This window comes from Gopherus evgoodei, chromosome 1 (genome assembly GCF_007399415.2).
Source record: "Gopherus evgoodei ecotype Sinaloan lineage chromosome 1, rGopEvg1_v1.p, whole genome shotgun sequence".
In the NCBI taxonomy this organism is placed as follows: Eukaryota; Metazoa; Chordata; order Testudines; family Testudinidae; genus Gopherus; species Gopherus evgoodei.
In genome coordinates, this window is record NC_044322.1 from 274,771,636 (window position 1) to 274,915,814 (window position 144,179).

General features: G+C 42.7%; 2 protein-coding genes across 6 annotated transcripts in view; one reads left to right on the plus strand and one right to left on the minus strand.

Annotated features, from left to right (window-relative positions):
- Window positions 1-806: 806 nt before the first annotated feature.
- TTC26 (tetratricopeptide repeat domain 26) lies at window positions 807-71,371 on the minus strand. 5 transcript variants are annotated; one of them, XM_030547997.1, is made up of 18 exons: window positions 71,234-71,370; window positions 70,977-71,114; window positions 70,301-70,393; window positions 56,896-57,010; window positions 49,024-49,073; window positions 43,943-44,088; window positions 42,321-42,492; window positions 41,814-41,888; window positions 36,223-36,325; window positions 33,329-33,384; window positions 29,609-29,662; window positions 29,084-29,147; window positions 20,011-20,099; window positions 14,785-14,868; window positions 13,109-13,178; window positions 7,224-7,330; window positions 4,083-4,216; window positions 807-2,318 (listed from the first exon to the last, which is right to left on the minus strand). In XM_030547997.1, exons 1-18 carry the CDS (start codon window positions 71,234-71,236, stop codon window positions 2,207-2,209), a joined length of 1,665 nt encoding a protein of 554 aa, XP_030403857.1. In that variant the 5' UTR covers window positions 71,237-71,370; the 3' UTR covers window positions 807-2,206. The 5 variants fall into 5 exon arrangements, 3 of the variants coding, with proteins under 3 accessions (XP_030403857.1, XP_030403868.1, XP_030403888.1); XR_003998410.1 differs by lacking the exons at window positions 807-2,318; window positions 4,083-4,216; window positions 7,224-7,330; window positions 13,109-13,178 and adding an exon at window positions 15,975-16,131 and having other exon boundaries at window positions 14,813-14,868; window positions 71,234-71,371; XR_003998411.1 differs by lacking the exons at window positions 807-2,318; window positions 4,083-4,216; window positions 7,224-7,330; window positions 20,011-20,099 and having other exon boundaries at window positions 71,234-71,371.
- A 13,755-nt stretch (window positions 71,372-85,126) lies between these two features.
- LOC115644892 (heat-stable enterotoxin receptor-like) overlaps window positions 85,127-144,179 on the plus strand; it is a 62,148-nt gene continuing 3,095 nt past the window's right edge. The window contains exons 1-25 of the mRNA XM_030549344.1: window positions 85,127-85,382; window positions 86,987-87,099; window positions 87,695-87,762; window positions 92,366-92,581; window positions 95,608-95,729; window positions 96,645-96,741; window positions 106,690-106,807; window positions 109,525-109,663; window positions 111,476-111,561; window positions 112,522-112,633; window positions 113,908-113,989; window positions 117,323-117,428; window positions 118,363-118,425; window positions 119,010-119,081; window positions 119,988-120,092; window positions 120,664-120,750; window positions 123,735-123,867; window positions 127,398-127,535; window positions 132,159-132,247; window positions 133,531-133,622; window positions 135,065-135,223; window positions 140,697-140,889; window positions 141,535-141,709; window positions 142,771-142,869; window positions 143,634-143,728. Coding sequence (XP_030405204.1) covers window positions 85,127-85,382; window positions 86,987-87,099; window positions 87,695-87,762; window positions 92,366-92,581; window positions 95,608-95,729; window positions 96,645-96,741; window positions 106,690-106,807; window positions 109,525-109,663; window positions 111,476-111,561; window positions 112,522-112,633; window positions 113,908-113,989; window positions 117,323-117,428; window positions 118,363-118,425; window positions 119,010-119,081; window positions 119,988-120,092; window positions 120,664-120,750; window positions 123,735-123,867; window positions 127,398-127,535; window positions 132,159-132,247; window positions 133,531-133,622; window positions 135,065-135,223; window positions 140,697-140,889; window positions 141,535-141,709; window positions 142,771-142,869; window positions 143,634-143,728 — 3,015 coding nt within the window. The remainder of the gene's footprint in view (window positions 85,383-86,986; window positions 87,100-87,694; window positions 87,763-92,365; window positions 92,582-95,607; window positions 95,730-96,644; window positions 96,742-106,689; window positions 106,808-109,524; window positions 109,664-111,475; window positions 111,562-112,521; window positions 112,634-113,907; window positions 113,990-117,322; window positions 117,429-118,362; window positions 118,426-119,009; window positions 119,082-119,987; window positions 120,093-120,663; window positions 120,751-123,734; window positions 123,868-127,397; window positions 127,536-132,158; window positions 132,248-133,530; window positions 133,623-135,064; window positions 135,224-140,696; window positions 140,890-141,534; window positions 141,710-142,770; window positions 142,870-143,633; window positions 143,729-144,179) is intronic.

Here is a 144,179-nt window from a genome sequence, read left to right on the forward strand (position 1 = left end):
TACAATTTTATGATTGTTGTCTACCAGCCTACTTCTAGAGGCTATCAGGCTTTCCTGCTGGTTAAGTATCAGTGAACAGAATAATTAGCTGCATTTAACATCTGTCACAAAGCCACCACATTGATTTTTCTATAGCTTTAACCCAGACTCACAGCAGCCATTCCAATCTGTTTCCAAGTTAATTAAACTGGAAAGGAAAATAAAAATGCCTCTTACAAATGGAATGTTTTATGTAACTGCCTTTAATGACAGCATTTACTGATCCATTATGTGGTCTCTTTTTGCAACATGGTGACCCTACCCTTATTCCTGTCATGGTTTGAGGACCTTATTCCCATCACTATCATGGTGGGGGTCCTTAAAATGGAATTTTTCCTTCTTTTCATATAAAAGCAGGTGGCCTACAGCCTATCAAATCATGCCAGACATCACATTGATGAAACAGGTGGAAGTTCTTGTTTGAAGACTTGGGCATGCTGGAAAAACACCTTTGTCTCTGCTGCAGTGAGATGATAAAAGGTAACTGAAGTTCCTGAGCTCCAGCAGAGAGGCCTAGCGATATCCTCAGAGTTAGGAGCCTTTTCTCTTAGAAGCTTGGGAGAATTCAGAATTTCTTCAGGAGTAAGAAAAACAAAAATAAAACCACTTACAATATAAGGATTATCCAGCCACCCTCATCTCAGGATCTAACATCAAAGGTCAGTACATAGGTCATTAGGCCAGTCTGCTTTAACATGGTTCATCTTCATTTGACCATGAAATGCTGATTTGGCAGTCAGTCAATCATACATCCACCCACCTCTGCAGTGAAATAAATTTGCTGTCTCAATTGCCAGCCTCATCACAAGGCAACAAAGCCAAGCAAGAAGTTAGACTGAAAATCAAGTATAAGCTTTAATCAAGGTACAAACATCATAGTGTTCAATGAAATATCTTGTCACAAGGTACAAAAATACTTTATAAGTTAAGTAATTTTTCCTTTACAAATAATGTACAGATATTATGTACTGTAAGCCTTAAAATTCATTTCTATATCATATCCATTGTGCATTTTCTTAGAATTTCATCTCCTTTAGGATTAAGTGGTCTATTCTGAAAAGGATTCTCCCCAATTCCCTTTCCAGACCACCTTGAAACACAGCAGAGTATTTGCTGGGCAAACTGTCAAGCAAACGCACAATACGTTGCTGTTTAAGGTAGTGACTGGAGAAGAGCCTGATCCTGTAAACATACATTAATAACTTTATTGATGTGAGAGGTAAACTGGTGGGCCAACTCACATGAGCAAATTTACTAACGTGTACAAATGTTTGCAGGATCAGACTCTATAGCAAGAAACAGCTCAGCTAATCAGAACCTAATGCTTTGAAAAGCAATCCCCCAAACCTTGTAACTATCCTCCTTGAAAATAAGTAAGCAATTCTGGGGCCCTGCATTTGTGGTTGATTAGCTTTGTGTTCAGAATTAATCTGACTTTGGCCAAGGGATAGCAAATCCTTTTGGACAAAAAGGAAAGAGATAAAAGAGGTTACAAATTGGTCAGAAGGATCCATCTCAAAATGGATGTTGCTCAGGATGTGGTGTGTTCCATCCTGCAGTAGGCCAGGAATATTAAAAACATGTTAACTGTTAATAGTAAGTCAGTTACTAAGATAACACAATCCTTCTTCCATTTGCCATCATCACTCTTGTGCTGAAGCAGATTTGCTGAGTTCTTCTTTGAAGGCCAGGAGAACTATTTTAAAATATAAACCTCTCAAATTGCCACAGTACATCTTATGCAGTACTGTGGGAGCTGGTACAAAGGAGTCTGGAGTGCCTGTGAGGGGCAGTTTGAGTTGCTGAACATTGGAATCAAAATCTGAAAGGTTGAGAACCCTTGAACTAGACACTGGGATTGATGTAGAACAGAAAAAATGCCACTTGGATCTAGGTGGGAAAAGCATGGAATTCAAACCCCTTCTGTCCAAAAGAAATCCTTCATACCAATATCATTGAAATTTTGTGCAGTCCAACTGCAGTACTCTTTTTGCTCCATCTGAGAATTTGGCAGTCTCTTTAATGTTTGAGAGGCCAGCCCTAAACGAAGACTACAAGAAAGATGTGTGTGGGGTGGGAGGGTGAATGAAGAGGAGGGGCTGGACTCCATGCCCTCCGCTATGCACAAAAAGATGGCATCTGACTTGGTTTTCTTGGTGATGCTGTCTTAGACAGGCACTCTGTTCTCTTTGGCCCACTTCTTCATGATGCGGATGATATACTCTACCTGAGGGTTACCAGTGCTCCTTAGGAGATGTAGCACTTCCCGCAGTGTCTCTCTGAAAAGACAGAAAACAAAGGTTTAAAGCAGGGTCACAAGCACTTGGCTAGAAACAGCTGAAATTTCTGTGCATCTTTACATCCTGAAGGATTGCAAAGCACAGACTCTAAGTATGCAATCTACTTCACCTATGACTGAGGAGGAAGGTGACAGCTAATAAACATCACAGTAAACCTACACAATAGTATGAATCAAGAAATAAAGAATATTGTATCTAGTTGGAACTAGAACGGAAATTCTAGATCAGCAAAAAAATATTATTCACACTGTAGCTTGCCAGGATATAAAATTTAACATTCCTACTCTTGCAAAAAATGCCACAAGACATTTAATGGCAAATTGTAAGAGCTTCAGTTTTTCAGGCCATCTGACAGACAACTTCAACAGCACAGCAACACCTATTTCAATACAGGAGCACTGCTCAGCACTAATTAGTCAATGTGTTTTCACAACATGAAGCATTATGTATTTTTTATTACTAAGAAATAAGAGTGCTGCCTTCAGAAGCATGACTCCCTGAAATACCCTGTTTTCCTTGGAGGGTTCCCATTCAACTACTAACCAGATCTAATCGTGTTTAGCTAGATATATCTGATTAATTAATTCATAGTTTTAGGTGGTTTGCATTTAGGGAGAACAAGACCTGACATAACAAGTACATCAGTTTGTTTCTCAGATGCCTGCCATATCCATGCAGAATTCAGATTTTTGTGGAAGGATTAACTCAATTCCAGTTCAGAGACTGAGGTGCACTAGTTTATCTGCACTACTTTGGTAAGGGGCACTGTTCGAAAATGGAGGGCAGACAAGGGAGACAGTAACAGATGCCAGGGCTATGGGCGCTCCTGTTTTCTTGAAAGGTATGCATTTAAGAAAGCAACTGCAACTCCTCCTCTGTGTGGGCCCAAATGGGGAGAAAAGTAAGAATTCTAGAGATTATGTGAATCTTAACCAGAACGTACATGAACTCTGTCAGAGGGAAAATTGGAGGGTGCATTAGTTAATGCCACTGCTTGCAGAGCCTGGTCACTCAGCAGCACAGCAGACTTTTTACTGGAAAACAGGAACAGAAGGTATCCCCTCTATCCTCCTCCATTCCCCTATCCAGTGAAGTAGGCCAAACGCAAAACAATAAATGGGAAGGACCATTTCCTCTTTTCTCTTGGAGGTTTAATCAAACCAACAAGCTTGTATTGAACAAAATTTGTAGAAAGAGAGATTAGGCTTTCACTGAAAACATTCATTTATCATTCAGAAACATGTTCTTCATCCCTCCTGGAGTTGTGAGTAACCATCCACCTATTTTAATTCTGCCATCCTTGAAATTCTAAGACCAAGGAGGAGGGGATATGACTTCCATTCACAGGCCATCAATACCTCTCCCTAATCAGTGAAATGAGGTCCTCCCTTCTTGCCTTCAGGGAATAAGTATGCTGTGTCTGTAGTTTAGCTACTACAAGAACAATGACCAGCAATCTATTTGAGGTCCCTGCAGCGCAGAGCACTAGCTGATGGACTATCCTCCACCACATATCCTGTCCCTGTTGGGCTGGAAGCTAGAAATCAAAAATGGTTATTGAGTGTGCAACTACTGGGGCAGTACAGGTCTCTTTCAAAAGACAAAAAAAATGTAGGGTTAGGGGACATCTGTTCCTGAAGTCATGCATCTCTTCACAAAAGCAGCTGTGACTGTGGTTCTAGCTACAGCTAGCTGGGAACGGAAGACTAATGAGAAAAGTTCATACACAGCAACGGTACGTACTTGGGTTCTCGGCCAGCTAAGATCATTTGGAAGATGCCCACACAGGCACCCCTCTTGCCTTCCCAGTATTCAGGGTTAGGGTCCAATCTCTCCAGAACATCAAAGGCTTTGGCTGAATAGTAAAACTGGCCCATCTGTGTAGGAAGAAGAAAAACTTTACACATTTCAGGTCACAAGACTGCCTATACAGAATGAGATCCAAAGTTACGGGCTGGTTCTGATGCTATTTGTCTGGTGTTAACAAGAGGAACTAGTCATGGGAACAGCATGCATTTTCCTTTTCTTTTCAGGTAGTCCGTAACTAAAACAGGTACATTCCAATTCCACATAGGCTATGTACAGACTAGGAAAATAGTTTTATCTAACATGATCTTAAACAGTACAGACAGGCCAAGTTGTGACCTTTATTAACTGGTCATGATCAACTCTAGACTCCCCACTAGGTAAACCACATTCAGCTATGAGCTAATAGAGCTAGTAAAAAATGTCATCCCTTTATTTTTGTATGTAATGTTGTAGCCGTGTTGATTCCAGGATATTAGAGAGATAAGGGGGATGAAGTAATATCTTTTATTGGACCAGCTTCTGTTGGTGAGAGAGAAACTCTAAGGCTTAAACAGTTTCGTCGACCTGAAGAAGTGTGCAAATTCCAATGAAAGACAGCCCTAGTCTTTATGCATGACTTTCCCTGTATACCCTAGGTGCAAAGTCCTGTTTAAAAGCATGTTAGTTAAAACAAGTTTATCCACATTTAAAACATAATGGATTTTCCTAGTCTAGATATGGCCATAAAGACACAGCTCTGAAGGCTGCTGGGGTATTAGTTCAAAACTAATTTTTTACCCCTCACTATAAAAGTAGAAGAAATATCAAATGTAGTAGTGTTACAATTCAGAGCTTTCCTGAACCTACGGGAAAATCATAAGTACACCCAACCTTAGTTATTGACTTGCAGGATAGGTCTAGGGGCACCTGGATTGGTACAGATGGGGAACTCTCAATTCTTCTTTTAGACCTTTTCTAAGGTGGATTTTAAAAGGTGTAACATGCTAACATGTTTTAAAAGTCTACTGTACGTAAAGCAGTGTATATTTTAATATGTGCTAGTTGGTCAAGTTAAAGCCTAGGGCAGTTTAGCACACATTCAAGTATATGCTGCCTTGTCTACACTACACTTCTAAAACATATTAGTTAGCCTGTGTTAGCGAACACATGCTAACAACCTATCTTTAAATCCTGGTCTGGACAAAGCCTTGATTGTAGTAGGGAGGACCTGTGGGAAATTAACCAGGGAACATAGCCTCAACTCCCTCAGAGGGGATCTAATCACAGAAGCATTTAGCTTCATATTTGTTCTCATAGAAAGGGTGAAAAAAGGTTAAACATATGTGCACACCAGTCCTGGGAAAGAGACAATTTCCAGCAATGCACTGCTACATTATCACAGGACAATTATCAATATGCTTTTGAAATCTTTCATGGCCTGTGTCTCAATCTAAAGGAGTGGGCAAGAATCCTAGTGCTAGAGGCTAAAGATGTTGATCTCATCTATTAGTTTATTGTACCTACTCTTGAGGGTGGAAAAACAAACACCAGAGCATCTGTGCTAAGACTGACAAGGTAGGTAAGGTAAAACCTTTTACTGAACCAACTTCTGTAATTGTAATTGTTTTACGACACCCCGTATGTGGGTTCCCGCCTGTATTGAAGGAGGTTCTCCGCTTGGCCTGAATGGGTATCTGAATGGCCTATTCCACAATGTGATCTATTTTTCTGGTGGAATGTCCTTGTTTAGTGAAGGCAGTTTTGACTGTGATTAAATGCCTGGCTGTTGCTAACAAATTTATTGGTGTGTCTGGGGTAGTTGCAGGAGCTGAGAAGGTAAGTGTAGTGATCTGTGGATTTCTTGCACACAATCATTTGTGGGGTCTCATTGGTGAAGCTGACTGTGGTATCCAGGAAGTTAATGCTGGTGTGGGTGTTTTCTAGAGAGTATGATGGATGGGCAGTTGTGGTTGAAGTTGTGGTGGAAATCTGAGGGAACCGAGGTCATCTGTCCAGAGGAGGAAAACATCACTGATGTACCTCATGTATATCATTGGTTTTGTGGTGCATTTTTCCAGAAATTTTTCTCGAGGTGGCCCACGAAGAGGTTGGCATACTGGGGGGCCATCTTAGTACACATGGCTGTTCCCAATATTTGGAGAAAGTGTTTGTTAAATGTGAAGTTATTGTGTGTGAGGATGAATTTGATGAGTCTGGCGATGTGTTTAGGTGGATTTTTGAGTGCTGTATATTATCTTGTAAGTATTTGAGGCAGGCAGCAATGCTGTCATGGTGAGGAATGCTGGTGTATAGGGAACGTGACATCCATGGTGGCAAGAATGGTGTTCTGGGGGAGGATGCTGATGTTGGAGTTTCTGGAGGAAGTCAGTAACATCTTGGAGGAAGGTGGGCCTTTGTGTGGGGAGGGATAGCTCAGTGGTTTGAGAATTAGCCTGCTAAACCCAGGGTTGTGAGTTCAATCCTTGAGGGGGCCATTTAGAGAACTGGAGTAAAAATCTGTCTGGGGATTGATCCTGCTTTGAGAAGGGGGTTGGACTAGATGACCTCCTGAGGTCCCTTCCAACCTTATGATTCTATGAGTGGTTTAAGGATGGTTTCTATGAGACCTAATATTCCTTCAGTAAAAGTCCTGTGGCCAGATATGATGGATCTGCTTGGGTTCCTTTGTTTGTGTATCTGGGAAGCCTGTAGCAGGTCCCTGTGGTGGGTTTGTGGGGGATTAGGTCGTAAGCTTCACAGTCTGGACTGCTGTCCCAGAAAGAACTCCAACTTATAGCCCCTGGTTGTGTCTATATTAGAGTTTTCTCTTAAAATTTCCCATTGCTCCCACCATTGAAACTCTACTAGAGGTAGAAATTGTGATTAGCCCTAGTGTAGCCCAGTCACCAGTCTAACTAGAAGACATGCTGGTTTAAATGTTGACAGATCTCTACCAGCCTCTATACATTGTGGAGCTTCACTAAAGTTAGCAATGGTGAGCAATTTTAAGAAGAGGAGTCTGCTGTAGACAAGGCATCTGAGTGTAGTGCCACAGATTTAACAAACTAGATACCAGGCCTCAAACAGAAGACTCACCTTGTAGCAGTCATTTGCAATGAGTTGCAAGAGACTGAAGGACTCTCCTGAGGTTTCCATCTTCAGGTAGAGCTCCCAGGCCAGTCGAGGCTTCTTATTCATGATATCTACAATGAGAACAGAAAGTTAGAGAAGGTGAAGAAATGCTATAGTGCACTGCCCAGTAACAACAGGACTAAAATGTTCATAATCTTATCAACCACTTCACCAAAGTCCCTGCTCCCTACTGAAACACATGGGGTTTGAATGAAAGCTAACCATCCCCTCAGCCACATCAATGATAGTGGTAAAGTGTTACAGTTTGCAAACATAAGAAAGAAGAGTTATGAAATCTACACCCGTCAGATTTATATTTCACAGATACAGCACTTACTGTGCTGGAACTCAATGGTCCATCTAGTCTGGCATCCAGCCTGGTGACACATCAAGTCAGTCCATTGCTCTAGCTAGTCTGGTATTCTGCCCCTGACTGCAGACAATACCAAATGCTTAACAGGATGAGGGAAAGGGGGATGGAAATAAAACCCAAGAGAAATCTCATAACACATAGCTAGTTATACAATGCTATACATGAAAGAAACAATTTGTGATCCCCATTTTATGCTTTGAAGCAGAAGTTCATATTGCTCTCATTATCTTAGTTTGCACACAGTAACTACAAAATTAAAGAAGTCCTAGCCACCTAAGTCTGCAGAGTTTTAGACTCAAAAGGTTATCTACAGCTCAGCACATGAACTCTTTAGTTTCAGTTACCAGCAATAGCTCTAAGTTCCATTTCATGGCTTTGCTGCTGGTTTCCACAGCTTCTGTGCAAGGGCACAGAATTCTTTGAAGTGAGTGTATTCCCTTGGAACGGTGGATTTTAGAGATGACATACAGTACAAATAGGGAAAAGTCTAAAGTATGTTTTGTACATGTATTCAATAAGAATCTATAAGATAAGCCCTTATCTACACTACAACACTTAACTGTGTTTGTTACACTTAGTAGCATGGTTAACAGTTAAACCACAGCAGCTAACAGTGTTTCACCCTTGCCAGAGGCCTGGGCTGACACTGATCAGCACTGTTATTTTGCTGTGTTGATAGGATGCTCTAATGGTGCCTGTCTGAGTCCTCCTCCTTCCAAGAGCTCTGTGCAGGACCATCCAGAACCAATTTCCTTGCATGATGAAAGAGTCTTTGTGCACGTCCTCAGGACACTCTATCCCTCTGCTTGGGCAGTGTAGGAGACCTATAGTTACCCAAGATTTTCCCAGAGATATGAGTAGGAAGCATCTATGATGCAGATGCACAAACTTGGTTGGAATATGATTATAATAGGAGGGTGGATAAAGAGAGGAGGAGAGTAAGCTGTTGTCTGGACACGAGTCAACCATGTTTGTTGAACAGAGTCTGAAAAGAGTTTGTATCCAGTTTGCAACACATGCACTAATACTTATAGCATTTAAACAACAATTAAGCAATTGAAATTCACTTAAATCCTTTCACCTCTTCAGTTTTGGGTAGAGGACACGCATGACGTGGAACTAACTACCACTTTTGAAGTCCCATGATGTCAGAGATTATTATGGGGCATAGAGTGGGGAATGTTGAATAAACAGAGAATGTATTTCTTACAGGGTACTGGACTGTGACATTCTCCTACTCTCTAATCTATTCAAACAGTGAGACTTAATATTACCCACTCACGTTCATAGAAAATAAGTCAGACATGAAGGACTGATGTCCTGAATGCCTGGCACCCACCTGATTTTAAATACTGAATCCCCATAGTACTCATTGGTCCAAAGAAAGATAAAAATATCCACAAGATCCTTGCCATTGTGCACCCTATGAGGAAATTCTTTCCAGATTCCATAGATCTTGTGGTCATTTTAATAGTGCATATGTGAGCAAGAACTGCCACGAGCCATTAACCTGAAACATCTCTGGTATAACACAACTAGTCATAAGTGCCAGAATACACTTTCTCATGAATCCCAGTAAGTTTCATCCAGTACTTTTGGAGACAGAAAATTCCACAAACAGACCCTCTGAAGGTAAGGAAGTATTTAACTAAAGTTTGGCTTGTTAATTCCAGGCATATCACAATGTTTTCTTATTGTGAAGGGAAAATATCCCCTTGGATCAGGTGTCTACCTCCTCTCAGAGTTCCACCAGCTATTCATTCTGTGCACTGGTCATTAATATGGGGAAAATTCTTATGCTCTTCAAGGTGAGGGACTGCTTGGCATTATGTGTACAGAAGTCAAGCGGAGTAACAATCATTTTTGACATTTATCAGGAATACCAATATAAATCCCTTCACACTGCACTAGAAACATACTCCAGAGTAGTCTATCTGCACAACCAACCTCTATCTGATTCTAAGTAAAACTATAATCTAGGGATAACTACATTAAAAATTACAAGAACTTCTCATATGTCCGAGCACAAACTGTTCACCAACTGGAGTCAGGAAGAAATCTACCCTTCCTTCACAACCTACATGGTATAGTATTGTACAAGTAGGTGCATTATGGGGAAGTTACATCCTGTTATGAAATATCCTGAAATGGCCACTATTGGAGATAGTACATAAGAACAGGTAATTATTGGATTCTCGTGGTGTGGCAGAAACTGAGACACCAGACTAGATTTTGGTTTCTTCAGCTTCAGTAGTAGCACCCTCAGCAGAGAGGACACAAGTCTTAGCCACACATATGACGACCAGATGTCTGAGCACTGAAAACCTCACAAACCATGATTTCTTATGGGGAAAAATGCCTTTATAATTTAGTAACAACTAGCAATCTATGCATATAGAGAAACAGTGTGCCATGCTGGGAAGCGAAATAGTAATGGCTTTTCACCTCCTCTTTGAGATAAGGTCTAAATAACTGGTACAATAGCTCGAGACCACACATATTACACAGAGCCCTGAATCAGTTGCATTTCCAGCATCTCTAGCCTCCTGCAAATATGTGAGGACAGAAATATCCAAGGGATGATTTGAAGGCCAAAAGTACAACTAGGTTAAAAAAAGAATTAGATAAGTTCATGGAGGATACGTCCATCAGTGGTTATTAGCTAAGATGGCTAAGCTTCTGACTGCCAGATTCTGGGACTGGAGGACAGGGAATGGATCACTTGGTAATTGCCCCATTCTGTTCATTCCCGCTGAAGCATCTAGCATTGGCAGAAGACAGGATATTGGGCTAGATGGACCATTGATCTGACCCAGTATGGTCATTCTTATGTTCCTACAATATCTGCTCATACTCAGAAATGAATACGCTAGAATACTTTACATTTCTATAGCATCTTTCATCCAGAAGGATCTCAAAGTAATATATATACTTTACACATCAAGGGATAAGTTCATCCACCACTGAAAGCAGCTGCCCCTGTAATAAATTGTGGCAGCTATTTAGAAGCACACCTCAACATTTTAAGAGATATGGAAGAATACAGCAACTCTAATGAAACTTCAGTGGAAACTTAGCATGAAGAAAATAATTTCTAATGCCACAATTACCTAATGTACCCAAGAATATTTAACTATTCTTATGAAAGTTCCATGGGATCTTTTTAATGACCACAAGGATCTTACAGCATCCCTAGCACCATAGTAGGGAATTGCTTTAGTACAGAATTAAATGGAAGCGCACCACCTACTGAATCAGCACCATCATTTCATTCTGCATCTTGGGTTCTACCATCACGTAAAACTTTATCCATGGGTGTGACACATGGTCAGAAAGGGTTAAGCATCCTGCAGGATAAATTTCCCAAATTCAACCTTTAGGGACATATTGGTAGATAATGATTGTGTTTTCATGTGTTTACATATATATTGTTAGAGTTTAACAATGTAACCAAATAGTTCCTGTTTTTGCTGTATTCTATTAATTGAGATCAAAAGGAGATCTGAACATTTAAATGAACTGTAAATATAGTGCTATCACTGTATTGATCTCTCTTTGAAATGTATAGCAAATCACCTGTGAATGGTGAAAAAAAGGTAATTGCCTTATGTTAATCCCTGTAGCTAGTTACCAGTGATGCTTAGGAAATAAGTCTACTTCACAGTCTCAATGATTGCTTACTGTTCACCTAAGAACTCTGAGCTGTCAAGAGAAGATGTGAAACTGTATAAAAACCCTTGGGTCTTGATCCTTTTTATCTCAGATTTGCTTGATGCTTTACGCAAGGGAAGTTTCAGTTATAAATTGAGATCTCCAGTCCCACCTGGATCACTCTGAATATGAATGTTGAACCTACGGACTAATTCTGAAAGAACTCTTTGCAACTATAAAAGTTACCATCTCTACTATAAAACTGATCTCAGAACTGTACTCAAGTCTGTATTATACTGACCTTTTAACTAATTCTCTCTTCTTTTTTAATAAATTTTAGTTTAGTTAATCAGAATTGGCTGTAAGTATTTATTTGGGTAAGATCTGAGATATTCCTTAACCTGAGAGGTAATGTGTCTGATCCTTTGGGACTGGTAGAACTTTCTTCTATGGTGAATAAGATTTTCAGTAATTCTCATATCTGATTTGGGTGTCTGGGTGGAAGTCCAAAACTGGGTTGCTTTAAGGGAAGTGTGTTTTGGTTTCTTGGTAACCAGTAAGGTATTACAGAAGTATTGGCTTGGTATAGGAATATCCACCAGCTTTGGGGATTGTCTGCCCCATTCTTTACAGTTTTCCCTAACCGAATAACCTCAGTGTGGCTCCCCTTGGACCCCGGTCACAATGGGTAAATGTCAAAACATAAAATTCACAATAAACAAATATTCTAGATTTATGGATTAATTAAGAAAGAAACTGTGAGGTCCCCAAGGAGAATGAGGAATGGTTGGTCAATGTGTGTGGTGTAGAAGTCTCCAGTTACCTGTCTGGGAAGGGTATAGCATAGATAGTGACTCCACCTCCAACACAGCATAATGAAGCTACTGTTGCTGCTCTGGAAGTCATTGGGGTGGGAGAAGGGCAGTCTAATGAACATTCTTACTGTTGTGCTGAGGCTACAAGGAAGGAGTTGCCTCAGGAAAAGTCTCCAGATTTGAGCTGCTCAAGCCTGTAGCAAAGGCCACCTCTGTGGTACTCTGCTTTGAAAAAGTGGTACTGCTCATGTGCTCTCAAATTGACAAAATGTCACCTAAAGTAAGTGACATTGGCAAGCAATCATCACAGTAACAGCCATGTTCTTTATCTATCTAGTCAGTCTAAGGTCTTCTTCACCAAAGTAGTTGAGCATTGCACAATCACTAATGGATTTTATTTTCACAGCATCTCTTTGAGTTAGGGAACTACTGTTCACATTTAATAGATGGGGAACTGAGGCACAAGTGTAAGTGACTTATCCAAGATTACAGAGGAAGTCTGTAGAATTGAACCCAGGCCCTGACTGCTAGGTTGGTGCCCTATCCACTAGACTACCTTTCCCTTCCACTCACCTCTTCCTATTCCTCTAAGGTTTTATATTATACATCACTTGTATATGAGCACCTTTCCATGAGAAAGATTTTGTAAAAACTGGAACAAACCAATATTAATTTAATAGCAATTAATGTAATCTATTATAATCGGCAATCTCTGCTCAGACAACGTTCTGGACTTGGAAGAATGAGGTCCGACAGGTCAGGAAGGAGGAGCATTGGCAGAGCTGTGTTGGGCCAGAACTGAAATAGGAGTGGTTATGCAGCCAAAGATATACTGCTTGCAGAATACTTACTCGCACTACAGCTGGCTAGAGCCAGTGCTGTTGGCACTTCACTTTCATAAGTACTAAATCCACCCACAACATTAAAAACTAATAGGGAAGATGGATTGGCAACACTAATGCAAAACAGGAGGATCCACACCCTGCAATCTTGCAAGTAAAGTGACTCACAGCAACGAGCCAGCCAGCTAAGGTAAACATAATCATTCTTTATCTTCTCACTCTGGATCAAGAGGAACACCTGCAGGAAAGAAGGCAAAAGAAAATTATGTGCATCTGCTCTCCCAAATACACGGTAGACCATGTTCTTGTTTCAATATGTAGCCAAGGCCCAGGCCGGAGAATACTCAACAACAGCTTGACGGGAAGAGTTAGGGTGTGAAATTGTAATCCCTTGGGGCATCTCTCTGTGTCTGGTAAGTGGGGAATTCACACAGTACAACATTTATCATGGTATTATCTGGAGCTCTAAAATGCCAAACTATGGTGTGGCCTCACTTGAACAGCTGCTAGCGGGTGTTGGTACATAGCAATCCAGCCATAAAGAAAGACAGGGGCTGAGAGAAGAGGCTAGTTTGCATAGGCAGCAACTGAGAACGCATTAATTTAGAATGCAGTGCAAAGAATGAAATCAGTGTCTTTCTAAAATACCAGAAGTCTCACTGTGATGATGATCCCTTCCTACCCCTCTGCCACATATTGTATGTAACAGAGTATTCCTGGACTAGCAATAACAGTCCTTAACCATTAGTTTTATCAAGGCTGTGTCAAAAAATGACTTTTTACAACATATAGTGGAGTTACAGTCATTCCACATCTAAGGAGGGCAGGGAGCGATTTTGTTGAGTTCCTGAGGTCTGGTCTATACAACAATGTTAGGTTGACCTTAGTTGACTTGTTTTGCATCTATCCACACCACACCTGATGCAGGTACCCACCAACATCAATGCAATAACAACCTCCAACAACGCAAAGCTAAAGTTTACGTTCTTCCATCAACATAGTGCTAGTATAGACAGTGCATTACCTGTGTCAACTCTAGCAGTCTTTCAGGAAAAAACTGTCACCATATTGCTCCTGGGACTCAAATTTAAAACTCAAAAGAAAACCATTTCATTTTTTTTGACCTATAAAAATCACACGATTTGCTTAAAATAAAATCACATGGGTTTGGGGGGGTTTTGGGTCTGTCCTCTGATTTTTTTAACCCTTGTGGGAAATCTCTCTTCTTTCTTCCCAGCAGCCAACTGCTTTTGTGCATTTCAGGGATAATTCAACATCAGATGCACCAAGAAAAAAAAAAAAAAGAAAAAGCTATGTGTGGGGAGAAATGAATCTCCTTAAGTACTAATATGCTGCTGAATAGAATGGGCAGCACTTCCTCTTTCTTTCCTCCTCGCAGGGGAAGAAAGTTTGTTTCTCACAAAGCTCCAAGGGAGACCCCTAAAGCTCTCATCTATCTGGTCTCTGTTGTTCAGTGATCCCTACTCCGCCTGAACAAGCCCTAAGTATGCCTGTGATCTCAGGCACAGTACACAGAACGATGATCAAGAGAGCATTCCTTGATCAGTTAGAGATAGCTTGGAGTGCTGCACTCACAGCATAATCCCCAGATACCCAATCCTATGAGTTAGCAGGACTCCGACTCCCCTGAACAAGATTCACTGAAAGCAAGATATACATCTCAATTCCTGCAGGAAGTAGCAGCTGCATTTCCACACAATATGCAGAATCAGAAAGGTGTGGGGGTGAAAGTGTGTGTGTGTGTGGCAGGGGGTGGTGATTATGTAGGAAATAATTCCATTGGCTTTTTTTTTTCTCTTTTTCTTAAGAAAGCATATACATACCTCTTCACCCTCGCTGGTATTGCCAGTGGCAGCTTTGGCTTGGGCGTAGTTAAAGTTAAAAGTGTCATCATTGTAGAAATAACTCTGGAAAATAAGCCAGCCAGACAGAAAACCATGGTGTACAACGTTAAAAATAAAGACCAAAAATCTGAGTCAGCCTATAGCAGACAATTGGGAAAAAAAACCACAAACGATACACTGTAAACATTAGGCACTTACAAACAGTGCCTAAAGAATTATGGAGGGGCTTTCCATCCTGACAATATGATTACAATCAAAACTGAAACATTCCTGGGTATTAATCATGGTTGGTTTGGAGAATGTTCCAAGCCAAAAATTACAGGGTGGCAGCTTTTGTTGGGTTTGGCTTTCATTCTGGGCACGCTAACACCTGCTATGAGGCTGTGGCCACTTCCTCCATGACCCCTCATATATCCCCAACACCTTAAAATCTGGGCTAGTGAACCGGTAGCTCTGACTCTCGAGTGGTTTAAAAGAGTGAGCAGTGGAGCCCTCTTGCTTTGTGAGGCTAGCTAGCTGACATTCACAATCATAATACTGTGCTGAGTATTCTCCCTCAACAATGGTTTTGTCAGGGTTAGAACAAGTCTGTGGGTTAGGGAAACTTGGTAAGCAAGAAGCTAGCTTCTCTGCATCACCACTTCCTTTTGTACAAATACAGCCAGCCTTCTCACTCAAACTTCACTTCTAAGTCCTTCAGCACTGGTTGCCAGAGAATTTCAATGCTACCCTTCCTGTGACTTACATCTCAAAATTCTTTATGTTGTGGGAATCCGCACAAATAAGGCCAAGTCCATTCTACAACTTTCAAGAGAGTCTTATCAGTTATTGACATGGTCAGCTATAAACATGATTACAAAACTCTGACAGCAACTATGGTCAGCTAACAGCATTTCACCGCAGTTAGGGTGTATATCTGCATTACAGAAGTGAACAAAAGTTGGGAGGAACAGACCTTGTGTAAGTACTAATGCTGCTGTGAATTCACAGTAGCCATGCCCATCTGGTTGCAGAACAAGCACATTTTCTATCCTGCACTAGACTTACAATTGTTATCTTGGGTCTTGTAGCACCAGAACTTAAGTCCCTTGATCTTTTCATACCACCGCTTGCTGTTCTGAGTAATATACAACTCCGCTAGCTGTTCAGACACTCAGTTGTATACTAACATGTTCCTTATGACCAGGACTCATCTTGGCCTGGATTATCTCATCTCCCCAGATGGTCATCGGTGCCAGTATGTTGCCCTCAGACTGGCTGGCACACTCATAGCAAGGCGTCCTTTGAGACATGCAGTTTTAATTCAGTTACAGATAAAGGTGATTACTGAGGAAATATAATGCAAATGAGTTCCACAGTGTTCTCAGCTCTACTTGTAAACCTAAGTGGCTTCGATCAAAATTGGCCTCTGTGCTACAAAGCATAAACCATACTAGGCAGGCCACCTAAGACTTGACTGGTGGGAACTAGTGGGAGAACTATTTGAACCATTACGGCTATAGGAATATAGGTGTTGCCAGCCTGGCTTAGACCAGCGGTCCATTTAGCTTGCATCCTGGTTTGGAGAGTGGCCAGTACCAGCTGCTTCAGAGGAAGGTGCAAAAAACCCTGCAGTAGGCAGTATGGGATAGGCTACTCCCAGGGAACAGTTCCTTCCAATCCCCACTCTTTAGAAGTCACCTTATGCTCTCAAGTATAAGGGTATGTATCCCTTCAAAAGATTTTTAAAATACTTATTGTTATAACTCTGGATAGTCTAGTTGGGTATATACAGGACTGGCGCTAGACTTTTTCGCACCCTAGGCACATGGCCATTTTGCCGCCCCGCGCGCCGCTCCTGCAGCTCCGGTGGACCTCCCGCAGCCATTTCTGCGGAAGGTCCGTTGGTCTGCGGCTCCGGTGGAACTGCTGCAGCCGTGCCTGTGGGAGGTCCACCAGAGCCGTGCAGGACCAGCGGACCATCCGCAGGCATGCCTGCGGCAGCTCCACCGGAGCTGTGGACCAACAGACCCTCCACAGGCACGACTGCGGCAGGTCCACCGGAGCCACCTGCCGCCCCCACCCCCCAGCAAAATTCCGCCCCCCGAAAATCCTGGCACCCTAGGCAATTGCCTAGTTCGCCTCAATGGAAGCACCGGCCCTGGGTATATAAAATGTCCAATCTTTTTTAATCCTCCTAAGATGTTGGCCTCAATATCATCTGGTGGCAATAAATTCCACAGGTTAACTGTGTGTCTTAGCTGAAAAATATATTTCCTTCAAAATGATCCATTTTGAATTTGCCACAATTCCACTGACTCTCCTTGTTCTTGTCTTCTGAGAGAGTGAATAGAAGTTCACAATCTACCTTCTTTGTATCATTATTTTATATACTTTTCTCCTGTCTCCTTTTATTCTTTTTTTCCCCTAAAGCCTACAGTTTCAAACTTTTTCAATCTCTCTTCATATGAGAATATTTTCATGTCCCTAATCATTCTCATTACCTTTCTCTGAACCCTCTCTAATTCTGATGTTCCCCTGGAGTGACCAGAACTGAACAGTATTCCAATGAGGGCATACCACCAATGTATATATTAGTACCATCTCTTCTGTATTAATCTGTTTCCTATTCCTTATGCATCCTAATTTTATTTGCTCTTGATGAGCACATTGGCAATGCACTAGAGGAGACTGACAGAGGTGGATCACATGATGGTTAATTTTGCTTGAAGCATGTCCAATCAAAACAGTGATCACTTGCATGCCATTGGAAACATGTACATGTGCAGACATGTGATGTGTTCCATGCATTCTTGGGGGACAATGAGAAGGTGGGAGGGGCAAGTGGTTATTAGCATACCCCATTTTTCTGGAGTAGACCAAGTCTCAAAGTTCTAGGCCGGCAAATGGTTGGCTTCCTTTATCCAGTTCAGCACTCCTTTTTACAGAGTGAAGTGGACGCTCTAGTTATATTCACATAACCAGTTTAACCTGCCCTCCTTCCTCCAGGCTCTCTTATATGATGTCCCAGAGTGCATTGTTCCACATGCTGCTGAAACTGCTTTGTTTGCATGCCCTCAGCCCAGTCTATTAGCTGTGGAGGCACTACAAGGCAGTTGCCCAGAATGCACCGATAAACATAGTTAGATAGCACAGTAAGTGCAGATGTACAAACAAGGCTCTTTGAGCAAAAAATGTGCCCTGTTACATGTATCCAGTTAAACTGCTTTGGCCTCTACAAAATCATGGATAAAAGTTGTAGGGCTGAAAGGACCTAAAAGATCATTGGCCGCTTTGTTTGGGAGCTTCAAAAGTACTACTTCCTTACCCACCCTTGTTAATGTTTAGCCATGCCTAGGGACATATCTTTCATCTCTAGGTGTGTGGACATATTAGATTCTTTTGTGAGCTCTTTATGCTTGAAAGCACTGGCAATGCATGGTATACAAGGGGTTAACCTAATGACCCTTGATTTGGAATGTATGGAGGGGCCTGGTGCCAACTGGCACCAGGCCTTAGTCAGCAGGGAATGTTCAAGCACTGATAGGCTGAGTTATCCTAGACTTCTGGAACTGGCTTTGTACAGCACCCTATTTCTCTGGCACTCCTTAGCCGCCCTTTAATCCAACAATCATTGTTTGCCAGCATCATGATCTGGTGTCTTTATTTTAGTTATCTCATCTGCATGTTTCATTTCTAAACTGCTTTTCCTCTCATCTACTTCCCATTTCCAAAGTTACTTCGAACTCTGCTATATTATACTGAGATAATATAAATAATATCAAATAAACTACAGGAACTGTTTGTACATATTCCAAGTGAATGATCAAAGGAACAGGGGAGGGTGTGTGTGCATGCCTGTGTACACTAGTATCCTCTAGTGGGTGGCCCAGGAAAGAGCTGCTCATGTGCAAATCAGAATCTCTTCAGCAACTGAGCTCAGGAAGCTGCTCTTTCAGGCATGCAAATAACAGACAAGTGTAAGTATGTGTGCGCGCGCAATACTGCACTGTGCTGGATGGGATAGATTATTCACCCTTGACCCCTGATTTGCTCTTAGAAGGTTTACATTTTAAAATCAAATTATAGCCTATACGTTAGGGAAAGTTAAAATGTGTAAAGATGTTGATGATAAAAAATAATTAAAGTTGTAATGCAAGTAGGGAAAACAAATGTAAAAATACATGTTACAGGCTTTGCAAAAGTAAGCAACCTAGATAGTTAGCCTAAAGTGCTTGACCTAAGGTTATAAGGTTTAGTAATATGCATCTTGTGATAAACAAATAAACCGCAAAAGAGGAGTGTAAGCTTGAAATAACAGATTTTTAAGGGATTTTTGGTATATGTAATCATCAAGTTAACGACATTAATGTGCTGGAAATATTGGGAAGTGTGTTGACACAAACAGCTTATGTCAGCAATCAGAACCCCAATTATGGTTTCCCCGAAAGCCACACCTGGACAGGAGCTGATAGGCAATCTAAATATGGTTACCGGATGCATGGGGGATGTAAGGAAAAAGGGTATAAAAAGGTTGTCAGACCAACCCCAGTGGGCACAGCAGCATGACAGGATGTGGAAGTTTAGATTGTCACACATCACTTCTGATATTCTCCACTTACTTTTCCTTTCATCCTCTGATACTTCTGATTGTCTCCATATGGGTGTGAGAATGCATAATGCAGGGAATTGTTCTGCTATACTTATTTTGCTTTTCAATTATTGCTATTATACTTGTATGTATTTAAGTACTAAATAAAGTCCTTGTGTCTGTGTGTGTGATTCACCAATCTCATCTCCTTTAAAAAATGTGTATAGCTGTTTGAGCAAAATAACCTGTTATTAGTGACTTGTGCAATCTGCACGCTAAATTAATCAAAGGCTACAAGGTCAGGCTTTTCATTAGTTCCCTCTGCTGGTTGAGTTAGGAAGGCAGGCAGCTCCTGTCACTCAGCGAATAGAGAACGCTGGTTTGCAGTTGAAGATAAACCTCTTGATGTTATGTATATCAATATAATATACAAGAATGTGCCATTGTTTTCATTTCTCCAACAAAAAAAAGATAGAAAAAATAGAAAAAACAATCAGACACCCAATGGAAATTTCCCACCCCAGATAAGTAAGATTTCTTCTCTTAATGGGAATTATGCATACACAGGCCTGAGAGAAAAAGCTCTTAGCAGAAAAAGCTGGTAAACACAGCAGTAGTTAAGGTGCTCTACTGACCTTGACTGAGTTGAGGTAAATAAGGACATCATCAAATTGTCTGAGCAGAAAGAAGCAGGAGGCCATGCACTGTCTCCCTGGGATTGTATCTAAGGCATGAGAGGAAAAGGCAGATATTTAAAATTGGGTGGTGGTGGAAAATTTACTTGGATATCTGCCTCCCAAATTGCCAACAAAATCCTAGAAAATAGTATAACCTGCCTCTTTGAGACAAGGGACTACACTACAGATGGAGAATAGCTATTAGTTCATCTGGTCATCCTTCCCTATTCTGCGCTGAGATAATGCAAGATTATTTCCCAAAATAACTTTTCTAAATCTAAAAAGTTCACATATATTAATTCCTTTATATTGGACTCCATATCAGGCCTTGCCATGTCCCACTGGAAAACTGTTAATCTCCCTTCACAATGGTATACGAACACAGTACTCTTATACGGCACTTTTCATCAGTAGATCTCAAAGCACTTTACAAAGGAAGGTCAGTATCATTATTCCCATTTTACAGATGGGGAATAATTCGAAGTGAGGTGATTTGCTCAAAGTCACTCAGACAGCCAGTGGCAGAGCCACAAATAGAACCCACATCTCTTGAGTCTCAGTTCAGTACTCTATCCACCAGGCAACATTACCGAGTATATGGGTATACAGTTTCCATTTCTTGTCCTACAGGGTCAAGAGATAACAGGATTGAAAGTTGTGACTGATGTGAGACCCTGGAAATGTGAAAACCTCAAAATCTCATGAATTGAGATGAGACAAAGGTTATGGACCCAGGAGATATTCATTGACTATTGTATCAATAAGCATTATGTGTATCTCTGTGTTCCTGGTTCACTGGGCTGGGTTCCTATGAAATCTGGAATCACTTAGAGGAGGGATGTTAATAATTAATGCAAGTTCCCAATGCTGGTTATGCAGATATCCGGACAGGTGAAGCAGCATTGACTTAATTTACCTGATTCAGGAGGTCTGAAAGACAAAGGCCCCAAACTGTACAGAGTCAGCTTGAATTTATTCAGGACAGATCCATTCTGCAACCAAGAACGGACAAATTTGTGTATGGACCTATCAGGATTTCATGTGGATAGCTGGTAATTTTAGCATGTATGTAGGCTGTTTATTGTTTTATGATATGTTTTCTCTGTAATGCTTTTGTCATAAATAATTGTACTATGCTTTGTGAAAGCTAACTGGTCACTGATTAACTGTTATTGTCCCTGAGAAACAGGAGAACTGCAAGTGCTGAAATAAAGTCAGGCGGGCTGGGATAATCACCACAGTGAATTGTAAGGGGACTGCAGCTCTAAAATTTGGATCTGGAGAGAGAGGAACACTGGTTCCTGCCCCGAAAAAGGGTACAGCTAGAGGCTTGAGACCTAAGGATATGCCTTGAGGAAGTCATGAAGGGGGCAGATGTATAGTTAACCCCGATATTATGACAGTTTTCAAACAGAAATCCATCCCTAGCCAAAGGTTTTATCTGGGCCTTGGGCAGGAGTTATGGAATGAAAAATTGCCCATTTGAGAGGAAAAAGTTTTGTTTTTGCTTTTTTAATGAAGCAGCAGTTTCAAGTTGTTCAGGGGCGCTGAAAAATTAATCCATATCCCAAGGGGATTTATTCTAGTGGACAGAGGATTAGGAGGCAATCAAAAGTGTTATCACATGGCTCTGCAATTTAACACCTTAATATCACCTCTAGGTGTGATGTTTTTGTATAAAACACACACACACACACACACACTTTGGTTGAATGTAGAAACAAAACAAAACAAAATGAAACAACTTGAGTGTTTAAACAGAGTCCACTAATGGAGAATGTAAGAAACCAACTGAAAATGGGTATGTTTTTGCTCCCCTTCTCTATCCACTGCCAGACTCCAATCTTATTGTCCTTCCTTGTAGGATTGCTCTAGTGTGTTTTTTCTACCACAGTGGTGCCCAGACTTTTCCTGTAACACCCCCTCTTACCAGTAATGGAATCTGTCTGTGCTATTCCTTCCCCCCACAATTATTACACAGCCATGGCTTCCACAGCAGAGGAACTTGGGCTGAAGGTGGAGCTGGGTACAGAACTGGGGATAGGGGAGCAGCTAGGGATAGAAGCAGAGCTAGCCTGCCAGCAGAGAGGGAAAGAGGGCAGAACTGGGCAGGAAGTGGAGTTGCAGCTGGGCTGGGAGCATAGGAGGGGCCGGAGCAGGAGCTGGGCTGGCGGGTGGAGTGGAGCTGTGGTTGGGGCTGGAGCTAGGCTGGGGACAGAGCAGGGGGCGGAGTGCAGCTCCCACTGGAGGCAGAGTTGGTCTGGGGGTTGAGTGGAGCTATGAAGCTGAGGTCAGAATTGGGTGGTGCTCCCTCCCCACCACTCGTGGGGACTGGCCAGCCCCTCTCGTGGCATGTTCCTCTGCGTCCCCCTGGGGGAGGGCACACCCCACAGTTTGGGGACCACTGCTCTACACTCTGGCTTCCCCAGTCACTTCACTATGTATTATATTCTAGTACCTACTTGGGAACAGAAATTGGCTTGTGTGTTTAATTTTCCCTTTGCTTACATATATGTCCATCACTACATGCATCTACATGTGTCAGAGCAATAAGTTAAATAAACCTCAGTGTTCTTCCACTCCCCTCAAGGCAATAGAAGGCACAAAGAAACCCCAAAAGAGACCGTCCCACACACCTACCAAGACATTTAAGTTCATAAATCCATAGCAATTTATATTATACAAGATCCAAACAAAATATAAAGAAATATTTAAGGAGAGTAAAAATTAAGAATATGTTTTCTTTATAATTTAATCAAGTTAATGGAACATTAATTTATAAAAACAGAATGTTCAAAGATCAAGAAATTCTTGAAATTTATTCTCCTCCCCACATTCCCACTCATCTTCCACTTTCTAGCTGGAGATCATCTTATCCCAGCACATTCTTCTCTGCATAGTTATTTTTTTAGAAATGCGTTTAATTAAAGTAATATCCATACATTTCATACAACTCAGGCTAACACTACACATTTCCAAGACACAGTCAACTGGGGCATTAATCTTAGAGTTCTAGTTTTTTCCTCTTTGTAACACCCATACTTCCATATTTGTAAAATACAGCCTCCCACTGAACTTTTAGAGTATAGCCACAGACACCCCTTTTCCCTTTCCTGCAAACTATCCCTTAGAAAATTCTATATACTGGTTTATGAACTCCGAACATACAACACATAATGGCTGGAGACCGGAACTATTTTCCCATTAATGGCCAGAGACCATAACATCCTGATTGTTATTTCCATATGTATGTGCTAGAGATACCATCATGTCCCCATCCATCATTATGTGATGGGCTAAATACTCTACTAGACTTAGTTTACTTTCCCCACAAAGATTACAGACCTCACTAACTAATATTATTTCAGGCAATTATACTTCACCCATCACTATAGGATCAGAGTGCCTTACAAATTCTAAAGAAGAATATGTTTCTCTCCCTCACACAGTTTTTATTATTGTGAAAAGCTAAGCAGAAGAAGTAAGTTTTGCATTCCACACTGATGGTGGCAAGGTTTGCAGTCATTCTGATCTCCTGCAGCACGTTCCACAGTCATGGCCAGCTGCCAAGAAAGTTTTGTCATTCCTGTTCATTATCCTCATTGTTCTTTGGTGGCAGTTGAAGTAGGAAAAAGAGTCCAAAACTGAACTGAGATTTTCACCATTATTAAGAGGCATAAACTCCTTAACAAGTAAGAAGACTTCAGGTTATGATCCGATCACATCTAAGAAAAGCAATTGGTCCTTATGAGTACTTGGGGAAACACCCAGGGGAAAACCTACAGGAAGCAGTGTCTATAATTCAGTATAGCATACTCTTTTCTTGGAGTCAGTAATAAACTAAAGCCCCAGCACTGTTTTGAGGATATTGTTTTGAGGATATTGTGCTGCTACATAAGTGCTATCTTGGGAAAAGACAAGCTGGGTCCCTGACTAACTGTGGTCATACAAAAATTCAATGGCACACTTTGAAAGTCTGTTGCTCTAGTGTTCTGCCCAAATTCCCTGTTAGAGGATAATTTTATGTAGGCAAAATGCAATTATCTATGATTTCACTTTAACAGAATATTATTCTTCACTCCCTGTTCTTAGGTATAAGTAGCATTACTGTGCTTTGTTAAACATCTGACCAGTATTGTGCTGGTACAGTACCAGTGCTGAATGAAATATTTCCTGAATAAAGATCATTCATAGAATGCTTTGAGATGCCTATATAAAATATGGTATTAAAAAGATAATAAAAAGAACACAAAATAGTCATGGATTGGTGCCACTATCACCAAACCTGGTTTACCATGGATACTACTTGTTATGGCAAGAAGTGAATGGGTGACTTTGCTTTAGCTTTGTTCCATTTTGACTAATGAAATGGAAGTAAAATAGGAAAGTTAGGATTTTATAGACCTAATCCATCCATGTGATTCATGCAGAAAGAGGAAAAAAACTCATTTTGAGAAGCTCCATACTTTGTGTAACTTAAAGTGACTCATAAAGGAAGGTAATATGAATTCCAGAAAAAGAGTTTTCACTCCCAGTGATTTGATGTTTTTCCTTTACCAAATTCAAGATTTAGTCTTTAAACTATTGAAGATGAAGGGGGGGTGTATGTGCTTAATCCCCATTATTTTGGAATAGTGTGCAATCCTTGTGTTCTAGCTGGTAGCTCTATCTCCTATAGGTGTGCCAGCAGCAGCCACTTGCGTGGGCTACAGAGTCCACTCATTGAGAATTAAGTTTGTCTAATGAGAACTGGATACTTACTAAGAGATATGCTCAGCTACAGAAATGATATACCATTTATTAAGTGAAAGTGTTAAAAATGTGACAATTTACTGTGTCTCCCCCCTTCAGTTCTTCTTTTACTCTCTCCAAGGAATCTGATCCTTATTTCTTTTTCCACCATGAGGCTAAAGATCACTCAGAGCTATTGGGAAAGATCACTCAGAGCACTGGCATTAACTATTCCACCGCTTGGGCAGGGAAAGACCCTGGCGGGCCGGGCCGGTCTATTTACCTGCCACGTCTGCAGGTTCGACTGATCACGGCTCCCAGTGACCGTGGTTCACCACTCCAGACCAATGGGAGCTGCTGGAAGTGGCGCGGGTCGAGGGACGTACTGGCCGCCACTTGAAGCAGCTCCCATTGGCCTGGAGCAGCGAACTGCGCCGCCTGGGAGCCGCAATTGGCCGAACTTGCGGACGTGGCAGGTAAACAAACCGGCCCGGCCCACCAGGGGCTTTCCTTGCACAAGCGGCAGAACAAGTTTGGGAACCACTGGTATAGGGGACTGTAGTGGGGCAGCTCCCCCACTCCAGCGGAAAAAGGGTTAAAGTCAGCCCTGGGAGAAGGTTGTGGCTGAAAGCTGCTAAACTGGGCTGACTGGGGAAGCTGATTGGGGCATGGCCCAGCTTAGTCAATCAGGCCACAGCTGGCATGTATAAAAAGGCTGTGAGCCAGAGGTCCAGAAGTCTGTGTCCAGGCTGGGAGAGAGCAGGGCATTGCTGCCTGCAGAAAGGGTACCGGGAGTGAAGCAGAGCTGGGGAAAGGCCTGAGACGCTCCAAGCTGGCAACTCCCCAGGCTGCAGGGCCTGGTCCAAGGCCCATAGAGGTTCTGGGAGGCAGAGGAAGGCAGCAGTCCAAACCCCCTTGCCTATGATGAGTGGCTTTTACACTGCAGTCTGCCCAGGGAGTGGGGGCTTGGTGATGACTGGCAATAGCCCAGACTGAAGCAAGGTGGGGATTAGAAGGTTGGGTGTTTCCCAGAGGTGAGACTCACAGAGACTGGTGGGGTATTGCCAGAGGGAAGCCCCAGGATAAAGGGGCATTGCGGTCTGGAAGGGACACAGGGCCAGCTACAAGTGGGACACCGGCCCTGCAGAGGGTGCTCCAAGGCTGGAAAAGAGCTAATTCCCTGAAACTACCACCAAGAGGTGCTGCAGGGGTGACTCCCGCACCTTTACAGTGACAGTAAAAAAAACAAACAAAAAAGCAACCTCTAGTGCAGGAGTGGTAAACCTGAGCCTGAGAAGGTGCCAGAATTTAACAATGTACATTGCCAAAGAGCCACAGTAATACGTCAGCAGCCCTCCCTCCAACACACACACCAGCTCCCCCACCCTGCTCCCAGTGTCTCCCACCTACCGGCAGCCCCACCCATCAGCACCTCCCCCTTTCTCCCCATCAGCTGTTTCGTGGCGTGCAGGAGGCTCTGGAGGGACAGGGGGAGAAGCAAAGGCATTGCAGGCTCAGGGAAAGGGGCGGGAAGGGGTGGAGTCCCTGGGACCAGGGCCTGTGGCAGAGCCAGGGGTTAAGCAGTGAGCACTCCTGGAACATTGGAAAGTTGGCACCTCGAGCTCCATCCCTGGAGTTAGTGCCTATACAAGGAGCTGCATATTAATTCTGAAGAGCCGCACGTGGCTCCAGAGCCACAGGTTGGCCAGCCCTGCTCTAGTGCCCTCATTTGCAATGTCAATTCCAGTTTATGAGCCGTTTGTGATCAATAGTTTTAGCCATCTTTTTTCCTAGCTGAAATGCAGTGTAAGCTGTTGATTTTGGGCAGGTTTTATTGTGGAAGAAATGTAGATAATGGTTGCTGCATAATGGATGCTTCTTGAGTTTTTCTGAAACTACACAATAATTACAAAAGTCTAGATTTACACAGCTCTTGAATGGAAGGACTCATACCCTAACTCTGCTCATTGTGTGTTTTTTAATTTTCTAAGTCAATAATCTAACTAGAAACAACAGAGATCTAACCGCTGACCTCTGTAAGACTTTGCTGAATGTGTGACATAGTTATCATAAACTACCCTGTTCTCAACAGTTTTTTAAACATTTTCCATGTCCATGTCTGGTCCTGGGATCTCTGTAGAGAGTGTGAGATGCAGAAAGACCAGAATCACAACAGAGAAAGTGCTCTGCTTTTTCTGTTTGTCCATTGGCCTTTGAAAATTCCCAGTAAGTTAACAGGCTTGTGAAGGTGCTATCAATCACTTCTCTGGCCTCCTTCCAAACCCCGCCTCCCCCCCCCAACACTAAAGCAGGATTTTCTTCACTTTACGGAACACACAAAACTAGAAAGGAATGATGGTTTGTAACAGTTAGATATGCTGACGCAGGGCACAGACAGTCTAGTGGTACTAGCTCTTTAATCCTGGGAGACCACCAAGGACTGGCAATAGAAGGAAGTGCTGGATTTTGACTTCGAGGCCAACTATGTTAGCAAAGGCTCTCATACAAAGGCAGCAAAACTATAATCCCCATCCTAAATCTAGGGAAGCAAATGTAAAGTCTAAGGTCAGCAGAATGACCTTAAGCAGGCAACAGAATGGCTGGTGTGTTATAATATACATAAGTATAGTACATTTTGGAATACTGCACTGAGAGTTCTTATTGTTCCTTTTTATTAAATGCTACCAGCATGTGCTACCCTGAACACATAAAACATTGTCTCTTCCTCAAGGAGCTTACAGTCTAGTTTAGACAAAAATATGCTACTTGAAGATAATATGGTAAAAGTTGTTTCATCTGGCATGTTGGGGGAATGGGGGTTGCTGCTAAGTAAAAAATGCTGGTTAACTAAGAGGGAGGAGTTTGGGTACTGGAGGGGGTGTGTGGCTGGGGGTTGGGGTGCAGGGTGCCAGACCTGGGGGATGCTCACCTTGGGCGACTCCCCACAAGCAGTGACCTGTCCCAGCTGCTCCTAGGCAGAGGCACGGAAGGCGGCTTTACCTTCCGCCGAGTGCTAGCTCCCCAGCTCCCACTGGCTGGGAACCATGACCATTGGAGCTGCGGGGGTGGGAGCTGCAGGTGGAGGCAGCGAATAGAGCTGCTTGCCCTGCCTTTGCCTAGGAGCAGCTGGGAAAGGTCACCGCTTGCGGGGAGCCGCCCAAGGTGAGCGCACCCCGGATCTGGCACCCCGCACTTTCTTCCATGTCCCAACTTGCTGCCCCAAGCCCTCTCCCGCACTGAAACTCCCTCCCAGAACCTGCGCTCCACATTCCCTCTGGCACCCCAACCCCCTGCCAGCCCCACCGCAACTGGACTATACACAGGAATTTTAATGAAGATCAGAAATGCCAGTTTAGAGAGCTTTCCAGTTGGTGAAGTGCTGCATAAAACAGCTTTTATTGTACTGTGTATTTGATATATCACTGGGCCCATCTCCAGCCCAAATGCTGCTGTTACTGTGACTGTTTATGACAGAAGTACACCTCTACCTCAATATAACACTGTCCTCGGCAGCCAAAAAATCTTACCGTGTTATAGGTGAAACTGTGTTATCATCAAACTTGCTTTGATTCAGTGTGTGCAGCCCCGCCCGTGGAGCACTGCTTTACCGCGTTATATCCGAATCTGTGTTATATCGGGTTGCGTTATATCGGGGTAGAAGTGTACCATTTTACATTGATAGAGATGCTGTTTTATTACAAACCAATTGCTCTAACTGGAACAATGTAGGTGTCTATAACATGCTCAAAATTGTGTGCACATATGTCAGAGCATATCCTCAGTTTCAAATGACAGCAGATGTACTGTGTGGAAACATTATGCTGGTAACAGCATAACTAAAGCAACACAGTGCCTGGCACTAGACATGCTGAGAGTCAACAAGTGCATAGGCACTATTATAAGACAGTATATACCAGTAGTTCTCAACCAGGGGTCCAAGGCCTCCTGGGGGCCACAAGCAGATATCAGGGCCACCATTAGACTCATTAGGGCCCAGGGCAGAAAGCCAAAGCCCCACCAGCCCAACCCTGGCAACCGGGCCTCAAGGTGAAGCCAGAGCAGCTTAGCTTCGCAGGGCCCCCCAGTGGCTTGGGGCCCTGGGCAGCTGCCCTGCTGGCTACCCCTTAATGCCAGCCTGGATTGTACATGCAGAAAAACAGTTGCGGCACATGTGGGCTGTGGAGTTTTTATAGCATGTTTAGGTGGGCTGCAAAAAGAAAAAGGTTGAGAACCCCTGGTACATACTGTAGTATCAGTAGAAGAGTTTTTATATAATGGAAAAAGAAAATTTCAAACATACCACATTCACTGGCTGATCCTCCCACAAGCTGGAAGAATTGTTGCGCAATTTTCAGATGATCCCTCTTGGAGAGAAACAAATGACATGAGATCCAGAGCATGGAGTGGTGCCATGGGACAGAATGAATGCATGCTCCAAGAGGGGTGAGTAGAGTGAAGTAGAGCAAAGTGAATACACATATTGTGGGGTGAGGGGAAAGATGGGGATGGAGGTACAATAAGGAAGGAAGGAATCTTATTGTTTGGACCCATATATACAGAATCATTGCAAAAGGAAGCAAGGCTTTTGTAAGCAGGATAGAGAGGCTCAGTTCAGTTTGGATGAGTCTCAGGGCTAGTAACAGAAACTCACAATTCACTCACTGGACTGTGAATTATGGAGAGAGAAGAAATGAAGGGACTCAGAAAGCATGGGATTTGAGTGTGAAAGTACCACCTCTTTCCCATTAGCTGCATTCCAGATACCACATTTCTTTCTCCCCTAGTACTAATGTAAATGCTGGAGCAACAGAGGGGTTTTACTCACTGAGCCCATTTCCTGTCCAAGGGCTGCATTCACCACTCCCTTGAGTATGTACTCCTGCAACAAACAAGAGGATTAGAGAAGACAGGTTAAAGCATTCAGAAGACATACAAAACAGCTGCAGACAACTTAGAAATTTTGATCCTGCTCATGCCAGCTCCATTCAAACTTCATTTTATTAGTAGTCAGATATGACTGTACTCCAGCAGCATGTAATAAATAATAACAAAAAAAAAATCCTGCATGTGAGCCAGTTGTTTAAGTGAAATGAGCTAGGGTTCTGAATCAAGGTCCTGTGTAGAGACAGCAACATTATAAAAACACCATCAAAATTGCCAGGAATTGTCCTGCTGTTATCAGGCAAGACAAGGGGCCCAAGTAGACTGAATTCCCCTTTCAAGCTTGTAAGTGGTCACGCCAGGGAGAAGGATATGTGTCTCTGCCCCAGGGTATGGACGTTTGCATTGCCTCTGCCAGTATTATACCTACCCTGTGAATAAAGAGAACTTGAGTCTCTAGGGCTGACAAACTGACTGATATCTTTCAACCATCATGAAAAAGTAAATCTGGTGCTGGTAAAAGGTATTAGATTGACAGTGCTGGAGGCTGAAGTCCTCTGCCCATAAGTCAGGTACAGCGAAGGCAGAAGCATTGCAAGTTTTCCCACATATGTATATATAGTTCCTCCACCCTTCCCTGGAGAGAGGCACCTCTGAAGCCTCTGCAGTTCTTGAACCCTTCTGCTGACATGCCAAAGAGGGGGACAATTAATGCCAATTGTGATTACAGTTTTTGATGGAACTTGTCCAGTAGTACAACAATGGCATGTTACCAATAATAAATAAGAGGAGCTGGACTGAGAAACTCACTGCATTTTACACAGGTCACTGGCCCATTCAGCCAGAATGCAATTTATCTGTCTGCATTCAGCCAGAACAACTGATTTTCTGCATATCCAGTAGATTAAAAGCCAGGGCTGGAATTAGGAGTAGCAAGCAGGGCAACTGCCTGTGCCCCGGACCACAGAGGGCCTCACAAAGCTAAGGCTTTGGCTTCAGAGACGTGCAGCTTGGACTTCGGCTTTTTGATCTGAGTCTCGGTGAGTCTAACGTCGGCCCTGCTCTCTGGTTTATTTTGGCAGACCATCTGAAACCTGCTTATTGCCCCACAGGAGGCCCCAGACATCTGGTTGAGAACCGCTCGGATCGGCTTTTAGCCAAGATGGCCAGGGACACAACCCCATGCATAAGTGCCAATTTTCCCTGGTGCCGGTGGGACTTCATGCCCCGCCTGCCTCCGGCCCTGCGCCGACTCCACCATTTCCCCGCCCCAACTCCACCCCCTCCCTGCCCCTATTGGAACCCTTCCCTAAATCCCCGCCCCACCCCCGCCTCTTCCCTGAGCGCATTGCGTTCCCCCTCCTCCCCACTCTCTCCCAGCCGCACAAAACAGCTGTTTCGCGGTGCAAGCGCTGGGAGCTAAGGGGAAAAAGTGAACATGCTGCACGCTCAGGGGAGCAGGTGGAGCAGAGGTAGAGGTGAGCTGGGCAAGTCCACCCACCAATTTTTCCCCGTAGGTGTTTCAGCCCTAGAGCACCCACAGTTGGCGCCTATGACCCTATGCTCTAAGTGTCTTAAGCCTCTTACAGCAAGAAGCTGAGACTGGAGAACAGGGGATGGATCACTCAGTTGCCCAATTCTGTTCATTCTTTCTGAAGCATCTGGCACCGGCCACTCTTGGAAGACAGGACACTGAGCTAGGTGAACCACTGGTATAACCCAGTCTGGCCCTTCTTATGCATATTAACATACTGTATATTATCAGCCTCGTGGCAAGTACCAGCATGTATGTGAGGAATATATTTATAAAATCAGACACACATAGAAGTCCTGCATGTGGAGATGGATCTATCATTCTTAACCCAAGGAGCTGCAGTCACCTTTTCAAAAAAGCCTACCAGAGAAATGTTTCCTCTTTTCCCTGAAATATAAATTTCCTGACAAACACTGAGGAGCAGGACTTGATAACATTCAGTCTAGAACCAGAGACCGATTTATAGTTGTAGAAGGTCTCTTCAGGGCTAAATAAAGGAATTTATACCATAGCTATAGAAAGATTTCCGTTTTGCCAGTGGGAACCAGCATTTAATTTGAGCCATGGAAGATCCTAAAATGTCAGATGTTAGAAATTACATTATTTTTGAAAAAGCTCTTTTAGGTAATATTAAATCTTTCTAACATTTATTCATTATAATTTCTCTCTCTTTAAAAGTCTGCACAGTGGGACTCATGATAGCTACAGCAGCCTGGCTTTACAGGCAGAGAGAGATAATAAAACAGTACCAATAAACATATTAAAACTTTGTAAAACATTTTTTCTGTAACATATATGGCATATGCACAATTCACAATGGCTGTGGTGTGGCATAAAAGATTTATTGGTACTCATCTAGGATGATCTCCATAATTTGCCTGTAGTTTTGCCACTCTCAACTCATGTTTACAGCAACATTTACACCACACCTCCATTACCAATAAATAGATAGAGAATACATGAACACAAACAGCTAGCACATGAAGGAGTGGAGAGGACAAAAGGTTTTATCAGCATGAGTTTGGGATGACTGGCATAATTTGAGTGGCAAAGCCATCAGTAGCTGCTCCAACGCTGTTAAAATTAGGATTCGTAATTCACTGCTGGTGCTACTCCACCATCAGCAATGGTGGAAGTTATAGAGTACACAGGACTCAGGAGTTTTGGTCACTGTATCATGTAATCTTCCAGAGTATGCCTTCCTCAGTGTCTATTTTAGACATTTTCTCTTGTTCAGATTCACTGTATTTATACAGTGCATGTGTCTCTATATATGTGGGCTTTGAGAAAGAAAATGCAGGGAGGAGCAAGAGACTGAAGCTGGCCCAGCAGCTGCAGAAAGCAGTTCAAATAGATAGTGTTGAACTGGAATGAGGGGTTGAAACGAGGCCCAGCTGGGACCATCTCTTCCCCCTAGCACTTCCCAGACCCAGACCTATGCAGAGGACAACCCTATCCTCTCACAAGGACCCATAATGTCTTCCCTCTCCTCCCCAGCCATGTGATCTTTGAGAAAAAACTGCAGGGAAGAGTCAGCAAGAGACATAAGTCAGCCGAGGAGCTGCAGAGAGCAGTTCAAGCAGGAGCCAAGGACACAGTAGGTTTCACTCCGAACATTCCTTCTCCTCTGCTGATTGGCTATTCCTCCAACACCTCCCACCATCACTCTTCCTGTCTAGTTAATACGCTTAACATAACCCAACTGAAAGAATTAAAATAACAAAATCGCAAAACTAACATTACGTTTGCCACCGCAACATTGTTCACTCTGTTTCTGCATTCTATCCCTTTCCCATACCCTGCGTCTGTCTTCTCTATTTAGACTGTAAGCTCTTCAGGTTAGGGATTGTCTCTTATTCTACATTTGTACAGTGCATTTACATTTGCACAATCAGGCCCTGTTTTCTACTGGCCCCTACACATGACCATAATAAACATGATAAATAAAATACTACATGCATATATATATTTCACACATACAAAGCTTTAGCACTGGTGAAAGGTGGTGGAAGGATGAGCGCAAGGTGTTAAAAGAGATGAATCCTCAGGGTATCGGCTTGGATATGGCAGATTCTACCCCAACTTACAAACTCTTTTCTTTAAGTAACCATGCCATAAGTCTCCAATTACCTGTGGAGTTGTAGGTTCCAGGTCCTTAATCAGGTTATAAGCCTCCTGCACATCATCTGAAATACCAGAAGTTACATGCATGACAAACCACAGTGAACTGTATTTGGACAGACCACTCATCCTCCACAACATTCCTTTACCCAGTCACAGATAGATAAAGCATTTGAAGGGGAAAAGTAAGGTGACTATAAATCTGTGTAAATGTATACCTTGCTGGTGGTAGTTTGCTTGAGTCTGTATAACAAATATGGTTTGAGTAATAGCTTCTTTATTACTACATTCTCCCTAGTACAGAGATCACTTGGCCCCTTGTTCATAGTCCAGTGGATGACTTCTCAATAGTACAAGATCAAGATAATAAATCCTTCATAATCCTGTCTCCCTCAACATGTTTATTCCTCCCTCAGGGCAAGACTGGGTTAGCTGCTTCTGAATACAGACTTCACAGTTTCATTATTAATAACTCAACATTTGGCAAATTAGTGTATCTGACTCTAATCCTCTCATGTAAAAAGCACTGTTAGTGCAAAAGTTAATTAAAGAATTTTACTCACACAAAAAAGTTATATACTAAAAAAAGTACATTCTAAAAAAAATGATCCAGTCTCAGAACATCTTAACTCCATCCCCTTCACTTACATATATTAGTGCGGGGCTCTTCTGTCACACAATTACCCAGCAAAGTTAATTCACATTAATAAACAGGAAATCCATTGCAAATTACCAGGTGTTGATAATTGAGCAAATATTTTTTTTTAAACTAAGGTACTATAGAATAGCATATTTTGTTCATGTATTTTGACAAGTACAGTTTAACTTTAATGATATTTCATTGTACAATACTTATACACCATTTACATCTTCAAAACACTACAAAATAAATCAAACCTCACATACTCATGAGGCACTTAGGTACATATGAGGCCAATAATTTTTTTAAATACTTTGCTCTTAAGTACCAAGTATTATTGGTTTACTAGTACATGCATTTTAGTACAATTTGTAAAAGTAATGAAGTCTTAATACGAGATCTTACTGCAGATCTCTGGTATTAAATCTTTGATGAGAAATCAGGTGAAATAGCCATTTTTGTGAGAATTAAAAGGGCTTGTGGATTAGCAAAATGATATTAATGAGGTTATATCCATTTATGGCAATAGGAAAAGAGAGCACATCTATGTACTAAAATTTGTGACAGCTCAAGTAATGAAGCTGAGTTCCAACTGGATGCGCAGATACAGAGACAGTCTAGGATGCAAGTGAGTATAGCAAGCAGAAAACTCATTTGAGACAAGTCCTCTGACAAAGGGATTAAATTTCAATAACCTTATTGGCATGGAATAAATGTATTGCTAAAAATCAGCACATCAAGCTTCAGAATCAATATAATTAAGCTACAGAAGGCCCATAGAGCTTTTTCTTTTACTACTTTTATAATCACTCAAATGCCTTGATGCACTTATTGGTATGTAAAAGTTTAGGGAGTGGTTTATTTCTGCTCCTTAGGTATGAAGTCTAAAGTTTATCTGATTATTTTGAGTTTTATGGGGTTATCACAGTTTTATTTCTTTCATCTAAAAAGAACCAACTTGACCAAGGCTATGGCACCTGTAGCTTCTACACTGAAGCGCTACAGCAAGAGGATGGGTTCTCCATCTCTGTAGTTAATTCACCTCCCCAAGAGGTTGTAGCTAGGTTCATGGAAGAATTCTTCCATCTAGTCAGCACTGCCTACACTAGAGTTAGATTGGCTTAACTACATTGCTATAGGGGAATAGAATTTTTACACCCCTGAGAGACAGCTATGTGGATAGAACTTTTCATTGTAGACCAGCCACAACTCTAGACAACTAGGTGACAAAGTGGTAAAGGTTACTAGCTGAAGCAGTCAACATTACTGAAACCAGGGCCGGCTCCAGGCACCAGCGCAGCAAGCAGGTGCTTGGGGTGGCACGTCTGGTTCTTTGGCAGCAATTTGGCGGCAGGTCCCTTGGTCCCTCTTGGAGGAAAGGACCTGCTGCCGAAGTGCCGCTGATCACAGCTTCCGCCTCCCCCGACCCCCGCCGCTTGGATGGCAAAAAGAATGGAGCCAGCCCTGACTGCAATCTCCTTTGAAATACAATAAAACAGAATGCGTGGGACTAAACCATAAAGACAAAGGTAACATCTACTGCTTTTAAGGACATTGCCCTAAATAACTAGTCATGCAGAGGTGATGAAATACCATGAATAAGGAAGACAATGAGTGGAAAAGTGCTCAACATATCCCATTACACAGGTTCCTGCAGTTAACACCAAATCATCAATCATTCCACTTCTCAATGGAGAAATACAGTGGTGATGAGCATGAGGGGAGAAGGAGGCATTGTAACCAATAAAAAATACAAAAGGAACCGAAAGCAAAGACAGAAATGACTTGGAAACACAAGAAACTCTTGCTGCCCGGGGAATCTACCTACATTTTTCAACAGTTGGCAAATGTGTGTAGGATGGATTATCTTGTTCAGACTGCAGCCTTTTTTCTGGTAGGTTTTTTTGTTTTTTGTACAGTCTGTCTGTGCCATATTTACAGAAATAATTTTCATTGCCTGGGTGGCAATCCTGTGCCCATTTTTAGCATTTTAGCAGGTTTAAGGGGAAGTGTTTTACTAGTGTAAAAAATAAGTTTCTGATCTTCTGCCGAAGTGGATTTGTTCAAACCTTTGCTAATGGTCCTCCTTCAGAAGTCAAGAAAGTATGTAAGACATTAGCTTATTTACCATGGATGAAATAGTGCAAAGAATGATGTAGCCCATTTAAAGAAGGCTAGTTGTGAGATAATGAACAGATGTCACAGAAAAAGAAAAGGTTTTAATCCCTGCATCTAAGGGAGAGACAGAGGGAGATTTCATTACCTTGTCGGAGATAGTAAATCACCAGGTTCAATCTGGCTTCAGGAATAACATCAACCAGGGGTGGCAGAACCTGCAGAGCCCCTTCCCCACCTCGGAATACAACCTGCAGAAAAGAAAGCACCAATCTTTTTAGTCCTATAGAGTGTTCCAGTCTGTGGTCTCACAATCATCCTTGAAATTTCCACAGTAATGACATATTATAGTCAATGGATTCAGCATTAGCTGGGCCCCTAGTTTATTAATAATTATAAACATCTCATATTTTATAGTGTCTTTATCCTGAGAAATCTCTAAGCACTTTACAAAAATACTTAACCCATCAGTAAATAACTACTATTCCTGGAGCAGAACAAATCAGCTATTCAACAGTCAAAGCAACAACACATGACAGCGTCGAACAAGTTAGGCAGAATATGAACTAAACTGACACTGCAAGGGGAATATAGATGGAAAATTACAATTAACTTTGATTATACCAAAATATTAGGGCTAATAATCCTAAATACATGAAAAGTGTCACGTTATCTTTAAATGACCAAAAAAAGTCAGGTCTTCAGTTTCACATAACAATTCCCTCCTCCCACAACACCATATGGGACATTGGTTCAGGTGTGACTTGGGAAGGAAGCTTACCACCTGCTGAATCATTGCTAAAAAGGATCAAAACATAATTCCACCACTGAAATCAGAAAACAGCTTTAACTCTTGAATGCATAATATGTTAGAAAAAATTATGGATAAGCTTATTGTGACTTGGTTTGTGGTTCAGCCAATGTGCCATTTGAACAGGGTTGTCAATTTTAGTTGGGCATATTCCTGGAGGTTTCATCACATGACATAATCTTTAATTAAAGATTAATCTTTAATTCCTGGAGACTCCACATCAGTACTGGAGGGCTGGCAACCTACATTTGGATAAGTTTGTCAATCACAGTGCAGCTTACTGAACAAAAAGACGAGGGCCCTGAGTCTAGCAAGGGGTGTGCTTTGGTGGCTCCTACAATGGGAGAGGACAGGCCCTGAGGAATTTCCAGCTCCAACAGGACTTTCAGGGTACCACAGTTAGTAGACCTGCAATTTCATATTTGAGTTTCTTCAGAACTCCGGGGTGAATATCATCTGGTCCTGGTGATTTGTTACTGTTTAATTTATCCATTTGTTCCAAAACCTCCTTTACTGATAACTCAGTCTGGGACAGTGCCTCATATCTGTTAAATGGTATGGAAATCTCCCCCACATCCTCTGCAGTGAAGACTGATACAAAGAATTCATTTAGCTGCTCTGCGAAGGCTCTGTCTTCCTTGAGTGCTCCATTAGCACCTCGATCATGCAATAGCCCCTCTGATTGTCTGGCAGGATTACTGCTTCTGATGTACTTAAAATTTATTTTGCTGTTAGTTCGTGCGTCTGTTGCGAGTTGCTCTTCAAATTCTTTTGGGGCTGCCTAATTATACTTTTATACTTGACTTGGCCGGGTTTTTGCTCTTTTTGATTTTCCTCAGTAGGATTTGACTTCCAATTTTTAAACTGATGCCTTTTTGGCTCCAACCAAGGTGTCATTTTTTTTGTTATTTTTTTTTAATTTGGGGTACACTTAATTTGAGCCTTTATTATGGTATTTTTAAAAAGTTTCCATGCAGCTTGCAGGTATTTCTCTCCTGTGACTGTACAATGCTTGGCTCAGCTGTCAGGAAGCGTGCAGGATGCCAACTGGTGACACACTACCTGTACTGTTTTCAGGCAGGGCTATAACAGGCAAGTGTGAGGGTTGCTTCGGGTTTTTCAATAGCTATGGGGTAAAATGGGTTCCCCTACCGCTTGAGGCCAACCTGCAAGTCATCTTGGATGCAGTGGGAGGGATAGGTTTTAGTTTGTATTTCAGGAAGCGTTGGTGTACCCGTCAATGGCCCCAGAAGTGGAGAGAGTCTGGAATTTTGAAAGACATCAGTCACATTCCTGGTGTTCGTCCCAATTTTGGTGGCAGTCACCATCTGGGATGGGGAGTTCAAGGACAAGAGGATCAGGTTTTGGTGCAACCATCAAGCAGCTGTTCTTGTGGTGAACTCTCAGTCCACTAAATCAGCCAGGGTAATGAGTTGAAAAGGTCCTTCATTCTCCATTGCCTTGAATGCTGTACTTATTTCACTGCCAAGCACATAGCTGGGCTTAAAAATGATATAGCAGACACTCTTTCTTGATTGCATGTCAACCAATTCTGAACACTAGCACTGGAGGCCATGGCGGTGCCCAATCTAATGCTGGCAGCCCTATGGAATCTTGCACTGTGCACCTTTTTGGCTTACATGACAGCGTTTGAGTTTCAGGCATTCAAGGAGGTGGTGGGTCTTCCCAGGGCCTGGCCTATACTAGAACCACAAATTCAGCAGTTTATGGTCTTGCTACATAGGTGGGGGCTTGCATCACTGGCTACAGATAACCAGTTAGCTGGGGTGTCCTTTTGCTGCAAGTCTGCAGGTCATCTGACCCCGTCAAGGATTCATGGCCTGTAGGATGCTGGAGGATTGGGTCTAAGTTGCTGGGACACAGAACAATGTTAAGGAGCCAGTGACCTTGCAGGTCCTTAGACAATTAGTCAAGGTTCTTCCTCAGATCTGCCATTTGGGTTGGGGGTGAAGCTACATTCTTCAAGGCAGCCTTTCTTTGGGGCCTTTTGGGTCAGTGAGCTTGTCCCATCAGTGAAGGGTGACACTTCAGTGCAGGATATCAAACTACAGGATGTACAATGGTAAGCTGACTCCCTACAGCTCAAGGTTCGCAGGTCAAAAAACCAATCAAAGGGGGATCAGCAAGGCTGTTGCTCCGCACTACTCTGGTGAGATGGACTCTGTTACAGGCACTGCAGGCATATGTGACTCAACAGCCACCTGGTGAGGGTTCCCTGTTCCTGCATGGGGAATGTTCCTTCCTAACCAAATTCCAGTTTGTGGGAGTGTTTAGGAAGAGGCTATCATTCTTGAACTTGCCGCCAAGAGAATATGGCTCCCACTCGTTCTGTATGGGGGCCACACGGTGGCTACCCAATTAGATCTGTGTGCATTAGAAGTCCAGGCTAAAGGACGCTGGTGATCTACAATCCTACATGCAACTGCCTGAAGTGAAGCCAACATAGGGGATGGGCTGTAAGTGTCACAGGTTTTAACCATGTCTGCTTTCTTCCCCATGCTGATCACACACAATGATCACACAGCACACACACAGCTGAGAATATGGATTGAGGGCATGGTATTGTGCACTGGGCTAATAAGAGAGCACATAATTCGGGCGAGAAGCTTGCAACTGGTCCTCAGGAGGGACATGACTTTGTCTTGGCACGGCAGCCAGGGCATGACCTGGGACCAACTCGTGTCCCTCTTGCATGGGCTGGTGCACCAAAAGGACATACTGGGCACCATCATTATCCATTTACCGGAGAACAACCTTAGAACGTACTCTGGCCTCAAACTGATTTTGAAGGCTAAGTGGGATATTAGACTGCTGGCAAATGTTTCTTGGCATGGGGATAGTATCGCTAGAGATGCTGGTCTGCAGGGTTTGGTGGACTGCAGAATACCCACAACAGATGGATAGGGCCTGAATGAAGGCCAACTGGAAAATAGCAACATGGCTGGGGTCCAGAGGTGCTTCAGTTATCAGACACGGCCACATACCCTAGAGTGCAGCTGAGCTTTATCGAGGATGGAGTGCATCACTCTGATACAGGTGCCAATTTGTTTCTGGATGATCTTGGTATTGGGTTGGCCAAAGTTCTAGGTAGTGGGATTGAGGCAGCCAAACTAAGGTGGGCACCTCCTTGTGGCAGGTGCCAGGAACAGGAACTTGCTGATTTAGGCTCCAGATACAAAAAGGTAACATAGTGAGCATCTGAGGGCATCATGTCTAACCCCTAGGGGAAAATGAGAACCAGGGGTCAGGACATTATCCTGGGGAATCACCCCACCAATACACTTGATGGTGGTACTAAGGGGTCGAGGCCCGCTCTTGTCTCAATCCCGGAAAGGAGGAGGGATGCTAGCAGGCAACTGGAGACATGCAGAGACCTTCCTAGTGTGATGACTGGCACCCCCTGCAGAGGGAGCCCCTAAAAATTGGCAAAAGGTCAATGATGTGCAAGTGACCATGCTGGGCTATCCTCCAATACAAACTTTGGATGTAATTTGACTAGTAAAGTTGTGGCCTGTTTAAAACCCATACCAGATGTCCTTGCCTGCTTCCATCCAGTGAGCACACCAAACTGAGCAACTTGCCAACATCAAATAAAAGTAAACTACTATCACCAGTCGATCACCAGAGTAGCAATAAAATCACTGGAGTAGAATGCTGCCAGATGATCAGTATATCTCCTCCTTTAAACACAAATATTTTTACTTTGCCTCAGCATCTGCCCACCATGAGTTCCTAGTCATTAACTTTGCAAATAGAGACTATTATCTTGAGACATTTTAATTCCACTGCCATTGTATCGTGGTTAGACAACATTGTTCGGGATCCTCACCCATTCTGATTTTTGCATTGAAGTTCTGATTTTGACAGGGCTGTTCAAGGAGGGTTGGGGATTTGACCAGTCCAAAAATAATTGGTCAAACAATATAAAAAATGGTCAAATATTTTAAACCACTAATTTATTAGAACAATAAACAAAATGAGTAAGACTGTATGGTCTCCAGCGGGCTTAGCCTTAGATAGATACATATGCCTAATTACAAAAAATGAGTACTTAACTGAGTTATTTTAAACTCAAAAAATATGAAATACAATTAAATAAAGTTCTAAAGAAAGACAGCAGCAAAGAATCCTGTGGCACCTTATAGACTAACAGACGTTTTGGAGCATGAGCTTTCGTGGGTGAATACCCACTTTGTCGGATGCATGTAGTGGAAAACCACTGCATGCATCCGACGAAGTGGGTATTCACCCACGAAAGCTCATGCGCCAAAACATCTGTTAGTCTATAAGGTGCCACAGGATTCTTTGCTGCTTTTACAGATCCAGACTAACACGGCTACCCCTCTGATAAAGAAAGAAAGAATGGCACCATGATGCAATCAAAAAGATAGGCTGCCATCTATATCAGGGCATTCTTGCTGGAATATATGACAAATATTTGACCATGATCAAATAATAGGCAGTCAATTGACTGGCTTGCCAAGCCTAATCCCAAGTATCTTGCAAGGACAGGATCACAGGACATTTAAAGCATCCTAACTTATCCCTGAGGATAAAGCAACATTTTTTCATGACATGGTAACAAGCCATGACAATGTAAAAAGACCAGAATGGTGTAATGTAACAACTTTGCACTAGAAGACAAAGTATAAAGAAGGGGTAGGAATGCAGGTTCTTGTCTTGAAGGTGGCACAAAGACAAGAAAAGCATCAGAAAATGAAACCAATTAAATAAAAGTGGGAAGCGTATTGATCAGACAGCCTCCCTTGCTTACATTTATGGATTCACATAACCTCTTAACACCCCACCTCCTACTGCTTAATTCCCAATTTTCAATAGTGCTACGTCAAGAAAAGCTCTGCAGACCACAGTTTGAGATCCACAGCTTAGATGAATCCATTACTCACCAGATTGTGCTTAATGAGCTCCTTAGCAAACTCAAAAGATGACGAAGCATTGTCCATCAGACTCTTGAGTTCTGCCTGAAATTAAATATTATACCTATAAAAAGTTTATCAAAAATACCCCCCACAAGTGCAGATCCACACCACATCTGAAACTGATAGGACAGCAACTCCAGCTGTGATAAGCTGGGTTGGTGGAGAAAAACAGCCCCTCCCCCCGCACACACTTCACCGTGCTGACTGTTGCAAATGGATAATTCATACAAATGTAAAGCAAAACTTGCATTGGGAAAATGGAAAGGCCAGCATGTGAACAGAAAACCTAAGTGCCCAACAATGTAAAGACTATGGATAGGTAGGTGATATCCTTTGGGGGAGGACACTGACATGATAAAAGGCCATTTGTCAATAACCGTGATTAAGTATAAGGCAGATAACACAACAAGAAAAAGAAAGTTGCATGAGACTTCAAATGAGACTGACAAGACAGAAGGGCTTTCCAATAGATACCTCAGCAGCCTTGCCATTGTAAAGACGGAAGTGGTTACAAGCCTTGAGGTTAAGAGCTATGGTGCTGTCAGGAACTTGCTGAAGGTAAACAGCCAGCACCTCTTGTGACACATCATAGTAATCCAGTTTGTAGTAACATAAAGCCACATATACGTTGAGAGCCAGGTATTCCCTGAAGGGCAAAAGAGGAAGTGTTCACAGAAGCATTCATCTCCTGCCAGAAAATTGTGCTGAAAAGGAATATTAAGGTCTTTTGACTTTCCCTCAGCTTCCCATGTACCGTTTACAAATACAAGTATTGAGTTCCTGAGAACAGCCTTATATGTGACTAGGGACTGTCAGGCTGAAATTTCCTCCCAAAGCACAGAATTACACAATGATATGTATTATGGAGGTGTTTCAGCTTTCTCTGAAGCATTCAGCATTACACACTGTCAGAGGCAAAAGACCATTGACCTGTTCCAGAATAGCCATTCATACATTGCAAAGCCTTCCTTTGACTCTGGACCCTGCTTCCCAGGCCAGCAGCATCTAGAGCAGGCCTGCACAACTCGTAAAGCGGTGAGGGCCATATTACTCCAAAGAAAACAGCTGAGGGCCAAACTCCCCCAGCCCCGCCGAACCCCCCCAAGCACCGCCAAGCCCCCCCCAAAACACAACATCCCCTGCCACTGCCCGCCCACTCGCCTCCTCAGCCCTTCACCCCCACCGCCGACTCACCTGCTCTCCCCACCACCACTGCCCACCCGCTTGCCTCCTCAGCCCCCCACCCCCCTGGCTTGCTTCCTCACCCCCCACCACTGCCCACCCACCTCTTCAGCCCCCCTCCCTCACCCATCACTTGCCTACTCACCTCCCGCATGCCGCACAGTGAGCTCACGTGGGCCGCATGTTGTGCAGGCCTGATCTAGAGAATATTACATAGGCAGCACACTAAAAACTGTCTGTGAAGATGTGGTTGGGGGGAAAAAACAAACCCTGTGCTGCTCAACAGCAACATCTCCGAAGGTTTGGTTCCTTATCCACTTCCTGGCTGAGGCTGGTGGCTATAACGTGGAATCCTGGGACAGAGGTAATAACAGGATAAATGGGAATGGAAAAAATCCTCAGAGCTCAAAAGGACACACAGGATCCCTTGAATAAAAACAACAAGACTGAGGATTTCTTATGAAGGCTGAGGTGGAAGAGAGTTCAATAACTAAAAATCAGGGCCAGCCAGGCAATCAGCCAAACAAAACAAAACTAAAGTGACAGGTACATGCTTTGTATTGTGGGTAAGACACACTCAGAACATTTTCTGCTCTGCTTGTAATTCTGCAACATTTCATAAGAAACAGGAGAGGGGGTCCCAGGATGGGTCACAGAACAAAGCACATTAAAAATAGGGGATTGAGGCGGACACATTCCCCCTTGTGCCTTATGGGTGTAACAGTTCTGATTCCAGTGACAAAATGGAGATAGCTGCAGTGTCCCCTTCTCACAGAGGGAAAGACACAAAACTGTCGATACCACCAAAAATAAGTTTCCAGAAGCCAAGCAACCACATGGAAAGGAAACACAAATTCTTCAGAGATACTGCAGTGAGGCTGAGAATGGAGGGGAGGAAAAAAAGAGACACCAACCGGTTATCAAGCAGTATGCGTTTGTAGATATCAATAGCCTCTTGGTAGTGGGACCGCATATAGTGGATAGATGCCAGACTGAGCTGATCTTCTGTGATATCCTGCAAATTCTGGTGGAAGCTCATCAATTTCTTTTCATCACTGAACTAAAGAGAAAGAGACAGACAATCTCCAAAAGAGTTCAGCAAGGAAAACAAGAGCAATTAGTCATATTAATCAGGAAAGGCATACAATAATACTAAGTGAGATTGAACTGCAGCAGAGAAGATTCAGATTAGACATTAGGAGTTGCTTTCTAACTTTAAAACTTGTTTAGCCAATGGAGAAATCTGTTGAGGGAAGATGTAGAAAGCCATCATTGGAAATAACTGAGCCTAAAACACACAACTGTCAAGTCTGATTCAGACATAATTAAACCTGATATGCCATGATGTACGGGGTAACAGCAGGGAGATGGACTAGATACTCCATACTCAAAATAAATCTGTAATATAAAATTTTACTACTATAATTTGAGCTAAGATTTGTTGGTTTTGGATCCAAAGCTTAGTTCTCAGGAACTAAGTTCCCATCCCTCTCCGCTAAAAACAAAACAAAAAAACCCACAGCTCTCGCTGAGCAAAAGGTTATTGCAAAGACAATTCCCACAATACTATTTTGTGGCACTGACTAGTTCTCTTTTTCCCCAGACCTCACATTTCCAATTTCTGTGATTCCATACAGAGTAATGTAATAGTTTCCATTTAAAACAATTGTTGTATTTACATAACAAATGTAAAATGGAGAGAGCATGGTTAACAAACAATTTTGCAATTGCAACAAATTATAAAGTAGTCAAGAACATCCATTTAATCAGACCATTCAAGTCACTTACAATTCTGATGCTTCCCCATTTTATACACATTGCTGCTAGCAATGGTAATTATGAACCCGCTCTATTGCTGATTTTTAAATTGGGGTGTTTTTTTGTTAATTGATAGGTCTCCCACATTTAAAATATCTAGCTGCTCATCTTTGCTTCATCTCTCTTTCCCTCTTGCTTGAGCTGGTCATGCAATAACACTTCAGCACAGCCAACAGTGCTCAAAAACAGTAATTTTATATCTTCATAGCATGGGCATCAGGTTTGTATAATTTTTAGTGGTGCCCAGAATGGGTTCCAGCCTCGGCCCACCCCACTCTGCCCTGCCAGCTCCCGGCATCGCTCGGGAGAGGGAGCGAAAGCCAGAAAGATGCAGGGCAGGGACTTGGGGGAAGGGATGGAGTGGGGGCATGGCGTGGGCAGAGCAGGGGTGGGAAGAGGCAGGGTGGGGCAGAGAGGAGCAGAATGGGGCGGGCTGGGGCCAGGTCATTTGCTGCTGCCAGCACCAGGCCCCCCCAGACCCCACGTCTCCCCAAAGTGCGGGTCCCGGGGTCATTGCCTCAGTCCTTCCTATGGACGGGATGGCTCTGAAAATATAAGCCCAAACATTGGTGCAGCTGGTCCACTTTCTTGAATATGGGTGGAGCATGCGCACCACGGGCCCATATAACTCGCCACCTATGCTTCTTTCATTCCAAAGCCTCCTAAAGTACAGTAGAACCTCAGAGTTACCAACATCAGAATTACGAACTGACTGGTCAATCACACCCCTCATTTGAAACCGGAAGTACACAACTAGGCAGCAGCAGAGACAAGAAAAGATAAGACTAAAAAATACAGTATAGTGTTAAATGTAAACTAATGAAAAAATGAAGGGAAAGTTAATAAAGGTAAGGAAACTGTTTCTGTGTTTGTTTCTTTTACATTAAGATGGTTAAAAGCAGCATTTTTCTTCTGCATAATAAAGTTTCAAAGCTATATTAAGTCAATGTTCAGTCAAACTTTTGAAAGAACAACCATAACATTTTGTTCAGAGTTACAAATATTTCAGAGAACCACCTCCATTCCCAAGGTGTTTGTAACTCTGAGGATCTACAGTACTTTGCAGACTATATTCATAATGATTGTTCAACCATCATTGTAGCGTAGACACCTCTGGGTGTTAGTCAATTTGTGCCAGTGCCAGTACACAACAGATTTTAGGAAAGAAAATGAAGAATTATGTTTTCAAAAAAACCTGCAGAGAGACTTAGGTAGACAGAATGCAACTACCCAAATTAGAATTTGGCTGGGACAACAGGGTGAACAGGAGTTTTTGCAGAAAGTGACAGTATCTGGGTTTTTTTCTCTCTCATCCAAAACACAGTTTCTCTAGAAGTAGTGCCCTTTTGCTGCATGTTGGGACACGGCACAAAAATGAGTCAGAGGGAAGAATGCATTACCCACTGATGCCCAAACATCTAATGAGGACCCAATCCAGCAAAGCACTTAAGCAAATTCTGAACTTTAAGCATATTCACATACTTAAAGTTAAGCATATGCTTACCCGCTTTAATAGATTTGGAGCTTGAACAACAAATACCACTTCTTGCAGTACTTGAGATTTCTGTGACCTTGCTTAGGTTATAAGGTCTCACAAAAATCACAATGACTTCATAATACATACATAATAAAGACTTTTGTTGGAAAGTGGAGGGCTTAGAATAGTAGCATTTTATCTGTTCTTTTGTCAAGTTTAAAAGGCCACTGTGAAAGACAATCCAATTTTATCAATACATTTACTCTGAAACAAGCACTTCTTGATGTGGTTGTTTTCTTAACCTTTGATGTTTCTAAATTGACAGAGCCACTTATTCACAAGTGGTTCATGACGTGGAGATAAAAGTTCCCTTGTTACTAATAAACTGTGATCTATTTATAGAACAAAAGCAATCCAATTTGCTGGCTAGAAGTGAAGGAGCTCTCATGAGTGGGCTAGGATAAAACAAGCCAACTCCTCTATAATCTGTTCAATTATTCTTGAACATACCAAAATGCAACAAAGTGAAGGTTGTGCCTCAATCATTGTTGAAATGAAATGAAATGAAATTTCCCTGTTATAAACAAGACTGTGTTTGGGGGGAACTGAATAGCTCAGGAGATTTTTATATCATTTACCAGTCATTTTACTTAAAATTAGGGCTGTCAAGTGATTAAAAAAATAAATCCCAATTAATCACAATTAATTGTGCTGTTAAACAATAATATAACACCATTTATTTAAATATTTTTGGATGTTTTCTACATTTTCAAATGTATTGATTTCAATTACAGCATAGAATACAAAGTGTACAGAGCTCACTTTATATTTATTTTTGATTGCAAATATTTGCATTATAAAAAAGAAATAATATTTTTCAATTCACCTTATACAAGTTCTGTAGTGCAAGCTCTTTAGCATGAAAGTTGAACTTACAAATGTAGAATTATGTACAAAAAAATGCATTCAAAAATAAAACGATGTAAAACTTTAGCGCCTACAAATTTACTCAGTCCTACTTCAGCCAATCACTCAGGCAAACAAGTTTGCAGAAGATAATGTTGCCCACGTCTTCTTTACGTCACCTGAAAGCGAGAACAGCATTCGCACGCCACTGTTGTAGCCAGCGTCGCAAGATATTTACGTGCCAGATGCGCTAAAGATTCATATGTCCTTTCATGCTTCAACCACCATTCCAGAGGACATGCGTCCATGCTGATGATGCCTTCTGCTTGATAATGATCCAAAGCAGAGCGGACCAACCGACACATGTTTATTTTCATCATCTGAGTCAGATGCTACCAGCAGAAGGTTGATTTTCTTTTTGGTGGTTTGGGTTCTGTAGTTTCCACATCAAAGTGCTGCTCTTTTAAGACTTCTGAACGCATGCTCCACATCTCATCCCTCTCAGATTTTGGACGGCACTTCAAATTCTTAAACCTTGGATCAAGTGCTGGAGCTATTTTTTGAAATCTCACATTGGTACCTTCTTTGCATTTTGCCAAATCTGCTGTGAAAGTGTTCTTAAAATGAACAATATGTGCTGGGTTATGGTCCAGGATTGCTATAACATGAAATATGGCAGAATGCAGGTAAAACAGAAAAGGAGACATACAATTCTCCCCTAAGGAGTTCAGTCACAAATTTAATTAACACTTTTTTTTTTTCCAAGCATCATCAGCACGGAAACGTCCTCTGGAATGGTGGCCGAAGCATGATGTTTAGCATATCTGGCACAAATACCTTGCAACGCAACTACAAAAGTGCTATGTGAATGTCTGTTCTCACTTTCTGGTCACGTTATAAATAAGAAGCAGGCTGCAGTATCTCCCATAAATGTAAACAAAACTTGTTTGTCCTAGCGATTGGCGGCACAAGAAATATGGCTGAGTGGATTTATAGGCTCTGAAGTTTGTTACACTGTTTTGTTTTTGAGTGCAGTGATGTAATAAAAAAAAATCTACCTTTGTAAGTTGCACTTCTACGATAAAGAGATTGCACTACAGTACTTATATGAGGTGCATTGAAAAATACAATTTCCTTTGTTTATAATTTTTACAGTGCAAATATTTGTAATAAAAAAGTATATAAAGTGAGCACTATATAATTTGTATTCTGTGTTGTAATTGAAATCAATATATTTGAAAAAATAGAATATCCAAAAATATTTAATAAATAATAGATTACCAATTGAAATTTTAAAAAAGTAATCACGATTAATTGCACTGTTAATCGTGAATATTTTTTTTTAGTTAATAGCAAGTTAACTGCGATTAATCAACAGCCCTACTTAAAATGTTAGTTCCAAGATGTGCCCCACCTGAGAAGAATTAGATGATCTTAGAAGAAAGAAAGTGGAAGTAGCTGCCTTTTATGTCAGTGGTTCTAATCAGGTCCTAGGGTGGCAATGGCCAAAAAATACCGTCAGACTGTTTCTATTAGGCCTATGCGAAGTGAACTGGTGGGTCTCATTCTAGTTCCTAGCAGACCGGTGTCTTCTCAGAGCTTCCCTCTTACACCTACAGATGATTTCTCTATGTCAGATTAATGCAGTTGTGTTAGTGGTTGGGAAGGTTTGTTCTGCTGCAACCCATGATGTACCTATCCTGAGGACGCATTCTGGAAGATTATCAGTCCAGCACCAATTACAGTTCAAAATTCAGAAAGAAACATGAAGTGTGAGCAAAGAGACATACATACCTTATGTGCTAGATGAAAGAGCAGACGATTCTGGAGTCGACTTCTAGGTGCTGAAAGGAAAATCCAACAGTACGTTTCAGAGCCCTGGTACTAACACAAGGAACGTTTTTAATTCAAGTTTTCCCTCACTATTTGTACGACCCCCCCAATACACACCACTAGCTTGCCCAAGCACATCTCACTAACCCACCCACTCCACACAGCCTATAGCTGAACTTCTTCGCAATTTCTTCGCAAAATCTTGACACTGTTTACAAGTCTTCCTGTGTTTCTCATCTTCATCAGCTCTACGGCTCTTTTTAATTTTCTGAACACACATTTTTCCCATGCCTTTGCCTCTTGTCTTCCTTAACTCCATGGTTTTATTACTTGTCTCTAAAACATTTAGTACATTTGATAGCATTTGTATGAAAGATGCTATAGAAAGCACGCTGAGAAAAATGCATCTCTAAAGAAATACAGGCAATCAACCCTTAATCAAGGCTTCAAGTACCATGTGCCACAATTAATGTAAATTATGTTGCAAGACCCTTAAAAATTACACAGCAATATTCCTGGAACTATGATGCAAGGCCCAGCACAGCAGAGAACCCAGGAATTACACCATCCTGCTACAACACTATCTATTTAGGTCTGCTAACACAAATCAGCTCTAACTTATATCAATTTAGATGGAATAAATGGGCCCCAGAGTGTCAAAGGTATTATAATCCAGTCACTGTTCAACATTAAAGAGTTTTAAACAAAGTGTCAGGGATTGGTATACAGAGACTTTGGTCTGCTGAGTACCATGGCAAATACACCATTAAAATCGTTTTAACCTTTTATTAAAGATACAGAAAAGGAAAAAATAGATAAAGCATTTGAAATGTAAAATAGTAAATAAGGCTCTCTTTTTAACAACAGCCCTTGTTCCTTTAGCTGGAGAGAATTTTTAGAAAGGAAAACCCTCATGACTGTCAGTCTCTTAGATATCAGAGGGTAGCCGTGTTAGTCTGGATCTGTAAAAGCAGCAAAGAATCCTGTGGCACCTTATAGACTAACAGACGTTTTGGAGCATGAGCTTTCGTGGGTGATTCATCAGTCAGATTCATGCAGTGGAAATTTCCAGGGGCAGGTATATATATGTAAGCAAGCTAGAGATAATGAGGTTAGTTCAGTAAGGGAGGATAAGGCCCTGTTCTAGCAGCTGAGGTGTGAAAAGCAAGGGAGGAGAAACTGGTTTTGTAGTTGGCAAGCCATTCACAGTCTTTGTTTAATCCTGAGCTGATGGTGTCAAATTTGCAGATGAACTGAAGCTCAGCAGTTTCTCTTTGAAGTCCAGTCCTGAAGTTTTTTGCTGCAGGATGGCCACCTTAAGGTCTGCTATAGTGTGGCCAGGGAGGTTGAAGTGTTCTCCTACAGATTTTTGTATATTGCCATTCCTAAAAGCTGATTTGTGTCCATTTATCCTTTTCCGTAGAGACTGTCCAGTCTGGCCGATGTACATAGCAGAGGGGCATTGCTGGTATATGATGGCATATATTACATTGGTGGACATGCAGGTGAATGAACCGGTGATGGTGTCTCTTAGATGATATTAAAGATATCTGTTGTCCTTTAGGGGAAAAAAAGAAGAGTCCCCTCCACTCAATACTTAGCCCTGCCTTGACAGCAGGAGACTGGATTAAAAAACTCTTGACGTCCCTTGCAGTCCTACCATTCTATGATTCTACAAATTAGTTGAGATGGGCTTGAGATGTTATTCCTGCTGCTGTTAAAATTTGATCCCATTTCTAAAAAGATAAAACAAGAGAAAAAAATACCACAAAAAGGTGTGGGTGAGGAGGGGGGAAAACAGAAAATGTAGCTTCTGTCTCTGGTGCTGACTTTCACTTGCAACCTTATTGCTGGAGAAACACAGGCCCAGAACACAATCTTATCAGCTACTCTGTGACCTGGCAAACTTGTACCAGCACTGGGCTTTGTAGGGCATCCCTTTTAGTTGCTTCTTTCTGGTCACAGGCTTAGCAGTGTTGCAAAATATGCAGTCTTGGATGGGTAAGCCAGACTCTTATTATATAGAAGGAAAAAAAAGAGGGATAGAAGAGAGAAGAAATAAGGCAGGGAAGGAAAAAAAAAAAAAAGCACATGGGAATGGTGCAGGAGAGAGACAAAGTCTCTCCTCTCAGGTGTGTTCAGGTTTCAGCCAAACTGTTGGAGGAAGAGATGTCATCTGGCTCCCTCTCTCTGGCATGGTTTTGTCAGGACATCCCTCAGGATCAGGATGACAAAGGGACAAGGTCCCAGGAGATGGTGGAAGTAGCAGCTATGATGATAAAGCTTGCTCCAGTAGCCAATTTTTCTCCCAAAGTCCCTTTTTTAAGTCCCCCAAAATGGAGTGATTGGTAGAACAGCCCATTCCCTCATTATTTTTTCCACCAATTAGGTATAATATCCAGCACACCAACTTTGGTTCACTGATTTCTTGATCCACATTCTTCTTGTTTACCAAGCATGACCTTAACACAGCCCTTAAGTTATATCTATAGCCCTTTCTGCTTGGACTAATTCAGCCCGCCTCACTTTTGCATCTTTTCTCATCAACATTTGTTAATATAGGATGGTTATTGTGCTATTTATGAACTAATACTCTTCTTACAGTTAAGCTCACAATTAGAGTAAATTTGTAGGCCCAATTATCACAACAAATCTCTCTTCCTTCTCTGTGTAAAGGCATATGTGGCAGCAGTTGGCAGGAAGAACAGGGAGTTTTGAGAAGGAGATTGCATACAGGAAGCTGTTAATGTCCAAACCAAGAAGGGGGCAGGGGAGGAGAGTTTACAGAAGGCACCTCCTCTCTGGACCTCATAAACTTCACTGTAGCAGACTCTGCTCTGCCAAGATTGGGAACTCCATAGGGCACACATCCCCAGCTGTGGAGCTCTTAAGATGTACACCTTAAGAGCCCCACAACTGAAGTAGCTTATCCTACAGAGCTACTAAGTTTTGCTGGGAAAGTCCTTCTTCCAAAAACCTTCCCTTGGCTGTATCTCCCCAGCTAATCAGTATTCCCATCTCTGCCCCACCCAGCTGGCCATTAATGCACCATATAAATGACTGTATGTGATACCTCTACAAAAAAGGAAAATTATGCAGGTACTGTATCTGTGTGGTCACAAAACTGGAGAGTGAGCAAAGCCTTCCTTGTAACATGGAACAATAATTCTATTGGCATCCTAAACCATGAAAGCAGAGCTCATCCCAAAATGACCCCTTCCCAGAGATGGAATTTCTTTGTATTAACTTGTAGATATTTAAAGTAATTTAATGGGTGATTTTTAGACTCATTCTTATCCCTTCCTAGATTTTCCTTCTTCCCAACAAGAGCTCCTGCTCCTTCCCTCTCCTTTATGAAAGAAGAGCCTTCCCACCTTGCTAGCCTTTCTTGTGTACAATGCCACAAAAAAACCCTCTCCCAATGGGCTGCCAGCCTCATGCTGTCTGCCCACATTCTTTTTATCACTGGACTTGCCTTCTCCTGTGCTTTATTATGTCCAGCAGCATACTTTCCCCTGCCAATTCCTGTGGGAGAAGGAAGGGAGATCTTATCTTAAGAGAAGCCCTGTGGTAATAAACTGGGCTTAGTTCTGATATCAGGTATCAGCCCCATGCCAAAGATGTCTCCAGAGGTGATCTAGGGTGCTCTGTAAGAGTACCTCAGGACCATAATCGGCACAGTGGTTGGTTCTAGAATCTTTGTTAGTGCCAGATTTGCTGTCATTCCGATCTCAGCGAATGACTTAAACCAGTGGTTCTCAACCAGGGGTACATGTACCCTTGTGGATACACAGAGGTCTTCCAGGGGGTGCATCAACTCATCTAGTTTTACAACAGGCTACATAAAAATCACTAGCAAAGTCAGTACAAACTAACATTTCATACAGACAATGGATTTGTTTATACTGCTCTATATACTATATGCTGAAATGTAAGTACAATATTTATATTCCATGATAAAAATTAGAAACAATTTTTCAGTAATAGCATGCTGTGACGCATTTGTATTTTTAAGTCTGATTCTGAAAGCATGTACTTTTCAAGTGAAGTGAAACTTGGGGTTCACAAGACAAATCTCTTCTCCTCCTTCTGAGATGGTGTTACCCAATGTTTGCAGCCATATCTAGGCTCTGTTTGGCTTTGCCTTTCAGCCTCACCCATTGGTTAGGACACAATTGCTGGCTCCAAAAATGAATTTGTCTGTGCTAGAAGAGCTGGAGTTCAGGCCAACCTAATGTCAGCTGGCCTCAGTGCCAGTCTACCAACTTTGACAGTGTTTTTTCCCCTTCTTTTTCCATTCCTGATCAACCCTATGGTGTGGTGCCTATTAGAAGGAGCACTCACTGAAAAGTACTCTCTTTGTTCTTCGGAGGCAGTATTCTCTTCCAGGTCCAAGGTGGTGCACGTTGATTGTTCAAGCAAGTACAGTTTCAGTCATGCATCCCCTGACCTCCAAGTCCTCAAGGAAGATTTACAAACCACATATTTATTTGAGATGTGACTTTCCTCCAAACAGAATAAGCAGCAACAATGTCCATCAACCAGAAAGGATGAGTAAGTCACAGATCTGACAGGGTTTAAACCTAGAAGATTTTAAGTCTGTCATAGCAGTAGGCAGAGGGTGCCTAGCCCCATTGTAGGGGGTAGGGGTTGGTTTTAGAATGTCCAAATTGAAGAAGAGAAAAAATAAGAGGGCAAATATAAATTTCTTCACAGAATTGTTTGTAAAAGGTTGAGCTCAGTAGGAGTAGCGGGTCAGAGACCCACTGGATTCCACCTTGCTGCTATAGGCTGCAAGATAGAACTGAAGGAAGGAGGGTTGTGGCCACTTCACCCTTTATGCCCTTGCACAGGGAACATGCACTGCCCCAATGAACAATGACATTAAAAAAAAAATCAGATCTTGCACAAATAAGGTGCATGCATAACTACTGTGGGGGCAATGATGCATACTTGAAGACCCTCTCTTTCAATTGCTAAGAAAGAGATTTAAAATGCAATTTGATTTTATTCAAATACTACACAGAGATAGACAGAAAGTGGATGGGTAACTTCTCAAAGTGAAACTGCAGTGAGAATTTTAGACAGGCAGAATGGGATTGGAATTGGGTTCTCACCCTTCCTCTTTCAGACAGTGCCACGGGAACTTTAGGACCCTTTCTTGCAACAGCAAAGTCCTCCTGCAAGGTGTTGAATATCCCCAACTCCAACAGAAGTTGACCAGTAGTTAAGTGAACTCAGCACCTTGCAGGCATAAGCCCCCAAACGTCTAAACTGCTTTGGTTCAGCATTGATGCATAAGCCAGCACACCATCTACTGAACCACTCAAAGTCTATATGGGGCCTACCCATGTCAGGGAGACCAATGTACTGTTGCCTACATTTCATTTTCTGACAGTTGTTCTGCGCTGGTTAGCTTCAGTAGCACTGGCTCACACTCAACAGGATGGTAACTCCCTGCCGCTAGTCAACTACAACACAAAATGCGTGTTAGATCTGTAAGTAAAAAAAATGTAAGGCTGGAAGGGACATTGACAGTTGACCTAGTCCATCCTGCTACATTTGAGGCAGGACCATCCCTGAAAGGTGTCTGTTAAATTTACTCTTAAAAACCTTCAATGATGGGGATTCTACAGCTTCCCTTGGTAAACTATTCCAGTACGCAACTATCCTTATGGGTTAGGTAGTTTTCCTAATATCTAATTAAATCTCCCTTGCTGCAGATTAAGCTATTACTTCTTGTCCTACCATCAGTGAACATGGAGAACAACTGATCATTTATAACAGCCCTTAACATATTTGAAGGCTGTTATCAGGTCCTTCCCCACCCACAAGTCTTTTCTCAAGGTTAAACATGCCCAGTTTTTTTCAACCTTCCCTCATAAATCAGGATTTCTAAACCTTTTATCAGTTTTATTGCTTTCCTCCAGTTTGTCCATATTTTTCTTGCAGTGTGGCACCCAAAAACTGGAAACAATACTCAAGCTGAAGTTTCACCAATGCCAAGTAGAGCAGGACAATTACCTCCTGTGTCTACATACAGTACTCCTATTGATACACCTCAGAATATTAGCCTTTTTCACAACTATATCATATTGTTGGCTCATGTTCAATTTGTGATCCACCATAATTCCAAGATCCTTTTCTGCAGTACTACTACATAGCCAGTTATTCCCAATTTTGTATTTATGCATTTGATTTTTCCTTGTTAAGTGTAGTACTTTGTGCTCATCTTTATTGAACTTCTTCTTCTTGACCTCAGACCAATTCCCCAATTTATCACGGTCATTTTGTATTCTAATCCTGTCACCGAAGTGCTTGCAACTCCTCCATTTTAGTGTCATCTGCAATCGGGAGAAATTAATTTCTAATAGACCATTTCAATTTCAGATGCTCCATCTACCCAAGACTTTCTTACAGAGCAAGAGACATTACAACCCTCTTGTTAAATAAAACAGCTTTGAACACAAGCTTAGAATAATAAAATCATAGGATTAGAAGGGACTGCAAACGTCATCTAGTCTAACCCCCTGCCAAGATGTTAGATAGATCAGCTTCTTGCATTCTTGTTTCAGATCTTATTTTCCAAAAGCATAAAATATTTTCTGTAGCATGCATTGTCTGATGGGTTCGGTCACAGAGACCCCCTTGGGACTGTCACCTGATGTGCTGAAACTACCTCTGAGCCAGTTTTATCTGCCAGTTTGGGCCTCCATAACACTTTCTTGTTGAGACAGATACACTAATCTGTTGCAACACAGACCCAGGGTCTGAACCATGTGCCCCAAAGCTGCAGACTGAAAACAGCTTAAGTGCTCCTGTCTCTAGCACCCAGCTCTCAATGGGATCCAAACCCCAAATAAATCTGTTTTATTCTGTATAAAGCTTACACAGGGTAAACTCACAAATTGTCCGCCCTCTAAAACACTGATAGAGAGATATGTACAGCTGTTTGCTCCCCCAGGTATTAATTACTTACTCTGGGTACAATAATGAACAAAAGCGATTTTATTAAGTATAAAAAGTAGGATTTAAGTGGTTCCAAGTAATAACAGACAGAACAAAGTAAGTTATCAAGCAAAATAAAACAAAACACGCAAGTCTAAGCCTAATACATTAAGAAACTGATTATAGATAAAATCTCACCCTCAGAAATGTTCCAATAAGCTTCTTTCACAGACTGGACTCCTTCCTAGTCTGGGACCAATCCTTTCCCCAGTATAGTTCTTGTTAGCTCCAGCTCAGGTGGTAACTATGGGATTTATCATGACTGGAACCTCCTTTGTTCTGTTCCACCCCCTTATATAGCTTTGGCACACGGCAGGAATCTTTTGTCTCTCTGGGTACCCACCCCTCCTTCTAAATGGAAAAGCACCAGGTTTAAGATGGATTCCAGTACCAGGTGGCATGGTCACATGTCCCATGAAACCCCAAGCCTTCATTCTTCCTGGCCTGACTCACAGGAAGGCTTGCAAGTAAACAGCCATTTACAACCAATTGTCCTAGTTGATTGGAGCTATCAAGATTCCAAAGCACCATTAATGGCCCACACTTTGCATATTTACAATAGGACTTCAGAGTTATATTTCATATTTCCAGTTTCAGATACAAGAATGATACATTTATACAAATTGGATGACCACACTCAGTAGATTATAGGCTTTGTAATGATACCTTACAAGAGACCTTTCGCATGAAGCATATTCCCGTTACATTATATTTACACTAATTAGCATATTTTCTTAAAATCATATGGAGTGCAATGTCACACATTGCAAGGGTTTTTAAGACACCATAACTCCTACCACAGTTAATCCAAGAGACACACCTCACCTTTCAAGCCTGCCTGTTCAGCTTGTGTATACATCCCCAAGAGGAAGTAAGTGCATGCTAGGTTCACCCAGACATCAGGGTTGCAACCTGGTTGCTTGGTCAACGCCTCATACTCCTGAAAGACAGAAGGTTTTTTAGACACTTTCTCTGTGATGTCCCAGACATTTGACAGCAAGACAAGCACTATGTAGACCAGAGGTTTCCAAACTTTTCTTATTGCATACCCTCTTCCAGATCTACCAGCTGCCCACATACCCCATTCCTTCTCAGCACTGATACTTTACATGTTCTTCTTAACACTACCTGTCTTTAGCCATCTGTCTATATTTCACTGTTACACACAGATATAGTTATAGTGTGACATATACAACTGAAACTAAAACCCTGACTACGTTCTGAGCTCAGTTATACTAGATAGTTGCTGGACAACTGAACCCGCACTGTACAGTGATTGGAAGTGAGGGCTCTATTCATCAGCATTTCTGTGTGCTCATTGGTATTTCTTGAAGTAAATTAACCACCATATTTTATGTAACAAATTCCCACAGAATTTTAAAGCTTTGTCTGAGTAGCCTATTATGAAAATGCAATAAATAAAATAATTAATAAATAAAATCCACTATTACACAATTTCTTCCGTGTGCCCCCAGAGATGTCTCGCGTACCACAGTTTAGGAACTGCTGATGTAGACAATATTACTCTCCCTTTCTGACACTGGCCAAAGTATTACCAGATGACATAGATCAGCCAATTTTTTCCAAAATACAAAAAAGTCAGTAGTATGAACTACCTTTGGGACAGGAATTTGAAGGAAATGCAGGAATGGAGAGAGGAGGTGGTACAGACAATTCAAGATTTGCAGACACTTGCCAAACAAAAGGGATCTTGTTTGAACTGACAGAAGAGGAGGTGATCCATGAAACAATGTGACCACAAGGACAAGGCAGAGGAAGAGATTGGCTAATGGTGGCGAAACTGAGTTAACAGGTTTGCAGCACTGGGGAACAAAGAGGAGAAACAGGCAGAAGTTGGGGTGGCAAGGAAGAAAAGAAAGGAAGCCAGTCCCTGCTGAAGAGAGGAAGAGATGCAGATAACCAAGGACTGGAGACAAAGGAAAAATGAGGATAATTTAGAGCTTACTATGAGAGAAAACATAAGACAGATTCATATCAACACCAGGAAAAGACAGATCTATGTGATCAGGGACTCTGAACAGATCAGTGATGACTATGCTAGGCTGGGTAGGTCACTTAAAGAAGCTCAGATCTTCAGTGGAATATTTGTCTCTAGAGAAGGGTGAAGGAGTGACAAGATAATGAAGGTCAGCAGCTAGCTCAATGATTGGTGGTATGAAGAAGGTTTTGGGATGATTGACCATTGGGAGGCATTCACAGAAAGAAGACTTTTGACTGATGGACTTCACTTGAGCAGCTGGGGCATTAACCTTCTGAGATCAATGCTGGCACAATTGATAAGAAGGTCTTAAAATTAGGAGAAAGCTGAAAGAGACTTGTGAAATTTCCATGCCTGGCTTCACTGCACAGGAGGAGGAAAATCAGTTAAATGAAGATACAGTAAGGGATAAAAGAACACCAAAAAGTTAAGAGTATGGACAGCAAGAAGGAAAGTACAAATATTGAGTGCAGTCTGTTAGTGAAAGGACTGTACCTAATTCAGCTAGAAAACTGAGGGAGGTCTGAGGGAAACAACTGACATGGTTGTACAAGAATACAAGGAATCTGAGCAATAAAATGGAGGAACTGGAATTACTGGTGGATGAGGTCAAACTGGATATTATAGGGATTACAGAAACATGGTGGAATAGTAATCATGATCTGAATACACGTATTGAAGAGTGTGTGTTGTTTAGGAAAGACAGAAATAAAGGTAAAGGCGGTGAGTAGCACGATACATCAATGATGCAGTAAACTGTACAGAATTAGGACACAATAGCATAAACAAAATAGAATCTGTTCGGGTCAAAATCACTTTGGGGAAGGATTGTCAAAAAGGTTCTGTTGGGACAGTGGTAGGGATCTGCTAATAGACCCCCCACAATTGGACTAGGATATGGATAGAGATCTCTAATATTACTAGGAAAGATAACTACTACCAGGAACAGTGTCATTATGGGAGGTTAACTTCTTGGATATAGAATGCAGAATAAATACTACTAATACTGGTAGGGCCCAGATATGCCTGGATGTGATAGTTTTCTTCATCTTACAGTAAGTGAATTAACAAGAGATGATGCAATTTTAGACTTGGCCTTGATAAGTGGTGAGGACATTGTAAAAGGGCTGGTCATAGGAAGTAACCTTGGATTGAGTGATCACAGTTGTTTAAGTTAAATGGAAAGATAATCAAAATCAGGTTGTCAACTATGAATTTTTATTTCAAAGGGGAAGACCAGGGAATTAGTTAAATAAGTCAGCTGAACTTCACTGATACTCAAATAATGTGAGGATGCTCATCTGTCTGGTTACTGTGGTGTTGGTTTTTTATAACGTTCATGGTAGAAAACTGAGATTTGCAGAGGTACATTAATCGGAACAGATTCTGGCTATTCTGAAACTGGTCAGCATATTGAGTCCCAAACTCACTAAGTCTCACTTCTCCGAATTCTGCCTTCAGGACATCTGAGCTCTGATTCCTTATAATTTCTAATTTAAAGGCATCTTCATCAATTGAATCAATAATTTTCTTTGCTTCAGCAGGACAAGGTCCAGTGACAGAGATAACAAATAGATCACAAATAAATAAAACAAATCCTTTGGAATTTTAAAATTCTCAAACTGCATTTTAAAACTTTTGGTCAGACAGTTTAGGATTTCTTGAATAGTTTTCATCAACATTTCCTCCTGGGGGAATTCTCCATCACTGCACATGCTCAGAATTCACAACCCCCGCAGATTTCTTTGCTTCCCCTCAGAAAAATTACTTTCTGAAAGGTAAGCAAAGAGAAGCTGCAAAAGCAGTCACGCACTACTCCCTAGCAGTGAAGGTACATCGTTTCAGGCACCTGGAGCAGTCGGTGGAGAGATAAATCACTGGAGGGCTGGGGACACCCCAGCCAGTGGCTCCTACCCTGGAGCCAGGATCAGCTGCTAGTCCCTCCTGGGCTGGAGAGGATGGGACTTCCTCTTCCCCTGCAAGGAGTGGCTGAGGCTATATCAGACCCACCCTCACAAACCTCCCCCAGCTGCAGCAAGCTCATCATCCTCCCATACTTCCTATCCCCATCACTCCTCAGCTGTAGAGGAGGGATCATTATATGCTGCTCCCCCATCCACTCAACCCCTGCACATCCAGACCTCCCATACCCAGACACCTCTGCCAAGCCTCACCTAGTACATCCAGAACCCCCCTATCCCTCCATACCCAAACCCCACCCCACGGAACCTCAACCCCTGCATCTGGAGCCGCCCTGCACCCAGACCCCCTGCCTCCAGACCCCACACCTGCACCCCCACTGAGCTCCCTGCACTCAACCCCTCATGCTGATGCCCCACCCTGAGTCCCCACATCCAGAACCCCACACCACTGACCCACAACTAGCTGGACCCAGACGCCCATCCCACCAAACCCCACTCCCCCACCACCCTGAACACACCCCACCCCGCTGAGAACCCTACACCAGACCTCCCTTCACTGAGCTCCAGCCACCTCAACCTAGAAGCCCCTGCATAGTCCCATTGCCTCTGCACCTGGAGGCAGAGCCATCGCTATTGCCACCCTTACTTCTGCTCTGCTGCTGGTGATGGTGCTGCCTTCAGAGCTTGGTGCCCGGACAGCAGCTGCCACTCTCTGGCCGCCCAGTTCTGAAGGCAGCACTGCTGGCAGGGGCAGCACAGAAGCAAGGGTGACAATATAACACACCATGCCACCCTTACTTTTGTGCTGCTGCTTGCATTGACGCTGCCTTCAGAGCTTGATACCCAGCCAGCAGCTGCCACTCTCCAGCCACCAAGTCAGTGCTTAATTTGTGCTGGGGTTTGCCAGGGCTGAGATCCAGTACCTCTTTCATTACAAATTAAGCACTGTCGGTAAGTTACTTACTAAGGAAGTCATAGGCAAATGATTGGCAGCACATCACAGTGCATGAATTTAATTATAAACATTTTTTTTAAAGTGAGCCGATGGGCCAGATAGGAAGCCTTGGCAGGTCACATCTGGCCAACGGGCTGCCTACTGAGTATCTCTGACTTAAATGTGTAGAAGGTTTTGAATTTCTTTAAATCAATTAGACACAAGCTATCAGCAATTTGCATCCTGTGCTAGTGGAATGGGGGGTGGGGAGAAAAAAAAACTTGTAGAGAAAAGCTCCAGACCCAGTAGGATGAATAATCATCTCAAAAAGGTTATTAAGAGTAAGCAGAGAGCCTACAGGTAATGCAAAAAAACACTGATCAGCAAAAAAGGCTACATCTTGGAGGTTAGAAAATATAGTAATAAAGTGGGAATTGCTAAAAGGCAAGATGGATTAGCTCTTGCCAAGGAAATTAAAATAAATTAGAGGTTTCTTTAAAAGCAGCAAAGAATCTTGTGGCACCTTATAGACTAAAGAGATTTTTTTGTTATATAATTAAAAAGAGGAGGAGGTTGGGCTGCTATGCAGTGTGAATGGAAAGGAGATTAAAGATAAAGATAATCTAGGTATGGTCCAAAGACTAAAACAAATGCTTTGCCTACATTTTCAATATGGATGATAAAAATGGAACACAGGCATAAAGGCAGGACAGCTGATGGAAGAGAGTGTACAGATATGCAAATTACCACAGGTGGAAGAAAAACTTACAGAGCTTAATACACTCAAATCGAGGAGACTGGATAATTTCCAACTCAGAATACTGAAAGAACTGGCATGTGAGATAAGTAGTCTGGTACTAAGGATTTTTAATAAATTTATTTAGGGTAGTTTGTATGACTGGAGAATAGCTAGTAGCATACCTATATTTAAGAAAGGGAAAAAAGTGATCCAGGCTGCTACAGACCTGTTAGTCTAACCTCAATAGTACACACGGCTGTAGAACAAACTGTAAAGGAAAGAATAATTAAATACATGGAGATAAATGGAAGAAGGGGGCTCTAATTTAACATGAGTTTACCAAAGGTAGATCACGCCAGATTAACCAAATTTTCCTTCTTTGAAAAGAAAACTGATTTTTAGATAAGGGAAATGGAGTAGATCTAATATACTTGGACTTCAGTAAAGCTCTGACATGATACTGCATAGGAAATTGTTAGTTAAATTATAAAAGATAGGGATTAGTACAAGCACTGTAAAATGGATAAGAAACTGTCTAAAGGGGAGAAGGCAACAAGTTGTGCTGAAATTATCGGACTGGAGGGCAGTTACTAGTGGAGTTCCTCAAGGACTGCTCTTTGGACCAATCTTATCCAATGCTGGGGCCATGGCACAAAAAGTAGGAGTGTGTTAATAAAATTTGCTAATGATACAAAGTTGGGAGGCACAGTCAATACAGAGGTGGATTGGCATGTTATACAGGAAGATCTAGATGACTTTGAAGACTGGAGCCATAGAAGTGGAATGAAATTCAATAGTACAAAATACAAGGTCACGCACTTAGGGTCTAATAATAGAGGCTCACAAGCTGGGGCCTCATCAGTTGGAACAAAGGTGAGAGAGGAGGTGGGAGACCTGGGTGTGCTGGTAGATCATAGGATGACTACAAGCCACTAATGTGATGTGGCTGTGAAAAAGAAAAACACTAGAACATAAGAACGGCCATACTGGGTCAGACCAAAGGTCCATCAAGCCCAGTATCTTGTCCTCTGAGAGTGGCCAATGGCAGGTGCCCCAAAGGGAATGAACAGACAGGTTATCATCAAATGATCCATGCCCTCTCACCCAATCCCAGCGTCTGGCAAAACTAGGATATATCAGATTATGTCAGTGGCCAGGATGTGGGCACTTGGAGCAGGAGTCACGCCTAGTGCTCAGAGCAGGAATCAATACCCAGGAATTGGAAGCCAGGTGCCCAAGCCTAAGGTCACAGTTGGAGTCAGGAGCCACGTGTACAAGTCCTCGGTCAGAACCAGGTTACCTGGAGTGAGGCAAGGCAGGAGCAGGGCTGGAACAAGGTAGGAGCTATCACAACCACGAGCAAATGCTTTGAGCAGCCGCTGAATTGCTGCTACTGCTGGGCCTAAGATCCAGTCTTCTGACCCTTCCAATCAATCAGGCAGTGTAGCCACTCAGGCAGTCTACTATAGGCCAGCTGCACTCATCAGATTGCCCAGAGACTGGTTCTGCTGCAGGTGCTGCTTCCAGACTAGCTCTGTTGCAGACCCTGATTCCTGACAAGCATAGCACTTCCAGTAGAGAGAGAGAGAGAAGTATTAATGCCATTATACAAGGCACTGATAATACCTCTTTCAGAACATTGTATACAATTCTGGTCACCCCTGCTCAAGAAAGATGAATTCAAACAGGAACAGATGTGTAAAGAACAGTTACCAGGATAATCAGGGGAATGGAGGGCCTATTTTGAGATGAGATTGGAACAGTATGGCTTATTTAGACTAGCAAAAAAGGCTGAGAGAGAAAATGATTGCTCTCTATAAATATATCAGAGGAGTGTACACCAGGGAGGGTGAAGAGATGTTTAAGTTAGATGACAGTGATGGAATAGGCACAAATAGGTATAAACTGGCCATAAGCAAATTCAGGCTGGAAATTAGAAATAGGTTTCTAATAATCAGAGAAGCGAGGTTCTGGAACAACCTCCCAAAAGAACTCCTTCCAGTTTATGTTTCCAAAAGCTCACATTTCAGAGCTTCAGTAAGTCCCCTGCAGGAGTCAGGAAGGGATTTTCCTCAGCCCCCAATCTATTCTGGGTTTATATTTGCTTGCCCACTTTGTCCTTCCTCTGAAGAATGAGAGATGACCACAGATGGAGGATCGCTGGACAGGGTGGGCCAGTGCTCTAAGGCTGGGCTGAGCAGTCTCTCCCTCACTGGCACAGCTGGCAGATTCTTGCTCACATGCTGAGTCTAACTGATCATATGCAGATTTGGGAAGGGATTTTTTCCCCAGGTCAGATTGGCAGGAACCTTGGGAATTCTTCTGCAGCAAAGGATATAGGTCCTTACCAGGACTGTCTAGCTTAATCTCACTTAATCATTTCCCTGCTACTCATACACTGCAGCTCCTATTATTTGCCTGTGCCACATAATAGTTGGGTCTCTTTTGTGCTGTAATACTTTGGTCTACTATCAGTGGTTGGGTTTAGTATGAGAGTGCTGTTGGTGGCCTGTGACATACAAGAGGTTCAACTAGATGATCTAGTGGTCCCTCTGGCCTCAAACTCTATTACCTTTATTTCATATTAGATTCTGATATAGAACGTGTGCTACTGGTCCCTCACTGTCCACATTACAGAATAAATCAATAGAATGAACAACGGGGAACTAGTAACAGTATAAAAGTTAACTGCGGGGCTATGTAATATATTCTGTGTCCCAGATAACAAAGGTAAAAAGGACATCAGCACAAACAACCTTTTTCTAATCTTTTCTGACGCTCTAAAGTTACCTATTCCATGTCTGTCATAAACAGATAGCTAAGGGTTAATGTCTCTTTCACCGGAAGCACCTGACCAGAGGACCAATCAGGAAACCGGATTTTTTCAACTCTGAGTGGAGGGAAGTTTGTGTCTGAGTCTTTGTTTTCTGTCTGCCTGCTTTCTCTGAGCTTTGGAGAAGTAGTTTCTACTGTTAATCTTCTGTTTCTAAGTGTAAGGACAAAGAGATCAGATAGTAAGTTATATGGTTTCTTTTCTTTGGTATTTGCATGAATATAAGTGCTGGAGTGCTTTGATTTGTATTCTTTTTGAATAAGGCTGTTTATTCAATATTCTTTTAAGCAATTGACCCTGTATTTCGTCACCTTAATACAGAGAGACCATTTGTATGTATTTTTCTTTCTTTTTATATAAAGCTTTCTTTTAAGACCTGTTGGAGTTTTTCTTTACTTCAGGGAAATTGAGTCTGTACTCACCAGGGAATTGGTGGGAGGAAGAAATCAGGGGAGATCTGTGTGTGTTGAATTTGCTAGCCTGATTTTGCATTCCCTCTGGGGGAATAGGAAAGTGCTTTTGGTTTCCGGGACTGGGAACGGAGAGGGGGAGTCACTCTGTTTGGATTCACAGAGCTTGTGTCTGTGTATCTCTCCAGGAGCACCTGGAGGGGGGAAGGGAAAAAGGATTATTTCCCTTTGTTGTGAGACTCAAGGGATTTGGGTCTTGGGATCCCCAGGGAAGGTTTTTCAGGGGGACCAGAGTGCCCCAAAACACTCTAATTTTTTGGGTGGTGGCAGCAAGTACCAGGTCCAAGCTGGTAACTAAGCTTGGAGGTTTTCATGCTAACCCCCATATTTTGGACGCTAAGGTCCAAATCTGGGACTAAGGTTATGACAATGTCACACCCTAGCATGCACTCTTCAGGTGACATATCTGCCAAGAAATCCCACTCAGTAATGGAACTCATCTATTGTAGATTTCGGTATATACCTTTTTAAATAACTGTAAATCATAGTTTAGCACAGACTAAAATATGGACATAAAAAGACAGTATCAGGAATTCCATAATAGCAAAAATAAATAAAATAAAATCCACGTTAAGTATTACAACACCACTGTTGGACACGAAGTCCCAATTTAAGATTTTAACGTAATCAGCCACAGTTATGCAAAGGTACTGGATATGTAATACCTCACCTCTAATTTCCTTCTACATTTATGTTCATTCCATATGCTTGAATGTTGCCATGTAAACTGTTTAATTTCATCAGTCATTTGTGTAGTACAAAGCACATTATGCTCAGCGCCTTTAACAGATTTTTTTTTAATTCTTTTTAAAAAACAATATCAAGCAACTCTGTGCCTTGTGAAAGACCGCTGTGAGGACAAAAATCAGTGCAATCTTTAGTTACATCTGGAAACTATCTGCTTGTATGGATGGAGAGATACTCAGATAAAAAAACTGAGACTTTTCTACATGTGCATAAAAAAAATTCCAAGCCACTTTCCATTTTAAGTTAAAAGCTGGTCTGCATGTATATGTATGTGTGTATACACCCAGACCAGCTCCTAATGCCTCTATTAGCAGACAGCGGAAGAGATTAATACAAATACTGGCACTTTTTAAAGGCCTGGATCAACATCACCACCTGGTAGTGAAATAGATTTAGACAGACTGGATTATTTTATTTACTGATGTGTCTGGTCCTCTTTTACTCTTGCATCCAAGAGTGTTCAAAATTTAAAATCTATCCTGGATTTCCTTTTAGTAATGTATGCCCTTACAAAGTATTCAATGCAACAGAATAAACTTAATTTATTATTATTATTTTTTACAGAATGTCTCTCCATCTCCACAAGCAGATATTACCAGATGCAACTAAAGAAAGTTTCAGTACTGCCAACTCATGCCCTTTAGCCTATCCAATTCCAATATTTAAGTTGATGGAAAACGTTGAGGTCTACCAATTCCAAGCATCTCTGGCAACTGTAGAGAAGAGAATTCACTGAGTGAGATATTTTCACCTGCTTCTAACTTCTGTCCCCTGCAAGTTGTTCCAGAATAAGGGTAAAATGAAATATCCTCAAAAATCTTGTAGACATATTCAGGGCTGGTTGGGAAGGGATATTCCATCTCCGGGAAGCTACAGGCCAATCAGCCTCACCTCAATCCCTGGAAAAATCATGGGGAAGGTCCTCAAGAAATCAATTTTGAAGCACTTAGAGGAGAGGAAAGTGACCAAGAACAGTCAGTATGGATTCACCAAGGGCAAGTCATACCTGACTAACCTAACTGCCTTCTACGATGAGATAACTGACACTGTGGATGAGTGGAAAGCAGTGGACATGTTATTCCTTGATTTTAGCAAAGCTTCTGACATGATCTCCCACAGTATTCTTGCCAGCAAGTTAGAGAAATATGGCTGGAAGAATAGACTATAAAGTGGATAGAAAGCTGGACAGATCATCAGGCTCAACGGGTAGCGATCAATGGCTCCATGTCTAGTTCGCAGCCGGTAACAAGCAGAGTTCCCCAAGGGTCGGTCCTGGGGCCGGTTTTGTTCAATATCTTCATTAATGATCTGGAGGATGGCGTGGATTGCACCCTCAGCAAGACTGCAGATGACACTAAAGTGAGAGGAGTGGTAGATACGCTGGAGGGTAGGGATAGGATATAGAGGGACCTAGATAAATTAGAGGATTGGGCCAAAAGAAATCTGATGAGGTTCAAGAAGGACAAGTGGAGAGTCCTGCACTTAGGACAGAAGAATCGCATGCACTACTCCAGACTAGGGACCAAGTGGCTAGGCAGCAGTTCTGCAGACAAGGACCTAGGGGTTACAGTGGACGATAAGCTGGATACGAGTCAACAGTGTGCCCTTGTTGCCAAGAAGGCTAACGGCATTTTGGGCTGTATAAGTAGGAGCACTGCCAGCAGATCGAGTGACGTGATTATTCCCCTCTATTCAGCATTGGTGAGGCCTCATCTGGAGTGCTGTGCCCAGTTTTGGGCTCCACACTACAAGAAGGATGTGGAAAAATTGGAGAGTCCAGAGGAGGGCAAAAAAATCTGATAGGGGGCTGGAGTATATTACTTATGAGGAGCGGCTGAGAGAACTGGGATTGTTAAGTCTGCAGAAGACAAGAATGAGGGGGGATTTGATAGCTACTTTCAACTACCTGAAAGGGGGTTCCAAAGAGGATGGATCTAGTAGGGCCAGCTCTAGGTCTTTTGCCGCCCAAAGAAAAAAAATTTTTGGCTGCCTCCACCCCAGCTCTGGGCTCCCCACGCCCCCCCCCACCCCTCTGCTTCCCCAGCTCTGGGCTCTCCCCCGCCAACCAGCACCCCCTGCCACCCCAGCTCTGGGCCTCCTCGCACCTGCACCCCTCTGCCATCCCAGCCCTGGACTCTCCCCCATCATCCGCACCCCAGCCCTGGGCTCTCCTCCCCCAATACCCCATGCTGCCCCAGCTCTGGGCTCCCCCCTTCTACTCCTCGGGCATACTTGTTTCCCATTCACAGTTCCACCCCGCTCTAACAGTGAGCTCTCCATTCACAGCAAGCTGCAGCATGAGGTTTCAGTTACCATATTCCCTCCCCCTCCCTTTCCTGTTGATAGCAGCCAAGGGAATGCTGGGAAATGTAGTTCTTCCCCTGATCCAGGGCTGGCTCTATAGGCAGGGAGCTAACCAAGGAACTACAGCTCCCAGGGCCCCCTGTTGGTTCTCAGTTCCCAGGCTAGATCCCTGCAGGCTGCCGCTCCTGCAAATGGATTGCTCCAAGCACCTGCTTGCTTTGCTGGTGCCTAGAGCCGCCCCTGGGATCTAGACTGTTCTAAGTGGCAGCAGATGACAGAACAAGGAGTCTCAAGTTGCAGTGGGGGAGGTTTAGGTTGGATATTAGGAAAAGACTTTTTCACTAGGAGGGTGGTGAAGCACTGGCATGGGTTACCTAGGGAGGTGGTGGAATCTCCCTCCTTAGATGTTCTTAAGGTCAGGCTTGACAAAGCTCTGGCTGGGATGATTTAGTTGGGGATTGGTCCTGCTTTGAGCAGGGGGTTGGACTAGATGACCTCCTGAGGTCCCTTCCAACCCTGATATTCTATGATTCCAACTCAAGACTGGAAACCCATTTAACCCTGTACGTGTGAGCAAAAAACTCCACCTATAAGGGGAAAAGTCATCATAGTTTCACAGCATATTCTCTAAAACTATAGATGGATGTTTTTTCCCCTGTGATCCCTAGTTCTATGAATTTACTTTAGTGTTTTTCCCAAGGCTAAAGGGAAGTGTGAAAATGGGAGGGTATAGAAACAAATTAATAGGCTGTGAAGGCTCATTTCAGAATGACACAAGGCAAGATAGTCAACAGAAGCAGACTTAGGTTTTGCTAGATGTCAAGAGAGAGCAATGTGTGGGCACAACTAGTGGTTTGAGCATTGGCCTGCTAAACCCACGGTTCTGAGTTAAATCTTTGAGGAGGCCATTTAGGGAACTGTGGTAAAAATCTGTCTGGGGAGTGATCTTGCTTTGAGCAGGGTATTGGATTAGATGACCTCCTGAGGTCCCTTGCAATCCTGATATTCTATGATTCTATAACAGAGTATGGGCTCAGTGATCCAGGACTGGCAGCAAATTCTATTTTGCAGCAGGAGAGGCAGAAGAGTTGTGGGGAGAAGGCAAAATTCCATAGGGTCACCTTCTTACCCAAATGGAGTACAATAGGCACTATATGATGCAAGCAACTTGATAATCTATAGATTACTTGAATAAACATATTTTCTAATAACTTTGAAAACTCTTTGTGAGGTAAAAGGGAGGTTTTATGGAGTCATCAGAAAATTCATAGAAGAGCAACAAAATCAATTAAGGGGTTAGAGGGACTAAGAAAAAAAGATTTAAAAGAATTAAATATGTACTACCACCACTTGGCTAAATATTGAAGATGGGGATATGACTGTGTTGCCTCTTTTTGACCTGAATGGGTATTCAAAGTTCAGGGCCCTGGGGACGTTCCTGATGGAAGTATTGAAGATGGAATCTCATATTTCCTGTGTACATTCCTTGTAAATAAACAAGATTGCATGAAAGTCCTGCTTTTCCAAATACAGGATTAACCAAAGGCAAAACGAGGAGTTTCTTAGCTTACAATTCCTAGCATCTTTTCAACCAGCATCCCAGAATCTCTCTCTAAGTTTCCCTCAGGGTCTCATTTGGTTATAACTTTTGCTTGGATTTTTCCAGGTAGTCTCTGTCTCTCTCGTCCTACGCATGGGTGCACACACACACAAACACACACACACGGTCTGTCCCCAACCCCCAGCAAAAACAATATTTAGCGCACACATACACCATGCCCATACAGTCCAAACTTGTTCAGTGGGTTCACATAACCCTTTAGTTTTAGATGGGGGTTTGTGGTTAATTTATCCTTACAGTTATGATAACTAAGGAGTGAATTCACGCCCATCAATTTCAACAAGGTTTTAACTCAACCCGTAACAAGGTTCCACCCAGCTCAAACAATAACTTTCCACATATTATTTTCTGAAGGTGTACACACCAAATAGGGAAAAGAATGTTAGAACAACTGTCATGAAATTAAGAAAAGGACAATTTAGGCTTTGGGGCAAAAATTAACTAGGATGCTGGTCCAATAGACTGTTTCAGTGTAGAAACTCCTATTTCCCTAATCCAAACCGCCTTTCTGTATAGTTTGCTCTATTGCTGCTGGATTTATACACAAGTGGCCTGACCCATTTCTTCCGCACCACCAAAAAACATCTCTCCTGCCTGCTGCCACCACTTTAGGACAACATCCTGATTCTCTCCAGCAGGAAGCAGGATTTCTTCATCTTACCTCCAGTGCTCTCTTGTAGTCTCCCAGGTGAAAGGCACAGTATCCAATCCAGAGGTCAGTGTCCTCATCTTGTTCCCCCACATGCCTTTTAAACTTCAAAGATAAAGGGATGCAAAAATGACACCAGCTGTCAAATTTTGTCAGAGTGTCTCATGTGAAACAAATCAATTTATAAAATTAATATTAGGATGATTTCTGCTGGCTTGACAACTCTGGACACTGAAGTCAGACGGTGTGAATATCACATTTTCAAGGACAGGCAGTTTCTAACCAGTCACATAGTTTCTGTACAAATATTGTAAAGCTGTAAAAGTAAAGGAGGGTGAGTGATTATTCAGGCGGGTGCAGGGGGCATATCTAGGGTGTGAGAAAGAACAGAAACGACAAATTAGTTGAAAAAGCTGGAACTTTTTCCAAACCAGGAGCTCTGCTGCAATTGGGAACAGTCTGCCAGAAAGAGTCTCGTCACCCTAGTCACTGGGAGAAGGGTTTGGGCAAGGCCCCGGGGGCTGTGCACTGGGGACCAATCCTGCACTGGCAGGAGAACGGGGGGAATGTGGACCCGGTGACCTGCGGCCCCTCCCACTCGCACCCCCGTTGCCTGGGAGACTGGCGGAGTTAGCCCATTAGCTGCGGAAGCGCAAAGCCTCGTAGGCCGAGCCCCCTTCCCCATTACCTCCAGCAGGGCGATGGCGCCGGTGAAGTCCCTCTGGGCCAGCAGCTCCTCCAGCTGCGGGACTTTCTTGCCTTTCTTCTTCCGTTTGTCGCCCTGCGGCGGGGCGCTCCCCACGGCCGGCTTGGCCCGGGAGAGCATCTGGAGGGGCAGAAAGAAGAGGGGAGACGGGGTGAGAGCGGGGAGGCGCTGGGGGGGCGTCAGACCTCCCCGCTCCTGCGTCCCACAAGCGGCGACCCCCTTCCCGCCCTGTCCCTCACCATCTTGCCCCTGGGCTCCTCGCTGCTCCAATGACTCCGTTACCCCGGTAACGCCACGGGGGGGGGCAGTGGAGACTGAGTAAGTGAGACACCGAATAGGGCCCGGCTGGAACTCACGTCCCAGCTCACAGTTCCGGCCCCGATCCCGTGGCTGGCGCGAAAGAGGAGCCGCTCGATTCTCCGGGGAGAGTTTGAGAAGGGACGTTTCCGGTGCGGCTCGCGCTTATCTCCATAGCAACCCAAGGGGCAGGGTGTGATTTTATCGCCACAGTGTCACAATAATTATTTATTTATTTTGGGTTAATGTCCCGGCTCTGGGGACGAGCGGTTGAGATGAGACTGTGAGTTTTCATGTGTAATATAAACCCGGCCTTCAGGGGTCTGGAGACAAGCTCAAAAACAGGACCCAGGTCCGCTTGAGAGGCTCATCAATGAAGAAAGCGAAGAGAACAGATTTTTGGTGTCTGACTCATGGTTTTTCAGTGCCTGGGGTTGCTCATAGTGTGATTGTGCAGCAGAAAACTTGGGGCCGTGGTACAACACCAGTGCTTTTGTCAGGCGAGAACAAAGTAACGTCCTTTGACAACATGCTGAGAGGCTCTACATAGGATATAACACTAAATAATGAAATCAGAACAGGGAACTACTGATTTTGTCCCCGGGAACAAATGATTCAGTGGTGATGTCATGACATGTATTAGTGTGTGGTATGTGACGTCATCACTGTACTCTTCAGTGCCATCAGTGTTCGCAGACCTTTACAGACAACTCAATACGGTAACTCCTTGCTTAACGTTGTAGGTATGTTCCTGGAAAATGTGACCTTAAGCAAAATGATGTTAAGCAAATCCAATTTCCCCATAAGAATTAATGTACATGGGGGGGGGGTTAGGTTCCAGGGAATTTTTTTTCATCAGACAAAAGACTATATTATATATACAGTATATAAACAAACAATTTAATATTGTATATAATAATGATGATTGTGAAGCTTGGTTGAGGTGGTGAAGTCAGTGGGTGGAAAAGGGTGGGATATTTCCCAGGGAATGCCTTACTGCTAAATAATAAACTAGAACAGCTGAGCCCTCAAGGGTTAACACGTTGTTAATGTAGCCACACACTCTACAAGGCAGCACAAATGGAGGGATGGGAGACAGCATGGCAGACAGAGACACAAACTGTTTATGAGAGAGAGCCCCTTTAAGTACGCTGATCTCCTCTAAGTACATTGCTTTTTTAAAAGCAGCAAAGAATCCTGTGGCACCTTATAGACTAACAGACGTTTTGGAGCATGAGCTTTCGTGGGTGAATACCCACTTCGTCAAATGCATCTGATGAAGTGGCTATTCACCCACAAAAGCTCATGCTCCAAAACGTCTGTTAGTCTATAAGGTGCCACAGGACTCTTTGCTGCTTTTACAGATCCAGACTAACACGGTTACCTCTCTGATAATTGCTTTTTTAAGTAGATCAGCAAGTTGAGACAGCTGCTGCTGCCAGAAAGCTCCCTCCATCCTGAGCCTTGTTGTGTCCCCCCTCTGCTTTATGGAGATGGGCAGAAGCAGGGGGGAGAGGGACACCCTGACAGTCCCCCACCCCCACCCTGCACAACAAGCAGGAGGCTCCTGGGAGGAGCTCCAAGGCAGAGGGCAGGAGCAACTCATGGCAGTGTGGGGAAGGACAGCTGAACTGCCGCCAATTGATAGCCTGCTGGGCGGCTGCCGCACAGGGAACCTAGGGGAGCAGGGAGCTGATGGGAGGCCTGTCAACCCTGGTTCCAAGCCCCCAACACCAGCTCTTTCTGCAAGCAGTGGACAAAGCAGGTGGCAGCCAAACAATGTTATAAGGGAGCATTGTGCAACTTTAAACGAGCATGTTCTCTAATTGATCAGCAGCATAACAAGGAAACAACGTTAACTGGAAGGACTTTAAGTGAGGAGTTACTGTAGGTGAGTTCCTCCTCAAATGGTCCATTAACTTTCCTCCAGTCATAGGGAAGAAAGGAAGCAGGAGAGCAACTGAGGGGGTTGTTAGTGGGTTCATAGAATATCAAGGTTGGAAGGGACCTCAGGAGGTCATCTAGTCCAACCCCCCTGCTCAAAGCAGGACAAATCCCCTGACAGGTTTTTACCCCATTCCCTTAAATAGCCCCCACAAGAATTGAACTCACAAGCCTGGGTTTAGCAGGCCAATGCTCAAACCACTGATCTATCCCCTCCCCCCAAAGGTCATTGAGTCCAGCCCCCTGCCTTCACTAGGCAGGACCGAGTACTGATTTTTGCCCCAGGCCCTGAAGTGGCCCCCTCAAGGATTGAGCTCATAACCCTGGGTTTAGCAGGTCAATACTCAAACCACTGAGCTATCCCAGCAAGTGATATAAATTGTTGTCCTCAAAGGAAACCTGCACAAAACTTTAAAAAGGCAAGTCTGGGAGCTTAAATTCTTAACTTTGCTAGACACTAAAAATCATGGTCCAAATAGACATTAGCTTTATGGCTTATTAAAATGGTGTAAGTGAAGTGTTAATGGGCCACTTCACCTCATACAGTCCCTTGAAATATGTGCTAAACAATCTGTTCCATCTTGTCTTTAGCTGTGACACTCTGAATTAGTTCCCCAGACCTGAAGAAGAGCTCTGCATAAACTCAAAACCTTGTCTCTCCCACCAACAGAATTTGGTCCAATAACAGATACTACCTCACCCACCTTGTACATCTAATATCCTAGGACCAACATGGCTTCTCCAACTCTGCACAAATATGGACATTTTGCAGTTGTTTGTTGCACCAAAGCAGTCAGGGTGTTAACTCATATTATTGACAATCAAAATCCATTGCTTCTGTCATCTATCACATCTCATGACACAGAGCCTGCCTGGAGAGTGAAACTGAATATTCATGGAAACACTAGTGACTTTTAAATGATACAGAAGCAGACCATCTAACTTTCAACCCCTCCCAGAATGGAAGTCACCTGACACAGCCCTGACTAGCCCTGAAAGTACTCCGAACACATGGGCCAGAGAAACAACTTTCAAAGACCAACAGTATGGTATGCCCCAATGGTAGTAGTTATAAAGAAAAGTGGAAAAATATGAATCTGTGTGGATCTTAAAAGACTTAATGAAGCAATTGGGAGAGAAAAATATGTTCTCCCAGCTCTGGATGATTTCCTTCCCAAAATGAAAGGAACTAAAGTGTTCTCCCAAGCTGAATGCCTCAAGCCAACTCTGGCAAATTCCTCTAGCCAAAAAAAGTGCTGAATTGACACATTTATCAAACACTTTGGGAGATTTTACTTTCGAAGATTACCTTTTGGATTACCAGTGCACCTGAAATTTTCCAAAGAAAGATTGCAGAACTGTTAACAAACACAAACAGAGTTGTAGTTTTCATGGACAATGTTTTGATATATGGATCTTCAATGGAAGAACACAACAAAACCTACAATAAAGCCCTCAGCCTAATCAGTCAGACCAGACTGAAGTTAAAGAAAAGTGTGTTTTCCACCTACCCCAAACTGAGCTTTTGGGACAGTCAATAAAGAAAGATGGAATTGGTCTGAGCCTGGAAAGTAAAAGGAATCTGAGAATGAAGTGCCCCCACATATGTACCAGAACTGAGAGCATACTGGGCATGGTATATTACCTTGGTCAATACCTAGAAGACCTTTCTACAGTGACAAAATCACTGCATGAACTGTCCAGTGCATCTTGGCTATGGGGGCTAAATCAAGACATTGTCTCGAACAAACTCACAATGGTCAGTGTAGATGCAAACACCTCTATGGCCTAGGTGGTATACTGTTGCAACAACACAAATCTGTGTGCAAATCAGTTGTGTTTTGCTCTCGCACACTCACAGAAGCAGAAAAGTTATACAGAGTGAATGAAAACAATGGCCTGGCAAGTCTATGGGCATATGAAAACTTTTACAGATATCTGTGTGGATGGGATTAATTTACAGTGATAAAAGACCATAAAACCCTCATCAGTGGAAAAGATTTGGATCAAGCCCTGCGAAGATGTCAACGTCTATTGATAAGGTTAGTGTGATTTAACCCAACTTCTAAATATGTTCCTGAGAAAAATCTGGTAGTAGCAGACATTCTGTCATGGAACCCAGCATCACACTGTGATGTTACCCAGGGTATGATTTGGACTGTTGAATAGCTGAGCCCCTTCAGTTCTCTAGCCAGGGGTGCCCTTTACACTGCTTTGCTATATAAACAGCCAGTCCTGGCCTGCTCACGCAGTCTTCAGCATGTAAATTCACTCCCAGCTAAATACATGAGCACTCTGACCATTCACTCATGAATTACATATAGGGCAATACTCGCAAATTCTTAGTCCAAGCCTTGTTCCATGAAATGTGCATCTTGTGCAGGTCAGCACCCTCCTGAACAGTACAGGTTCATAGAAAGTCCATCATTTCATCAAAGGAAAATGATAATGTGCCAGCCTTGTTATCCCACACACTTTAATTCAAACACTAGTTAAGACAAAACAATAAGATATGTTTAATAACTACAGAAAGATAGATTTTAAGTGATTACAAGTGATGATGCATAAAAGTCAGGATTGGCTACAAAAGAAAATAAAAGAGCAAAATGCAAGTTAAAACCTAATTTAACAAGTGAACTTAAAAGCATTAGATTTTGTCTCACCATATGCAGCAGTAAATTTCACAGACTGGATCCTCTTTTCAGCCTGGAACTCCTCCCTTGCCCCCTTCCCCCTTGCTTAAGAGTCTCTCTGGTATTCACTGATGTCACGAGCAGAGAGATGGGAGGAGGAGAGGTGAATTGGAAGTCACTGTCTCTCATTCTTATATCCCTCTCCCTTCTTTGAGGATTATCCCCAGCTAGGGTGTAGGTGAAAAGCAGTCTCTTGTGGATGTGAGGCTTGAAATATTCCTGTGATGCAATGTAAATTTTGCATTCACACCTTCCTCCTGCTGGAGAATGGTTGCTTAAGCAGTTGATAGTTTTTTTAACACGTCGCAGGGGCCAGTGTGTCTTTGTCTCTGAAAAACTGGTTTATGGGCTTTACCCAGAGTTACAACACATTTCAGTAACAATCATAGAGTAGAGTATCATAACTTCACATACAGTGTTGCTACATATATTTCAATGTTCAGCAGATTATGAATTTTCAAATGTTACCTCACAAGGCATATTCTGTACAAAATTTACCATAGTCTTGTAAAAGTGATGAATGTGATCGTATGACTCTCACACACTCAGCTACTTGTGATCTCAAAGATGATGTAAAGGCATACAGCGATGCACACAGATCAGTGTCAGAAATGAGGCTACAAAAAGCAACCTCAACAGACATGCAACTTCAGTAAATTCTAAATTACATTAGGGTTGGCTGGCTCAACTATAAAGGATACTAAGGAACTGATAAGAGGTTACTCTGTGGTACGTAGACAGTTAAGTAAATTGAAGGGACTCAAGATTAAGACAACTGCATTGTAATTCCAAATGAAATGACAGAAGAAATATTAAACCGCATCCATGAAGGACATCAAGGATTAACTAAATGCCATATATGGGCCAACCAGCCAGTGCAGTGGCTTGACATCAGCAAGGTTATAAACAATAAAGTATCTGCATGTGAACATTGCAGAACTAATAGACCAACACAACACAAAGAACATTAAATCACAACACATCTACCAAACAGACGTTGGAAGAGACTAGCTTCAGATTTATGTGAATACAGAGGATATCATTACCTGGTCGTAATGGACTGTTTTTCCATATATAGAGAGATAATGTACTTGAGAGACATGTCACAAGAAACTGAAGTGCACTTTTGCTCATTTTAGCATTCCAGAACAACAAGGGATGGACAATGGACCACAATTGACTGCAGCAGAATTTAAGTCATTCTGAACAAAACATGATTTTGATCATATTACTAGCAGCCCATATTGCTCAGAAGTGAATGGAGAGGCTGAGAGAGCTGTACAGACAGCCAAGAAAACCCTAGAACAGGAAGATATATTCCTTTTCCACAGGTTGACTGTGTGTTGTGTGAAGCAGTACTTCCTAATGTTTCTTTTAAACTGGCTGCCTATTAATGTCATTGTGTGACCACATAAAAAAAGAACCAGGAAAGGCATAAATAACACTTCCTTATTCACTTTCTCCACACTGTTCATGATTTTATAGACCTCTGTCATATGCCCCATTAGTCGTCTCTTTTCTAAACGGACACATCACAGACTTTTAATCTCTCCTCATATGGAATCTGTTTCATACTCTTAATTTTTTGTTGCCCTTCTCTGTACTTTTTTCAATTCTAATATATCTTTTTTGAGATGGGGCAACCAGAACTGCATGCAGTATTCAAGGTGCGGGGGTACCATGGCTTTATACAGTGGCATGATTATATTTTCTGTCTTATCATCTCTCCCTTTCCTAATGGTTCCTAACATTTTCTTAGTTTTTTTGACTGCCATGGCACACTGAGCAGATGTTTTCAGAGACCTATCCACAATGACCCCAACAACTCTTCCTTGAGGGGTAACAGCTCATTTAAACCCTAATCATGGGACTTTTTGTGCTCCCATGACGTTCCAGTGAAATCATTTAGATCAAGCTCTGTTTGATACCATACATGAAACCATTGATTGAGTGGATATCTCCAAAAGTAGTAGCAAAACATCCAGTGGACAAATATAAACATACACAGATATGAGAGACTTGGACTCTTGTAAACAGTTCATTGCCATCCCTTATAAAATTAAATGAAATGTTGAATAACCTGAAAGATACTTAATTGGAATTATCATCTGCATATCAACAGATATCTGCTGAATTACCAGGGCATTTCTATTTAAGTGCCTACATATGATTTATGCACCTAAATATGAAAATGATGATCAAAGTGACAAAGTTCAGAAAGAAATAATATCATCTGCACCATTTACTCTAATAGAACTACCAAAGGGCTGATGGGGAAATACAGTCTTGGAGATAAGATCAGTTAATGATCAGGCAGTAACTCAGAGATATCAATGTTTCCAGCAGTGTCCTCCCTTTCTATCAGCACAGAAATAATCACGCATTTCTAAACAAATGTCTTTGAAGAAAAAAATATCTAAAGATATTGTAACAGATAATAGAATACAATCAATCTCCAGGAAAAAAGGGAAACTATTGGATGATGAATGGTATAACACATGAGAACTTCTCTTTGCTATCCAAATGCACATAGATAAGCGGAAATATGAATAACTGATCAAGAAAGGTCTATAAAACCAAGGATGAAGCTAAGCATTGGAAAAAGGCCACATAGGAAAGATTATTTGCTTAGAGATTGACACTATATTTAGCAACTGGTTTATAATAAGCTTTTATTTTTTCCAAGGAGAGAGGAAGTGTTGTATCTAATGCTAACTGAATACTGCAGGAATGACTAACTATCATACCTACATTCCAGCACTAGAGGGATCTTAGGGAAGGAAGTAAAAAAGGAGAAAAATAAGATAATGAGAGATCTAGTGCATATGTGGGAATTTGTTTACAAGATCCAGTTTAATCCTATTGACTGCTAGCTTATTTCAGTCAAAATACTACAGATATCTTTTAAGTGAGTTGTACAACTAAAGTTGTGACACTTAGACATTATATATCAGTGGTTTTCAACCTGTGGCCCATGGACCCTTTTGGGTCTGTCTTAGGGGTCTGTGAAAGGTTGTCGTTACCATAGAACGGTAGTTTCAACTTGTGGTCCGTGGACCTGTAGGGATTTGCAGACTGTGTCTAAGATTTCCAAACAGTCTGCATCTCCATTCAAAATTTTTTTGGAGGTCTGCAAATGAGAAAAAGTTAAAAACCACTAGTCTATGCTAGTGAAATTTGGTTTGCTAACCACTCTGTGTTACTCTTAACATGTTGTAACACAGCATATATACATATGCAAAGTTACTTCCAGCAGTGCACAGGCATTCATATCACCATTTAGAAGAGATTTGCTTAGTGTAAAATAGGTACCGTGTCCTTTCTTTCATTAATAATAAGCTGGTGGTTTCTCAGTTACAATTAGTCAGTTGTTCAAATCAGAGAAACTGCCATCACAAACAGGGCTCATTGACATCATTATTGCCCATCGCAGCAGAAAGGCTAAGAACTGAATGGACCATGGAGACTGAATTCCTCTCTTAACTCCCAGAGATGTTCCCTTCATGTCAAGGCTGAGGGACATAAACTGGTGGCAAATAGCTGGTAGATTGTAGTACTGCAGCTAGTGGTGTAAAGGGTTCCATGCATAAAGGGCCGGATCCAAAATCCATTTAAGTCAATGGGCGTTTTTCCATTAACTTCACTGGGCTTTGGATCAGGCTGAAATACAGGACTTCATCTTGAAAGGCATATTATTATTTAATCCAGCATGTTTTATCAGCACCATATTAACTTTTTTTTTAAATTAGGAAAACTAGGTGTAGAAAATACTATGGAAAGTCAGATCAAAGGAGGTACATGTAGTAGTCTTGTTCTCCATGTTAAATGCCAACAAACCTTTTTTAAAATGTAGTGCCAGATTGAGAAATCTGGCTTCTTTATTAATATTGATGGCATACTGCTGCAACAACAGTGTATTACTCATCTGCATTATCTCCCAGGCCATGTACTTTTAGTGTGACTGATGATCTTGTTTATTCCCACACAGAATTGCTGGGAGACAGTGAATTTATGTGTACTGATAGCAGCAAAAGGGGAAGTCCTGCAAGTGGGGCTAAACATAGAAATAAGTATGGGAACACAATAAGCTTTTAAATTAAAAAATGAAGAGTAGAGGGTAAGGATGGAGAATAAGGAAAAAAGAGAAAGAAGGGAAAGAGAAAAGAAGTAAGGGAGAGAAAAGAGAGACAGGAAGTGGAGTGCATCCAGACAGCATAAAACATTGTTCACAAAGACAGTGCCAGTGTCAGTTTGGCAAACATTGATAGCAGTGCAGGAGTCAGGGTGAGAATCCTATAGGCTTTCTGAAAAATGTGCAGTTCTGGGGCCAGTATCCTATAGACTTTGCCTCTCTGATGCCTTGCTTAGACACATGTACAAAGAAAGGAAGCCAAAGTCATATGAGCAAGTTTTTTTTCTACAGTATTGGTCCCAAACACATCTTACGGTAGGGATACATAGTCTGAAAACTGCAGAAATTTTTTTTTTTTAAATAAGGGTGACTCCTTCTGGCCAAAGGAAAGATGGGTTTTGGCTGTAAACTACAAAGATGGAAGAGGAGAGAAATTACTAGTCTTTACATTTTTTTCTTACCATTTAGATTATGCAGCTGTTTGATTCATTATGGATTTTAGGACACTGGATGAGCTTGAGTTTTGTATTGATTTTTAAAAAATCTCTGCCTGTCACTTTGAGCTGAGGACTCTCTCCCTGTTCTCTTTCCTATGTAACATTGGCCTGGTCACATGTTTCAAAAAGGGTCCAAAGAGCTCCATATGGGAGAATCAGAACCTTTATTCTCAGCATGTCAGGCTCCAACAAGTGAAACATGGCTATGGACAGAAAAATTGCTGTGTAATAATGACATGTGTCTCCACAAACCTTCTCCCTATAATCTATCAGTCAACTTTAATTAGAAATAAAGTTAGCTCTGAAAAGCCAGTGCAGCTTCTGCTATGCTTTGCTTATCATCAACAATGCTGTCTGCCAGATCTGGATAGTAGAATCCTTATTACCACTGATGATTTAAGAGTCAGAAAAAGTTTGAATTTCAGATCCTAGATGGATTTTGGAATGTTGGCAGTTAGAAAAATCATATTTTAACTAGTCATATTGGATCAAGGCACCACTGAGAGCAAATAAACTTGGACACTGCATTACTGTCACAGGTTTGCTTTTTAAGACTATAGTGACATTTTGATTCTGGCATCTAACAACACTGAATAAATAAACTAAAACAGTAGCATTTTTTATTGACTTACCTGCAAATACAACTGTTTATTTTTGAACATACTACATATGGGAAAAAGCTACTGGAGTTAAGATGATCAAGGACACTTGAAAAGAATCTCAGCTCTCAGGGGTGGCTCTATGTATTTTGCCTCCCCAAGCATGGCAGGCAGGCGGCTTTCAGTGGCACACCTGTGGGAAGTCTGCTGGTAACATGGATTCGGCGGCATGCCTGTGGGAGGTCCACCAGTCCCGTGCCTTCGGCATCCCCGCCACCGAATTACCGCCAAAGCCGCGGGACCGGTGGACTTCCCGCAGGCATGCCATCGAAGTCTGCCTCCCTCACAGCAACCGCCAGGCTGCCTCCCCTGCTTGGTGCACTGGTGCCTGGAGCCGCGCCTGTCAGCTGTGTCATATGAGGACAGAATGCAGAAAAAAAGGGGTGTGTGAGATCTTGTTACATCTTACACCCCCTAGGCCAGTAGTTCTCAACCTGCGGCCTGCTTGCGGCTCAATCAGCACACAGCTTCAGCCCATGTGACATCCTCAGGGCCATAAAGGTAGTATATATATTGTGTGGAGGTGGCCCACATAACACATTGAGCCCATAATGGTAACTAGATTTAGAACCACTGTCCTAGGCCAAAGCTGGAGGGGTTAAATGCCACCAAAACATGAAATTTTCTAAACAAATTCTATGTAACATAGCCATCCATAATGAAGGAAATGGTACTGCCAATCCAAACATATACAAATCATGAGTTCAGCCTCCCAAGAATTATTTAAAAAAATAAATATTTGGTTCTTTTTAATTGCCTTCTGGCTTTTGAGCCTTTTGGTGCACTTGTGTCTCATGTTTAAGCTTTGCCTCTGCATCTAGGAGAGCAAGAAACTTACTTTTAAAAAAATTAAAGCTGAGATTCTCATGTAATATCAAGATACCAGTATCTGGAGTTTTCAGGGGGGAAAAACACTACAAATTCAAGACACAATGAAATCACAAAAGTTGGCAACTCTGAAGAAATAAACAATTGTAAGAAACATTCAGTGAAAAATTTATTTTTATAGGACACTATACCACAATGTTTCATTCGTAGTATAAAATCAGATATTTGCATAGCAGTATATGATTCTCGACATAACTGTTGTTTGAAAACATACCTTTTAGCTGATTGAATGTTCCTTAGTAGCTCAGACAGAATGTGGGACATTAGGCAGCAAATAAGAGATGTTCCTTAAAATGCAGGATGTGAGTTCATACACCCCTCAGAAATATTAGGGCCACAGAAGTGATATCAACATCCATGTTTGTGTGATTGATTGCTGCTACGTTCAGCTGGTATTTTCACATCATCTACTGATTCCTAGGCTATAAGTTTTCAGGAACCCTCAGTTACTTTCTTGTGCCTATTACTCCTCTGGTCTCCACCTTCCAAGGAGGGAGTGGAATTATGATGAGTAGCCTAAGGAGGTACAAATTGATGTAGTGGGATATAATTAAGAAAAGGAAGATTAGGATGGATATCAGAAAAAATGTTAACAATGAGCTCTATTAAGTTGTCTGTTCCCAGTTCCTCCTTTAGAATGTGAGCTCTCTAGGCTAAGGGACCTTATTGCACCATGTCTGCCATATTCTAACCACTGCACAATGTTCTTGTACTTCTAATAATGTTTATAATAAAATTAGTCTCTGAAGAGAAGTGTTGAAAGCCCCATTACTTGAGTAAGTTAAAACTGGACTGGACAAAACACTGGAGAACATATTACAGGGATCAATCTTGATGGGCTGAGGGAGCTGACAGAACGACTCAATAGGTATTCTGCTCTGATTTCTGTTATTCTGTGTGTCTATGAATTTTCCAGAAGAATAAGAGAGAAAAACTCAGAGCAAATGTATCATACTTAATTCCAGTAACTTTACTAGTATTTGCTGACTGCTTCCAGTTGGCAGACTAAGAAGAGAATTTAGGCCTAAAGCCTTCTCGCATTGACTTTAGTGGGAGAAAGCTCAGACCCTCAGTGAGTAATTACCCCAGAACAGCCAGAGTTGAGCCAATAAACTAGACATGAAAGGCTCCATCTTCCATTCCCAATCTCATGGTCCATCCATCCACTCCTATGCTCATACTTCTATTCCAGCTTGTTATTTTAGAGTTCCTACATTACTGTTTATAAGCACAGGGTTCGTTGAATGTGCTGGTTTGCAATTCTAGGCTCACTTATAAGTGCTGGATAGAGTAATATGGTTTGCTCATAAACCTGGCTGCTGACATTGAGTTATCTCCCCCTCCCTCCAAAGATAAATAACAGTGAAGCATTTATTTGGCATTAAGGGTAAGCTCATATAAAATATTACACGGATTTTGTAAATAGGCAGGGTCGGCGCTTCCATTTAGGCAACCTAGGCGGTTGCCTAGGGCACCAGGATTTGGGAGGGCGGCAGACTGCTCCGGTGGACCTCCCGCAGGTGTGCCTGCGGGGCGTCCACTGGTCCTGAGGCTCAGGTGGAGCATCCGGAGGCACGCCTGCGGCAGGTCCACCGGAGCCGCGGGACCAGTGGACCGTCCGCAGGGACGCCTGTGGGAGGTCCACCGGAGCCGCAGGACCGGCGAGCCAGCCCTGCGCCTAGGGCGCCAAAAACCCTGGCTCCGCTCCTGTAAACAGGTATACAATATACAGTGCTCTTTTAAATACAGGCTTTTATAATGAGATAAACCGAGAAAATTCTGGTTTCAGTTCAGTTGGTCTGTGCCACAAACACTATTTGCACAGATGATGTTTAATTTCCTTGTTTTGTTTTTAAATAATCTCTGGAAAGTTATAAAAGTTTATTTAGTCTTCAGTGGGGCTTCACTCCAGGTTCTGGTGAACAGGTAGTAGCTGCTATGGATGTCCATTCGTCCCAACATGCAAGATCCATCACATTCAGTAAAATATGGATTCAGTATTAATCTGCCTTAAGAGCTGTTGGCCCCCCTTACCTTTCTATTTCCTTTTCTCCCTTGTCAGACTAGCCAGGGACGGTAGATTTTTTTTTTACCTTTTCTTACCCCCTGATTTGAGAACATTCTCAGGATGTGTTTTTGAGAGGATCCACTCAAGAACACTGCCTTCTTACCTCTGAATGATTTGAGGTTTGGCTTTGGTCGCCCATGTCAAATCTGTGACCTGCAGGGATCAGGTCCCTGTATGACTCTTAGCAGGCACATCACAAAAACAATTAACACAATTGGCCCCCTCCTTGGTAGTCTCAGGAGACAGGCCAAGGCCTCAATAGACTCTGAAAAGTGCATTCCCCTAGAGGTTTTTCTCTATAGCAGAGTTGGAGTACATTGCCTAGGGTGATATTGGGGGATTCCTAAAAGATGGATTCTTTGCTGATCCTGGAGGTTTTCAGTCAGACATTTTTTGCCAGCACTAAAAATCATTTTGATGGGAAAAACTAAAGGAATGAAAAGACATACAAATTAGATAGAGTGATATAATAACCCCCAAACATAGGGGCACAGCCAAAAGAGGTGACATGGGAGGGCAAAACAAACACAAAGCAACCATCTGTGTTCCTCTGGGGCTTTAATGGATCTTTTACTTTATATCCATTTTAAATGGCCTCCTTTTACAATCCAGTTGGCCCCTCTTTCTTTCTCTTCTCTATCCATCAGTTCACTGTGATGCAAAGTTGAATTGTCCTTATCAGACAAGGTGCCAGTAATATCTCTCTTTTATAGCCTCAACCTTTTCATGAGCAAACATACAAAGCAACCTTTGGTCTCTCTCCTTTCCTGAGTTCTGTTGCTTTTAATTCTTCACAAGCAGAAGTGCCAGTTAGGGTAGATGGGTGTGGGTGGAGGTGGAGGCAGAAAAGGGGAGAGAGTGAAGGGGTGAAAGAGAGACGGTATAGCTGATCGGTGGATATACAACAGAAATCTTTGTTTCAGCCTATCCAGGAACAACAGCAATGTAGTGCGTATGTCTGTGGGAGCATTGGGCAATGGGTCTAAACTGAGAGGAGTAATGAGGCAACAAATGCTGGGTCTGGACCTCTGGCCACTGCTCCTCTGTCTCCAGCTGCCATGGCAGGTTGGTGAGAGCAAGTGTGACAAGGACAATTATGTAATCAATGTGATGCAGCAGAATCACTCAGATCTTCCATGGACCTTCGATAAAATAAAACCAGCTGTGCAGCTGGGACTACGTATTGTAGAAGAGCAGCTGCAGAAGGCAGGTAAGGGTGTGAAGCTGTGTGTTCTTTTCCCCTTTAGAGTTTTTGGGTCAGACTGTGAGCCCTGGCCCTCCCTCAGTCAGTGCTTCTACAAACTACCCCTTGGAGCTGTTCTTCGGCTGTCCAGTCACCATGTAGATCAGACAATAACTGTCCCTTTCTTTCCAAGCAGTGGAGCCACAGTGCAAAGATTGAACCAGAGATGTTTATGTGCAAGTTGATGCAAACCCTTCCCTGAATTAATTTCTGAAGATGTTCAGTTGGGATTGAGAACATAGGAACTGCTGAACCAGACCAGACCAGATCAGGGGTCCACTGAGTCCAGTATCCTGGCTCCTCCTCTAGCAGAACAGATCAGTGATCTATCTATTCTGGTAACTTCTATGTTAGATAATGACAGATATGTCAGCCCACTCCCTCAGTGATGCACATAACTTTGTAACATTGTGATAAAGAAATTTCATCCTGATCCCAGTTGCTGCTCAGATTATTCCCTGAAGTGTGGGGATCAGCAGCCCTTATAACTTTTAATTTAGGTTGCATCACTACAGATGCAATTCTTACTCATTTTCATATCTAACCTCTCTTTTCAATATCACTAAACCAGTGATTCTCAAACGTGTGCATCTTTTCCAGGGTGCAGGAACCTAATTAGTGGAGCCATGACTGTGCGGCTCCACTAATTAGGTGGGTGGCCCATCATTCTCTCTTGTGCAGCTACCCAGGCACGCACCTCACAGGGAACTATCCGCGGACCACCTGAATGAAGCTCGCGGACCACTGGTGGTCCATGGAGCACAGTTTGAGAACCTCTGCATTAAACTATTTGCCTCCATAATGTCCTGTTACAGCAAGTTCTAAGAAAACTATCTCCTTTTCCTCCCCATTTTTAATGTTTTGTCTTTTTGTTTAATTTGAATTTGATGCCTTCTGATTTTTTTCCTGTAGCTTTAAAAATCATCTGATATTCTGCCTCTGATCATGCCCAATACCTGACGCTTTAGAGAAGGGTGTCAGGTTTCTATAGTGGAGCTAATTCTGCAATCTTATCCAGTGGAATGGAGGATAGGGGGAATTGTTTCCCAGTGAATTTTGGGAACGGAGGCATCGTAGTATGCAGGCCCATATTAATGGATGGGCTAATGGGGCCATAGCTCAGGCCCCTCAGAAGACTACACCCTCCCCAAACCCATGGAATTGCAGTAAGTAATGTTGTGATCTGCACTCACTTGCAGTGACACTCAAATTTGGCCCAGCCACTGCTGCGTCATGATCAAGGGACAGCTGGGACAAACCTGAGCAGTGTTGTGACCCCAAGTGATAGGTCACAATGCCTAGAGTAGGGAGCCAGCCCCATGGGACAGGAACAACTGCTGCAGGGTAAGTGTGGGCTGCACAGAGATTTTTGAAACTGAGGCCCTCCCACCCTTCCAAACAAGGGGAGGCTTCCAGAGGCAGAGAGTAATGCAGGGCTCAGGATATTCTATCTTCAGGACCCAGAATGTTCTTAATCTGGCCCTGTTAGTATGAATGAACAGAGAGGGACCCTCAGTGCATCAGTGAGTAGATGTGTCTTGTAATGCTATTTCCCATTTCTCCTTCTATAGGAAAAAATGTGATAATCAACGCCACTTACCATGGCTTCAACACATCACTGTATGTCTCACAGGGCTGTAGCACTACCACCTGTGAAGGTGTGCAGGTCATCAAGCAACTCTATGTGAGTACTAGGCATTTCTACAGGAATCCTTCTTTTCTGTTTATGGAAGTGTGTTGAGTGTTGGCTAGAGGCAGGTATAATGTATGCTGAGGGCAAAGTACAGGCTTCCTACACAGACACTCAGTTCACCTCATTTCCAATTTATAGCACCCCCTAATTCCTACTGTCTGCCGCATACATCTGTACAGCTAGCCTCTCTTGAGCCACTTCGCTCCTCACCTGCAACTCCAACATAGCTCTGACAATGCATTTTAATTCTGACATGTAGTCCCCCTACTGTTCCAGACCTGAGCTCCCACACAGCTTTGTCATACACCTCTGTGCAGGCCACACACTGCCATGCATCATTCTGTCACCTCCCTTCTTCTCTTGCTCCAGATTCATCCTCTTATCTGTTCCCTCATTCCACAGCCCTTTCTCTGACCACTCCGCACTTGCTCAGTGGCAGTTTATCTTGGTGCAGTGTCTTCTCACATTTCACAGTCTCCTTCCAATCCCCCTTGCCTGTGCCTTGCGCCACATTCTGCATTTCCCATATCGGTAGCCCCTTCCCTCACTTTGCACTCTCTGTTGCAAATGCTCTTTTATCTTGCAGAATAGCGACACACTTGGCTGCGTTGTCCTGGGACCCATTTGTACTCATGCCACGTACCAGATGGTCTCGTAAGTATCAGAAAAAAACATTACTGTGTTTCAAAGAAGTAAAATACTCATGTCATGGTATAATTCCCCACTCTGAACCTTAGCGTCCAAAAGATGGGGTACCAGCATGAATTCCTCTAAGCTCAATTACCTGCTTAGTACTTGTAGCGCTGGCCACCAACCAGGAATTCCAGTGCCTGGTACACTCTGGTCCCCCCAAAAACCTTGCCCGGGGACCCCCAAGACCCAGTCCCTCTGGATCTTAACACAAGGAAAGTAAACCCTTTCCCTCACCGTTGCCTCTCCCAGGCTTCCCCTCCCTGGGTTACCCTGGAAGATCACTGTGATTCAAACTCCTTGAATCTTAAAACAGAGAGGAAAATTCACCTTTCCCCCTCCTTCTCTCTCCCCCTCCCAGACTTCCCTGAGAGAGAAAGTAATCCTGACACAGAGAGAAAATTAACCTTTCTCTCCCCCTTCCCTCCTTTCTCCCCACCAATTCCCTGGTGCTCCAGACCCAGTCCCCTAGGGTCTCACCAGAATAAAAAAAACCAATCAGGTTCTTAAACAAGAAAAGCTTTTAATTAAAGAAAGAAAAAACAGTAAAAATTATCTTTGTAAATTTAAGATGGAATACGTTACAGGGTCTTTCAGCTATAGACACTGGGAATACCCTCCCAGCCTAAGTATACAAGTACAAATTAAAATCCTTTCAGCAAAATACAAATTTGAACTCCTTCCAGCCAAATACACATTTGCAAATAAAGAAAACAAACATAAGCCTAACTCGCCTTATCACCCAGTACTTACTATTTTGAATCTATAGGAGCCTGTATCAGGGAGAGTGGAGAGAAACCTGGTTGTATGTCTGGTCACTCTCAGAACCCAGAGAGAACAACCACCAAAATCTAACAGCACACACAAAACTTCCCTCCCTCAAGATTTGAAAGTATCCTGTCCCCTGATTGGTCCTCTGGTCAGGTGACAGCCAAGCTCACTGAACTTGTTAACCCTTTACAGGCAAAAGAGACATGAAGTACTTCTGTTCTATTAACTCTTAACTATCTGTTTATGACAACTCAACAAAATTGTTTCCTTCTCAGACTAGCATAGACACTGAACTTGTGTGTGGGACATACTGCGCTTCACAATCAGGGTCCTACAGAGCTCTTATACCTGGCCGCTACCTCCGGCAAGGACAAAATGCCCCCTAAAGAGCTTATTAATGCAACTCCTTTACTAGGTAGGACTCAGGAGAGGAGTGATAATGATTGACAAAAAGTAGTCCGATCACTCAAGGTCTCAGCAGACTACCTCTTTAACACTTGCAGCAGGAGACAGAAATGATCTTGAACATAGGAATCTCCATATTGACTCAGACAAGTGGTCCATCTGGACAAGTATCTCATCACTATCGTAGATGCTTCAGAGGAAGGTGCAAGAAACTTTGCAGAAGACAGTGCTGGGATAACGTGCACTAAGAGACGGTTTCCTCCTAATCCCCAATATTTAGAGGTGCTCATTCCCTGAAATATGAGTGATTATATGCCTTCCAAAATTCTTGTTTTTTAAAATATATTTACTGTTATATACATGAACAACACAAGAGTAAAATGTTGTATGTATATATAAGTGAAGATATTGTTATCCATAAAATTAGAGTCTGACCCTTTTTTGAATCCTGCTACACTCTAGGCCTCAATGATATCGTGTTGCAAGGCATTCTATAGGCTACTTGTGAGTTGCCTGAAAAAATATTTTCTTTAATCAGTTTTGAATTTACCTTCTTTCAATTGCATTGAATGTTTCTTTGCTCTTTTACTATGAGTCAGTGTGAACAGAAATCCACCTTTTCTTTTCCACTCACTGTTTTGTATGTTTTTAATCATGCTCCCTTGTATTTGCCTCCTCCCTAAGGTAAAGCATCCCAGACTTTTCAGTCTCCCTCATACAAGAGTTTTTCCATGTCCCTACTCATTCTGACTGCCCACCTCTGACCCCATTCTGTTTCTTCTATATCCTTTTTGAGGTGGGATGACCAGAACTGAACATATTATTCCTTGTGAGGGTGTGTGATTGATTTATATTATACAGTAATATTACCTGCTTTGTATATAGCAGTATTATAATATTTTCTGTATTACACTCCATCCCATTCCTTAAGCATCCTAACATTGCTTTTTTGGACTTTTGCTGTACCTTGATCAAAGAGCTTCACTGAGTTGTTTACAATAATTCCCAAGTCTTATTTCCCCCCCACCCCAGTTAATTCAGAATGTTTATGAGGAGTTCAAGCTTCTGCATGGCAATGAAGAGCACTAACCATTAGGCAAACAAGTTAACCCAGGGTAAAATGAACAGATTTGGGAACCAAAAGCAAGTTCTTTACCTGGCAGTACTCTAAACCAGCCTGGTAAATTTCCATTTTAACAATGAAATCATCTTCCTGGCTCACTGCATCAGTTGTCCTCCCAAGCACTGTGCATCCCTCCACTGGCTCCCCCTTTTCTACTGCATCAAACATAAGCTACATCACTTCATAATAATAATGGCCTTTACCTGGAGATGAAGTTAGACAGTAGTTCTGTCATACCAGTGCCAGATAATTCTAATTGCCATATTGTTCAATACAATATTTCCTATGAAGTGTAAAAGATCGTCCTAAAAGAACTGCAGAATTTTTCTAGTGTAAAGTGATAACAGTGCAACATTGCAGAAAATACCTTCACCCATTACAACCTTTCTATGGAGAAAAAATAGAGTGTTTTCATAAATTCACCCCAGGTGGAGGTTTGCCATGTTTGTCTCTATAACCACTGCTATTTCCCCTTTCCCAAAATACACTAAGAAGTCTGGTTGTAGGAGTAAGATTTGTCAATGGCTCTGAGAATCTCTCCTCCAACCATGCTCTGTGAAGTGCTAAAACCAATTTAAGAAGAGTGGCTATTGGTGGCCTGTGATTCATCTGACATCATTCACCTGGCAAAGGATGTCAGCCCACAGTTCATCCAAAACTGGCTTAATGGAAATAATGAAACTTCATTAAGCTATTTCAGATTTCCTTAGTGCATAGGCTGGCACTGTACAATAATTTTACCCTTCTACATAAGATGAAATGTGATAACTTGTTCTGGAGTTTCTTATATGATACCTAGAGGTTGAGAGAAAGATTACACCAGGGATTGATCGGTCAGTAGACAGGTAGCTTTTTGTTTCTAGCTCCCCTCTGGCCTAAAGAAAATGACAATCATTACCATCTGATAGCTGTTCCATAAACTGTTTAAAATAAGTTGATAGCTTTCAGACCCACTCTTAGAAGCAGAAGATGGCATCACAGCAACTGTGATGGGTTTCCCCTAGGGTGCCACCCAAGACTGGGGTGCCACTTGACCCCCTAACCCACCAGCCTGGACTCCCTCTCACACTGTACTGCTGTGACAAGCTGCAAAGCCCTCCAACCTGCACTTTCACCAGCATATATACGAGTAGGGACACACCCAGCTGCAGTTACATGCAGGCTCTCTGACTAGCCTCTGCACTGGAAGGCTACAGCTAAGGCAACTCCCAGCTCCTCAGGCACGCACCCACTCTGGAGTATAAACCCCAAACTATACCATCTTACACTGCACAGGGAAGTGTACAGTGTAAGCTCATAAAATTCACCCCCTCCCTCTGTATGGAGAGGAATATGCAACAGCTTTTGCCCTGAGCTATGATTCCCATACACTTCACTCCAACTCACTGGTTAGATAATGCAACGACAAGTTTATTAACTACAAAAGACAGATTTTAAGTGATTATAAGTGATTGGCAATCTGCTTTGAACTGTTTGCTATCAAATAAACAAAAAATGAAAACTAAATTTGATATGCTAGATAGATTTGATATGATTAGCAGATTCTAACCCTAAGAGATGATACAAGTAGGCTGCAGATTCTTAAGGGGCAAGCTGCACTTGCTTTACAGCTCAGAATCCCCAGATGTTTCATTCACAGGCTAGAAATCCCTTTAGTCTGGGTGCAGCACTTCCTCCAGTCCAGTCTTTGTTCCTCAGGTGTTTCCATGAGCCTTCCTGGGTGGGGCGTGAAGAACATCAGATGATGTCATTACCTGACTTATATAGCTTTTGTATATGGCAGGAACCCATTGTTCCCAAAGCTTGGTTCCCAGACCAGTATGTGGAAAAATACTGACATCCCAAGATGGAGCCTGGAGACATGTGGTCTCATTACATGTCCTTGTAGAGTCATAGCAGCCATCACTTGGAGGCTGTCTGTAGCATTTTCAGGAAGGCTCCCCATGTGGGAGAAAAGCTTCTCCTAAGGCCTATAATTATGTCATAATCATTTGGAAGGGTAGTGTGTCGTGGAGGCATGCAATGTACCTATACCAAGGCTAGTTAAATTGTCAGTCGAGCACCATTACGCTGTACTGACATTTTAATTAAAGATTTCACCTGTTCCTTGGTGGGATGGCCTGGAGTATTATTTCAAATTTAGTTTGTTGTAAAACGAAGTCAGGACACAAACTGAGAATGTACTGGGCATGTGAATCACTTGGTAGCTACCTTGATGTGACATCAATTCATGTATCAGTCATATTTTTACCCCCTCTCCTCCCTTAGCGTTGACACAAGATTGGGCCTCCCTCTGATCTCTGCAGGGAGCTTTGGGCTGTCATGTGACTATAAAGACAACCTAACTCGAATCCTGACTCCAGCCAGGAAACTGATCTACTTCTTCGTTGATTTCTGGAAAAAATCCAATTTGCCATTCAAAACCAGCTCCTGGGAATCCACCTACCTCTATAAGACAGATAACACCACAGAAGACTGCTTCTGGTAAGAGCATTCCCAAGTCTCTCCTAACTACGGTCCAAGAAAACTCAGACTCACTCTGGCATGATTTCTTTAGGCTATCCTTAGATTTCTCCCTCTCCCTCTCTAACTCTCTTTATTGCTCTCATAGAACTGAGAGTTGGAAAAGACCAATTAGACCATCCAATCCCTCTCCTTTCCAGAGCAGCAATATTCTCTACACTACATTTACCAGTGTTATGTCCAGTCTGCTTGCAAATGTTCCCAATTACAGATTTTCATCATGTCCATTGGGAGAATATTTCACAGTCTAATAGATTTCACTGCCTGAGTTTTTGCTGGCATCTAAATTAAATTTTCCCTCTTTCAATTTCATCCCATCACTCCTAGTAATGACTTTCTGTATCATCCTAAGTAATTCCTCTACTTCCTCCTTGATGCCTGATTGTCCCCACACAGGATACAAATCAGTCCGGTTGTTACTTGTATCTTGCTAGGAGAAAAGATTATATCTGATGGTTGTGGAAGGAAGGAAAAAAAATCAAGCCCTTGGTTTTACACCATTCAAACATTTGTAGCCTGTTTAAATCCCGGATGTAAATGGTTATGCATCTGGCTTAACATATGAGAGGTCCCATTTTGTACTACTGATATGCATAAAAGTCTGCAAGTTCAGGGCCTGAGTTAGCTCTTTTAATTCTTTCTCACCTTAGTCCCTTCAGTCACTGGTTATTTATGTTACACTGAATGCCTTTCAAACTCTGATCAATGTTCTTCTCTGAATGAAATGACCTAAAATGAAAGCAATAGCCTAGGTATGGTCTTACCAGACCATGGCCATAGAGGGATATTATTATTTTTCTGCTCTGTGACATGATACTTCAGTATATGCAACTGCAGGGGCTGCTCTTTCTGTCACAGCATTGTAAAAATCATATCTAATCTGCTGTCCGCTATCACCCTTAGGCCTTGTTCGGTTTTTTAGAGTCTTCTTCATTACCATTGAATTTCAATCAATGATACTGACTTTTTTCCTTTATTTACAGTACATTGCCTTTTTCCCAAGTTGAATCAATCTTATTTAGTTACATTTTGCCCAGACTTTAATCTTTCTAAGTCCCTTGGTGGTTTTCTCATTGTCCTCAGTGCTAGGTACAATTTCTCCTAATTTCATATCATATTGGACTTGTATTAGTATATTTTACTCTATTTTTCATTAATGAAGATGTTAGTACAGACTTAATATCAATCTCTGTGATAGTCCAACAGACACTTTACCTGCACAATATATTGCTATTTATCACTACCCTTTGTTTATGTCCTGCAATCAGGCAATTGTCAGTTTGAGTCTGTTCGTATCTCCATTTGAATTAATTTTTCAAGTAAGATTGAGACAATTGCTTTATTAACATCCAAATATTACATTTAGTGCACTCCACTCTTCCAGTGATTCGGAAATTAAACTAAAAAAGCAATCAAGTTTGTGTGGAAAGATTTATTCTTTATTGCCCTCTGTCAGGAAAACACATAAGTACCTGCTGAACTTTATGTACCAGATTAAACCCTACTGATTTCAATGTGACTTAAGCATGTATTTAAGTGCTCTGTTGAATTAGGAATTAAAATACAATCCCAGTTCCATTATCTCATAGGTGTTAAATGACCATTCTCTTAGTATTTGTCCTTTTATTAAGGATAGAAACTTGATTTACAGGATGGTAATTGCCAGGATCATTTTTCTTTCACGTTTTGAAAATCAGTGTTTTTTCTCTGCTCTTCTGCTATATCCCCAGTTCTCCATAACTTTCCAAAAATAAATGTCCATGGTACCGTATATTCTCTAGCTAGAGTCCTTTAATACCTTAGGTTCCCTACCATTCAGAGCTGTTGATTTCTGTATTTCCTTTATCAGTACTACTTGTCGTGGTCTTCCTTACTTCCTAATTGTTCAAACTTTATATTGTTATTTTCAGGAAGGACTTATTTTGTGTAAAGTGTTGTGGTTAACTTGAAGTGTTTTAAATTGACTATTTTCTTTTAAAAATCCAATTTCTGATAAAGCACCCATTAAATAATATGGCCTGATTATTTCCACCCCACAAATATTTCGAGGCATGAGTATCTCCAATGGGAATATTCATGTGTGTAAAGCTGTTAAGACACCTGAATGTGTGCAAGATTGGAGCCTTATTAAGGGCATGGTTCTGGTGAGGTGCAGAGCACCCTCTTTTCTTACTGAAGACAATGAGAGAAAAAGGGGTTCAGCACCTCAAAGGATGGTGCCCTAAGTGCTGTTAGATCACAAACTAAGCAAACCAGGGGAGGAAAAAATAGAGAAAATTATTTGTTCTCCCTCCACTAATTTTTCAGACATAGCAACCCGAAGTCTCTTTTGTAACTATAAGAGTTACAAAATTTTCAGATAGAAATAGGATTTTCAAATTGACAATGTCCTTTTAATGCTTTTACCTTGCATTTACTCATTCTGCTTTTTTCCTCTCTTTATCTCTCTCCAGCAAGTCTTACTTGACTTTGCACTGTTATTTTTTTGCCTCCTATAGTTCTTAATCACTTTTTTTAAGCCTCAGGTCTTTAAGCAGTCCCTTGAAAACCACATTTGCACCTTTGCACTTCAATTTGTATCTTCTAGGATTCCCCAATCTCCCATTCAACCTCACTCACTAGATTTTGTAATTCCTCAAAGTTTTCTGTTTTGAATATTATCTTACTACATTAATGCATTATCTGAACCAACCCTTTATAATACCAGATTTAAGTGGTTCTTGGTCAGGTTCAAAGTTTTCCTTTTTATGCTCACATTCTCTGTACTGCTTTCCCTCCCAAATTCTATTGTTTAATTTTGATGCAGAATTGCTGCTGCATTCCAACCCAGAAGTGGCTACATTTGTATAGTAGGTGAAGTGGTCCTTATGTGCTGTAAACAGTCTCAGACATTATAGGATTATTAATGAGGGAAGGTACTTTATAAATGTAAGGCATTAGCAATATTTTCAGCTGATCTATAACCCGCACTTCCTACCCTGCATCAGGTACCTCAATGCACTGGAGGCTGGAGTCTCATACTTCTCTTCAGAGGTGAAGTTCAAAGAGGTTTTAAGGACACCAGAACAATTAAAGAAAATTGTGAAGGATCAGAGCCGGAAAAGCAATGGTAAGGGGAGATGAGAGTTCCCTCTCCCTTGTATGCATGCTGTTGATCTCTGTCTATGCACTACTGCCTGGGTTATGTTCTGGGAAAATTTTTCCATTTATGGCAGAAAGAGCACAGATACTCTTTTTCCTCTTCTATTTTTGTGAATGTGGGAAGATGGCACAGAACTCAATTCCCCCACTGTCCTGATAAAGCATATGGGCATATTCTGCTTGTAGAGGCCTCCTGGGGTAGATTATCTTCTGAAGACATGGCACTGTCTTCCTACAAGCCCTGTCCAGTGGAGCATTCATAACCCAGCAGCCCCTGGTCATAGTTTGGATTCCTGTGTCACTAGAATGCCCAACTTTTCTCTGTTTCTCTCTCACACACACCCCTTTTATGCAACAAGGGGGCTCATTTCAAACATGGCGGAATGACCAATCCCTACGGGAAACCCTGGGCATGGTGGTGATACCTCAGCTCTATTAACAAGTGCTTATGATAATACAAACCCCTGACATCACTGAGGAGGGCGAGCACGAGAATAAGGAAGCCAGTGACAGTTTAATGGTTTATTCTTCTAATGCCCTTTGCCTTAGAACCTTCTATACCATGTTACTGATAGTAGTTTACGCTGCACTCCATCTATGTGTGATTTTAATGCTCATGAAGGAAAGGAGCTGATAATGGCTGGAGTCAGGCATAATGTGGGCAGGTGCTGAGCAAGCTTTCGCCTCCCACTGACTGTAGTTCAGTCCTGACCCACAACTATCTATTCTCCTATTTCTGGCAATGCCTCTCAGCCCTGACTTGCTGTAGCCCTGCTATTCTAGAGTTTATGGTCTAAGAACAGTATGTAAAACTCTATTTGTCCCCCTCTCCTTAATTGTATGCCTCTCACCTTCTCTCCATCTGTCTTTGCCTGGTTTGTAGTGATCATCATGTGTGGCTCCCCAGATGAGGTCAAGACAATCCTAGGGGAAGAGAAAGTGGATGAGGACATAGTCATCATCCTGGTGGATCTTCACAAGTAAAGTATCACCACTGGTTTTCCTTCTGCCCCCACTCCCATTTCCTGCAGGATGGAGCTAATGGAAATAGTGCAAGAGGAACTCATGCTGAGGAGACATTTTACCATGAAACATTTCCCAGTCACCTCCTTTTCATAGTCTTCTTATATATTCATAGACTCTAGGACTGGAAGGGACCTTGAGAGGTCATCGAGTCCAGTCCCCTGCCCTCATGGCAGGACCAAATACTGTCTAGACCATCCCTGATAGGCCTTTGTCTAATCTACTCTTAAATATCTTCAGAGATGGAGATTCCACAACCTCCCTAGGCAATTTATTCCAGTGTTTAACGACCCTGACACAGTTAGGAACTTTTTCCTAATATTCACCCTAAATCTCCCTTGCTGCAGTTTAAGCCCATTGCTTCTTGTTCTATCATTGGAGGCTAAGGTGAACAAGTTTTCTCCCTCCTCCTAATGACACCCTTTTAGATACCTGAAAACTGCTATCATGTCCCCTCTCAGTCTTCTCTTTTCCAAACTAAATAAACCCAATTCTTTCAGCCTTCCTTCATAGGTCATGTTCTCAAGACCTTTAATCGTTCTTGTTGCTCTTCTCTGGACCCTCTCCAGTTTCTCCACATCTTTCTTGAAATGTGGTGCCCAGAACTGGACACAATACTCCAGTTGAGGCCTAACCAGCGCAGAGTAGAGCAGAAGAATGACTTCTCGTTTCTTGTTTACAACACACCTGTTAATGCATCCCAGAATCACATTTGCTTTTTTTGCAACAGTATCACACTGTTGACTCATTTAGCTTGTGGTCCACTATGACCCCTAGATCTCTTTCTGCCATACTCCTTCCTAGGGAGTCTTCCCATTCTGTATGTGTGAAACTGATTGCTCCACTTAGGAAGGAACACTTTGCATTTGTCTTTATTGAACTTCATCCGGTTTACCTCAGACCGTTTCTCCAATTTGTCCAGATCATTTTGAATTTTTACCCTGTCCTCCAAAGCAGTTGCAATCCCTCCCAGTTTGGTATTGTCCGCAAACTTAATAAGCGTACTTTCTATGCCAACATCTAAGTCGTTGATGAAGATATTGAACAGAGCCAGTCCCAAAACAGACCCCTGCGGAACCCCACTTGTTATACCTTTCCAGCAGGATTGGGAGCCATTGATAACTACTCTGAGTACGATTATCCAGCCAGTTATGCACCCACCGTATAGTAGCCCCATCTAAATTGTATTTGCCTAGTTTATTGATAAGGATATCATGCGAGACCACATCAAATGCCTTACTAAAGTCTAGGTATACCACATCCACCGCTTCTCCCTTATCCACAAGACTCGCTATCCTATCAAAGAAAGCTATCAGATTGGTTTGACACAATTTGTTCTTTACAAATCCATGCTGGCTATTCCCTATCACCTTACCACCTTCCAAGTGTTTGCAGATGATTTCTTTAATTACTTGCTCCATTATCTTCCCTGGCACAGAAGTTAAACTAACTGGTCTGTAGTTTCCTGGGTTGTTTTTATTTCCCTTTTTATAGATGGGCACTATATTTGCCCTTTTCCAGTCTTCTGGAATCTCTCCCGTCTCCCATGACTTTCCAAAGGTAATAGCTAGAGGCTCAGATACCTTCTCTATTAACTCCTTGAGTATTCTAGGATGCATTTTATCAGGCCCTGGTGACTTGCAGGCATCTAACTTTTCTAAGTGATTTTTAACTTGCTGTTTTTTAATTTTATCTTCTAAACTTACCCCCTTCCCATAAGCATTCACTATGTTAGACATTCCTTCAGACTTCTCAGTGAAGACAGAAACAAAGAAGTTGTTAAGCATCTCTGCCATTTCCAAGTTTCCTGTTACTGTTTCTCCCTCCTCACTGAGCAGTGGGCCTACCCTGTCCTTGGTCTTCCTCTTGCTTCTAATGTATTGATAAAAAGTCTTCTTGTTTCCCTTTATTCCCATAGCTAGTTTGAGCTCATTTTGTGCCTTTGCCTTTCTAATCTTACCCCTGCATTCCTGTGTTATTTGCCTATACTCATCCTTTGTAATCTGACCTAGTTTCCATTTTTTATATGACTCCTTCTTGGCCGCCTTTTAGCCAATCATCAAAGCTTTTTGGTATTTCAGCCAGGACACATCCTCCACATCACTTATCCAATCCATGTTAGATTTTTTCAAAGGCATCTATGATTATGACATCAATTCAAAATCTAGAGTCATGACCTCACTGCAGGATGAAATTATAGAATAACGGAAATCAAAGTTAGAACCTAGTCTCCTTTCTATCCTCCTCCCTACTACCCTACCAGCAAATGCAGGAATGCACCCGAAAAGATATTCTTCAGGGCTTTGTCTTGTCCAATTTTAAATGACATAAGTAGCGGGGCTTCCAGCACCTCCGCTGAGAGACTATTCCATAGCCAAATGGATCACCCTACTAGGATGTACTTCCTGGTATTCAGCCTAAATATTCACTTGCTCAGTTTCATTTTAGTATTCCTAATTACAGCCGCTTCAGATTACCTTACATGATTTCTCTCCTCCTTTAAAATGGGATCTTCAAAGGAGCCTAAGTTAGTTAGGTACTCAATTAGGATTTGGGCATTTAATTACCTTAGGATCCTTTGAAAATCTGGCCAGAAGGCTAATATTTTCAAAGATATAGAGGCACCTAAAGAAGCAGAGAGGCACCTGGTGGGATTTTCAAAAACATCTAAGGCCTGGTCTACACTGGGGGGAAGGGTGGGGAGGAAGGGGTGTTGTCATGGTACAATTCCCCACTCTGAACCTTAGCGTCCAAAAGATGGGGTACCAGCATGAATTCCTCTAAGCTCAATTACCAGCTTAGAACCTGTATTGCTGCCACCAACCAGGAATTCCAGTGCCTGGTACACTCTGGTCCCCCCAAAACCTTGCCAGGGGACCCCCAACACCCAGACCCTCTGGATCTTAACACAAGGAAAGTAAACCCTTTCCCTCACCGTTGCCTCTCCCAGGCTTCCCCTCCCTTGGTTACCCTGGAAGATCACTGTGTGATTCAAACTCCTGGAATCACAAAACAGAGAAGACAATTCACCTTCCTCCCTCCTTCTCTTTCCCCCTCCCAGACTTCCTGAGAGAAAGTAATCCTGGCACAGAGGGAAATCAGCCTCTCTCTCCCTCTTCCCTCCTTTCTCCCCACCAATTCCCTGGTGAATCCAGACCCTGTCCCCTGGGGTCTCACACCAGAATAAAAAAACAATCAGGTTCTTAAACAAGAAAAGCTTTTAATTAAAGAAAGAAAAAATAAAAATCATCTTTGTAAATTTAAAATGGAATAGGTACAGAGTCTTTCAGTTATAGACACTGAGAATACTCTCCCAGCCTAAAGATACAAGTACAAATTAAAATCTTTTCAGCAAGATACCAATTTGAACTCCTTTCAGCCAAATACACATTTGCAAATAAAGAAAACAACCATAAGCCTAACTCGCTTTATCTACCTAGTACTCACTAATCTGAACTTATAAGAGCGTGTATTGGAGAGAAACCTGGTTGCGTGTCTGATCCCTCTGAGCCCCCAGAGTGAACAACCAAAACTAACAGCACCAGCACAAAAACTTCCCTCCCTCAAGATTTGAAAGTATCCTGTCCTCTGATTGGTCCTTTGGTCAGGTGACAGCCAGGCTCACTGTTCTTGTTAACCCTTTCCAGGCAAAGAGATATGAAGCACTTCTGTTCTATTAACTCTTACTTATCTGTTTATGACAGGTGTCGATCTAAGTTAAACATACCTGAAGTCAGCGTACTTTGATCTACTCACCATGGTTGGTTCACTGTGGTGAGTCGATTGCTGACATTCTCCCGTCGACTCCGCCTGCACCTCTCGCTCCGGTGAAGTACTAGTGTCGACGGGAGAGCACTTGGTGGTCAATTTTTCGCGTCTAGACTAGACATGATAAATTGACCCCCACTGGATTGATCACTGCCCACCGAGTGGGTTAGGCACCTAACTCATTCAAATCAATAGAAGTTAGGGATCTAACCTTCTTAGGCGCTTTTGAACATCCCACTAGGCACCTAAATACCTGTGAAGGTCTGGCCCTTTGTGTTTATGCCCTTAATGTAATTGTAGAAATTTCTCATATCCCCCTTAGCTGTAGAGCTGGTCAGGAATTTTTTGACAAAGTTTTTCATCCAAAAATGATTTGTCAAATCCTGTGAAAAGGGCAGTTTTGATTAAAAAAATTTCAGCTCCAAGTTGATATTTCTACTCAAAATAAAAGAGCAAGAGACCCTGGAATAGTCTGCTGGTTATGGCCCTCTCTTAGCATGCAGGAGTTATAAGACATCTAGGTTTTAGGGCCTGCTCTGCCTAATTCAGAGCAGAGACATGAACACAGGTCTACCTCATTCCAGGTGAGTGCCCTAACCATGGGGCTATAGAGTCAGTCTTTCTGAGCCAATGAATATTTAACTTACACGAAGTGGAACAGCTTCATCAGGAGAGATCCATCTTAGAATAGCCTAGTAGCTAATGGACTCAGCTCGGATGTAGATGACACAGTTCTGCCTGAATTAGGCAGAGCAGTGACTTGAACCTAGGTCTCTCATGTTTCCTCCATTTTAGGTGAGTGCCATAATTACTAGGCCATTGGTTATTCTATAGTTGGTAATTCTGATTTTTCACAGAGAAAATTTCAAAGATCTCAGTTTTGTCCCACTGTAGCATGGGAAGCTTTTCAAAATAATGAAATTTCTTGCAGGACTGGAAAACTGTTTCCTACCCAGTTCAACTTAGTTGCATAATATGGCCAAATGACATTGGATTTTTTCAAAATCTCCCTACATTTACCATTTCCTCTAGCACCTGGATTGTTTTCTTACTATTCTGATCTTCCAGTTTGTCAGATTTATATAAAAGAGAGCGAGGCTATTAGCAGGCCAGTTATTGCACTGACCTCCACAGCAGTGATCTCAATGGGATTTCACAAATACAAGATTCTGACTTCATTACAGGTTGGAACAGCAGCTGGAGGCCTAGAAGTTTTCACTCAAACACATATCTGCAATAACAGGGAAGGGAGTTGTAGTCAGTAAGTGTTGATGGTATTGAAAGAAATGGTCTTTCAGGTTTGCCCTGGGATTAAATTCCTCTTTGAAACATACTAAGCTTGGATGTGAGCAAGTATATAAATCTGAAGGAGATTAGGTAGCAGTAGTATATTGACCATCTCTTTGATGGTATGTATAGGACACATTTTTATTATGGATGTTAGAATGATGTAAGAGCTATTGAAAATATCACAAAACAGGGTACTAGTTATGGTACTCTAAATTCCTGTGACTATAAGTCACCAGTTCCAATCAGGTCCATGCCATGGCTGGCAGGCAAAAAAACCAGGAAAACTCAGATTAGGAATGGTTTATGGAGCCTTTCACTGGTTACAGTTCTATGTGAAATGGACTGGTTATCTCAGTTCAATATCACTAAGACAATATATGCCAACTGGTTCCAGTCGTGGTAACCTCAAAGAGGCCGAGAATCCCCAGGACCATGGAGTCTGAATGCCTCTCAGTCCTAGAGCTGGCCTCTCTGGGTCAGGACTGAGGCACTAAAGGAATAGTTTAGTAATCTAAGATCTAGGTTCAAACACCTCTTGGAATCACAGTTTAAAGTTCCAACAGGCTCAAGTCAATCTTTCCTCTTCCAAAGGGAATATATGAAATAGCCTGCAGTTCACTTGGCGTGTGTGTTTTTCAGATGACACCTTTAAAATGTGGAGTCCTGTAAGCATTGTGTTGACATCAAGCATCCTATGACATTTTCCATAAGATCAGGGGGATGCCCTTGTGTCCTTACCCAGAATTTCCCTGCCTTCACTAGCTTGCAGAGTGGTGTCTGAAATTGGTTGCCTCTCTCCCACGCACAGCTGCCTGTATTTCAGTGGTGTTGTGTTGATATAGTTGTAAAGAGCAGACGGGGGAGGAAGATGTGCTCCTGGTTAAGGCACTCTCCTTGGATTCGGAGACTTGGGCTTCATTCCTGACTCTGACTACCACAGATCATGGGCACATCACTAAGGGTTGGTTTACATGGCACTAGCAAAGCATGTTAGAGGGATATGATTGATAAAGCGCTTCAATGCACAGTGCTCCTACTGCCCTGCATGGACCCTTCTGGAGCAACCTAAAAGGATTATGTTAACAAGATCTGAGTATCTTTTAGTTCATGTCAGCAAGGTCTACATGGGGCAGTTAAAGCATTTTACAAATCACACCCTTCTAATGTGCTTTGCTGCTGCCTATAGACAACTTCTACAGAGGTGTTTTGAAGATAATTCATTTATATGTGGCCCCCCCATCACCTTGCATATAAATATTTACAGATAGGGTGGTCTGTGCAGTGATAGCACAGACTAAATCTCCACTCTGCCCAGGATGGGGGGAGGGAGGGAGGGAATGAGATGATTTTTTTCTCCCTTGAATAGGAGGATTGGAGCCACCACTGCAGTTGCTGCAGCATGTGGTCTTCTGACAGGGCCAGTTGCCTCAATGCCATGGTGCCCTCCTACCATTTGCTGCTGCTTGTTTTTGATTTTAGCATAACCCTGCCATTATGGGATGTCTCAAATCAGGCATCCACCAACACAAACACAGAAATATGCTAAATCCAAACAAGCAGCAGAGGGTAACTGGGTCAGGCCCCACTTTTCTCCAGTGGTGGAGTTCCCCAGATAGCTCTGGATTTAAATTCCGTTGAGCCAAGAGCCCTCTGCCAGCCAGAACTCAAGCATAGATCATGTTCATCTGTAGAACTAAGTGAGCCACTGCTGGGAGGTCTCTTGCAGAGCTACTAAATCCTGTGGGCTCCAGATAATTTTCCCTATTGGTTAGTCCAAGCCTGATTGTAAAGTGCTTTGAGATCCCTTCAGGATGAAGGGTGCAGCATGAATGTCTGGGGATATTATTCAGGGCAGAGGCCGTGTGTATGGGGGTGGGGAATATAAGAACAAAAATGGCCATACTGGGTCAGACCAAAGGTCCATCCAGCCCAGTATCCTGTCTGCCAACAGTGGCCAATGCCAGGTACCCTAGAAGGAGTGAACCTAACACATAACGATCAAGTGATCTCTCTCCTGCCATTCATCTCCACCCTCTGACAAACAGAGGCTAGGGACACCATTTCTTACCCATCCTGGCTAATAGATTCATGGAAGTTAAGTCCATTCATGGTATCATAACCTAGTCCCAGATTTGGACCTTAGCGTCCAAAATATGGGGGTTAGCATGAAAACCTCCAAGCTTAGCTACCAGCTTGGACCTGGTAAAGCTGCCACCACCCAAAAAATCAGAGTGTTTTGGGGCACTCTGGTCCCCCCAAAAACCTTCCCTGGGGACCCTAAGACCCAAATTCCTTGAGTCTCACAACAAAGGGGAATAAACTATTTCCCTTCCCTTCTCCCTTCCAGGTATTCCCTCCCTGGGTTCCTGGAGAGAGAAACAGAAGCAAACTCCATGAATCTAAACAGAGGGATTCCACCCTCCCCGTTTCCAGCCTTGGAAAACAGAAGTACCGAGAGCTAATCTCTCTTACCGAGAGCTAATCTCTCTTCCCCCCTCACCCAGAGGGAATGCAAAGTCAGGCTAGTAAATCTAACACACACAGATTTCCCCCTGACTTCTTCCTCCCACCAATTCCCTGGTGAGCACAGACTCAGTTCCCTGGAGTTCCCCACTAAAGAAAAACTCCAACAGGTCTTAAAAAGAAAGCTTTATGTAAAAAGAAAGAAAAATACATAAAAATGGTCTCTTTGTTTTAAGGTGACAAATACAGGGTCAATTGCTTAAAAGCATTATGAATAAACAGCCTTATTAAAAAAGAATACAATTCAAAACACTCCAGCAACTATACATATGTAACTACAAAAAAACAAACCTATCTTTTTGTACTTAGAACTGGGAAACAGAAGATTAGAAAGCAGGAAATAGAGAAATCCTTCCCATAGCCGAGAGGGAGATAGGCACAAGAACAAAGGACTCACACACAAACTTCCCTCCACCCAGATTTGAAAAACTCTTGTTTCCTGATTGGTCCTCTGGTCAGGTGTTTCAGATTACTTCTTTCCAGGTGAAAGAGATGTTAACCCTTAGCTATCTGTTTATGACACATGGCTATCTAGTTCTCTTTTAAACCCTATTATAGTCCTAGCTGCTGCTGCCTCCTGTGCTTGGGCTAAAAAGAGGACTTTTGACTCCAAAGCTCTTACTCTGGCACTAAATTCATTCTGAAAGTTAAAAAGACAAGAATGAGCAATCAAATATGGGTTACGGGATGAGATTCACAAAAGGAGCTTTTAGCAATCCAACTGTATCAAATAGAATTATATAATACTGCCCCTTCCCACTGATATAGTGTAGTAGAGCTCTGACCTTGCCCCCATGAGTCTTGTGCTTCTAGGCAGTTTATGATAGCCTCAGTGGCTCACTGTGACCCTCCATATAGCCCTTCTCTCTCTCTAGGGCCAGGGTTACAGTCTACTGAGCCCTTTTCATCATAGGCCAGCAAGGAGGTTGGTGAGATAACTCCTGCAGGCTGTTGTCCCTGGGGACTTATTTCAGAACAGTTTAGCCTCCTGTCCTGATAGGGGCCTGACTTTCCCTCCCAGGAGATGTTCCTGTAGTGGTGGGTTGGGGGGAACCCAGGCCCACCCTCTACTCCAAGTTCCAGCCCAGGGATCCTAATAGTAGCAGCTGTTGGCAGCCAACCTTTCACTGCCAGAGTTGCTACATTTCCCCACAGCTCTCTTGCTTCTCCTTTACCTTAGGGCTCACTTAACAATGGTTTGCAGATATCTTCATTAACCAGCCCTTCAGCCACACTTCCTCTGCCTGACTGGAGTGAGCCCTTTTTATGGTATCAGTGGGGCCTTAATTAGAGTCAGGTGGTCACATTAGTGTAATGGCCTCACCTGACTCTTTGCAGGTTAATTAGAGTCAGATGTTCTCATTAGTCTGGAGCAGCCCCTGCTCTGGTCAGTCAGGGAACAGAAAACTGTTAATTCAGTGGCCAGTATATCTGCCTTCTGCTATTCTGCTGTACCCAACTGGCCTGGGTCTATCACAATAGTCAATCTCCTCTCAGTGATGCTTTCAGCAAGTGGTTCTCAGATTGGTTTGTGAAGCACTTCTAGATGGTCTGCGGAGCTGCTTCTGTCATGAAGTGAATTAGCAGCCATCTTCAAGCAGTGGCCCATCCTGCTAGTGTAGCTCATTACCAGACTTCAATGGTTTCCACAGACTCTTTTAGCTCACTAAACTAAGGAAAAACAAGCCAGCCCATCTCTGCACCCTGCATAGCCATTTCATATCTTTCTTGGCCAAGTGTTTCTATTGTGTAAATTCTGCTGTGATCAAGTTTGTAAAGGACACCAAAATTAGAGGGATAGTAAATGCATCAGAGGTCAAAAACAAATTGACCAGTAATCTGGAGAGATTGTAGTAATGGAGTCTTCAGACACCAAGAAGAGACTCGGGCCCAGGTATTTAGGCTCCTAACTTCCACTGATTTTAATAGATGTTAGAAGCCTAGATGGCATTTTGGATCTGTGACTTAGTCTCTCTACGTGTAAAGTGCTTCAAGCAGGGAGAGAAAATAAACAGCACAGAAACAAAGCAGGGCAATAGAATCTATTTAGTCATATGTGTTTATTTTTATCTGGTCTCTTCAGATCTGTCCCAATATTACCATTTTGTGTAGCTAAACACTATAGCTGCCACAGGGGTACTGTGAACAATGGAAAGGGATGTATCTACCACAGTGAAAAGGGATTTACAATGTCAAAAAGTTTTAGAACCACCATGTGAACCTGTTAATCAAATGTTCCTTTTGGGAGAGGGGGAAAGTCTCTCTAGGTATGCAGAGCTGCAGGTCTCCCCTGCTCCTGCTATCACTTGTGTTTTTCTTTGCAGTAACATCTACTTTCAGAACAACACCAAATCAGACAGTTATATGCGGAATGTCCTTGTCTTGACGCTGCCACCACCCAGTTACACACTGAATTCCACGAATTCCACAGAAGAACACTTGGTAACCACACTATTTCATATCTGATCATTTCATCCAGCTCACCTGTGTTCAAACAAGAGTGTTCAAAAAAAAAAAATAAATAAAAAGGCTGCTACTGACTACTCATCCCACAAAATAAACTAATCACATTGCAAAACAGCAGTGTGGTATAGCAATGTTTAGCTCTTCATGTCATGACAGTGTGACAATGCCAGATGACATCTAATTTTCCTGCTGTAATCTGACATCATGATGTGGGGTTACAGCATCACAAAGCAAAGGTGCAAGATTGTTGTGCTACACTATGAGGCCCAAACTAAGTTCTAAGCTTTTAATTGGCCTGCGAGTATCTAGTTTATGGGACTTGGGAGAGAGCAGTGAAAATTTTTACTCCTGGGGGAATTCTGTGCCACTGCGCATGTACAGAATTTATGTCCCCCCCAGATATCTTTGTTTCCCCACAGAAAAATGAGTTTCTGACAGGGAAGCAAAGGGAAGCCACAAAAGTGGTCATGCGACCCTCCCCAGCAGTATGTTTCAGGTGCCCAGGGCAGCCAGCAGAGTGGTAGATCACTGTGGGTTGGGGGCAGGATTGGGAAAGACACAGCTGGTGGCTCCTACCCTGCGCCAGGCTCAGCTGCTAGTCCCGGCTGAGCTGAGGAGGATGGGACTTCCTCTTCTCCTACACAGCATCTGGGGCCAGGTCAGACCCACCCCAAGATTTCTCCCCTGGCTGTAGGAAGCTCTGTAATCCCCCTGCCCCCCAGCACCTCCTGCATCCATCACTCCTCAGCTGCAGGGGAGGGATTACTGTACAGGGAGCTGCTCCCCCATCCATCTAGCTCCTGTGCATCCAGATCCCCTCATACTCAGACCCTCCCTGTGAGCCTCACCCTACCCCTACACCCAGAACTCCTGTGACAAGCCCCACTCCCCCTGCACCTGGACCACCCGGAAGACCACCCACACCCAGATCCCCACCATACTGAGCCCCAACCAGCTGCACTAGAATCCCAAACCAACTGAATCCCATTCCCCCAGCATCTGGACACCCCACTGAGCTCCCACATCCAGACTCCCCTGCTGAGCTCTATCCCATGCCCACACACTCAGACCCCCCTGCTGAGCACCAACCCCCTTCACCTGGGCCCCCCAGTACAGTCCCATTACCATTGCACCCAGAACCCTCCAACAAGCCCCTGTGCATCCAAACCCTGCTCACACCCAGCTCCCCCACTGAGCCACCCGCACCCAGATTGCCCCACGCAGAACCCTGTTAACCCACACCTGGATCCTCCCACGCTAAGCCTTCCACACTTGCATCCTGCCTTGCTGAGCCTGCCTGCCCACACCTGGTGCATCTGGCATGGAGGGGCAGGGCTCTGGGGTGTTTCTGAGGCAGGCCTGTCCTTGCGCTGTGTCAGAATTGGGTGCAGCCTCACTGCTGAGTCCGTGTCCTGTGGGGGGGGGAAGGGGAAGCTGCACAGTGATCTCCCACTTCTGTGCAGCCAGTGGTCTGTGCTCCCCAGTGCCATGCTGGAGCCTCCAAATTTATTTGACAAATAACATTTGCAGAATCTTAATAGATCGTTTAAAGAAATTTTAATTTTTTTGACACAGAATGCCCTCAGGAGTAGAAAATATGGACTGTACCTCAAGTTTTGGGGTGATTGTAAAGTCTATCATATGCTTTCTAGAGTAGCTATACTACATAATTCAGACTGGATTTATAGATGTGGTGGGACTGTGGGGAAAAAAGGAGCTGTGGCCAGGTTTCAGAGATACAGACTGTGGGGAAAACAAGGGCTGAGAGACAGAAACTCTGCTACAGAACAGAGGAAGCCAGGGAAAAAGGAAGGATCTGGAATTGTGATTTGGGGGAGTTGTGGGAAGACAGAGATGAAACACCTTGCTACCAAAGGAGAATAAGTCGGGGATTTGGAGGTGGGAGACCCTCTTGTAACAGGTTTCTAGCTGAGCAGTACAGCTACAGAGCTTAGTTGCCTTGCCCTGTGCCCCTGAGGATAAGTGCAATGGTATCGCTACTGCCCTCTGGTACAGAACAACAGAATAAACTCTGATGAAAGGTAATTCAGTGATTTTTTATGGGTGACCTTGCTCTGCTCTTTTGGGGCCTGTCATCTACAATGTCACAGCAGATCCACGGTTGTTTGGAGGTTGTGCCTCTGCATTTCTTTTCTGGGTCAACTTTCTGCTATCTAGGTTGCATCAGCAAAAACTCAGGCAGGACCAGCGCCTTATGTACCTTTAATATCACCAAGTCTCCCCCGCAGGCTTGTAGAAACCTTTGAGGCGCCATCAAGTATTACAGACTAGTGAACTAAACCCAAGGCGTGGAAGATTCAGAAATCAACAGTTGTCAGGAGGTGTCTACTGGAAAATACTTTTGACCTACAGCACCTCTTGCTATTCCAGTCCTAGGACCTCCCCAGTTCTGTCACTGCACCTGAATCTTGACCTGCAGTACCCTCTTACTACAGATCTGTGGCTCCATCACCTCACTCTGCTTATACATCTCAATCCCACCTTGCAGCATCCTATATTTCCAAGCCTGAGCCTCCCCCCACCACTACCAATGCACCTCACTCTGATCTGCAGCAGCTTCTGCTGTTCCATTCCTGAAGTTTTTCCTGAGTTGATACTCCCAACTATGCTGCAGTTTTGGATGGAGGTATAAACAGACTGTGTTGCCAGCTTCTTTTTTTCCCCTATTCTAGCTGAATAATGACTATATTGTTGGCTATTTGGATGGAGTCTTGCTCTTTGGACACGTCCTGAAGAAACTTCTGCTCTCCCAACAGCCAATTGAGAGTCCCACTGATTTCATTGAACAGTTTCGGAACATCACATTTAAAGGTAATCAAGTACAATTCTGAGCAACAGCTCACTGAGTGGACTGTGGGGAGAGGGAGTTTGTTTTCCAGGTGGGCATGAGGGGAAGTCCCCTTACTGCTAAACGGGTTCAGACTCTGCAACGAGTTGTCTTCCCTCTTGTTCTGTTCAATTGATTTATCCAAATATACTATGATAATCAGCACTGAAGAAACAGACTAAGTAATATCCATACACAGAGAATCCCCCTCTGTATACATCACATACAAAATAAGAGGTGAAACATTTTATAAATTTCAGTTAGGACCAAAGTGTTTGGGGGCCAGAATCTCTCCTGGGCTGCAGGCTCTTCACACTGATCTGACGGTGTAAAGGGTACAGAAATGACCTAGGAGGAATACTCCTGGATAGTGGGAGGGGCACTTCCTGGTCAGCACAGAATAAGATGACATATGTTAAGCTCCTTGGCCTTATTACATTGTGCTTTTCTAGTGTAGGTATAGAGGACTGAATTGTCTATATGGGGACGATTGCCTGGGTGGACCAAAGGATGTGTAATAGTGAGGCATCCAAGTGGGTTGCAGAGTCCATTAGACTCTTCCCTGTCATCTGACTGGCATCCAGGTTTTATTTTAGGCTAGACACAAGGTTGGATGAGGATGAAGTATACATAACATTGAACCAAATCCATCTCTAAGCTTCATCCCCCAAAATGTAGCCAGTTCTTCTTTTGTCGTTGTCCTGGATGGCAGTGTGGGGAGTATGTATAGTAGATAACGTTCAGCCACAGATAACATTGGGCAAGAAAGCATCAGCATCAATTTCACCATTGACTTCAGAGGGAGCAGAATTAGGCCAACACTGAGTGATTTTGAAGATTACACCCTAAAAACCTTAGTCTGTAACATTAACATATCCTGAGTTATGGAATATATGTGTTCCCCACCATAAGAAGAAAAGCAGCAAGGTAAGAAAAAGTATGGTTAAAATGGCAAGATACACAAGGTTATTAGATCCAAACAGCTATCCCTCAAAAGATGGAAATCTAGCCCAGGGGTCAGCAACCTTTCAGAAGTGGTGTGCGAGTCTTCATTTATTCACTCTAATTTAAGGTGTCGCGTGCCAGTAATGCATTTTAACATTTTTAGGTCTTTTTCTATAAATCTATAATATATAACTAAACTGTTGTTGTATGTAAAGTAAATAAGAGTTTTAAAATGTTTAAGAAGCTTCATTTAAAATTAAATTAAAATGCAGAGCCCCCCGGACTGGTGGCCAGGACCCAGGCAGTGTGAGTGCCACTGAAAATCAGCTCGCGTGTCATCTTCGGCACCCATGCCATAGGTTGCCCATCCCTGATCTAGCCCAAGTGAAGCCAGTAGAAAAGAAAATAAATTATCTCTGTATTTCCCTCCTTGTTAACAGACTTTAAGGCCGAGGACAGAATCAGAGTTTCCTTCTCAGCTCTAGAGATGGTCCCTTGAAGGCACATTGGCAGGATCAGTGTATGGAAATAAAACAAACTGGTTGCTACATGAGTTGTATCTTTTCTGTGGTCAGGGAGGCTTCATTCTTCAGTATTGTCAGATCAACTCCTTTTACCAATTTCAAACTCATATTTTAAAGCAAAAATAGTATGGAAATAGGGGAGAAGCAGAAGTTGAATAAGCTGATGTGGGTGGTAAGAAGGGTGCTGTCATGTAGATGCAGAAGGTTAATGGGAAGAAAAACCCTAACATCAGAAGTCTCTTAATTTACACCTCTCTTCTTGTCACATGTTAATGCTTCTTGGGAAAGTGCCAGGGTCCTTCATTGATCTGTTCCTTGTGTCCACAGGTGCATTGGGTCCAGTGACCCTGGATGAATTTGGAGATCTTGATGTCAATTTGTCTCTATTGTATACATCAGTAGATACCTATCAAGTATGTAATTCCATTAAGAAGGTATTCTGTGGTGATCTGTGAGAGGGGAACTAGAGGCCCTGGGTTAGAGTGTGACTATGACAAGAGGGATAGCCAGAGCTGAAAGGGAGGTGTACTATAGCGGTCTGTGTGCAGGTGTGCGGGGTAAGGGTCCCTTCACGTCCCCTCCCAGACCCCACTTCAGGTCCTTGTACTGTCTTTCTCACCCTGCTGGCAGCTGCCCAAGGGGTACTTGGAGCAAGCAAACAAATGAAAAGTCTTCTCTTCTCTTTCTTCCCTTCTGAGAGAGGGGAGTCCATGGGAAATTAGAGAAAAGTAAGGGTGACCTGGGACTCAGGCAGTTTTCCTGGGTCAGCTCTTTGGGCTTAGTCTAGATGGGGGTCTATCGCCAGCCCCTTCTCATGGGGCATGTCGTTTTGAGGCTCAGTTGTGCAGCTTTGGGAGAAGTGAAGCTTGTTGCTGTCTCTCTCTGTGAGCCCAGCTTGGCTTTCAGAGGCAGGGCAGCCTTCATCCTGTTCACTGCCCCATCCTGGGGCAAGTGTTCCCTTTTAAGCTCCCCCTACTCCTGGCAGAACAAGCCTTGCAGGTGTGTCTTGTTGGTGTTGAACAGGCCGAGGGGAACTTGTTTATCTCCTCTCTGCCATTTTGAGAGCATGCCCCTTCACAGCAGCACAATGGGGCAAGTGGGGAAAGACGTCACCCTGATGACTTGGTAGACTGATGAAGTCAAAACCACCAGACTTTGTGGGACTGCTGCACTTCTGGGAAGAACAGAGTAGTAGTACAGGCAGAATATGAAAAACAGCAACATGAACCAGGCTGGAGGGGACACATCACTGCAGTAGAGGGCATGAATCTATTTTGCTGAGAGTTGTGTAGTGCATTATGGGAGGATGAAGCAAAGGAAAGGGACTGAGTGCGAGAGCTATTAACAAAGTTCATTTCTATACTCTCTCACAGTTCCAGACCCTCCTGCAGTATGACACTCATCAGAATAAGACAAAACCAATGACTGCCAGCCCATCTTTCATCTGGAGGAACCAGAAGCTTCCTAATGACATTCCAAGCACCGGTGAGATACCTACTAAAACTGGTTCATAATGGAGGGGGCTCATGCACCATTAAGATAACACTTACTATGCAATGTGGCCACCCAATCTTAACTGTCATAGGGATGTCAATAGGAGCAGCTCCCACTGGCCAGGCCATTGCTTCTCACAGCTCCCAATAGCCAGGAACAGTGAACTGCAGCCACTGGGAACTTGCAGCCTGTCAAGGGCTTACCCTGAACAAGCCAAGAACCAAGTTTGGGAACTACTGCAAATCTAGAAGTCCAATTTTTTGGAGCTGAGGCAAAACAAACAAAAATGCTTTCCAAAGCCAAGAATTTAAAAAGACTTCCTCCAGCCAGTTTCCAAACAAATATATTCAAACAGAAAATGGCTCTAAATAGCCAAAGTTTTAAGTTACTGTTATCATCCACTTCCTATCAAAACTGTTTTTGCTAGCTGTGTCCTCTTTCCTCTAGAAAGCTAACCAAACTCAATAACTAGAACACAACCCTTTTATAAAACAACAAAGAGTCTGGTGGGTCCTTAAAGACTAACAGATTTATTTGGGCATAAGCTTTCATGGGTAAAAAACATCACTTCTTCAGACGCATTTAAAGAAGTGAGGTTTTTTTACCCATGAAAGCTTATGCCCAAATAAATCTGTTAGTCTTTAAGGTGCCACTCGACTCCCTGTTGTTTTTGTGGATACAGACTAACACAGTTACCTCCTGTAGTTTGCAATTGCTAATCCAATTCTGCTGCCTTCCCCATGACATCCCTTGAAATTAGGGCTTTCACCTTTGATTTTTCTATTGCTCAGCGTTTTAATGCCCACCCTACCAATCCCTGGATGGGGTCTATACACTCCAACATAAATTTTATTCTGGTTCCTTAGGAAGAATACACAATATTAATTCATGGTGGAATACTGTTTAGCATGGTATAGTGTCAGTAGCCACAAGAGGGTAGCAGAGCCTCAAGAACCAAACTAGTGCTCTGATACTCCCATTTCAAACATCACCCAGTCACATTATTAAAATCATGTTTGGAATCATGCAGGCTTCTATAAGTGAGACATGTTTCAGGGGATTGGCAGGGAGACACCTCATGACTCCTCATGCATATCTGCTTAACTGATTTATTTATTGGTGGCCTGATGTCCTGCCTTCCTAACTGGAGGCCAATCTTCCACTGATTTCAACAGACTTTGCAGCAGGCCCTGGGTATGTATTTTTTAATATGTGTTCAGTGTTCTCACTAAGGTTGTATATTTCCCCATTTCTCTCCTTTGCAGGCCCGCACATCCTGACTATCGCTGTCTTTGCACTCACTGGGACCGTGGTGTTGGTTCTGATCATCGTTCTGCTGGTGTTGAGGTACCAGCCTCATCTTTCTTCCCTCCTGCATTTGCTACTTTTGGGCCTGGGTTGTTTGATATCTCCTTGAAAATCTGTCCAATTATCTCTCACCCATCAGCAAGGCTTTTGTTGGCTTCTCCCTCTGTGTGTGCCACTCTATTGAAGACATCACGCATGACACCTGCGTTCAGCACTCCCTGCTTTGAGAAATGATCCAATTGCTCAGGTGGTAGACATAATAGATTGTCAGGCCTATTCCACCCACTAGAAAGCACTGATCTGCATACACACACAAACTTAACAAGCATCTTTGTGATAAGGCCAGCCTTCAGACTTTTTCTCACTTATTGCTCAGCCATTTCTATTACTGTACTATGATTCTTTACACTGTTGGTGACTTAACGGTTCATTCTGAAAGGATGACTCAATCTTGTGTCATTGCACTAATAAAAACAACCAGAAAGTTTTGGTGCCACAGTCTCTAGACCCTCTTTGTCTCTTACTATTTTCCCAAACTTGTCTTGCCTCATTGCAGCTAGTTCATATGCTTTTTCTATGGCTAAAATTTTCTGGCTAGATTGTGGTATAGCTTCTATCAGGGTGAAAAAATCAGATAAAGAGAAACTGAAACCCACTCTAGGATCTTCTCAGAGAAAAAATTCAACCCATTTCCAGCAGAGATACAGTGAGACCCATATAACTATATAGCTCTCATATTCACAGGACTCAGAACCGTCGTTTTCGGCAGTTTTAAAGATGTATTATTTTACCTGGACCTTCCACCTTTAGTAGCTCAGACAACTCCTTTTCCACAGATCAAAGGACTTCAGAGACAACAAGAATATTGGATTCTATGAAAACCTGATTGGTAGCACACTGTAACCATTGTCATTTTGACCTGATGTGTTCTCCTTGCTAGTTAACACTTTCCGTGAGGTAAGACTCCAAGCTGATGTAGTCAGTCCACACTTGGATGCCCAGCTGTACCTAAGAAACAGAAGAGCTCATTGTTCACAAACCTATGGACAAACATGCCAACAGACTGATAAAGTTAATCTGTATTTGTTTATTTGTTGAAGAGCTACCAGATATTTGACAAAAGGCTATTTCCAGACACTTTGTACTGCTGCCAAAGGTGCTATTACCCCTCCTGAATCTATTCCAATGAATCTATTGATGGCAAAGATATTAATCGTTAAATTCCATTTAGAGTTTTATGCCACACCCATCACTGTGGTGTCTGAGAGCCTCCAATACAGAAGAAATTCCTGGGGATTTCTCAGAATCAATTCTTGCTAATTTTTTCCAATGAATTTACGCTTTGCATGTAGAAATGTTACCAAACTTCACAATCCTAGTTAATTCAGATGATGCAGTGGATCACCTCACAATTCTCAAAGAAGAAGAGAGACCTGACAATGCCATTCTCTTTTATCAACCAGTTAATGTCCTGTTTAATAACTGTCTACACCTGATATCAGTTTTGCTCTTCCCATCAATATAGTCAAGCTCCACAAGCAGCCTACCTAAATTGACCCTAGTTTCAATTGTGCAGTAATTTCCTGCTCTAGTAAGTCTTATCTCTTGATAGATGATAATAATACTCCTAAGGATCCATTAGGCAAGAAAATGAACAGAGCTCCAATCATTTCTTATATATCACACAGTGTGTGGAGTTCCTAAACCAGGGGTAGGCAATCTATGGCACGGGTGCCGAAGGTGGCATGCAAGCTGATTTTCAGTGGCACTCTCACTGCCCGGGTCCTGGCCACCAGTCGGGAGGGCTCTGCATTTTAATTTAATTTTAAATGAAGCTTCTTAAACATTTTAAAAGCCTTATTTACTTTACATACAACAATAATTTAGTTATATATTATAGACTTATAGAAAAAGACCTTCTAAAAACGTTAAAATGTATTACCGGCACATGAAACCTTAAATTAGAGTGAATAAATGGAAGACTCAGCACACCACTTCTGAAAGGTTGCCGACCCCTGTCCTAAACTATCCACACTTTTCTGGGTAGTTCTGACTTCCAAGTAAAGAAATCAATCCAGAGTCCTCAAAAAACACAAAACCAATATTAGATATTGGAAATGTCATTCCAGTCCAATAAGTGCTTAGGTACTAACAAGTCAAATGGATCTTTCTTTTCTACTGGGATTAGTTGCCTTATTTATTGATAGTTCATAGAATTTTCTAGTTAAGATTATGAAATGGGAATTTCCCACAATTTAATGTTTTCCTAGCCATCTTGAAATTTCTCCCTTATGATATCTCTCTGTTCTTGAATACTATTAGAGCTTCAAGTGGGGAATTCAGGAGAGATACAGTGCGACCCATATAACTAGAGCCCCATGATCTCATAACTGTCTAGCACTTTGACTGGTGCTCCTACTGGCAAATTATGATGGTTCAAATGCAACTAAACACTCCAGACTAAGATCAGAAAAAACTTTTACAGCTAAAAATGGACATTTCCTCTCTCTCCCCTTAGCAATGGCAGTTAAAATATGTTAAAAACATAAAATATTTATGTCAGTCAGCGTCCTAGGATCTTCAGTGTTCCAGAGCATTCTGCAGCAGCCAATCACTGTTCAGGATTTGCCAGCATTCCACTAACCAATCCTCTTTATACAGAAGCAACCCACATAGAAGAGTGGAATTTCCCATGAATTGTTTTTCTGTTTTCTTATAATTCTTCTGTTGAGGGAGGACATTCCTGCAGAAAAGACGGGATTCCATGCCCCAATTCCAAGGATTATTCCCCAATATAATCAGGAAATCTGCCAGCGGCAAAGGCCCTCTACAAGAAGTCACCTTCCTTCATTCTGCTGCCTCCCCACTGGCTTCTTGCTTTTCCTGGATAGCACAATTCATTTCTGCAAGAGCCTTGCTGCCAGGGGCTCATCTAATCCATGTTTGCCTCTGGGATTGCCTTCAGAGGATGTTCAATAGCAAGAAAAGTAAATAGTATAAGCTATCGCAGACTCATTCTGCAGTAACTTGCATTGTCTTCCCCTGTGTATGAATGTGAAGAGTTAGGCAGCAACCTGCCAGCAATTCCTCTTCTGCATGACCCCTTCAGATCTATAGTGCTGAAACCTCAAAGAGACCAGACTTCTCTAGAATCAGGGGAAAAAGGTGTATGTTATGGAGAGAATATTTCTCCCTTCCAGGCCTCAACGCTGGGAGCTGTAGGAGCAGGCTCTCCAGGAATGCATGAAGAAAAGAGTACAGGAGCTAGTGCACAGGATTCTCTCTAATACTCCAAGATTCCCCTCCACACTCAGCAGTATGGATTCCAGTTGTTTCACAGGATGATCTTAAACAGGTGCACTTGTTTCACAGAAAGTACAGGAGAGATATTGCATTTCGGCAGAAGAAATGGTCTCACATACCCCCTGACAAGATCCTGCCTCTGGAGACCAATGAGACAAGCCACATCAGTCTGAAGGTAGGAGAAACAAGATATCCCCATGGAGGGAGGGTTGTGGGGGCTCAGAGTTTCTGCATTATCAAGGTTTAGACAAACAGTGACTACTGCTTGGGCTCTGACAGTGGTAGAAGTATCTGTTAAAACTGGTTCACTGTCTTTTCACCTGCTACGCACTGTGCAGAAGAGGAATGAGATTAATCCCCAGTAACTTCCGCACTTAATACAGCAAGTGCAAGTTCTTTGTATGAGTGTGAACAGGGGCGGCTCTAGGTATTTTGCCGCCCCAAGCAGGGTAGGCAGGCTGCCTTCGGTGGCTTGCCTGCGGGAGGTCCCCGGTTCCGTGGATTCAGCGGCATGCCTGCGGGAGGTCCGCCGAAGCTGCGGAACGAGCGGACCCTCCGCAGGCATGCCGCTGAAAGCAACCTGCCTGCCACCTTCAGGGCGACCAGCAGAGTGCTCCCCGTGGCTTGCCGCCCGAGGCACGCATTGGCATGCTGGTGCCTGGAGCCACCCCTGACTGTGAAGCCCCCTGGAGGGCCAGGTCAGTTTGTTTACCTGCCGTGATTGTGGCTCTCACTGGCCGCAGGTCGCTGCCCCAGGCCAATGGGAGCTGTGGGAAGTTGTGTGGGCTGAGAGATGTGCTGGCCGCAGCTTCCCGCCACCCCCATTAGTCTGAACCGGTGAACCACTGCCAGTGAGAGACGCAATCGTCTGAATCTGCAGACACGGCAGGTAAACAAACTGGCTCGGCCCACCAGGGTGCTTACCCTGGTGAGCCGCATGCCAGTGGTTGCCAACCCCTGCTCTGGGATTTAGTTGGGCTCTAAAAAGAGAGACACTCATGCAGATAGTACCGTACTTTGACGTTATTTTTCTCTCTGCAGTCTGGTGCCTGCCAGGGTGAGGTTGGTATGTTATAATTGCTGGTTAATGAGTCTTCTTTGTTCCCCAGATTGATGAAGACAAGAGGCGTGACACAATCCAGAGACTGCGCCAAGCAAAATATGACAAGAAGGTAAAATGACCAAAGCATCTCTGCTCCCCTTCCCTTCTTTAATGAGAGGCTTCTGTGAAAGGCAGTTGGTTCTCTTCAGAGATCAGGAAGCAGTGCCTCCCCCATTCTCATCTAACCTTGCTAAACTGGTGAGTTTATGGAAGGGGTGAAGTGTTCATTTTCCTTTGAGGCCCCCTTGTATTAGCAACTGCCAGAGGCAGAATACTGGACTCAATGAACCACTGGCCTAGTCCCGAATGGCAAGAGGCACGATCCAGGACATAACAGACCACTGGTCTGATGTGATGTGGCATGAGGTAAATTAGTGGACTAGATGGGAAAAGGAGAACTCTTATTTATGTGTGAAATCCCCTGAATTTCAGCTGAACTTTTTGCCTGAGTAAGGTGACTCATGTGAGTGAAGGGTCTGAAAGATCAGCCCCTTAGTCTGTTCCAGGACAACTTGGTAAATCTTGTGAAAATTAATATAACTCCATTACTTATTAGTGGATAAGATATATTCAAATACCAGAAGTAGTTTAAGGGAGCATAGATTGTTGTTGTGCAACTGCTATGGTTTCCTTCCAGTTGTTTTTTCTTTCCAGGTGGTGATCCTGAAAGATCTCAAATACAATGATGGGAATTTCACAGAGAAACAAAAGATAGAACTGAACAAGGTAACTGTTTCGTGTAGCAGCTAGACACTACAGACTGAAGGAAACTAATTAGTGAACTCATTCCCCCAAATCCATGTATGTTTGTCCATCCCACAGGCTACTGTAGCCTGAGGGCCCCTCTGTTTGTTATGCGGGTTGGGTCTTATGCACAGTTCTGATTCTGCACTGTAAGTCACTGAAGTTGAGGATGACTGAGATCGCTCATGAACTTGATAGAACCTTGTTAATCCACATTTTTATAATCAGTGCTAAAAATTATGCTTTCTCTTTCCTCACTTCATACCAATCTTTTAATAGTGGAGTGTTGTAGTCAAATCTCCTATTACTAAGGGCTAAATGTATCTCTGGTGTATACAAATACATCTCCATTAACTTTCACAGAATTATATAAACCCTATATTAGGGTTTAATTTGGCTTTAATACTTCATAATTTTTTACAAAATATGCTATGTACATTTTTACGTTAGGAACAGATACATTGTAAAGTATTATAAATAATTTAAATGAAACTGCAATAGCCTAACTAAATGAACAAAGTACATACTATCATGCAGGATCCTCATATTTTTATTATTTGTTCATTTACTAACTAATTTGCAACATTCAGTCCTTTATAATGGGTATCCGTGTCCAGGGTGTGAAACTGTGAGGTTCTACTGCAGAGGCATAATGGAGACTGCGGAGTTTGGAGTACAGTAAACAGTCACTCCCCACCCTTATCTCCTAGATCAGAAGGCTCTGGAATGAGAGCTACTCTTCAGCAATTACCCACTTTGGTTCTCCCATACCTGCACACAGAGAACCCACACATCATATCAGGGTCTGGGATTGAGAACCCCTTCACAGCATCAGACTTAATTTTGACTCCCACACTGTTTTCAATGGATAAATTATTTTTGCTCTAGCTCCTCCAGATCGACTATTACAACCTGACAAAGTTCTATGGCACAGTGAAGATGGACACGATGATCTTTGGGGTGATTGAATACTGTGAGAGAGGATCATTGCGGGTAAATAACTGTGCAAGCCCCTCTTACCAATTTTTAAAAGGAAATGCTAACCTGCCAGATGGCTGGGTCCTAGTGCGAGAGAAAGGGAGGAGCAGAAGTGAAGTCAGGAATATTACTTGAGTACTTCTGTGAAGTAATATCACAGACTTCTCTTCTGCTCCTCTCTTTTCTCCTGCCTGGAGTTGATCCTCAGCAGGTGTAAACTGGCATTGCTCCTGAGTCAATGGAAAGACTCTCACTGAATGTCGTGCTAGGATTTGCACAGTGTTCATGCAGGCAAACATATTCACAGAGGCTCATTTTTGCCACTGGAAAACACAGTGGCTAGAAGTTAGGTTCTCACCTTTTTGTAGTTGCTTTGTAGGACAAACTTATATTCCATTCCCTAGCCTCCAAGTAACCCAGTGTCTGTCATAATTTACATACTTCTTAAGTAAAACAGAGGGGCACCCCTTTTTAGTCATTGGCCAAAAGGCTGTGTGATTCAGAGCTTTGTTAACATTACAAAGAGATGCCTTCCCCAGCTGTTTCCTTGCTATAGGTCAAGTCCTTTGTCTCCTTGTCCTCCCAGGATGTCTTAAATGATAAGATCTCCTACCCAGATGGCACCTTCATGGACTGGGAGTTTAAAATCTCTGTCATGTATGATATTGCCAAGGTAAGTGTCACTGAAGCATTTGTAAACCTGTTCACATGCTATAAAACTTACATAGTGGATAGCTATAGGTGACAGGGCCTAACATATTATATGCTTTAGGCTACCAAGAGAAAAGGTGCGGTCTAGTGGCTAGAGAAGGGATTTAGGCATTTGGAGCCCTAAATTCTATTCCTAGCTCTGCTGCTGATTTATGGTGTGTGGCGTTGGGCAAGCTGCTTAAAGGAAAACTCCAGTGTTTGTTCAGAATGGTTGACTTGCACCATCTTATATCAAAAACAACAGAATAGGGTTTGTTTTTTAAATGAACACTGTAGTTAATCTTTTAAATGTAAATCTTTCAATGGCTATTAGCCAGGATGGGCAGGGATGGTATCCCTAGTTTCTGTTTGCCAGAAGCTGAGAATGGGCGACAGCGGATGGATCACTTGGTGATTACTTGTTCTGTTCATTCCCTCTGGGGCACCTGGCATTGGCCATTGTTGGAAGACAGGATACTGGGCTATATGGACCTTGGGTCTGACCCAGTATGGCCGTTCATATGTTCATGGTAAAACTCACTACTAGTACTAGGTGTAACCATTTCAGGAAGTGAAGTCAAATTAGCCTGGGAATAAATTCATCCTGCACTGAAATCAAGGCTGATTTTAAGTAACCTTCACTCGTACACTAAAAACAGTGTTATCTGGCACTGTACCAACAGGAAAGCTCAATAAACCGGCATTTCTGATTTTCACTGAAAGTCCTGTTTATAGTCTGGGTGGCATGGGGCCAGTAGGCTCCCTACCTGGCTCCATGTGGCTCCCTGGAAGCAGCAACACATCCCTGCTGTTCCTAGGCAGAGGAGCAGCTAGGCGGCTTTGCATGCTGCCTTGGCCCCAAGCACTGGCTCCACTGCTCTCATTGGCCCACCTTGACCCTGCCTATTCCCACCCCCACTCTGCCCCCGGCCATGCCCCCACTTTACCCCTTCCCCCAAGACCTCACCCCCACCCCACCTCTTCATGCCCTCACCCGTGCGCCTGAGCGTGCCCCATCCCCACTCCTCACCAACCTTCCCAGTGCCTCCTTCATGCTGCTGCCACTCTCACCCGTGTGCTTAACCTGTGTGCTTAACCAGGCTTTCTGCTTCCAAACCTGCTTCCCTAGTAAAAAGGATGGCAGTGGAGGAGAAAACCTTCTCAGACACACCAGCTCCCCAACTTGAAGACAAGGGAGTTCTGTCACATGTAGACCCCAGTATCATTGAATCATCTCGTAGGAGGCCAAAACGGGTGAGAAGTTTCTGCTCTAGTGGATTTGCTGCCTGGGTTGGTGTCAGCAGGAGTGCACACGAGATGCAGAAGCAGGAAGTGGGCCCTGAAGCTTGCAGAAGGGCCTGCAGTTGTAGGCTCTCTACAGTAGGTGGTGTCAGCAGGGCTGCATGGGAGTAGCAGCAGCATTAAGAAGTGTTTCCTTTGGACACACATTATTACATAGTCTCCACAGGTTTCAGCATGATATATGTATGCACAGGATAACCAGTTCCAATCACATTTTTAGGGCTGCTTGTATCCCCCTAGGGTTGGGGTTCAAACATACCTCTGCTGTTCCTGTCTCAACTGTCTCACAACACTGCCTGACTCTTCCCCTACTATAAGCAAAGCACAATTCTCTCTTGTGAAAGAGCGGCATGTCATGCACCCTGTGATTATGATCACTCAGTTGGTATAATCCACATTCATGATTATCATCTGTCATCCTTGAGGATGACATTTGCATTTGTGTGTGTAAAATTATGCGGTCAAATTCAGAGGGGATCTAAACTGGTGTCATATACACCTTCTAGCCACCTGAGCATACAGATTGCATTTTACATATCAAAGGGCCAGAAGAGAGAGGTGTAGAAGGAAAAAAACTAATAGGAGACTGTAAATAGGTGTAAATTGTACACCGCCTACTTAAATTTACACTTACCTATCAGTTGTTTCTCCCACTACATCGCTCTTCCAGCTCCTTGACATACCAGATATGTCATCTTTGACAGTCCTAGACTAAATGGGCCAAATTCAGAAGTGATGAATAAAGGGATGCAAATTACATGTCTGCAAGTATGTGTGTCAGAGAAAGAGAGTTCAGGAAACCGGAGTCTAAAAACATCTGAGTTAGCATAACCTGCTTGCTGAGGGAACTGGAAGATTCACCTCTGAAGTTAGCCCACAGACTGCAGGTATTATGTATGGACTAGTGTATATAGATTCAAAAATTGTAAGATTAGGAAGGACCTTTATGATCATCTAACCTGGCCTCCTGCATTACATAGGCCATAGAATGTCATCCAGTAATCTCTGCATTGATCCTTCAGCTGCCCTCTACTTCAGAGAATCAGACCTGCTCAAGTGCTGCTGATTATGAGTCTCACTTGTAGATTGATGTCTACAGAAAGGATACAATCCTAATACTTTTGTCAGTTAATGGGGATTCTTCATTTAGCTAAAGTGCTCATTCTTTACAGAATAAAAAACTGGGACATTTCCCCAGCCACATTTTTAGGGTTGTAAAATACTTATACGAAACTGTAACTTTACTAAAAACACCATAAAAGCAGTTGTTGCAAATTCAATGAACTTCACTTGGAGGAAATAAATTTCCCAAACTCAGCAGATCTAGCACTGTCAAGAAGCACATCTCAGTATCAGACAGTGTCAGTTGGAAAGAAGAATAATCTGGGTAAGGCACTGGCCTGGAACTCTAGAGACCTAGCTTCATTTCAGAGCTCTACCACTGACATCTAATTTGACCTTGGAAAATCCCCTTTGGTAAAATAATTCCCTACCTCATAGGGGTGTAGTGAGGATAAAATTCTTTAATAATTGTGACATGCTCAGATACTATGCTGATGAGGGCCATGTAAGTACCTAGATATATTTTATGATGAACCTTCAAATTCTTACTAAGGTTGGTAGCAATCAAATCACATACAGTCTCTCTCTCTCTTTTTTTCGCAGGGAATGTCCTACCTGCACTCAAGCAAAACTGAGGTCCATGGCCGCCTCAAGTCCACAAACTGTGTAGTGGACAGCCGCATGGTGGTGAAGATCACTGATTTTGGTTGCAATTCCATTCTTACTCCAAGGAAAGGTATGCAAAAATAGTCACAAATCTCGACTCTTCTCATCTCCTTCCCAGCCCCACAATAAGATTGTGGAACTATTAGGCCAAAGTACAGCATGTGGGGAAATAGGTTTAAGTGAAAGCAATATGTATGTTTCTATGCAAAAGTACACTTACTGATTTGTCTAGCACTTACTCACTATAATGTTGTGGAAAGTTAGATTTTCTTAGTCCACTGAGACTTTTTAATGTTTACTCTCTAAAAAGCTACATGATATCCTGTGATCTGTTATGCATTAGATGTACTGAATACAGAGAAATGAATGCATGACATGCAATACAACTTTATTTTGTATCGCATCTTTCATACAAACTGTGTCTGAAAACGTTTTACTGAGTTAAGTAATACAGTTACAGAGAGAAGTAATGGCAGAAGGAAAAAGGAAGCAAGTGGTAAAAAGAAGAGAGGAAAGAAAGATATAATTTCAACTGATATTTGGAAAGCAGGGGGAGTTTGTGAGAGGGCAAGACAGGAAGGTTGTTGAAATGGCAGGAACTGTAAGGAAAAAGCTCTTTCTTACAGCATGTGGCAGGACAGCCCCAGCTAAAGTGTCCCCCGTGGCAGACTGCAGCACAACTAGTTCAACTACCTCAGTTTCTCCTGGTCCAGCCATAAAAAAAAACAAAGAAAAAACACAGTCTCTCTCAATGTCCATTCAAAAGCCCACTTGCGGGCATAATGTATTCATGTACACATTCAGCAATCTGCATAACCCTCATGATAAAACCATTCTCTCCAAATCCAAAGGTACAACTGGTATAAACAAAACAGTTTTTCATGTGCTCTTCAGTGATTTCCAGGTCACCCACCCAAGAGTCAATCACCACTCTGTTCACAGTTCCTTTGCCCTTGTTCCAGGGCCCACTCTCCAGGCCATATGCTGGAGAGTTATCAGAGTTGCTTTGCTCCCACAACTGTGGTATCAGAGCTTTCCAAGTCAGGCCTTCCTCAAGAGAACTCACTGCAGTGTTCTACTTCCCAGGCCTTCCTGCCTGTGAGTCCTGTCCTGCTTAAGGAACATCTCTCCAGATTCAACCCTCTTGTTTTTGGGCTCGGCTTCCTGCAGCCCTCCATTCAGGCCTGGTACAAAAGGGCGCCCCACAGTGTTCCAATTCCCCAGGCCTCCTTGCTTGTGAGTCCTACCCCTGCTCCTGGGATCCACACTCCAGCATCAGCCATCTTGTTTCATTCTCAGCTTTCCCTGACCAAGTTGATTTTTCCTCTTTGTCCTGGGGCTTTTGCACAAGTTTCCCACAACTTAGCAGGGCTCCCTAGCTCTAGCTGGGGCTCACTAACAACTTTCTTCAACTTCAGGTCTTCCCAACAGCCCTCGGTACCAGCTCCCATCACCATCTTTCTCCCACCCTCCTGGTCTCCTGTAGCGCTCCCCCAGTAACTCTTGCCAGCTCTCCTCTGCTCCTCTCTGTCTCCAGCAACTCTCCTCTGCTGCTCCTATCTGGTTCTTGGTTTCTCTTTTCTTTCTCAGGCAGCTCTCACCTGCCCTTTCTCTCTTTCTGAAACCCAATATGGAGGCAGCTTTCAGTTACAGTGCACTGGACCCTGCTCCCTCTCAAAGGAGACAGTCACTCTGACACACCAACAGCGATGAGATTATGTGACAGGGCAGAAGAGATACACCATGATAGTACTGATAACAAAACAGTGGAGTGTCTGCATGAAATATCACAATATCTTGTGATGTACTGTGATGTAATTTGAACATTAACATGTCATTTTACATAAATTTACATAATTTTTACATTTTAAAATAATTCTCTAAAGAGATCCTTAATATTTTATATTCCTTAGATAGAGTTCCAGTAAATCATAGCTTTCGCTGTTTTTTTATCACCTTTTTTCTATTTCTGCTAATCGTCATGGAGTATTTCTGTATAAATAAGCATTCCTCTTTTCTCCCCATCTATCTTCTCCTCCCACTTGATTTTTGAGTGAAGATATAAACCTGAAATTGTGATACTGGAATTATTTGTATGATTACCAGCTGGAAGGTCATGAACACATATTATATCATCTCTTTGATATGTAGACAGAAGAGAACCTGGGGCTGGAATGGCAAGAGAAAGTTCTTAGATTCACACACAAACATTTGCAGTAATAGAGGTAGGAATATGGAAAATTAGTGGCTAGGAAAAGTGCACTGAATGTAAATGTTACATTCCTCCCGCTCAGGGTTTTCTCATTGTCACATTTCATATTTATATTCATTTTATTGAAATTATTGGCAATAAAAATGATGAGTATGGAACGGCTTCCATATGAGGAGCGATTAATAAGACTGGGACTTTTCAGCTTGGAAAAGAGATGACTAAGGGGGCAATATGGTAGAGTTCTATAAAATCATGACTGGTGTGGAGAATGTAAATAGGGAAGTGTTATTTACTCCTCGTCATAACAGAAGAACTAGGGATCACCAGCCAAAATTAATAGGCAGCTGGTTTAAAACAAAAAAAGGAAGGATTTTTCACACAACACACAGTCAACCTATGGAACTCCTTGCCAGAGGATGTTGTGAAGGCCAAGAATATAATAGGGTTTTAAAAAGAACTAGATACATTCATGGAGGATAGGTCCATCAATGGCTATTTGCCAGGATGGGGTGGGATGGTGTCCCTAGTCTCTGTTTGCCAGAAGCTGGGAATGGGCAACAGGGGATGGATCACTTGATGAGTACCTGTTCTGTTCATTCCCTCTGGATCATCTGTCATTGGCCACTGTCAGACGACAGGATACTGATCTAGATGGACCTTTGGTCTGACCCAGTAGGGGTGTTCTTACATTCTTATTTTTATATTAGTAACAGGTTTCTCTTCTTTCTCTGGTAGCTCAGCGGGAAATGTTGTTACAAGCAAACTGTATTGGATGTTAGAATTCATCCCCTGAAACAAAGTTTTTTCATCACAACAGGATGGTGTTTGCATTATAACTGCTGTGCTGCAGCTCAGAGAATGTTTTTGCTTTACATTATGATACAATATCAACATGTCATGATAGGTTGGTACAACAGAATAACACCACAATGTCTAGATATCATGGTGACCAGTGTACAAGAAATACATATGTATGTTGTTATCTAGCCACAGATGTTATGACACAATGATGCTGTCAGCCTCAAAAGCATTTGGGGATTATTTTCATAGGTTCATGGAATTTAAGGCCAACAAGGACCTTATCACCATCCAATCTGAGCTTCTGCACAACACAGGCCATAGAACCTCACCCAGTAATTCCTGCATCTAGCTCAACAACTTGTGTTTGAACCTAAGCATATCTGGTAGTCAGTTATTCAGTGTTTATTGAAGTCGGCCCTTCCGCACAACAGCTGTACAAATATCTGAACAATACCAAGCTCTAGTGGAGATGGGGGTAACAATAGTAAGAAGATAAAATTAAAACAACATGAAGGGGATGAGGTTCTGAAGAAGCTCACACAAATTAGTTTCATGTCTCTCTGTATCTACCACTTCTGGCTGCTCAGATCTGTGGACAGCTCCTGAACACCTTCGTCATGCTGATGTGTCTCAGAAAGGTGATGTGTACAGCTATGGAATCATTGCACAGGAGATCATCTTGCGCAGGGAGACCTTCTACACTAACTCCTGCTGGGACCATAAAGGTAAAATACTAAAAACCCACATCTGTCTTACGCTACAAATGTAACATTTGGATGTTGTGGCTGTGACTGTCACATTTTCCATAATTTTTAGTGAAAAACACTGTCTCTGTTAAATACGTGAGCTGCTACTTTTCTCACTGGGCAATGAATAAAGAGTCTAAGGGTATGTCTTCTAGGCCTCCAGCTTCCGTTCCATCCTGTAATGAAGTCAAATCATTGAGATCACTGCTGTGGAGGTCATTGCAATAAGCGGCCTGGTAATAGCCTCTCTCTCACACTTTTATGTCTGGCAAACTGGAAGATCAGAATAGCAAGAAAACAATCCAGGTGCTAGAGGAAATGGTAAATGTAGGGAGATTTTTAAAAAATCCCATATGTCATTTGGCCAAATTATGCAACTAAGTAGGACTGGGTAGGAAACAGTTTTCCAGTCCTGTGAGAAATTTTATGATTTTGAAAAGCTTCCCATGCTACAGTGGGACAAAACTGAGACCTTTGAAAAAAAATTGTGAAAAATCAGAATAGTCAACTATAGAATAACCAATCGCCTAGTGGTTATGGCATTCATCTAAGATGGAGGAGACATGAGAGACCTAGGTTCAAGTCACTGCTCTGCCTAATTCATAGCAGAGCTTGAACTGTGTTACCTACATCCCAGCTGAGATAGATACTAATAGCTATCAGCTATTCTAAGGTGGATCTCTTCTGTTGGAGCTGATCCGCTTCGTGTAAGTTAAATATTCATTGGCTCAGAAAGAAAGACTGACTCTATAGCCCCATGGTTAGGGCACTCACCTGGGATGAGGTAGACCTGTGTTCAGGTCTCTGCTCTTAATTAGGCAGAGTAGGCCTAGAACCTATGGCCTTATGGCTCCTGCATCCTAAGAGAAGGCCATAACCAGCAGGCTATTCCAGGAACTCTTGCTCTTTTATTCTGAGTAGAAATTTTGACTTGGAGCTGAGAAAAATTTTAATCAAAACTGCCCTTTTCACAGGATTTGACAAATCAAAATTTTGGATGAAAAACTTTGTCAAAAAATTCCTGACCAGCTCTGCAGCAAAGGGGGATATGAGAAATGTCTACAATTACTTTAAGGGCATGAACATGAAGGGCCAAACCTTCACAGGTATTTAGGTATCTAGTGGGATTTTCAAAAGTGCCTAAGCAGTTTAGGTCCCTTACTTCCATCAATTTGAATGAGTTAGCTGCCTAACTCACTTGGCGGACAGCGATCGATCCAGCGGGAGTTGATTTATCCTGTCTAGACTAGACGCGATAAATTGACCCCCCCAAGCACTCTCCCGTCGACTGTGGTACTCTACCAGTGCTAGAGGCACAGGTGGAGTTGATGAGAGATCATCCTAGTGGGCTTCTTAGTCACTTAGGCATTTCTGAAAATGTTACCTTTAGGCCAGTTTTCATCTGATTGTGGACAATGCATGACTCTTCCTCATATTATGAACATAACTTTTAGGTTTCTATCTGCCTGATTTGTCAAAGACTTTGCCAAAAGCTTTGTAGGCCAGTGAGATAATTGTGTTAGGTTTACATGGATAGAAGGCTATGCTAATAAAAGACCCACAATGGACAAACTTATCTGCAAACAAGAGGCTTCATAGTTATCAAAGTAGTTTCTTTTATTGGGAAGCCAACACTGTATTGTTCCTGAAATGGACAAATTTTGTTTATATGATGTAAATCCAATGTTACAACACCAGAATCCATCTATCATTATAAATTAGAATAGCCATATGTAAGTAAGAGTTTAGGATTCCCCAGATTGCATATTGATAATGAGTTCAGACACCTCTTCTGCCTCTGAGTCATCCTGCCAAATCCTCCCTGTGTTTGTTTAAACACGTAATACAGCAGCACCTCAGCCTCCCAATTAGCTTTTTCCCTCTAAACGTGTTAGAATTTCTGGGGTAACCTCAGCATGCTCCTTGCCCAGACACTTAATGTTTATACTCTGGAAAAAACAGCCTTTCATTTGCTAACTCAATACAAATGAACATTTAAGAAAGCTCATTTTGGGTGGAGGGGACATTTCAGATTTATTTTTAGGTTTCTGTTTGCCTAAAAAACAAACAAGCAAATCATCACCAATTTTTGAAAGTTTACAGTGCTCTACTTATTTAGAAGATAGGGAATCATTAGCTAAACATACTATATTCACGGCATATTGGTCATCTTTATAACCTTGTCTGTCCAAGAGCATATTGTGTATCAAATTATGCCTGGTCCTGTGTGGGAGTACAATTGGGAGCAGAGTATAAGAAGTCTTATTCCTACTTGTGCAGGGGGTAGGCACAATCCCACTGAACACAAGGATTTGATAAGCATAGTGTCACTACTGGCAAAGGACTCCCCAAAATAGGTGAAGAGGGAATAGGGGGGATATACTCTCCCTTCCATACTTCAGCCAGCAGGGCTTGCTGCATGTGAGGGTGAGAGAGCAAGTTGCACTCTTTCAAAAGGTGTTTCAGGGGCCATGTTTCCCTGCCCGCCACTCCCACTTAGCTAGTGGCGTTAGGGTCACAATCTGTCTCTGTGTTGACTTTGACCTATGTTTTATCATGAAGCTTCACCATTTTAGAAAAGTTTTGTCCATTCCAAATCACTTTAGTGTTTCCATCCCGTAGGCTTAGATCAACTTACTGACAGCTTTCTCAGCATTATGGGATGCAATCCATGCCTCTTGCTGGAGTGGTTCACAGGTGACAGGACATTTAATAGTCTCCTAATATTAGTAGTGGCTAAATCTACTGGGCATGAAGCCTCTTTGGCCACTCTGGATTCACCAAGTAACTTATTTTAAATCTGTGGGCCAATCTTTTGTTAAGATTTTAAAGTTTCTCTTTAGCAATGAGACTACATCCACATTCCATGGAGCCTTTCCCTTTATTTTAGTATTAGGGATGTATAGGTGGTTGATGTAACCAGTTCTGATATTAATCCTGATTTCAGAAGTTGGTTAAATAAGTTTAGCATACATTCAGACAGCTGAGGGGTTAGGTTTTATGGTATACTGCCAAGAATCAGTGGGGATTGGGACTCACTATTAGGAAGATTTTTAAAGTCCTCAACAGTTCCTCTTTTATAAATGTTTGGCCTAGGATCAGAGAGAGGACAGGTAACAAATGAAGAATTTTTGAATTACGCTTGAGTCATATTCTGCCTCTGAAAAGAAACATCTAGATACTATGATGATTGGCATGCTGTAAATACCATAGATAGATAGATAGACAGATAGATAGACAGACCAGTAATAGGCAAAAAATCTCCCTACTGTATGTGTAGAATCATTTGTGATATCTCTTACAGAAGCCTTTTACATGATTGGGTTAGCAGAACATTCATTATTGCATGTTAGGAAGCAAGCTAATGGTTTGTTGATGACACAGTATGAATGAGTTTTGAAAACATGACTGAATTCTGTCATGTTCAGGAGTCAGACAGTCAGAGGTGAAAGTAAGCCAGTATGCCCCAGTATGGAGCACCAGCAAAAGCTGTGGCCCAGCTTCCCTGGGCAGCAATTTAAAGGGCTTGGGGCTCCTAGCAGCAGCTGGAGCCCCAGGCCCTTTAAATTGCCGCCACAGCCCTGCTGCTGGAGCCTTGAGGTAGCGGCAGTGGGGCTCAGCCACTGTGACCGCCCCGGGCCCTTTAAACCGCTGCCGGAGCCCCCAGCTGCCACCACTACTCCAGGGCTCCGGGGGCTATTTAAAGGGCTGGGGCGGTAGAAGCAGGGAACCCCCGGGGCCCTTTAAATAGCCCCCAAATCCCTGGGTAGCAGCGGTAGCTGGGGGCTCCGGTAGTGGTTTAAAGGGCCCGGGGCGGTCGCGGTGGCTGAGCCCTGGGCCCTTTAAACTGCTGCTGGAGCCCCCGGCTGCTGCTGCTACCCTGGCAGGGGAGGGGGGGAGGGCACTTACCGGTACAGGGTGGGCCGGGGCTGGCTCTGACCCCCCCATTCCCACCCCTTCCACCCAAGGCCCCACTCCTTACGGGGGCCAGAGCTGGCCCCCACCCAGTCCCATACCAGTAAGTGTCTATTTCTACTTTCACCCCTGCAGAGAGTTTTGGTAGGATGGGACAGTGTCTTCCTGCTTATGGGTACAAATAAGGCAACAAACTGCCATGTTTCAAAATTATACTCATATACATTAAAGTTCTGATTTGTAAAGGGGCTGAGCATCTGCAGCTTCAATTGCCTTTGTGAGATTGTGCTCTGCACTTCTGAAAATCGGGCCATAATGTCCTAATTGGCTTCTCACATTACCATTTACTATGGCTACACCCCATCCTGAGAAAGGCACTAATATAGCTACTGCCCACTTGGGAGGTTGTCATGTCCATGTCTATCATGCCCAATACATCAATACATGCACATGTACCTTCCTGTTCCTTTCATTTCTCAGGTGGCTTCAAGTCACTCTGTTCTGGCCTTGAGCCTTATAACTAGAAACCCCCCAAAGTTCGGATCCAGATAAAAAAACCATGGGTGTCCAGAGCCATGCTTTTGCTTTGGGCCCATCTCTATTTAGAAAACTACCTTCGCATACTGAATTCACCCAGAAATGCACTGCCGCTTTATTGTTTAAATATTGCACTTTTTTTTTCATTAGAGAAACTTTACAGAGTGGAGAGTGGCAAAGGAGTTAGACCCTTCCGCCCAGACCTGGTCCCAGAGACTGCAGGAGAAGGAGAGCTGGAAGTAAGCCTACACTAAAGGAAAAGAGGAAATGCTTCTAGCCAGGCCAGAGATGGCCGGTGTGGGAGGATGAAGGCTTTACACACTGTATGTTCCAATGCTATGGCCTTTCAGGAAGAAAAAATATCCCATAATTAACATCAGTGAAGTGAAATGTAATTCACTTGACTTCTTTCTTCCTCACTCCAATGCCCACAACACAGCATTTCCTTCTTCTGCACCTGGCAGCTTCCAACAACTACAACATGTTTTAAGGGTGACTCTTTCTGAATTCACATGGTGTCCAGTTGGAGGTGTTTGCCAATCCACTGGAAAAGAAAAAAAAAAAAAAAGCAAACAACTCAGAGGATATTTTCCCCACTTTTAGAATTATGTTTTTTTAATTGCATTAAAATTGTGATGGGACATATGGGACAAAGAAGACCTCTGTTTCATTTTAAGGAACACATGTATGTTTAGTATGGCACAAGTGTCTGTTCGTCCTGACCAGATGCATCATGAGGAGGGTGTTTCACCTTTGTCTGCAGCATCAGCTATTAGCCAATTCTGCAGGTTGGATAACTGGGCTAAGTGATTAATCATCTGATTCTACATGACAAGAGCCCAGATACTGGACTTCATTAATGGATTGTCTGATCCAGTGTGGCAAATCCTATATTCTTAAGTGGAGTTATTTATGGGGTCTATGTAACTATTTGGGAAAAGGCTACTATTATCTTTTGACAACACTTTCAAACAGTAGTACAGTATTCATTTCTATATTACTGTCATATGTCTTTTAAAATGTTGATATTATTAAACCACAGTAATCATTAAACACTAGAGAGGGTATCTCAGAGGACTGGTAATAGCATGAATTTTTATCTCCGAGTCACCAGTTCTAGCCAGGACCCAAGCTCAGGGAATTGGAGATAGAATTACTAAGGCTTTCACTTCTAGATCAGTAATTACAGTCTGGTACCAGGTTGGGGGATTGGATCCTTTCACTTGGCTTTCATTATGGACCACTGATTCAAATTCTGTTCAGGTTGGTAGTCATTACTGAATGTCAGTATCATCTGTCTGCTGACCAGTGGCTAACGCGAAGCGAGTGTTGCTGTAAGGTGCCTATAATGAATTCCCTGGTCACAGATTAATAACAATTAAAGTTTAATAAGTTACTGGCCAATCAGGATGGGAGAGGAGTTCCATATTGACTAGTGAACAGATCCTTGTCTTGCTGTTTAACCCTATTACCCTTCTTTGCAACTGCTCACCTGAATTTCCCCTGGGTTGTACATTCTCAGGTGTATATGCTTGTAAAAAGTTGCTGGGAGGAAGATCCAGAGAAAAGGCCTGACTTTAAGAAAATTGAGAGCACTCTGGCTAAAATATTCAGGTAAGCACTGTGTTCTGAACTCCCAGCTACTTGGATGCTGATAGTTCTAGGTGTGTATTCTGATGCAGCATGACTCAATCAGTGGAAAAACAGAGCTCACTTGACTGGGGCAGGTGTGGGTGTGTGAGAGAGGTGATCACCCAGAGCCCAAATTATTATATTGTGTAAATAGGGACTACCCAAGTGTCTGATAATGGGTCATGATGTCGAGGTTTCAGGAAATTAATGGAGTTGGATATTCTGGGGATGAGATGATTAGAAAGTTCAGGTGACTTGTTTTGGTGAGATTAATGGATTCAGATGACCACAGAATGAGGTGATTGAAAAGATCAGGTTACCCAGAGTAAAGTAATTATAGGGTTTGAGTGAAAGGAGTTCCCTGTCATACTTTTTCTAATCTAGTTATTTAAAAGTCTCAACAATGGGTTTTCAGCCACTTCCCTTCAGAGACTATTTCACAACTTTTAAACCTATTCCCATAAGTCTGTCCCACCAGCCACATGCTTATATTTTTGTTGCTCTTCTCTGAACTTCCAGATTGTCATTATTGTTCTGATAATGTGGTGTCTGTAACTGAACACAACATTCCAGATGAGGTCACACAAAAGAAGTGCAGAAAAATAGTTAGATTCACCTCCAGGAGCATGGAGGAGCACACAGTTCATGCCCAACAACTGCAGAGGCAGTTGCATTAGAGGAGAGCTTACCCCAGGGGAGAGCACTTGGTTCCACTTCCACCTTAACATGGATGTTTTGCTTCGGGAAAAGGCAGTTTCCACCAGAATCTAAATTATTGGATCTTCCAGCCCTCTTGGCCCCATCCACTTCATAGGCTGTATCTGCTAGCTCAGGACCCCAAGTGAAGCAGAGATTATGACTGGCTTGTGCTATATCATCTCAGCTTCTGGCAGATGGTCCATTCATGGGAATCTTCAGTCCAGGTCCCACCAGTGGAAACCAGCAGATCTCAATGAGTGAATGTGACCCACAACCTGTTACTTCCCTGTTTGGTGATAAGATGCCATTGCAAAGGCAGCCCAAAATTGTATTGGCTTCTTTTGGTGCTATATCCCTCTGCAAATTCATATCTGATTTGCTGCCTCCTATCACCTCTAGCTCCTTCTCAGGATTCTCTCTTTCCACGGTACTTTCTCCTGTTGAATATTTGTTTCTCAGGTTATTTTAAGTGACCTGACACTGTGGAGATTAGCAGGGCCAGGAGAACTGGGGCTCAGAAAATTAGCAAGACAGGGTGACCTGGGTGGGCCTGAGGCCTTTATGCCTTAAGAATAAACCTTTGCTAAGAGGTGAAATTATGAGCTTTGAGCAATTTCCATTCTAACTGCAAGGAAGCCATGCTCTGAAATAACCTTCTGTAGCTCACTTTTGCCTGTGTCCTGCCAATGTGCTTTCTTCATCCTTTTCCCTACCACTGTTACCAGTAACTACCATGGTCAGACCAATGAAAGCTACATGGATACCTTGATCCGGCGTCTGCAGCTGTATTCCCGGAACCTAGAGCATCTGGTAGAGGAGAGGACAAAGCTCTACAAGGCAGAAAGGGACAGAGCAGACAGGCTTAACTTCATGCTGCTCCCAAGGTGAGTGTTGACCAGCAGGGGTTTCCATGCAGTAGGAAGCATTCAGTATTGATTGTGAGGCTCACTGGGGTGTAATGCATCAGAATCATTGTGGGAGGCTCCAACCACAGTGAGCATGAAGGCGTGAATAATATTTGTTCCACAGAATAAATTGTAACAGTTCACAGTGCTTACCTCCAGAGATCCAGGTCAGACAAAATGGGCTAAAATATTCTGAGAGTTATAACAAGTGACTAAAAGCAGAGTTTGGCCATTTTCATTCTTTTTTGCCTATGATTGGCATTATCACCTTTCAAATGAGCTGTAGAACTTAGGTCCTGAACTTGTAAGGTAATTATAGATCCCATGTCTTTACCATTTAGCCTTTACTGACTGTTAACCCACATTAGGACAGTCCTCTCCTCTTGAGGTGGTGAATTTGGTTTGGTTCTGCAGGGCTCTGATTGAAAATGCTGTTTTGCCAGCAGACCATAATATTCATGGCCTGGTTGAACTTTATAATTTTTTTGTCCATAGCTATTAATACAGTATCCCCAACATCCTCTTTCTTAGGGTTTTTTTCATCTCCTACGCTGCCATGGTTTACAGATGACTTGCAAAAGGGGAGCAAGTGGGGTGACTGCTAGGGCACTTCAGGAGGAAGTTTTGTGCTAATTAGACTAACTGGAACATTAAGAACTTTTACAGTTTTATGATGCCATGGTTGTACAGGAGGCAAAGAAAGATTTGTTTGTGGCAAGCAATCTGAGAGCTAGCTGGCTGAAGCATCACAGACATAAGATTGAGGTTGAGTGGGTTGAGGGAAACTATCAAAAGAATTTGCAAAGATTATATCAGATCCCCAGATGAAGGGACAGCCATTTATGGAACATGTTGGTAATATGGATGTTTTGTTAGACTGACGATTGCTCCAGGGTGCTTTGCTAGAAGCTATAGCCAAAAGTCTTGTATCTGGTGAGATGAATGTGACAGTTTCTTTCAGATGCAGGCAGACCTCACCACCATTGTTCATGCTTCTGTCACTTTCAGCCTAGACTACTCTAATGAACTCTACTGGGAGCTCTATCTTGATATCACTTGGAAACTGAAGCTGGTACAGAATGTAGCTGCCTGCTTATTGAGTGGAATTTCACACTAAGAGCACATAATGCTGGTGCTTTGGGATCTGCACTGGCTGCCTGTTGGTATCCAAGTGGAGTAGAAGGGTTGGGTTTCACTTATAAAGTACTAAATAGTTTGGGACTTGGTTGCCCATGAGACCACCTCTCTCCCTAAACTGTACTGCTGCAATTGTGGTCAACAGAAGACCTTGATACAGAAGAAACTGGGCTGTCAACATGTTATTCTCTGTGAAGCCTGATCTGCTCTGGATCATGCTTCTCATGTGGTCTGCCAGATCAGCTAACTTTCCAGAGAAGCTATGTCACAACTTGCCAGGAGCAAGGCATCTTGTGCCATATGCCCTTTGCTAGAAGAGTAACAGTTAGTTGAAATTAATCTAAAAAACCAGGCTTTTAAACTCTCAATAAAAATGAAATTTGTTGCATGCTTAAACTGAAGGTGAGGTCAAATTGTGAGCCCCTGACCTGGTCGTGGATGGTTTGGGTTAACACTGAGGAGCTGATCTCCTGCTCCAGCTTCCCCCATGCTCCCTCTTAGCAGAAGCAGAGAGGCAAGTCTGATTGCCTGCTGCCTCCTCAGGGCTCTTCTAGCTGCTGAAGGACCAAGTCTTATTGGTTCTGCCAGTACCAGAACCTGAGTGGCTTCTCTAGGCCGTGCTCAGAGGTCTGCACTCATGGCCCCTCTTTCCCAGACGATACTCTGCCTTTGGGCAAATTTGTCAGGGTGCTGATGCATCCAGCACGGGGGCAGGGAAGGCCTGATATACCCCATCACATGCTACAAGGTCCATTTGTAAATGAGTTGGATGGGAAAAAATGAGAACAATGTAAATTAAGCTTGTATTTGATATTGTGATTTTAATTTGTTATGGGGACACTCAGAGCTTTAAATGTGTCTCTGTTGGTATTAGAGTTATAAATCAAAGTAAATTCATAAACATAACTGAATGTCTCTGTTTATGTGAATGGGAGTGGGGTCAGTGTTGGTGGTCCTAACAAATTCTAACTTGGAGAATTTTATTCTGCTAACCTAAAATCAGCCTGCAGTTTCATTTGGAGAAAGTCTTCGTTCTTTCTAAAATGGAAGCATTGTTTTTGTTGTGTGCTACTGATGAGTTGCCATATTCTGTCCCAGAAATTATTGTATTTCAGTAGTGGATGAAATAATCCTTATACCCACAGTGTGTAAAGTGCTTTGGGATCTTCCAAGATGAATGACTCTAGAGAAACAAAATTATTATCATAAAAGTCGTCTACCATTTTGAAAGTTCTCACTTGCAGTTTATTTATAGATATTCGCTCTCTTTTAAAAGCTGGAGGTTATCCTAACACTGATCCTGTATTTCTTTGAATCAGGGAATCAAAGGCTGCTTCCACCTCTCCTCTGTTCTAGTTCCCCCATCTACCCAGCTCAGCAGGTGGTAAAGTTGCAGGGCTCCCATTTCCCTCTGCACTCTACTCTTTCTGATTCCTCATACAGGATCTTTGGGGAAAATATACAGCAGAGAGTGAAAATGGGACATTGTTTGCACAGACAGAAATTCAAAGTTTTGACAGAATTTGTCAGCTACCTAGGAACTGCTCTAACCTGCCAGTGCCCAGGAAGTCCATGTCTAAGGCCCCAATTCAGCACATCACTTAAGCACATGGTTAAAGTTAAAATTATTTGCTAAATCAGCACCTTAACTAGGAAGTACCTGCAGAGGCTCAAAACCTCCCAGATCTGATCTAAAATTAAAATACTACTTAATGATTTAAAAGATGGGAGAAAAAAATCCAGGCTTGGTCTACACTTAAAAATCAGGTTGACATAGATACATTAGTCAGGGGTGTGAAAAAGCACCCCCCTGACCGACATAACTATAATGAACTAATCCTCAGTGTTGAAACAGCTATGTTGATGGAAGAATACCATTGTTTAGGGAAGTGGTATTCCTACATCAACAGAAAATCCCCTTCAGTTGGTGGAGGCTACATCTACACTACAGGGTTATGCCAGCATAGCTATGACTTTTAACTATGCCAGTATAGTCTTACCTCACTTTGTTATCTGTAAAGTGTGGTTGAGTGGAGAAGGGTGGTATTGTGGTAAGCCCTTTCTGATTCACCTGTAGTTAAGATTTGTAACTCAAGAATTTAAAGTTGTCTTGCAACAGATGAGCACTTTCTAGCTTATGCATGTCTCACCATGACCAATAAAATAATAACTAATCTATCTGAATGCTAATGATGTTGAAGAGAGTTGTTTGCCTAGCCAAACCAGTCCTCCTCCGTATATCTAGGTGTCACATCTGAAAGACTTACAGGAGGATGCTAGAGGGAGACCTGTAGGTGCCATGTGCGAACAGAGGGCTATATAATCTGGAGATAATTTGAAACAGCATGGATTCCTAGACTTCATGTAATCATTATACATGATGATGGCCATACAGACACACTGATTTAAAAACAAGCTTGAGGATGGAATGAGGTCCTTGGGAGTACAGTGGACAAACATTTCACAAAATGAATTAACACCTATTTTTAAGATTACTTTTCAGTTAATTATGTGACATAACCTGTGAATTTTGAATTTAATGTCTACATATCTTTAGCTTCTTTCATCCTCAAGGATCCTGAAGTTTTTTTGTTTTTTTTTTTTACAAGCTTTACAAATGATATATATGGGAATCAATTCACCTTCTCCAGCAATGCAGTCACCTCTGTGGTGGCATACAGCAGCAGTTTCAACAGCAAACACCACCACTAAAGTCTTGTCTACATAGGGAATTTAGTGTGGCGTAAGCTAGGGTGTGAATTTAAAGAACACTATCTATTTTACTCTCCATGTAGACACTCTATTTTGCACTAAAATGGTCTTTGTGCACTTTAGCTTAATATACTTCCAAACCCCTAAGATTGTTAAGAATGACAGACTGCTACTGACAACTGAAACAGAATTGGGAATTCAGGGAGGCAGAATCTAATTAACCAACTTGGAATTTGGCCAGGACACCAGCCAAACACTCCCAGTCTTGTCAAGAACAAGATGTACAGAGAAAGAAGTATAGCTATGTCTGTACAGACCCACAGTTTGTACAATGAGGGTGTGGATTGAAGCACACTAGTGTTCTGCTGTAACTTCTCCATATGGATGCTGCAGGCATGAACTAACTACTTCACATTAACATAGTCCTCTTTAAACAGGACTAAATTAGTGCAAACTCAGTACCTTTTAGATTGCACCCACAGCATCCACAGGGGAGTTATAGCACAGCACACAAATGTGTGCTGCAATTCAGACCCCCATAGTCAAAACTGTGGGGCCATGTAGACAAGCCCTGTGTCTCCTTGGCTTTAGTGTGCACAATTCCAAGCTAGAAACTTGAAAGCAGGTCTTGGGAGGAGACTGCCTGCCTGATCCAGTCTTGTCTCTGAATTTTCTGTTATTATGTATAGGGAGTGTGGCAAATTGCTGGCACTATTATGATGGGTCCCACACTTTCTCCTCTTGTGGGGGTTCAGGGCACCATTTCTCACCCCTGAACTGGGGTATCAACTGTCCCACTAGTGTCCCAGAAAAGGGGATTGGAGAGGGAGGGACCTGGGCCCACCCTCTACTCCAGGTCCCAGCCCAGGGGCCCTAGGGATAGCAATAAACCACTTGAACTAACAATTCCTTCCCCTGGGCTACTTCTCTTTCCAGCCCTTCAGCTTGTGGGGCTTCCTGCCCTCTCTCCACTTGGGCCAAGTTTCTCCCAACCCCTTGTGTCTGTAGAGTCTCTCTGCTCTGCACAAGCCAGGTTTCCCTTTACCTAGAGCCTTGGTCTTCTGGCCCACCACAGCACTTCTCCAAACTACTCTCCACTCCAGCACCAAACCACTCTACTTCAACTCCTCCCACTGTCTGCTTGAAGCAGGGGGGGTTTTATCAGGTGACTGGCTTCAGGTGCTCTAATTGGCTTAATTGGTATCAGGTACTCTAATTAATCTGTAGCAGCCTGTTTGCCCTCTACAGGGAATAAGGCTGTCATCATCCTGGGGCTTACATATCTCCCATCTATCACTCTCCTGCTGCCCTCTGGCCATGCTATATCACAGGACGCATAGGAAGGCATAGTGTTTTACAAAAATATAAGAAAAGGAGTTTACAATCTAAATAAGAGTTTATAATCTAGAAGGCTCTTCTAGCCAGAAATGCTAGCGTGTCTGACTTTCTAAGTGCCTGTTGAACTCATCACCAGAAGGTTGGTTTGTTTTCTTATCAAACCTCTATTTCTGAAACACGTATAGCTGTCAGGTCTAGGAGGTTAAGTTGTCCTCTAAAGCAGAAGGTATATTTATCTCCGTTTCCCTTCCACCTTTCTTCACAGGCCAGTGGTAAAATCTTTGAAGGAAACTGGGCAGGTAGAGCCAGAGCTGTTTGAAGCAGTAACCATCTACTTCAGCGACATTGTCGGCTTCACCACGCTATGCCAATACAGCACCCCCATGGAAGTGGTGGACATGCTCAATGACATCTATAAGAACTTTGACCACATTCTTGACCATCATGATGTTTACAAGGTGAACAGAGCCACACTTACACTTAAATTATAATCAAGGTACATAAAACATCACATACAGAGTAACTGGGAATAGAATTTGGTAACAAAGGCTCAAAACCAGTATGCTAAGTAAAGACAAATGAGAGAAGTACAAGCCAAGATTACGTCTCTAATGTGCTTCACATAGCTGTCTGTAAATGGTTTTTGATACCAAGTAGCAGAGCAGGCTCCAGGGTTTTTGCCACCCCCAGCGGCAAAAAAAAAAAAGCCGAGTTTGCAATAGCGGCAGCTTCACTGCACCGCTTTCTTCTTCGGCAGCACTTCGGCAGCCGGTCCTTCCCTCTAAGAGGGACTGAGGGACCTGCTGCCGAATTACTGCTGAAGAGCCCGACGTACCACCCCTTCCCCTTGGCCGCCCCAAGCACCTGCTTGCTGGGCTGGTGCCTGGAGCCGGCCCTGCCAAGTAGTCACAGATTCATTACCTAGAATGCTGTGTATTGAGCACTTCATTACCAGAAAGATGTCATCTAATTGGAAGGAACTTAGCAACCCTTCACTTTCAAAGAAGAGATCAACAAGATGACTCTAACAGGCCTTTTCCATCTGAAATTTATATGTATCTTCCAGTAACTGGGAATGGTAACTGTTAATCATGTTTCCACAGGTGGAGACCATTGGTGATGCGTACATGGTGGTGAGTGGCTTACCAAAGAGAAACGGCAACCGCCACGCAGTGGACATCTCTATGATGGCACTGGATATCCTTAGTTTCATGGGGTCTTTTGAATTACGGCATCTTCCAGGCCTGCCTGTTTGGATTCGCATTGGGATTCACTCTGGTATGGGGTCATGGCATCTGAACATGAATGACATAGCTATTCTATCTAGATCAAAAAGTAAACAATGATTAAAAGTGCTCATGCTTCATTATTCATAAATTGATTCTCTGTGAAGACTATGGCATAGCATGACACACAACTGGCCAGAAGCACTGTCAGTCACCTTCCTCAAAAGCATCAGGTATAGAAGACCATGGCTGGAGGAAGGGCAATGGACTTAAATAAGCCATTGGCTTGCTCCCATACCATTTAACAACCCCATCTCTGTGAGGTTGGTAGCTGATCAAACCAACCTCTGTAGTTCCTTATGAGATTGAGTTGGTGACATTTATACCCACCTGAGTCCTTAGAGACCTTTCCTCCCCCCTGAAAAGTAGGCCTGTGTTAAATGCTTTTGAGATAAATGTTCTCACCAGGCCCACTTGAGAATCAATTTTTGATTTACTTTATTAGAGTGGCATTGTGGATAATCCAAAGAGCCCAAGTACTTGGGGAAACTTTATCTTTGTATTTTTGCTTGTTTCAGTACTCTGTTGTTTATGTCCATCACCAGAGAAGGAATATAACAATTCAGTTATTTGGGAAGGCCGTAAGGACACCACCAGAAACTTCTTCATAATTAAGTTCATTCTTTCCATCCCCTGCTTCCAGAGCTGACACTTAGGAATTATGCTAATACTTCTGCATTTTTGTCTATACAGAAATATATTCAAACAGTCTTTTAATATATTTAATACATTTAATATATTTTACAAGCTGAACAGAGACAGACCTGGTCTACAGTTGGATGTGAGACCTCTAGACACTGTACAAAGTGATGTAGATAGTGCTTTCAATCAGTGCTGACCCCAATGCCCCTGCTCTGCTACTAGAAGTGCCATCTTCCAGATGAGACCACTCACCCATCCCCGGACACTAACAGATAACTCTCATGGCATCATGCTAATTCCTAAGTTTCAGTTTCTTTCTGGCACGTCTGAGACCTCAAAGGCTTCTCTGAATCCCCATGGAATAACAGCCTCTCTGTCTTTCTCTTTCCCTGCCCTGTCCTCTGCTTTCAGGTCCATGTGCGGCTGGTGTGGTTGGGATTAAGATGCCTCGTTACTGTTTATTTGGAGACACTGTTAACACAGCTTCAAGGATGGAATCCACAGGTTTACGTAAGACTTGAAGCTCACCTCTCTGTGTAATCTGGCAGTAGGCTACTTGTGCGCTCAGATCTAGAGTTCCTTCTCCAGCCAAGAACTACTTTATCATCAAAGCATATACATTTAAAGATAGAAGATCAAATTGTCCATTCGTCCACTCCACCCTGGAAAATGCAGGCCTATTCCTAGTTCTTGCTTCCTAGTTGATGAAGAGGGTAGGTGCCTGGCTGGCTCAGTTCCTGTGGAACTGGTCATTTTAATGCTGCTGAGATTTAATTTAATGGTATTTGTTATATAATTGATTATGTTTGGGCACCTGGTGACTTGGATGGGCATCTTTATTATATTAAACATAAATGAATAAATGTCCCACAGTCTAATAGTTTTGCAACTAGGAATGTTTCCTGGAAGCCAGCCTAAATTTTCTTCCCTTTGCTCAGTTTCTTCCCATTCCTTCCCCTTCTTGATATTTACTCCTCCCTCCACCCCTGGCAAATACTGTTATCACTTCTATCCTGAGGCTTTGGTTAGTCCAGCTATAATTATTTAATTGTTTTAGTCTTTCCTCGTATATAATGTTATGTGAGGCAGTAGTTATTTTTGAGTTCAACAATATATGGGTAGTTTTAATGTCATTTGCTCACAGAATGAGTCTTAAGACATCAATGTCAATTAGATACACCTCTGCCATAGCATAGGTTTGCACAGAAAATGAACATGTTCATGCATTGTTTCCAAATCAAACATTGGTTGCCTGTTTGTTTGTTTATTTTTAGCTTTACGGATTCATGTAAGTGGGTCTACGATCGCCATCCTGAAGAGGACAGACTGTCATTTCCAGTATAAAATGAGAGGAAAGACTTACCTGAAGGTAACATATACCATGCCTACAAACACACAGGAATGAAACTTATCTAAAGGTATCATACACCTGAGATGTTCACCTGTCTTAGACAAACAGCAGTAGAGCAAGAGAGACATATCTGTTGGTAACACAGCCACAGGGTGATGGAGACACCACTCTAGAATTAATATAGCCATTGAAAAAGCATTTGACGCATAAGTCAAGGCAAAACAGATGTCCGGGAAGTACTGTAGGTAAAACATATCATTGGTAATAAAAATTTGGAGAGGAGGCAGTGATGAATGGGCCTGGTGGGAGAGGCCTATTAATTTGCTCACCTTTGCTTTGTTACATTTATTTGTTTCAGTTTATAAAATCTGATAGGTGCCCATCCTATGCTCTGGGTGCCTGTTACATACAGTAAGCAAAGACAATACAACCATAATATAATACAGTATAACATAAAGCATATAAATCA

What these genes read in the sequence shown, in the direction of transcription:
- TTC26 (XM_030547997.1), bottom strand. An exon ending in TTGGACAGGAAATGGGCTCA is followed by an intron (nt 29,148 to 29,608) that starts GTGAGTAAAACC and finishes TTTCTCTCCAAG; the next exon opens with AGGGATCATCTGAAAATTGC. An exon ending in TTTACCTCAACTCAGTCAAG is followed by an intron (nt 14,869 to 20,010) that starts GTCAGTAGAGCA and finishes CTTATTTTCCAG; the next exon opens with AGTTATTTCTACAATGATGA.